We start from the raw sequence: 144,179 nt of genomic DNA, 5'->3' as shown, positions 1-144,179 counted from the left end.
TATATCTTCGTTATTGAAAAATTACAAATGCAGTTGAGTAAAAAGGAAAAATGTTCAGTCTTCCTTAACCAGTTAAAAAAAAAAGCATGCTGCATTTTTTAAAGTGTGTATGTAGCATTTTAAAAAATGATATAGAGCTATATATTCTGACCTGGAAAGATTGCTATCATGTATTAAGTATAAAAGCAAGAACAGTACATAAAACAGAATCCCATTTTTTAAAAAAGGAGACATGTGTAACATATGAAAATGTCTAGGAGGCCACACATCAAACAAGCATTGGTGTTAACAGTTTGTGATGATGTATTAATATTAGCCAATACCAGTTTTGTTAAAGGAAAGGAAATCCTTCAAGGAAAAGCACAGTGTTGATGCTGGATTAGCAGCTTCAGGGTGTCCTGGGTATATCCTGTGGCAGCGTATAGAGGTTGCTCTGTGCATCAGAAGACTGGTGCCTGGGAGGGGCCCTCTGGGCACCCCCACAGAGCCCTCCAGGGCCTGGGCCTTAGCTCTGCAGGCTGGACAGTGCTATTTGGTTTCTACACCCAGAAAATCGCTTGTCTCTGGGGAAATGATTAAATTCGCAAGGAGCAAACAGATAAACTGGAGTGCAAATGTTTGAATTAGAATGATAACACCTGCCTTGCAAAGCGTCTGAAAACTGAGGAAGGATGTACCCAGAGCTCTTAGCAGAGTGCATGGCATGTGGGAAGCCCTCAGTGAAAGGGAGCGATTGTTATTATGAGGTTTCCCAAGAAGATTTATCTGTAGGGAAGTTAAGCTGGTCAGTAACCATGAGTATCCGCGGACGTTTACTTCCCTGTGCCATGCATGCTGCTAAGAGCTTCGAGCCTATTCTCTCATTTCGTCTTCACACAGCCTCAGGTGGCCCTCCCATTTTACTGATGAGGGACTGTGGCATAATAGAGTTAAGAAACTGACTGACAGAGCCAAGATTTGAACCCCACTCTGCTCACTCTTAGCCACATCACCTTTGAGGATGGCTTGGTGAGCATGAGCTTGGGTGCCACCTGTGTTGTCTTAGTGGCATTATCATGCAGTTGCAAGGGACAGATATCTCCATGTCTGTTATCCACATGTGGCTTTGGGTGGGTCACTTAACCTCTCTGTGTCTCAGTTTCCTAATATTAGTGCTTACCTCCAATGGTTGCTGTAAGTATTAAATGCTTTTAAAATGGTGACTGGCACATAAGTATTCAGTTAATGTTAGCCATTGGTGTGATTGTGGTTGTGGTTGTTACCTGCCTCCAGAACTGATATCCCAGATTTGGTCTGGGCACCTTGGCCCCTACTTCCTACTGAAGATACAATGCCCACTGCCTCTCTGAGCATAGCCTTATATAGACTATGCTAGTTCTGGGCACATTCTTTCTTTAGCTAGAACTTATATTTCCTTTAGTCATAAAATACAAACAATTTAAGTTTCTTCAGTTACACCTACAATCAAGTTGGGTCTCCCTGAAGTTGCCCCTCACCCCAAGTTACTTTGATTGGATTTGGGGTGTTCACATATTCTCCTGGGGCTTTTTTTTCTGAAAGACTTTACTTTTTAAAGAGCACTTTTAGGTTCGTAGCAAAATTAAGAAGTACAGACATTTCCCATATAACCCCTGCCCCAAATGCGCATAGCCTCCCCCTTTATCAACATCCCCCATCAAAGTGGCACTTTTGTTACTCTTCATGCACCGTGTTACACTGACACGTCATAAACACCCATAGTCCACAGTTTACATTAGGGTTCACTCTTGGTGTTGCACATTCATTCTACAAGTTTGGAGAAATGTATAATGACATGTATCCACCATTATAGTATCATACAGAGTATTTTTACTTCCTGAAAATCCTCTTTGCTTCACCTAGTCATACCTCCACCCCCTCCACCCCCCCGTTGGGACATTTTAAAGATGGCCACTCCCATTCCTAAAAACTGGATCCAATCCATTTTTATCCTCAGAGTGTGCCTTTCAGCCCAGTAAACTGAACACACATCCTTTCCCCATCCCAGGGTTCCAAATCATCCATTCCCTAGGGAATTCTGAGTCCCACTGACAAGGAAAGGTGTGAATTGAGTGCATATTGGGTTGATCCCACAGAGGCAGATGTGCCCTTTTCAGCAGTAGCCACTCTGAGCTTAGTCCGCCCAGGCTCCAGGCAGCGGCTTGTGAAACTGAGGAAATCCTGTCCTTGAACAGCTGGGACCAAGCCTTTTGGCCTCTACTAAGACCTGTCCTCCGACACTGGGTTCAGAGGAGCACGGTTCTCTCAGTGTGGGGCTGAGCATGCTGTCACTTGGGCTTGTTGGGGCTTGAAAGGGCTGGTCCCTTCCCTCAGCGGAACCTCACTGCAGGCCCAGGAAAACTTGAGGCTGTGCTATTTTCATTCCTGGCCATTATTCCAAGACAATGAATTTCTTGTCAGCAACAGCAATTCTTTGTTATTGAAAGATGTGCTGCTGACAAAGTTTCCATGAAAACCTTCCCTTCACCTCTGACCTTTGCCCAAAGGACACTGTCCACCCCCTCCCACTGCTCCCTCTGGGTACACCCAGGTGGCAGTCACCATATTGGCCATAGCCAAGTCCTATTGTACTGTTATTTTCTTAACATTTTGCTTTAACATTTGTGCTCCTTTTTCTCTCAAATAAATTAATTTGCCACAGATATCAGGAATATCTGTGAAATTACAGATTTAATGAGCTGCATTTTTCTTAATATACATTAAAATAAATACATAAATAGTAAACATTTTTAAAGTTTTCCCATGAATCACCTAAAAGCACCCTCACTGTGTGACTGTGTGACCCCCACCAGTGGTATCCCACCCCTGCCACAGGAAACCCCAGCAAGGTCTGTAAACTCCTGCTCACCCATGTTGTCACTGTTGACTTCTCTCCCAAAGACCCGGCAGCATGTGCCCTGTGGGCGGCTGTGGCAGGAAGGGGCGGGTCTGTTCCTCTTGGATTTCCTTCCTGTCTGGTAGAGAGAGACCCATTCTTTTACTGATCAATGATGAAAACAGGGTGAGGATTCTAAGTGCCTCACCTCCCCGGGTAATGAATGATGTGGCCAGACAAAGCCCAGGGGCATCAAAGGCAGATGGAAGCTGGTGGCAGCTATGGAGAGACGATGGACAGACATATGACTCTTCACAAACGTAATTGATGGATAAATATTTGCCTCTTTTTCACAAAGAACTTGAGGCAGAGGATAGATGTGGGAATACAAAGGCTGTGTGGCTCCTAGCTCCATCAATTACTAACCTTGGGCAAATCCTTTCTCCTTCCTGAACCTCAGTTACTTCCAGGAAAATGGGACTGATGATATTTAGTTACACGTGTCTTACCTGCTGTCCAGGCTACAGGGAGGATTGAATGAGCAAAGGAAAGCATGACTGCTTTACAAACTCTAAGGCAGGCTCCTCAACTATGGATGCACTTTGGAATAACCTGGAGAATTTTTTTAAAAAACAAACCCAACAACGAAAACCAATGCTCTAAGACCCACACCCAGACATTCTGAATTAATTGCTCTGGAGTAGGTCCTGGGTATCTGTATTTTTTATGTGCTTCTGGTAAGTCTAATATGCAGCCAATATTGAGAACCACTTCCCTAGAGCTGTAACCAGTATAGGAGCCACTAGTTATATGTGACTATTTAAACTTAGATTAATCAGAATTAAATAAAATTAAAATTTGATTCCTCAGTCACACTGTCTGCATTTCAAGTACTCGGTAGCCACATGTGGGGAGAGGCTTCCACGTTGGTAGTGCAGACACAGAACATTTCCATCATCACAGAGAATCCTATTGCCTCCTAAGGTGCGCTCCGTGGCCCAGCAGTGTCTGCATCACTTAGAACTTGTTAGAAAGGCAGCATTAGGCCCATGCCCAACCTACCAAATCGGAATCTGGATTTTAATGAGATTGAACAAAATCTCCAGGGTTTTTGCTAAAGTTTGTGAAGCACTGCCCTAAAGCATACCTTCCACTCATTCATTCTTTCAGCCAATGTTTATGAAATGCCTGATGACAAATGATCAGGGGAAAACCATGCAGCAAGGTCTACCATCCTAGCTGCAGAAAACAGACGTTAAGCAAGAAAATCAACAAACTCATTTCAGAGTGAGAAAAGTAATACAGGGGAATATGCTAGAGAGGTACTATGGGGGCAGGGCGTCTACTTTAAATAGGTGTGGGGGAGGCTCAGAGAGCATCTTTCTAAGGAGGGGACATTTGAGTAGAGCCTGAGTGACAAGGAGGTGACCAAGGGAAGGTGGGGGGATGGTGTGTTCTGGACAGAGATAATAGCAAGTAAAAAATGTCTTGAAAATAGGTTGCCAGATTTAGCAAATAAAAATACAGAATGCTCACTTAAATTGAAACTTCAGCTGAACCATGAATACTTTTTAGTGTATCCCAAGCATTGCATGGGACATACTTACACTAAACAAAGTACTGTGGTTTATCTGGAAATGCGGATATAACTAGATAGCCTGTATTTCATGGAGATCCTACCTGAAAGAGGACCAAGAAGGGGAGCCATGCTTGAGGGACACAAAAAGGAGCAGTGTGGCTGGGGCAGTGAGGAAGCAGGGTGCCATGAGGAGGGGTTGGAGGGGCCCTAATCTGGGACTACACAAAGGCAAGTTTTAAAATGGTCACCAAAGGACTACTGACCGCGGCTGTTTCTTCCCCTTGAAATAGCATTGTTCAAATTATTGGCTTTACCTTCCTGCAACCCTATGGTTTCTGGGAAGGGCTTCTTGGAAGATGAACAATTGTCTGGGCTGTTCGGCCTGAGTGGTGCATGGGGAGACCTCAGGCCACGGGTTGACCTGCCTGAGCATAGCGTGCAGTATACATTGTTTGGTCTGAGTTTTTAAGTGCTCTTTCCCTGTTTGTTTGTTTAATTCCTGTGCTTTTGTATGTGATCCCCTATAAATCTCCCTCTCCTTAAGGACTATGTTTGACAACTTCATTTCCCCCCAACTGGAGACATTTCCCCTGCTAAGGGTCAAAAAGACTGATTACCCTAAACTGAGCATTGGAGACACCCTCAGAGGACTCACACATGACGCAGAAGTGCATGATCCGGCCATATTAATAGAAGAATGCAAGGAGAGCAGATCTGAGCCCAGAAGCAGTGACATCCCCTAAACCCAACTGTATTCCTGTCGGAAAGTAAACTCCTGACCCCTTCAACGACTAATGTGTGGAACCTCACAATAGAAGAGGTCATGAAAGTGATTCTCTCCAGACACTTTAGTTTACATGTGAGGAAAATGAGGCCCTTAGAAGACAGCGATTTGCTGAAGGACCCAAAATTGATGATGGGGCTGGGACCCGAGCTCAGAGCTCCCAACTCCTTGTCCAGTGCTCCATCCACCCAAGTTGGGCTTGATGGGGGTGGGGTGGGGTGGAGGAATTGTCTAGGGACTTGGGAAGGGCTGCAAAACAGCCGCTGACTCTCATAAAGTGCTTTAACACTTACAGAACACTTCCCTACATTATCTCATTCGAGGCAGGTACAATTTTCATTTTGCAAGTGGGGAAGCTGGAGCTCAGAGAGGTTAAGTGACTTGTCCAAGATCACACAGCTGTTAAGTGCCAGAACCAGGAATCAAACCCAGATTCAAGCTCCTTTGTCTGTTTTCAACATAACCTGGAAAAAAATGGACAAGGAGAGAGCAGCATGCTGGCCCCGGGTGTTATCACAGATCAAAGGCAGGCAGATGCAAGGGAAAAGTGGCCTGAGAAGTCAGAAAGAAGACTGCTTGCCTGGAGCCATGTTGGGCCCTTTACATGAACAATCTCCTTTAATCATCACATCAAATTTATGAACGGGGTATCAGCATCTCCACATTTCAGTTGAAGAATTGAGGCCCCCAGAGGTTAAGTAGCCACCCAGCTGGTTAGTAACAGAGCTAGGACTTGAATCCAGATCTGTCCAACTTGAAGCCTCAGCAGGTCCGCACTGGGTTTTTTCAATCAGTGAAAGTCTGCAGGATGAAACTGGGCATGAGGGAGGCATAGAGCACATGCAAGGAAAGAGGACCAGGAAGGCTCACGTGTACACTGAGTGGTCCTGGCGTGGCAAAGCCTGGTTTCGTTCTCCATGGCTGGCTCCTCTACTCTGTATGCAAATACTGTCTCCGAAGCATTAGCCAAACCCCCTCTCTTTTTACATCTAGATTTGCTCGGGCGGCTGAACTTTGCTTGCCTGCATTGTGGGTAGGCCCCACCTTACAACTGCAGTGTGCTGGTCCATGGCTACTCTGACCACACCTAACAAGCCCTCCTTCCCGCAGAGCTGCTCCCCTTCCAGAGACCACCAGCGTTAGGCAGGAAACAGAGCTGGGTTGCCTTGTTTTCATGTGAGAACTTGTCCCATCTTGTCTTGCCTCCTTCCACCCACCTCCCAGCCTCCTAATTTTGTTTCCAAAATAATTGTGTGTTTTTCCCCAACCGAGGGTTCCTGATCAGGCTACTACTGGGGGAAATTCCTACCAAGCCTCCTTTATCTTTTATGCTCAGCCATCCTGTTTTTCTGTTGCTAGAGGCAGCATCATTGACAATCTAACCATTTGCCCCACACATAGTAGGTTCACAGAAAGTCTTTCTGTCGTGAATTGACAGACAGCTCAAGAGAGTAAGAGGTGGAATTACTCTGAAGGGCTATCATTGCTAATGTTTCTCTTGTTTAGACATCTTTGGGGGGGGCGGGGGTGGTGGCTTAAAGAACAGAACTTTATTTCTCACAGTTCTGAAGGCTGGATGTTCATGATCAAGGTGTTGGCAGGGATGGTTCCTTCTGAGGCCTCTTCCGTTGGCTGGCAGGTGGCCGTCTTCTCCCTGTGTCTTCACGTGGTTGGCCCTCTGTGTGTTTAGACATCTTTTGTAGCTAATGAATTTCTCAAACCTGGCGTCTGGGACATTCCTCAGCAGCCTCCCCATTAGGCCACTCACTGGGTGACCCTCTTGTCCCCTGGGGGAATGCTGGGAATCGGCACATCTGTTCAGGGGTTCAGGGAGCCCATGTGGTCCGTGGAGCTTGCTGCCCACTGGCCAGCTGCCACGTTGCTTCTTATCCTCACCCTTAGCAAGGGTCTGCCATCCCCCCAGAAAATGAATGAAAACTTAAGTCTGAGGGACTATAACTGATGTAGTTAGAAAATGTAACTAATATTTACCCCCAACAGTAAAAAGCCAACATTTGGGGCATGTGGATGGAGGGTATATAGGGATACTTTGTATTGTTCCTGTGAAATTTCTGTAAATATCTCAAAATAAAATGGTAGATAGATAAACAAAATACGTTTTGCAAACAGGTTGAGCAAGTGAGCAAGAACATGGGGGACAGCATGGAGCAGATAGAAACAGGGAGCAGAGTGATTAGATGAGGGTTTGGGGGTCGGGGGGAGTTGGGCTGGCATCTGGCTTTCTCACTTTAGAGTTGTCATACATTGAACAGTTACTTAACCTCTTCAAATTCCATTTCCTTTATCTGGAAAATGGGAATGTTAATGTTGACCCACCTGGAACATAAGGAGATTGCATGAGATAATGCATGCAGGGCATTTAGGAACATGCCTGAGATCAGTAAACGGTAGGAAGACGGCAAAAAGAGACACAGAAAGGACAAAGTCCTCCCCTTTTCCAATCTCAGTGATTTCTCAGTTTCTGCCATTTAAGATCCTGGACCCCACACCAGAGACCCACCACACTGTCTGTCGTGACCAGCCCCTGGCTTCAACTTGCAGTTGCCTATGTGGTGAAATAGACCAGGGCTGCCTCCAACAGAATGTTTCCTGACATTCCTAATTGGCCATCTTAAAGGGACAGCAGGAAGGTGCTTATGAATCCTTCTTAGCTTGTGACCTCGGGGCCACAGTCTTTCATTCATTCATTCGTTCATTCATTCATTCATTGAACAAAACTTGACTGAGTAAGAGTGGAGGGAACCATGAACCAGGCACTGTACTTCGCATGGGGATGTACCATGGAATGAAACTGACTTGGTCCTTGCCCTCCAGCTGCTTACATTCTACGAACTAGCCTTTCCTTGTAATTTTCTCTGCCATCCTTCCTTGGCAACACCCAGCCTTTCACTCCTCCAGAATGCAAAACTTCCATTACTGCAGCTTGCAGACAAGTCAGGCTCACAGAGCCACAGTAAGAAGGGCATATGACAAGACATTGGCAGTTACTGGGCCTGATCATTCTTTAGCTGCAGCCCTTGGATATAATTTGGCCTTGAGAGTTTGGGAGGAGCTAAGGGTAGCCAGTGGTGCAAAGCTGAAATGGCCTTATCTGCAAATACTTAAACTCCAATTGGCCTCCCCACCACCCCAATCCATGCCCACTGTATTTTTTTAACCTAGTCTCTCTCTTCCTTCAATGTCTACAATCCCTATCAGTCTGAAACTCTTTTTCCAAACAGCTTTCCTTTTGTAATCATATATGCCCTCCCTTCCACTGCCCCCCCCATCCCCATCCTGCCTCACCTTCACCCTGCCTCTCCAACGAGGGTCAGATACTCATCCGACACCACCTAGAGTTCTTACTTCCTGGCGTCTAGATACCAATCAACCACAAAATTAGCACCAGCCTCTCTATGTGGCAATTCATTTTTTTTTTTTTTTTAAGGAAACTGGAGTAACAATCCAAAGCACAATCCAAATTGAAGGAGGAAGAATTTCATTTTTCTATGCTCTTTCAGATTTACAACTATTTTAGTAAGCTTTTCATTTGTGAAAACTTTACATTGAATGTTCTAAAAAAGGAAGTATTTTTTCCCTTTAGAACATCATTTCAATATTATTTACTGAGAACTGCCTGTGTTTTATAACCTATAAAGGTGTATATATTCTTCACAAGTAAGACCTACAATATACAAAAACATATGACTAAGCACACACTATAGGAGGGACTCCAGTGAGTTCTCTATGGTGAGATACAATTTCAGAGACTATACAATTGTGGTGAGTGTGTGTGTGTGTGTTCAAGCCAAAAATAAGATATTTACTAATTAGTTTCTGAGTTTTAATCATGAAAATTAAGTCTCCATGAAGCCTAGAAGGAAATAAAAAAGAGCCAAGGCTCTGGACTCAGACACGTTCCAGGTATTACTTTCCCTTCCACTATGTACTTGCTTGTAGAATTGGTATAAAAGTTAAAAGAGATAATGGATATAAATTGATTACCACAGTGCCTCAATAAATGGTAGCATAGACTGCTAGCTGTGTGCTCCCAAATCTATTCTGCTCTTTCTTTTAGTAACGTAATCCTGATTTTTATCTGGGCATATAGACTTCCTTGCAGCTAGGTGTAGCCATGAGACTAAGCCATGAGTTCTGAGCAGAAGCATTGCATGGGACTTCCGGGAAATCTCCCTAAATAGAGGAGAAACTCTTTGTTATCCTTCTGCCTGTTATTGGTCTGGACTGTGGATGTGATGGCTGGTGCCCCAAGTGCTATTTTGGAGCATGAGGAGGGCACACCCTGGCGATGTCATTGCAGAGAGCAAAGCTCTTGGTTCCTTGATGAGAAGGGATCTGCCAATCCAGCTCTGGACTTCCTGAAGATTTCTTTTCATAAAGTATAAATTATTTTTTCTCATATTTAAACCATTATTTTTCAGGTGTTAGTTTCTGAAAGTGAAGCTAATCCCAACTAATATACTATAATTATTATTGTCATCGTTATTTTATTAGCCCTAGCCCATAATCCTGCTCTCTCACAGATCCCCTCTTTAGGCCATTAGAAACAACCTAAATGTCATCAATAGTACAAAGAATTTTGCCTTGGTTCTAATCTCTGTTTCCAGCCCATTCATGCCTTTAATGTACGGGCACCCGTGTCCTCCTTGCCCCCTCGTGGAATGCATGGCATGCCCACTGCTTTCCCTCCTTTGTTTCCCCCACTTTCTGTATTCCTGATTCTAGGTCTTTCTTCACTTTCCAAGACTCTTCTTGAAGAATTCTCAACTGACTGGGTGGGACTGAACCACCCTGAAAGTGGAGGATTTGGACTAAGTAGCAAAAAGAGGAAGCATTCCAGGTGGAGAAAAGAGAAGCAAAAGGAGAAGTCACATGGAGCATAATGTGGGGAGTGGAAGGGAAGTGGCTGAAAGTTTCCTACCAGTGCTGAGGTGGTAGGAAATCAGATTGAATTGAGAAGGGGGTTGGGACCTAATTATGGAGGGTCTTCAAGGCCCAATAGAGGAGGCATTTGGATTTGATCCCAGAGGAAATAGTCATCTCAAGTTACAGAGCAGGGCAGTGACACAAGGCAAGTGATGTTTGCAAAAGAATTAATCTGGCTGAAGTATGCAAAACAGATTGAAGGCAGGAAGAGCCTGGAGACAGGGAGACCAGTATAAATCTTCCACCCAGTAATCAGATGGTCAAACATTGTCAACAGACTTTGAAAGGGGCCGTATGAAACATCAAAATTAAAGTGTCAGTGATTTCAGTTAAACAGAATATGAAGCCTTAAACAAAGTTTTTCCCCAGAACTTCTCACACAGAGGAAGTAGAGAGAGCTTCCAAACAGAGAAAATTGGTTCAATCCTTTTGGAAAACAACTTGGCACTATGGATCAGGACGCTTAAGAATGTTCACACCCTTTGACCCAGTAATTCAACTTCTGGGAATGCTAAGGAAATAATCCAAACTAGAGAAAGAAAAAAACATATGCATGAAGATCTTAATCACAGCCCACGTGATAATAGCAAATAATTAGAAACAATCTAAATGCTGAGCAATAGAAGGACGGTTATGCAAACCGTGGCTCTCACTTAAATATTACCCGGTGATTAACTCAGGAATAAGACCAGGCAGATGACATGGAAAATGCCTGGAACATAATTAGAGGAAAGCAGGATACAAAATATAGCGAGTGTCTATCACACAACAAACACCCTGAGTGTAGACAAAACTGGACTGAAAAGTAATATTCAAAATTACTCCCAGTTGTTACATTAAATTGGAGTGACTATAGATTTTGTTTCTTTTCTCTTAAAAATTATTTTTCTCCGCTGTGCTTTTGTTACATCTATTTTTATTTTTATTTTTATTTTTTAATTGGGGAACAGTGTGTTTTTCTAGGACCCATTAGCTCCATTTGTCAAGTTGGGTTTTTTTTGTTTGTTTTATTTCAATCTAGTTGTGGAGGGCGCAGCTCACTGGCCCATGTGGGAATCAAACCAGCGACCTTGGTGTTGTGAGCACCGCGCTCTAACCACTGAACCAACTGGCTGCCCATATCTATATTGTTTAAGTATAGGGAATGTCAAGGAGAAGTCTTACTTTTCAATCTATTCACTCTGAATTGTTTGACTTTTATAAGAATGTATTAAATATGTATGTCTTGTATGTTTTTTTAAATAAATGATTTTGCAAACATCATATATATATACATGAATGTAGGAAAACCATGAGTCTTGCACATGTCATCACAAGCACAGATACTTAGATTCATCTTCTCGCTATGATTTTTTTTTTAAGCTATCGGCTTTGGAGTGGGGTGGGGGGCTGAGTTTATTTTATTTTTTTACTTAAATTTTTTCCAATTCCAGTTGACATTCAGTATTACATTAGTGTCAGGTGTACAACAAAGTGGGTAGACATTCCTATAACTTATGAGGTGATCCCACCGATGAGCCTGGTACCCACCTGACACCACACATAGTTATTACGTTACTGACTATATTCCCTGTGCTCTACTTGACATCTCTCTGTGTGGGATGCCTGAGTTTAAACCCCACCTTAGGTAGAGGACCGTGGCTAGGTCACCTGTGAAGTAGGGAATAATGCCCTCCTGGTATAATTATTCGGGAAATCAAGTGAGAGAATATAAGAAAATGTCTTAGCACAATGCTCTGTATTTAGGAGACACACAGTAAATATTGATAGCTATGATTTTCTCCATTCTGTTTTCTGCCTCTTGCAGGTGGGGAGCTATGAGTTTATGGGGTGACTGTCTGAGGAGAGACACAGAAACCCTGAGGAGTTTCTTTAGCCTCAGCCACCTGGTGTCCCTGTGGTGCGGCCTCTCCCCACTCTGAACCCACTCTTCCCCACTCAGGCAATTTCTGCTCCTCCATCTGCCTTTGCAAAGCATTTCCCTCTGCCCAGACCACACATTTGCAGCAGTGTATGATGAACTAATTGGACAAGACAAAGTTTATTTTCAAAAGGCAGTTTTAATTTCCATATACTCAGCCGGCATGTATTTAAGAATGGTTTTATGTTTTTGACATTTAAGTTGAAAGATGAAGTGGCCTTTGTTTGCCTAAATCATTCTGTTATAGCCTCCCTTGAACTCAGTTTTTCTTCAAGTCCCAGTTTCCAGCCCTGCTCCAAGCTGCACAAGTCCCTTTGAAGGACGTTACATGATTTTAAAGGGTCGCTGAGATTAGGAGAGAGACGGAGGGGGAAGAAGGCAAAGATGGCTAGGAGATAACCTAGGGCAAAGCAAATTCATGCTACAAATGATTTGGGGGCGGGAGGAGCTGAACAGCACCACTAATATCCCCAACATCCTGCTTAATAAAACTTTCATGCTCATCCGTATGTTCCAAGTTTCTCAAGGACTACTTAAGTGGGAATCCATTCAAAACCTTATTAAAGTCCAGGCAAATGAGGTTTATTGGCTCTCTGTGGTTGGCTAAATCTGCGGTCTGTCAGGGGATGCCACATATTGGCTCTCAGTGTCCCCAGCACACCGGGAACTGACACTCCAGGAGGAAGGAAGAGTCTCCTTCTTTCCCCACACTGAATTCTGGTCTTGAACCAAGGATGTGATCAGTCTGGGAATAGAAACACTGTACATGACCCTTGGACCACAGATTCTGCTCCTCTAAGAAGCGGGAAGCCAAGGGGGATGGTCACGTGAGAAGACAAAGCTGGGCTGGGACCGTGTTCCCATTCCCTCGCTGCTGCTGCTGCTGCTGCTGCTGCTGCTGCTGCTGCTGCTGCTGCTGCTGCTGCTGCTGCTGCTGCTGCTGCTGGCGGCCCCTTTTGCCCCCGCACTTACTTGCTTGGTCATCACCCAGTTTCATTTTTTAGTCCGTGATCCTGTGACGTGAGCTGACTTAGAACAAAGAGAGGGACTCTATCTTAGGTGCTGTTGTATTCCCAGCACCAGCCACCCTCTAGATGTTTCGTCCGATGAATAAATGAGTGTATGCCTGTGGGAACAAATGAAGAACACTACTTCCCATTCACTCCCACGCCTCCCTGTTGCCCTCTTTCCATGCCTTACCTTCCACTGGCAGATGAAAGTTATGGCTACTCACTGCCATGTTTCAAACCATCTTTCCTTGTTACCGATTTTCGAAAGAATTATGACTTTAAAGGGAAAAAAAAAACTAGAACGTCATTTAAATGCAAACAGGAAATCTAAGTTCTGTAACCATGTGGAACAGAACTGCTCAGGGAATTGCTGAACAGTGTGTGGTGCGAGGAAAAAGTCTATGTTATCAAAATAGAGAAGACAAGGAGGGGAGGATAGAGGAAGGGAAGAAAGAAAGGAGAAAGAAGCAGAGAGATTGAGAAAGTCATGTGAGTTCTGGTCCTGTAGCCCTGACTTGGCTACTCACAGCTTTGTAACTTGAGCCTCAGTTTTCCCATCTGTAAAATGAGAGGTTGGACTGGATCACTGGATGACTTTATGAGTGTCTCAGAATCACACGCAGGGGTGCTATGAATCATGCAGATCCCTGAGCCCCACCCCCAAAGACTTTGGCTCTGGGCTGGGGCCCCAGGAACCTTCACGTTTAACAAGCCCAGTTGCAGTTGTCCTAAGAGCTCACTTTAAGAAAACAGGACCCCATGGCCTCAGAGATGATGTGGCTCTGAGTCCTCCAGGATGAGACTCTGGAACTGGGAGGTGAACCAGTATTCTTCATTTCTTGGGGTAACCACGCTGGGGTGTGCTTTAGCTCTGGTTTAGATGAGAATGACTCATTAGTAAGTGCTTGAGGCAAAGGGAATTGTACATCAGCATTTTAGAAACCAGCAGACTCTCTCAAGGTAGCTTTTGCCTTCCATTGTTAGGACTTCTTAAATGGGATGGGGTTAACAGAGGCAGACTGTCTCCTTGGCTGTACTCACGCATGTGGAGATGGGTATAAACAGTACCTACCATCAGGGGTTGCTTTGTGCATTTTCTAAGTACTTTCCCCTATGTGACCTCATCTGATCCTCATGGCGTAGACTATCATCCTCATTTCACAGACGGGGAAACTGAGACACAGAGGCTTCTTGCCAATTTGTATACTGGTCTTAATTCAGACACAGGGAAAGAACTTAGATCTCCTGATTCCAAGTGTAATGATTTTCCCAGTGTACCATCTTGCAGTTAACTGTGTATTTAGTAAACTAAAGGACTGAGGAATTATTAGCCATAAGTTTCTAAAACTTCCAGAACAATGATAAAGTTCCAGTGTGGGCTGAGATGACTACTCTAATGCAATTAATGATAAAAAATTCTAAAGAGCCCTGGGCGTAGTCTGTGCAATCCAGTCCCACAGTGACTGGATATAATATGTATTTGCATACATGTGCTTTAGATAAAAGATTCAAAGGAATATACAAAATGGTAACAGTGGCTATCTATGAGTAGTAGAATTATAGGTGATCTTAATTTTTTCTCTGTACTTTTTGTATATTGATTATATTCGCATTTTCCATAATGAGTCATTTTTCCTTTTTTAATCAGAAAACAAATCCATGTAGCACTTCTCTGTGTTTATAGATACTTTAGACTTTCTAAGATGTTTTTGCATATTTGTTATTGAATTTCATTATCACTTTGTAAGAAGTACTCTGAGCAGGTATTATTTTATTATTCCCGTTTACAAGAAGTAACATCCCTAGTGTCATACCACATAGCTTATAAAAAGTGGACTGTGAAATAAACCCTAGTCTCCCAGCTACTTTGAACATTTCTTCCCACTTTGACCTGTGTGTATGTTTGTTTGTTTGTTTGTTTGTTTGTTTGTGAGTGAGCTCCGGAGCGCTCTGCCCCGTCACATACACACTTGCCATCTTGCCCTCACTTTCACACCCTCTGGGTGGCTGCCTAGTACGAGGAAGCTGAAGGTCGGTCTTTCCCCCGGGGTTCCATCCTCACAGAGCTGGGAGCGGCCTGTGGCCCTCGGTGGGGCAGATGTCCTCCTGTGGGTGGGATGGATTTTTTCCCTTAACATGGGGTCTATTGAGACAGAAGCAGCGGTGCTGTGCTGCAGGGCTCCGAGGCCAGGAGGGAGAGAGGCAGGTGTCCCTTGCCGCTTGGGTGAGGGTGAGCTGCTCTTGCTGTTTCAAGGTTGACCCGGGCACGGCCCATGGCATGAGGCTGGACTCTAGGTGGCCACTGGATGGGAGATGTGGACATTGACACTGTGTTGTGCTTCTCCGAGGACGCCACTCTGCCCCGCCCAGGGGCTGACTGTCAAGTGCTAGGTGTTGGTTTCTTTCCTTTCTATAATCAGTGAGCAGTCCCTGGGCCACAGGACTGTGAGCTGAGTCAAGGGAGGAGAGGAGAGGCAAGACGGTGGGAATGAGAGGGCCTGGCATCTACCCAGGCGTGAGTGACTTGGACTCGTATAGCTTCTCTATACTGGTTCCCTGATTTTTAAAATGGTAATGAGGTTCACGATATTAACGATACCTTCCTTGCAGAAGTACATTGATTCACTTGCTCAATGGATTACGTATTATCTATTGTGTTCCAGATCCTGTTCTAAGTACCACTGGGGAAAGAGACAGAGAAAGGGCCAGTTTTTATTTCGGGAGACAGACAATAAGCAGATACGTAGATAATAAAGCTCAGACGATGAGTGTGATAAGAGAAATAAAATGGAGTGAAAGGCATGAAGGGGTGAGGAGGCGATTTTAAATAAGGAATTCGAGGAAGACTTTTCTAGGGAGCTGAGACCAGAACAGAGACAAAGAAGCTGTGAGAGAGTGAGCTGGGTAGCATCTGTGGGAAGTCATTCCATGCAGAGGGAACAGCAAGTGCAGCAGGATGGGGTTCAGAGAAACAACGAGACAACGGCCCATCAAATCTGAAGGTCAGATGTGAACAGAAGGACCTTCGAAGGTGGCCTCTCTTCACTGGCCTTTTGACCTTCTGAGGATTAGCAAATAAGAGAGCAGCCACAGAAAGACAAGTATTAAACTTGACATTTCTAAAGGTCCTGGGGTCCCCTTCTTAAGCACCACCAGGAACAGGCAGAAAGGGAAAAAAACACTTTCTTCAGGCCTCTGTGGAAGCCAGGAGCACCTTACATTTCATGATTTGTTTACATATCAGTATCTCCCTGGGATGTGACGTCTGTTGGCAGGACTGCCTCTCACTCCTCAGGGTTGGAATCCTGGTTCTGTTTTGTACTTGCTGTGTGAGTTCCGGCAAGTATCTTACCTTTCTGAGCCTCAGTTTTGTCATCTGTGAAATGGGGGTATTTTAATAGCTAACTCACAGGGCTGTTGTGAGAATGAACAGGGCCCAGCATAGAATAAGTACACAATTATAAAGTGCTCATTGTCAGTGTCCACATTCCAGATGTCTGGCATATAGTAAGTGCTCAATACATTTTGTGGAACGAAAGCTCTAGGAAAAGAAAATGCTGTGTGAAGAATTTTATATTCAGAGCTGCTGCTCTTGGGAGGGGATGTGAAGTGCCCCTGGAAGGGACACAGCCATCTTTCTTAGAACATCTATCAGACAGGCAAGCTAGCCAAATCTGAATCTAACTCCTTGCTCCAGAGCCTATTTTAATGTATTGTTCTCAGATGGAAAACCTGTCAAGTCATTAACTTGATAAGAACAGATACAGTGCCTGAAACTAAGAAGCCGCCCATTTGCTTCCCACCTTGGCCTTGTCTGTCTTCCATCTCCTGGACGTGGAGCCTTCCCCAGCCCTCTCTGGAGCCCTGTGTGGGGCTTGTACTCGTCCCACCCCACCCCTGGTGCTTCATGGTAGCCATCTCTGGGGTTTGTGGAAAGTGGTCTTAGAATCAGGTGAGCCAGGCAGAGGATAAAGCAGAGATCTCAGGATTTGCCAGATGCAAAACATACTTTGAGTTCACATGTTCTGAAGATGAGACCAGCAGGAACCATCTCGATTCATAATTACCCATGTAATCGTGCGTGTTAGAAAACTTGAAACAAGGAGCTCATGCTCTGGGAAAAGAGAGGATTTGAGGGGAAATGGGAAAAACACCTTAAACGGAAGAACTTGTTTGTGTGGCCACAATCGGCTGTTGGCTGGAGGCAGCTGGGGAGTGAGAGCAGATTCTGAGTGACTGACAGGAGTGTCTGTGGGACACGGCCTAGGAAACGGCCTCCCCACAGATCTCCTCCTTGTCTGCTCTGATCCCAAGCAACGGTCAGCATTTTGTCTGCTTTCCTGAGGTCCAACTCTGTCATGAAGAAATGATGGCGACCTCGAGACCCTGCCCTCACTCTGTCTCCTGAGCAGATTGAATGTATCTTCTGCCTTCTGGCAGCTGAGTCCCTGTCTAAGGAGTGGGGGCAATGGAGTCTTATAAGAGATGGGGACGTGATCAGGAGGGCGAGTCCTCTTGCCATTACCACTGCTTCCATTCCTTGGACACTTTGTCCAGGCAAACCAGACTCAACTGAGTGACCCTGAACAAGCTCAATTACTAACCTTTGGTAAATCAATGCCAGGAATTTGGTGTGTTTAGCTGAAGTGGGCAGCAGATCTAGGTCAAAGTGGTTTACACTTGGATGACTCTGTTAACGCTTTGTACATGAAATCAGAGTGAAAGAGAGGTGTAAGGCTCACTGACCTACAGGTCCAAAGCGCTGGCTGACAGTCTTTGACTGTGTGGCTGTTAAGAGCCTGAACCTTTCTCAGTGTCTGTTTTCTCATCTACAAAATGGGGATTATAATTCCTGCCACACCTAACACACAGGGTTCTGTGAGACTCCCATTTGAGCAGATTTACAACTCATGAAAGCAAGTGTAGCAAGTACACAGCCTCCCATATGTTTCCCTCATAGTGGTTGTAAGGCTTACCCAAGCAGTTAACTCAATGACCAGCCCGTAATGGACACTCCATAAATCATTATAAGTAATTCTCATTGTTACTTGTAAGAATCCTATATGTGCAAATGTGATCTTAGACCACAGAGCCATATACAATGTAAACTCTTATTTTCATCTTTTATGGACCTGCTAGCATGTAGGGTTAACACACGATTGCTCTCCTGTCTGTCCCAGCTTGGGTAAATATCTCCCATCCATGTGAATTTAGTAATCCCCCTGCCATCCTCTTTGCATTTGGCGGCTCCCCAGTTCTGCCCTATACAGTCTCTTCCCAAACGTCATTCTTATCGCTCAGTCTCCCCTGAAGCATGCTTTTTATAGGCATACGACCTCAGCACCCTCCAGTTTGGTCCAGCCATCCTGTCTTCATACCTCTCTTACTCATTCCTTGAGCCATCAGTGCAGCATGGAACACTCTTGCCTCTTCTCTCTGCTTTCTTCAGCGTCAACCCTCCTTCAAAATCTGGATCAACTCCTTCCTTTAGGAAACGTCCTCTGATTTACTCACTCTGCCCATCACTCAGCTTGTGTGGGCTCCGTTTGTGTTCTATGATTTTGCTTTAGTCCACCCATGACTTTCTAAACGTTATTTGAGCCACGTGGCAGGGACTTAGGTCTTCTGTTTCTTTTGGATTCCTGGCCAGCCCTTAGTGAGATGTGCTGTACAGAGGAGGCATTCCAGGAAGACTACCTGCGACCATGAGGTCCTCACCTCATTATCTATATTCCTCGGCCTCTCTTTTGCAGCAGAAGCTCCTGGAGAAACAGTGCTGCCCTTCAATGAAACATTCTGTGTCAGATGCCAGGGTGGGTCCCAACCTCCCGCCACACCCAGGGAATGCTTTCAGCTGGTGCCTGCAGGGGGCAAACCCTGCATGACTCACAGCTTCCCTATTCAGGTATAATTGCTCTTGTTCTCCAATTTGGCAGGGACCTTGCAGCCAAAAGAAACTCATGCAACGAGTACCTTAGAGCCTTGGGTCAGTGTCTCTGTAGCAAACTGAGATTTTTCTCCTTGTTTATTTTTCTGTGGATACCTGTAGGCAAATGCCAGGATGTGTCTCCCCCACCCACCTCTGGATTGGTTCTAGGCCTCCCCAAGAGGCCCACAATCTAAGTTATTTGACCTGATGCCATGTTTTCCCTGGTGGGGAGGCACTTAGGAAGAAAGAGCAATCCTGAGCTTGCTTCAGCGTGCAGACTTGCTCTCAAGTTTTCTTTCTCTCCTTTGGTTCCTGTTCATTTGGTGTTTGTGTGTGTGCTTGGCACTGGAAATATAAGATAAATAAGATATCTGCCCTACCCCACTGATGCGAAGCCTTTAAGAGGGCCCCTGGATTCCTGCTCTTTTCTCTCGCTCCTCTAAACTTTTTGAGAGGAGCGAGAATATTTTGAGAATATTTTGTAATTTATGGATTTTCTCCCCAGAAAAAAATGCACACATATCCAATAGTCTGCACAAAACTTCAGGGAGTTTTGTGGATGAAGCCCATCCACAAACCCCACAGGCCCTAGGTGAAGAATACTTTTGCTCTTTAAAAAATCAACAAGGAGGAAGGGAGGAGAGAAAAACCCCCCAGAATAGAATAAAAATTAAAAAAAATTGAACCTAACTTTATTTCAAACAAAAAACATTACCACACCAAAAGGAGAGTAAACAAACAAATAAAAACTAATGAACACCAAGTTCTAGTTAGAGTTTTTCTATAATGGTATGGGTTAGCAACTCTGAAATACTTTTAGCGTACTATAGAATTGAGCAAATGAGTAAATATACTGGGGAAAATGGGAGCCAGTTCTTGCTAGTGGAGAAAAGAGTTACAAATATGGAGAAAGGGAAGACTACAATGAAACTGATATTGAATTGGAACTGGAGGTAACTGTATGAGTTCATAGTTTGTGTGTGTGTGTGTGTGTGTGTGTGTGTGTGTGTGTGTGTGTGTGTAAATAAATTAAGATGTAAATATTTATTTATATTTCTTAGTTCTGTCTGTTAAAGGGCTTAGAAGTAGATGCCCAGTAGCACTGAGTACACATGGCACCCAGATCTTAGTTTCTAAACACTGTACCATTCTCCACTAAAAGGAACCAAGGCTCCTTGGAGAAATTGCCTGTTTTCAGGGCTGAGAGAGGGAAAGCATAAGATGAGCCAACAATATCATGTTTGTACCAGAAAGCAAAGAAGTGCTAAAAAGACAATGGTGATATGTCAAAAGTAAAGAGGAATCAGAAGGGGCTCCATTGGTCAAATCTGGGACAATCTACACATCAAAATAAATAACAATGGTACTATTCCCATAGAACAGTAGGAATAAAATAAGAATCTATGAGCTCATACTAATGTAAATAAATAAGAAGGGAGAGCTCTCTCATAGCAGAACGTCATCTAGTAAATGTAGAAGAAATGATGAAGTTAGAATATAATCATTGTGCAACCATTGCAGTAATAATTGACATAGACAAGAATTATCAATGGATGCTAAAACTGGGAAGTTTGATGAAGAACAGGATATTTACATAAACTGAAAGCACCGCCCTACAAATTACTTGTTATTTACAAAGGGAAAAATTAGTAATTCTACAGTGGGTTAATCTAGTGAACACAACCATAAACATTTAACTCAAGTAAACAATACCAATAAAGATATAAACTGACGTCATGTGCCTCTTGGTATGATGCTCTGAGGACTCAGTATCATTTCTATGGTACGCCTGTCAAAACTTCATATCCTGAGTCTAATTATGAGGAACCATCAAGCAAAACAAATGGAAGGGCATTCTACAAAATAACTGGCCTATAATCTAAAAAGAAAAGAAAAAAAAATCAAGCTCATGAAAGATAAAGGATGGCAGAGGACCTGATCTAGATTAAAGAAGACAAAAGAGACGTGACTAGTAAGTTCAATGTGAGACTTGAATTGGATGCTTGATGGGGGGGCGGGGGGGATAGCCATAAAATAGGACACTGGTGGAGCAATTGGTGAAATTTAAATATGGATTGTGGATCAGATAATGTTTTTGTATCAATTACATTTCCTGATTTTGATAAATGTGGTTATGTAAGCAGAAGTCTAAGGAAATATCCAGTATTTACAAATAAGGAAGGCATAAATAGTTCAGAAAAAATATGTACGTCTGTGGAGATAGATTAGATAGAGATAGATATAGATAAAATGATGAACACCTGGGACAAAATATTAGCAATTAGAGAACCTGGGTAAAGAACATAGGAGTGTTCCTTGTACTTTTTTGGGGGGTAACTTTTCGTTGTGAAATTATATACAAATTAAAAGTAGAAAAAAAACGTTTGCACTAAACTGGAACTCTCATACATTTCTGGTGGGAGCATAAATTGATAGAACCACTTTGGAACTGTTTGGTAATATCTACTAAGGCAAAACATATTTATCCCTATGACCCACCAACTCCACTCTGACGTTTTTACTCAACAGAAAAGAGTGCTATGTTCACCAAAGGACAGGTGTAAGAATGTTTATAGTAGTAAAAACTGGAAATAGCCAAAAACTAGAAGTAACCCAAATATTTATCAACAAGAGAATGGATAAATACATTGTGGTATATTCAAACTACACAGCAATGGACGAACAAACAACTACATGCAACAACATGGATGAGGCTTAAAGATATCTGTTAAGACAAAGAAACTAGACACAAAAAAGTGTATACCATATGAATCTGTTTTTATGAAGTTGAGGCACAGGCAGAACTAATTTATAGTAATAGAAGTCAGAACAGTGGTTACTTTGAGTGATGGTGTTAACTATGAGAGGGAGCAAGGAGCCTCCTGGAGTTTTGGAAACATTCTCTATCTGTTAGTTACACAAGTGCTACTATGTTTCCCCGAAAATAAGACCTAGCAGGACAATCAGCTCTAATGCGTCTTTTGGAGCAAAAATTAATATAAGACCCGGTCTTGTTTCACTATAATATAAGACCGGGTCTTATGTAATATAATATAATATAATATAATATAATATAATATAATATAATATAATATAATATAATATAATATAATATATAATATAATACCAGGTCTTATGTTAATTTTTGCTCCAAAAGACGCATTAGAGCTGATTGTCTGGCTAGATCTTACTTTCGGGGAAACACGGTACATATGCAAAAATTCATCGAGCTGTGCACTTTACGTTATTTAAGCATTTTATGTGTGCTATTTTAAAAGGGTTTTTAAAAAGAAAGGGTACTTATTCTAACTTACATCTTTTCTATCCACTCTATGGCTTTAGCTATAACTTCTATACAGTTAACTCCTAAATCTATATTGCAGATCCCAAAAATCTACTCAGGCCTTAAACACATGTCCATAACTATATGTATTATTGCTCCCCAGAAAACTTGCTTTCCTTTCCAGAAATGTACAAACCACCCAAGATGACTCCAGTCTGTAACCCTAAACACAACAGGTCACCAGGGACCACTGATTCAGCCTCCTGTCTAGCCCTGCAGTTTGCCTCTTCCTCTCCTTGCCATCAGTGCCTTTGTTCAGGCTCCCGTAATTTCTGCTTGGGCCCCATCAGCCTCCTCATTGGTTTCCCTGCCTCCATTCCTTACGCTCTCTGTCTTAGCTTCCCAAGGCTGCTGTAACAAAATGCCACAGATTGTGTGGCTTAAAACAATAGAAATTTATGCTCTCACAGGTCTGGAGGCTGGAAGTCTGAAATCAAGGTGTCGGCAAGGCCATGCTCCCTCTGAAAGCTCTAGGGAAGACTCCTTCCTTGCCTCTTGCAGCTTCTCCTGGCTACAGAAATCCTTGGCATTCCTTGGCTTGTAGCTGCACCATTCCACACTCTGCCTGTCTTCACATGTTTTCTTCTCTTTGTGTCTCTGTTTCCTTTTCATACAAGGACATGAGTCATTGGATTGAGGGCACTCCCTAATGCCGTATTATCTCATCTCAATCCTAACTAATTACATCTGCAAAGACCCTATTTCCAAATAAAGTCACAAATAAAGTTCTAAATGGACATGAATTTTAGGAAGGACACTATTCAACCCACTACATTGTCCCTCCACAAAGCCATCCCCTAGCTGCCAGAATAACCTGTTTATTAATAACAACCCAAATCTCACCACAACCCTCTCTGCATTAAATCCCTTGGTGATTCACCATCGGACCAATGGAAATTAATAAAGGAAACAACTAAAATTGGAGTAGGGAAGACTTGTAGAAGGAGCTCTCATGCCCTCCTACTCCTCATCAATTACCCCAAACAGGAAGAGACATACCTTGCATCTCCAGCAGAAGGTGTGTCTACCATCCCAGCAAGAGGAAGGAAGATTTTCTTCTTGCCCAGCAACTAGCCTAGCCAATGAAAAATGCTGTAGCTCAGCCAATGAGAAGCCATCGTCAACCTGAACTCTTACTTTCCTCCAATGGACTTTCATTTTTGTTGCTGTTGTTAAATGACTTCCTTGACCCATCTTCTTTCCTATAAAAGCCTTCCATTTTGTATAACTCATAGGAGTATCTCTGTGCTTTCTAGATGAGATGCTGCCTGACTCATGAATCATTTAATAAAGCCAATTAGATGTTCAAATTTGCTCAGTTAAATTTTTTATTTTTTTTAACAGACCAGATGACAAAATAAAACTCAGATTCCTTAGCATTAGGGAATGAGCTCAAAAAGAGTTTGGCTTCTGTCTTCAAGGAATTGATAATCTAATTGGGAAACAATTGATAATGCAATACAAGGGAGTGAATAGTGAGTGTAATGTCTTAGTTATGTGGCACACTAGTAACAGCAAATGCTTAAATAGTGCCTACCATGTGCCAGGCCTGGTTTTAAACACTTGCTATGTATTAGCCCAGTTAATCCTCACAAACAACCTTATAAGATAGCTTGGCACATGGTAGGCACTAGTTAAGCATTTGCTGTTACTAGTATGCCACACAACTACACATTACACTCACTATTCACTCCTTGTAGATCTAGCCAGACAAGATAGCTGTTGTTATTATTTCCACTTCACAGATGAGGAAACTGAGGTAAGAGGGGCTACAAACTTGTCCAAGATCATACTATAACGAGTAAAGAGTAATGTTGGGATTTGAAACCCATAAGGCCAGCGCCGGAGAATGTGCTCCTAGTCACAGTGCAACACAGTCCTGAGGACTTCACACCTGATTCAAAGTGAACATTCTGATTGCCACGAGCATTGAGACTTGAATCCGATCGGAATTTCCCACTGCACAATTGCCACACTGGCTACTTATTTATCTTTGCTATCCATTGGACTTTGAGTTCTCTGGTAGCAGGAGCTGGGTCCAGTTATTTCATTCATTCATTCATTCATTCATTCAACAGTTTTTGAGTGCTGGCCTACTATGTGCCCAGCATTTTTCTAGGCCCTGGTGAAATCATAATGAATAAGAAAGGTAAAGAAAACATTTGCTCTCATGGAATTCCGGTTGCAAGGAAGATTGGTGCTAACACAAGGAATAGTTAGAAGAACATCATAGTAACAAATAGTGGTAAAATTTATGAGAAAATAAAATAAAACAGGGGGACATGAGAGCAACTGAGGGCATCTTTAGATTGGGTGGCCAGGGAAGACTGTCTGAGAAGGTGACATATGAGCCCAGACTTGAACTATAAGAGGAGACCCACCATCCAAAGATTCAGGCCAAAATGTTGTAAATAGAGGAAACTGTGACAGAACACAGGACTGGGCAAATCACTTACTCTTCTAAGTCTCAGTTTTCTCATCTGAAAATTGGGAATAATAGCCTCTCCTCTCAGTATTGTTGGGGGGACTGTGTGAGAAGTAAGTGAGACGAAGGAAGTGAGGGGCTTGGCCAACAATGGTGCTCAATAAGTGATGCTTTCCTCTTGTTACATGTACGTGCACTTATATCCTACATCACTCAGGGTTCCACCAGAGAAACAGAACCAGTAGGAGCTGTATCTGAGTGTGTGTGTGTGTGTGTGTGTATACATATACATACACAGTACATATGTACTATATACATATTTATACACACACACACACTCTTGAGCAGTTGAAGCTGCAGTCCAAGGTGGAATTTCTTCTTCAGGAAACTTCAGTTCTGCTCTTAAGGCCTTTCGGCTGATTGAATCAGGCCCACCACGGTTATCTAGGATAATCTTCCTTACTTAGTAAACTCTTCTGACTAGCTTTCAGGGTGTCCATAACCTGACCCTCCTTGGGTGACGTGACAGCTGTCTTAATATTTCTGAGAGAAGAAAGATTAATCTGATTACATGCTGCTCTAGCAGGCAGAAGGAGATTATAGGTGGACATTATAGGGAGACCTAAGTGCCTCAATGGAAAGAATTGTTTTCTTTTTTAGTGTGTGACTGTGGGTGGCAGGAGGTAACAAAATACTGCACATCTAGTCTGAACCTCAATCGTGTCAAGTTTCTGATAGTTTAGATACAATTTTGTTTATCAATCCTACTAATGAATGAAGATGATAGGACTATTTTAGATTTTCAAGAAATATGTGTTTGTTTTGAATGCGTCATCTTTATGTGGTAAGTTTGGATTGGAGAGGTAGGCAGGGACCAAATTACATCAAGCACTGTTGGTCACCGTGAGGAATTTGGCAGCAGAAATGGGGGAGTGACGTGATCCTAGAGTGGGAGCAGGAGCCCATGACGACTGAACTTTCTAACAGAGGGAGCTTTGCAGCAATGACATGGACGGCCTCCCAGACCCGGGAGTGGGGTGGGCAACCCCTGTCCGGGATGCTGTAGAGTGAGGTCGGGCTCCAGGAGGAAGGTGAAGCAAGAGGACTTCTAAGAACCCCCTTAGCTCTGACATGCATGCTGATTAGCTGCATCACCTCTATCCCCTAACCTGCATCGTGGTCTCTGGTCAGGATCTCTTCAGCTCCTGCCGGCAGATGGCGCCAAACCGTCTCCTCACTCTGAACAAACACCTCTCCACACATACCCTACGCTCCTTTAACTCATTCAGATTCTACCTACCCACCAGCAACGCTCTTGATAATAAATTATCATAAAGGTGCAACAAGGACTGACTGAATAAACTTTTGTACATTTGTACAATGAAATGTTGTGTAGTTTACACTGTGGTGACGGAAGAAAATTTAATAATGTGGAAAGATGGACACCACATACTATTATGTGAAAGAAGCTGGTTACAATTGGGGTCTGATTTTGGAAAATTAACAAAAATATGTATAAAAATACTAGATGATGTGTACATCAAAATGTTTACATATTCTCTGGGTAATGGGATTAAAGGTTTTCTTTTTATTTATGTTTTCTAAATCTTATAAGATTAGCAATACTTGATTTTTATTGGCTTTTATGAAAGTATTTTTTTTATTCTATTCAGCAAAGCCACCTCTTTATTCTTAACTCTAACCTACACTTACCTCATCTTTTCTGTCTATAAACCTCATTGTTGGTTCTGTATAATCCAGTACATGGCTACATACTGTCTTATGTTATTACAAGATTTTTTCCTTCACACTGGTCTTGTACCTCCAATTCAGAAAAGCTTTCTGTGGCCAAATTGTGACTTGGTTTCTCACTTTCCCCATCGCCAAGTCCTGGGCAGGAATTGGGCACTTGGTAGTGGCTTGGTTCTGCATCCTCTAGGTGCCACATAACTTACCTGGCTTTCCAGAGAGGCCTGGAGCTGAGAATGTCCCAATGCCCCGGAGCAGTCATGGGGACGGTGAGGCTTGCTTCCTGACCCCAGTGTCCAGTCACTCATTGGCATTCCAGACTACTTGACCATATTATACTATTCTGCTTCTATCTTCTCTAGTAATTGGGCCCAGAGACCTGCAAAACTTTATGCCCTGTCCAAATTCCAAACTAACTGTCCTCCAGTAGCTAGAGCACAATTGGAGATTGGGGGGTCACCTTTGCATTCGTTTCTCATTACTTGTGAGCAGCATTAGACACGAAGGGGTCTTTCGTGACTAGCACTCTTTCAGAAATTATCCCACATCCTAGTCTTAAAAAATGGGCCTTCCTGCCACCGTGCCTGCTGTGGTCTGCGTACTCTGCCAGGCAGTGGCTCTGTAAAGGTGACTGCAGGGACATGGTCCTGAGAAGCATTCCTTTGTTCTTGTGCTTAGTCTGTGCTGGGAGGCAGCTATTCTCTTCCATTGTCACTAGCAGACCCTCTGAAATGACCCCTGCAATGGTTTCATCATGCTCTTTTTATTCCACAGGCGAATCCAACTCCAGTGACCACGGCTTAGCACTGTTTGCATCTCTTTTCCATTGCTGTATCAGAGGGGCGGCATAGCTTACTTAAATAAGGCTTAGAGCAGGAGACCCTGCTGTTTTCTTGACATTTTTTCAAGTGCATTCAGACAGAGATACTCCATAGCTACTTGAAGGGCTGTCAGGTGGGAAGAGGACAAGATTTGTTGTGTAGCCGAATCCTATTGCTTCTCCAGCCCTAATGTGGCTCCAGCCTAGCACTTGTCTCCATCTCCCCTGCCATAGACCACCCTGCAGCCTTGCCTGGATGGCTGCGACAGCCTCCTAACCCTTCTGCATGCCTGTCCAGTCTTGCTCCTCTAATCCTTTCTCAGGGAGCCTCAGTCATCTGTTTAAATTGTAAATCTGATCACACCACACCTCTGCTTAAATTTCTGTAATGCCTCTGCATTGCCTTCAGGATAAACTCTGAACTCCTTAGTATTGCTTTTAAGCCCCAACCCCTGCTTAGTTCTCTAGCTGCATGCCATGCCAGATTGTGTCAGCATATCGAACCCCAAACACTTATTCTCTTACCTACAGGGTCTTGCCTAGAACATCTCCCCTCTCCTCTTCACCTAGTTAGCTTATTTGCCCTCTAGGTATCACCCACATGTCACTTTCTCCAAAAGCCTACCCCCAATCACCCAAGGGCAGGCTGGATGTTCCTATGTCCTCCAAAGAAGTATTTTAGGTTTACCCTATTTCTTATCATCTTATCTTGTAATTAATTGCCTGTTTACATCTATCTTCCTCTCCAGACAATAAGCTCCTTGAGGGCTAGGATGGTTTTATCATATCCCTAATACCAGTGCCTGACAGACACTTAATAGTTACTGAATGGACAGATGACATAACAAGGATGACAAATGGAAGTTTCCCGGGTTTAGATTTCTACTCTATGTTCTGAAGAAGTTGATAATTGGTGATATCCAAAACAGGGAACAGACTGACCCACAAAGCACAGTGAAAGCCCCATTCCTGAAAGTTTCCAAACACAGCCTAAGTAGTTGTCAGGCAGGGAACTTCAAGAGATGGCAGGCTGGAGTACATGCCCTCCGCTCATTTGCTACCTGCAGGAGGGCACAATTAGCTTCACTTTGGGGGACAAAAGGTCTGGGCTCTGCATTAACTGTGAGGCCTTGAACAAGTCACAGCCTCTGTGAGCTTTCCTTACCTGTGAAATAGAGGTGACGCCTGCACTGCCTGCTTCACAGATTTTGTGAGAACAGGTGCAATCACATATGCTGAAGGACTTGTAAAAGCCTTAAAACCAAATGAAACGTATTCTTATGCACCACATAATCTTCAGGGCTTGCAGCTTCACTAAATAATTTCAGGTTTGCCACTGCATTAGAAAACGAAGTGCCACATGTAAAGTTTTACTGCTGCAGGCAGAGCTGAGAATTAGAGAGATCTTCTACCTCTTCTGTGTCACACCACTGCCCCAGGGAAAAGGCAATAGTGGGATCAAGAGCATCTGTTTAGGAGGATCTATCAAAGGCCCACTGTTCCTGCCATCAGGGAGATTCCTTGGAGCCTATTACTAAAACAAGGGGAGAAGGGCCCCACTGTCTTAAATCACCGTGAAAATCAGCAAAACCAGAAACGACACACACGCACTAGACCTTCCTTCCCCTTGGGCCCCTCGATTTATGCTTAAAGTCAAGACTAGTTGACAGCATTTCACTTCCCCTTTGACAAGACAAACCCAATGAAACCATGTAATTTAAAGGCTTTTTATTAGGAACCAGGGGAATGAGCTGCTTATCCCTCTATAACAGTCTAGAGCAGGACATCAGGCCCAGGGTGGAGAGGTTGTCAAAGGTGCTGTGGTGTTCTGCTGCACTTGCTTAGGGCCTGGAAGGAAAGGTCGTGGCAATGGAAGTTGGCAGGAACTGGTATTTGCCAAAACACCAATGGCCTGGGGAGAGCCCTCTACCTTCCTTCCAACTCCACTCAAGGCTGGAGAATGCCAGGAGACAGAGTGTGGCTGGAGTGGGCAGGGTGCAGCAGTGCTGTCTGAACCCCTGGTTTCATTCAGTGCTACTTCGCTTGCCTGCCCTCCACTCTTCTTGCCGTTTAGTGATTAGGCATTTGAAGAACTCATACACAGACCACGCTATGGCTGTGGAGGGGATCTGGTAAATTACTCTAGCCTGTACCCCTCGGAAGTAGGCAGTCACCCCACCTACTTGGTATACCGTCCTGAAGGCACTAGCCATGCCTGTAATATGTCCTGTGAAGTTTGAGTTCAAAGCCAGTGATTCCTGGGTGTTGAGCAGTGTTTTGCAAACGTCCAGTGGGGTTGTAACAGCGGCAGCTACAGCTCCTGCACAGGCTCCGGAGAGGACGTGGGAGCTGGGGTTGTATCGTCTCTGGGGGTTAAAGTGCTCCTGCAGGAATTCGTAGGTCATGAAGTGAATGGCTTGGAAGGGAACGTTCATGGTTAGCTGGGTGGTGTAGCTGCGGTAAAAGGCCCCGGCCCCTTCATTCTGCCACACTGCCCGGACACAGTCCGTCACGCGGTGGTACGGTGAGTTGTACATCTGCATTCTCTGCTTGACCACTGGTAGTGCCATCAATGAGAAGGAAGAAATGGCAACAGCAACCAACCGGTGAGCAATGTCCAGATTCACAGTCCCATGTCAGCGGATCAGCCAATGTAAGAGAGAGGAAAAGAGTGAGTGAGCTGTCAGTTATCCTGGTAAGTTAAGGTTTCCCTTATTTGAGAGGAGGGGATCGGACAGGGTTGGTAAAGAGACAAAAAACAATGGACCCATTTCTGGTAAGATTTCTTTAAAACCAGCCAAATAATACATGAGATATATTATGGTTCGGAGACTCCAGAAGGTTTCCTTGAAGTAAGTGCCTATCTATCGATATATCATTATCTTACCTTCTAACAACTTCTCAAACGAGAAATGACTCAGTGGCAGTGAACATAATAATGAACAGAAAGCCCTAACAATCCCAACGCTCAGATACTAAGAGCACCTAACTATTACGACATGAGGTTCCACCCTCCCTACAGGAGAGGAGGAAATGCTACCAAAAAGAAAACAAAATTCTTAGCCAAGAAGAGTGTGCCTTTAGTTTCCAAATATTCCCTACTTCCTCAAGTAGATGACACGGTGTGAGCTCCGCAGACCTTCACCTTAGCTTTAGCCCTTTCCATACCATGGCCTTGCCCAGACAGGCAAAAAACGAATGTAGAAACATGGCGACTGTGCTATCCCTTCATATTTCTTGCATACCTCATTCTCCAACTAAAATGCCAAGATCCACGCCACAACGCAGGGACTGAGTTCTACAATTTAACCTTTCATTCCTGTCTCAACTATCTTCATTCCCAAATGGCAGTATTTTCAAGTGTCAAAATCCATCTTCACATCTTTGTAGAAAAGTGAAATACTCTGCTAATATTTCAGATGAGATCAAAGGGGACTCCCAAGAAGCCCCAGGCCAGGTAGAGCCATATCTTTCTCAGGGAAGCCCCAAAGATGAATAAAATCTCAATGAACACGCTTCGTGTCCGAAGGGCTCCTAAGTACCTACAACATGGAGGGAGCGCCCTCTAGTGGTGAGACAAGGCAATACGGCAGGATTTCCCACCAAAACTGATGGGGTGCTTGCTCCTCAGCTTTCTTCTGCAAACCAGAAAGCAAAAGCCCAAAAATGCAGGTGCAGCTGCCCACAGAGGGAAAGGTTGAGGAATCATTACCTTCAGCTGGATTCATGGCTGCATCATGAAGTAATGTTGCCACACACCCGGCCGCACCTGCAAAGGAGAAAACAACTGCCACATGTAAGGCCTGGAGAGGGCTACTGATTCACTGAGGCCCCAGAGTGAAGAGAAGTGGCTGTGCTAACCCTCAGTGGGGAGACAGAATGGTAAGACCAGTTCAAAAGATGGGAAGCTGCTGCTCCTAAACTCCTGTGCCAAGAAATGAAGGTATTTGTCCCCACCAACTTAGTTAAGGTCAATATACATTCCACAGCTAAGATATTAAGGCCAGGAAGGGTAAAAAAAACCAGCCCAGATATCACCAATAAAAATGGTTCTGAGAATAAATGCAGTTCATGCCCCAACAGGAAGCAGATACTGCTGCCAAGGGATGCCAGGACATCAACTTTCTCCAATGCATGGAGAACATGAGGCAGGTGGTCAGATCTTCACAGAATTTCACCTTCTATCCTGCTGCCCGTCTCTAATCCTAACATCTGTCCCTCTAGACCTTTCCTTGGGTTCTGATCCACCATCTTCCTCCCCCTCTCCTCTCCACACGCAATTGGGTTTCCAGACAATCCTCAATCTCCAGGCTCTTATCCCTTCCCTTCCTTCCACACAACTTCCAACCCTCTGGTTTCTCCATACAGAAGTCCCTTGGTCCCACTTCCATGCACTTGTTGAGGTCATATCCTCAGTGACACCAACTGCCTGTGGTCAGTTGGGATCCTGAAAAGGTGAGGCGAAGAGCCGGGGCTCCATTAGTGTCTTCCTTGGGCGCTGGGTCACCTCTGATCCTGCCCTGAGGAGCAGGACACCACCCGATTATTGAGACATACAACGGGGGTAGGTCAGGGTGTCTCCACATTACCAGGGCATAGAAGTTGATGCCAGGGAGAAGATGAGAAGAAAGTCAAGCTGGTAGGTAAGGGAGGATATTGTAACCCTTTGTTGAGGTGTCCCAAAGGAGGGGTGGGGTTGAAGCGGCCTGTTGTCTGAGGTCATCAGCTTTGGAAGTCCCTCCCCTATAATCTGGCCTACCCCAGCCCAAAGCTTCAGCTCCAAACCATGCTGAGACTGGAAAGCACTGACAGCAGCAAAGCCCAAAGAGTTGGGAAAGTGGGGGAACCAGCACAGGAAGGCTCAATACCATTGGCAATATGGCTATTGCCCCCAGGGTGGATTACATCACTCAATGTCTTTTTTAACTTTTCGTAGCAGGCAAAATAGAGGGCGTGGGCAGGCCCTGCGCCTGTCGCTGTGATGTTCAGCCCCCGCATGGGCCTCCACAGGCCCTCTGTTCTTATAATCCTCCAGAGGGCCTCCAACACATTGCGATAGCGGGCTGCTGGGTCAGGCTGTAGGCTCTGCATCCGGGTCTGAAATTACAGAAAGGAGAAAAGCAATGTCAGTGATGCCAACTTCTCGCTCCGCCTCAACACTCAGGCTTTGGGCACTGGGCAGACCTTCTTCGTGGAATCAGGCCAGGGTACATCCAGTTTTACTTCCTTCCAAATCTGTATCCAATCTTTCTAAGCCTTGGACCTTTTTCTAGTCATTTATGACTCTAAGAATGGAATACCATTATTTTCCATGAGAATATCACCCTTTAGTAAGTGTCCTTGAACTCCAAAATGACTCACAGCCCCAGCAACAAATATCAAGTCTATGTTTCAGAAGTTGCTTTTGTGCTTTAAATCTCAGGCTAAGAATTCTTTACAAATGGATTCTAAAATATTTGCTGTCTACAACATACTGCATGCATTTCTGAAGGCTGATTTTGGGCCTGCTTTCTGTCCAAACACTACACTGACTAATGAGATGATGGCTCATCCTTTGACATAACTTTGATGATAATCTGACTTTTACACGCTTTCTGGAATTGGCAGATGGGTCTGTAAGATAGTCTTGGCAGAAGTAGCGTTCCGAATAGATGCTGCTCTCATTTTGTGGGAAAGAAAGTGTACCCTGAAACTATGGAGGTGGAACCAACCTAGTCTCTAAAACTGAAAGAGCTTCCAGATTTCTAATCTAAGTGGACCAAATCCCGAAATTGGCAACAGTGAATGAAATCAGTCTCTGTGCAATATAATCCTTGGAATCTCTAGAGGATTAAATGATTGGAACTAAAGTGTATGGTACTTTTTTTTTTAATGTCTGTTACATGTAATACCATAGATGAACCTCACAGGCATAATATTATTAATAAATTAAATAAGTCAGACACAAGAGTTTATACTGTATGATTCCACTAATAGGAGTCTGTCAATGTAAGAAATGTCCAAATCTGTAGAGAATTCTTATAATGAGTTTGTTTGCACCAACCTGACAACCTATGCTGGGGAGCAAGATCTCAAATGCCCCCAGTAGACACTTTGTATGATATTCCTGGACAAACTTTTACTGAAATTTGGGAAATTATTCTTAGTTGAAACCCTTCCCCAAATCACAGACCTTCTCTGAAGGGTGTCTCCCAGTGAAGATCTCTTGTCTATTGATCCATTTCAAGGTTAAGGTAACACAGGGACTAAAACCATTAATATAAAACCAATATCCAGTGTCTGGAACGCAGTAGGTACTCAAGATGTGTTTGTTTAATGAATACATGAAAGAATGAATGGATCTTAGCTGTACCTGCACCAGGGCAGAAAGTATAAATTGGCCATTAGTGAGCCAATAAGGGTAACTGAAGCCCAAATACAGTTTAAATTCTTCATTCCAATCACTGATTCAGTCTGCATCTAAAAGCTTGAACCTTCCTGTTGACCATCTGGAACCCGAAAGGAATGCCTTTTCTCAAGAGCATGGAGAAAAGAAACTAACCGCATTAACAGAAAACCAGATTAACAGGTCCAAGTTAGGTACAAGCAATCCACATTCCTCTGTATTATTTTCTCCTCCTTGCTACCAACAAAGAACTGGAAGCTTAAAAGCATAATTGCTGGAAGTTTAATAAGTAATACACAGTATCACTTATCACAATTTGACACATTCTCTTCCACTTCTCAAAAAACAAACTCATAAATGTCCAATACAGGGTGTACTTACATCATGCAGGGGAGTATAAAATACATCAGGTGACAGAGACTACAGGTCTTTACTGGCTATGGCTACTAATAGATAAACTGGGCCTGGTGGCTTAAAAATTATGTTTTCATAGGTTTCTTTGAAACTGATCTTGAATAGGGAGAATGTTCAGAAATTGCATTGCTTTGCATGTTTAGGCAACCAGTCTTGAAAGGTCTGGCCTCAGAGGCCTGCAACACTTCATCCATAAGAGAAACCTGGACTGTGGGTAAATTACTCTGACATTTTACACACGTCTAAATCTGACTCACAACTATAACTCAATGAAAATACACCCTTATGGAGAGGACCAGGCATCAGCTATGCCAAATATAAAAATGAATATGGCTCCCCTAATTTGTGGGCCAAATCTACCTTTGGGGCAAAGACGAAATCTCTAAGAATTTATCAATAGCCTTCAACATAAAAAAAATCCCACTGCCTGGCTTTGACGAAAAGCCAAATGGAGGAATAGGGGGATACGTGGTTCTAGTCAAAGACAAGCCACATTTGAGTTAGAAAGCCCGAATGTAAGCCCCAGCTTTGCTAGATGCGTGGTCTTGGGTATGTCACGTAACTTCTCTGAGCGTCAATAATTATCACTTACAGCATAAAACTAAATAAGAATGGCTGGCTTATAGGGCTGTCGTGTGAATTGAAAGAGTTAAGGCATGTAAAAGCCATTGATTTTTTATTGTATTCAAATATGATTCTCATGTCTTAGAGTTTACAGATCATGGCATTGTTGTCTTTTGTATAAGTCATTTCACAAATATGCGTGGGCATCTAACTAACTGGTCCTTAACCACTAATAAATTAGGTTTAATTTGTATTATTATTATTTTTTCATTTTCAAGTTTCTCTGTGGCTATAATGATTTATATGTCCAGCTATTAATCTGAAGGTCATGTTTAGGAACACACACTATTGTGAAATTCTGTGGCTTGCTTGGTTCTGAAAATCTGCTTTTGGGAGGCTGTCTGGAAGGTTTGGAAGTCAGAGTGCGTTCACATCATGACTCTACCACTTCAACTACGTGTCCTTGGGCAAGTTATTTAACTTGCCTCCTTTTCTTCATCTGTAGAATAATTAAAATGGTGTCTGCTTCATGAAGTGTCACAGATTAAATAAATAAATGAATATAAGGCACGTCAGAGAGTGCTTGGCAAACAAGAACCATTGTCATTTATTGAATGCTTATTGTTATCATTAAATGCAAGAAAAGCAAATAAGCCCATGTTTCCATTTCCTAATCTTTCATTGGTGAATGTGTGACCATTTACATCAGGAATTTGGAAAAGATTATTTCCCTTTGCTCTTTCTTTCTTTCTTATGTAAGTAAATTATTTGCTTCGCCACTAGAGCCCAAAAGCAGCACCTTGATGACACATGGGTACTTTGCCAGATGATTTTGAAAAGAGTTCTGACTGCTTTCAGTTGCAGAGCCTCTCCCTATAGATAAAGTCAGGTGCTTGCCTCCAAGGCACAAAAAAGGAAAAGTGGGATTTGGAGGGGAGGGGGGGAGCTGTTAAACCTCCCTATATGACCATGGAAATAGCTGAATAACTATGGCCTAGCAAGGCTATACTGACTTCCCATGGTCCATCCCAAGGATATTTCAAGTTGCCTTGACCCTGATAAGTGGCTAGGGGTACACAGGCTTGCCTGCCAAGAGGCAATGTCAGCTTTCATTTGCAAACACTGTAGTGGCCCTTGAGGCTCCAATACGGATACCTGCCTCTAGTCTTAGGGTACGATTGGGCTGCTTTTCCTTTCTCCAACCCATTTACGGTAAAGAGGAAGAAGAGCTGCCTAATAGGGAGATAAGTGTCTGGGGACAAGTGAACTGGGAAGGCTTTTCTGAAGAAAGAGATTTGTTTTACTTTCATGTCTGCACAAATGTTTAACATACTGACATTAAACCTACTGGTCTCACCTAGTTATTCTCTTTAGTCATTTAAGTCCCAGCATTAATGACAAATAAAAATGATTCTTCTAAAATAAGCTTTTGTGTTTTTGGAGACTCCTGAGCATTTTTTCCATCCAGATCAAAAAAGTATTACTTTAATGCAGTGCATTGAGGCATGACTATATTGTATGACTAATTTTTTTTTTTTTAATTCCAAAGCTTATGTAAATGCGTAAGAATTGTTCTTCAAAACTTGGAAGGCTAGAAGTGACTTCCAGCAATGCTGTGGTTATGCAAAACATTTCTGGAACTCTTCTTCAGAAGTGTTCCCTCTGTGGGTTTAACAGCCTTAGGAGTTAATCAAAGCAAAAAATCTCCTTGCTTTCTGGTCCCACTGTATCTTTGACCCAAACAAGTATTACCCATTTTGACTTCCCACCTTATTTGTCATATTTGATTCTAAATGGTCTCAGTTACTAAAAAGTCAATTCCATCTTGTCAAGAACAAACAATTGCTCCCATTAAGGATATGCACCCAAGTATATATGCATTTTTAAGAGGAATCTGTAAACAGCAACAATAGCATTATGTAAATGCATGGAGCCAGGCGATGGCCTCCCAAGGTAATGGGACAACACTTAAATTGGTAAGTTGTAGTAATATTTCTAAGTCAGTTACATCACATTGTATTTTTCAAGTCATTAAATAATTTTCATTGCGCTCCTTGATCTCGTTTTCATTTGATACCTATCCTGAAACATAGCACCCTAAACCCGCCTTTCTACTCACAGTCTAAGTATAGTGACGTTATTTTGCAGTTAGATCATATTAACTTTTGGATATATAGCATTAACAATTCACAGCCATTCAACATGACTCTTACATAAATGTCTCAATCTCTTCATTTGTAGTTACCCATTTTACATTTCAGTATTGTTAGAGCATTAACCATCTTACTTCTCTCTGACAGATTTTACAGTTTATTTCTATTCCTCCCAATTGACAAGGGCATTTAAATTCTAATGTCCACTTTAGCCAAATGCATTTGCCACCCTTTCAATGGGTATGGCCCTTGTTAGGCGTTACCTTGCAATGTGCTAGAATACTCCTACCAACTCGTCTTTCACAAAACTTAATAAGCACTTTCCCCATTTGCTCATCCACATTGCTAATGAAAATATTCAACACTGGAACAGGAGAGAAGCAGAAGAGACAGAGTTTGCATTTCCCAAGTTGATGCTCTCCTTCTTTTGAATATATAACATATTCCTAATTAGAGGAGAAAACATACATCAAGCAGTTGACAGGATATTGTTTGACTATACCCTTAACATGTAAAGGAGGCACCAGGCTTTGCCATTATATTTATTTCGAAAGACCCTCTTGAGTTTCTCACTCAATTTAGTCCTCACTTTCAATGGTTGGTACCTTAGCTCATGCACAATAAAAACTGTAAAGAATAATCTGTTCCCCTCTTCACCCAGCTTTCTTCAGAAGCACCTGACTTCTGTACCCACTGTAACTTCAGATGGCTAAAGAAATACACGATCAATTCCATCTCTCAATTGGGGTATGATGTGCTCCCTGTACATGCCCAATCCTAATCTCAGCTCAATTTTCATGTTCAGGAAATAGGTGGAGTGTCATGCTTGCTGCACAGAGAAATCGAAACCTTTTCCTGAACGCGGTCTTTCCCACATTACTTCCCGTCTGGCACTCTGAATTCTGACTGCAGAATGATTTCCCATCACTCATGGATTACATTAAGTAAATCTTTTATCTCGCTGAGATCCCAGATTCTGGTTCCTGCCCCGTCACTTTTAAGGGTAGACACAGCAAGGAGCTTGTACAAGCACTCGCCCCGAGAACATCTTAAGGCATTAAGGGTCTGATTCACGCCAGTTGGCTTCACCCCAATCAAGTTAGTAGCACTTACCTGTTCTCATCCCATCCCACCCTATTCCTGTTTAGTCCCAGCTGAGATCCAGGGCTTGGGCTGACAGATTTTCGTTCCAGAGTCCCGATTCATATCTCACTGACGGTTAGAAACGGGTCCTGGTTCCTGACTGGGATCAACTCCCAGCCCGGACCTTGCTTGCATGGAGTATCGGTCGAATTGTGTGGTAGTGGCAGAAGCCAGGAAGGAACTCATGTCGGCTCCGGCTCTCGGCCGGGATCCTGGCTCCGGATTGGACCCAGGGATCCGGTCAGCCCCAGGTCGGGTTCGGAGCCGGTCCAAGTCTCACCTTGACGCAGTCGATGGGGTACATCACGCAGTGCTCCAGAATCCCTGCCACGGCGCCCGCCACCATGTGCGTGGTGACAGTGGATCCAGCCGGCAGAGCCTCGTAGTCCGGGCCGGAGTCCGGATCCTGCCGTACCGGGGGCCTGCAGGCCCCGGCCTCCCCGCCGCCGGCCCCCCGGCCCACGCCCCGCTGCAGCCACCCGTCCAGCAGCGCCGACTCCCCGGGGCTCCGCCCCGGCCCAGCCGCCGGACCCCCCGCCACACCGCCAGCACCCCGCCCCTCTAACTCCATCCACCCGGGCCAGCTGCGACGCCCACCCTCGCCGCCGCTGTCGCTGCCGCCCTCCGGCCCCGTCGCGTCTGCCTCAGGCGCGGCCCGGAGAGCCCCCCGACCTCCGGCTCCCGCTTGGCCCCGCGGACACGCCCCCCAACCAGGCATTGGTGCTGCTGCCAAATTAGCCCTGCCCCTTTGGTTACGTAGGAAAAACAAGTCTGTGGTATTAGTGAAGCTGCCTGTCATTCCTCCGCCCCGCGGCGTTGCTACCGCTGAAATCCCACCCTTTCCCCTTTGATCTTGGAAGCTTCTTGTTTATTGGCCACTGATTGGTTGACATGTAAAAGTTAAGGCTGAACTTTGATAGACTCAACCACCCTTGATACTTTGACCGCAGCCATTGGCCCGCACCACGTCGGGATCGGATTGGCTACAGGAGGAGAGCGAAGCGCCCGGGGCGACAGAGGCTGGATTTGGGCCCGGGGCTGGCGCCTGTGGAGCTACGGGCGCTGCGGGTCGGATCGCCTGGTGGGGGGGGGGCGGTGCCAAGCCTCAAGGTCAAACCGCTGACTGCTGCCGTTAGGACCCGTGCTCAAGCGCCCGCCACAAATCCCAAAACGCGCTGGTCCCTAGCCCGAGAGTTGTGTTCCCGCGGGATCTCGGGCTGGCGTGAGGCGGAGCCGGCCTGAGCGGGGCATGCCCTGGAACGGCCTGCGGGTCTTGTTCGGGAACCTGTTGCGACACGCTGGCTGCGGGCCTTTAGACTCCTGTCTGGACTGTTGTCCCCCTGCCCCTCCCCTGGTCGCGCGCAAGCTGACTCCTAAGGGCCCAGTGTTCTTCAGGCCCCAGCATCCCGCACTGAGCTTGCACCCGAAGTCGCCCAGTAAACCGCGCAGTTGTTGAATGAATGAGTTCCTCGGGGTCCCGCTGTCAACGGGCCCTGCGCCAGGCCGCAAGCATGAAACAGGGAAGGAAGATGTCGAAATGGGCGGGATGATTCAGAGACGACAGGTGGAGAGGCCGGACTGGAGGCAGCTGCCCAAACACAGCAAGGAAAGTACGGCCACCATGGCGAAACTCGGACGTGCAGCTATTTCCTGAGCTGACGCCCGGATGTTCCCCACTGCCTGCTGATGATTGACTTTTGTGAAAAGACCGCTCTCTCCCAGTCGGGCCGGCCGGAGTCTGGGGCACTCACTGGTTAAAGAACAATGCCATAAATTCCCAGCCTTGAGCACCACCTTCTGGGCCATGACGTTGCACAGGACCTACGCAGGCTCGGTTGAGTAACACAGGCGCTTTCCTCACTCCAGTCAGCCCGGCATCTTCACTCTCTCTTCACTGGAGCGTGTTTGTACAAGCCTCTGCACTATTTCTAGCTGTCTTTAGTACCCATTTTACTGAGCTGATGATGCAATTGTGAAATTTTCCCTCTGTTTATAGCTTTTCCTTTAATAAGGAAGAGGTTTTCCTTTTTCGCTCTAAATCTTAACCCTTCTCAGGGCCTCTGTTTTCTTTTTAAAACTTTTTTTAAACTCACCTATTCTCTTCCTCTTCAGCAGTGGTTATTAACCTTTGGGTCTCAACCTTTTGGAAAATAATGAAACTACAAATCCTTGCCTTCAACCCCCACCTCCCACCTGCCATGCACAAAATTTTGCATGTAATTTCTGAGTTTACAGAGTCCCTGAAGGTGATTTGTGGACCCCTAGGGGTGCTGGTACACAACCTCCAGGTAGCCAAACAACCCTGGTGTTAATCAGGCCATTTGTAATCAAGGTACATACAACTGTAGACTTTGTCTTTCTCTGACTTACATATATTTCCCTTACAGGAGAACATGACTTTACAATATCCTACATCTCAACAGCACTTAAACCTTCCTAAAAACAACAACAAATTAGCAAGCAAAGAACCAACTTCTTTGGTAATAGTCTTTATAAACTCTCAATAGCTTCCTACACCTACCACTCCTCAATCAGGCACTGTAGACTCTTATGTTTTTATATTCCTAGGAGAACTGTTTTCCACATTCTCCCTTCTACTTCCTGTCGTTTTCTACATCTATCTGTGAGACTGCTGGTTGGCTCAATGTCAAGTCTCATGTATTTTCTTTAGTAATCAAAACCCCAAGTTTTAGCTTGGGTGCATGGTTAAAGTCCAAGTGTTTTCCAGCTTCCCTTGCAGCTAGCATTTGCTGTGTGACTAAGTTCTAGGTAGTGGGATGTAAGTGTAAGTGACATGAAATGTCTGGGTTTTGCCTTTGAAAGGAAAGATTATGTCATCTTTGAATTCCTTATTTTCTTCCTTCTTGTCATCTGGAATATAAACCCAGAAGATGTTGACCATTTTGGGCCGTGAGGACAACACCTATACCACAGCAGATGGCAAAGCAAAAAGTAGAAGAAACCTGCTGCTTTATGGATAACAGTAGTACATCTGGACTACTTATGTTCTGGTATGTAAGATAACTTGTTTAATCAATTGTTGTTAGTCTGAATCTTTGTTATAGCAGCTGATTTATATCCTAACCAACACATGTATTTCCCTAGAATGCATTTCTCCCTTAATCTCAGGTTAAGATCCCGTCCTTTACAGCATGTTCAATTTTCCCTATTCTTTAGCTCATTTCCCGTGAAAATGAATAGGTCTCAAAAAGAAACCCACTCAACCCTGCTAGAGTACTAATTCTCGTTACTGCCAAACTACAAATGATTTATACCTGCTATGTCCTTTTTCTTCTAAAGCCCGACATTTTTATTCCTTTATTCAATGGTCACAAATGACCTTTCCAAATCTGATGGTCTTTTCCTTATTCCCATTTTCATGACTAGGAGATAATACTTGCCCCCATTGACCCATCCCTCACTGAAATGTTTTTCTGGCTTTAGGAACTACTCTATTCTACCTTTTAGACATCTCAGTCTCCTATACTTCTCTACCCACTGAGGGGAACATTCCTAAAGGTTTAATGCTCCTTGTTCATCTTGAACACCTCAGAAAACTTTACCATTGCAAATCTGTTTTCCTCATGAGAGCCCTGTTTCCCATATTGTGTACTTTTAAACTACTCCATTGTTTTTGAGGGAGATTCCTCTTATGCAAAAAGAGCATAACTAGATATTAAAGATGGTAGTCCTTATTCAGGTGACACATTCATGGCAAGGTCTGTGTCATCTATTCATCTAGGGACTAGCATATTGAAAACTTTTAGAATGTTGGGAAATAATAATATGCTACAAAGTTCCGTGTTACCTCCCTGGTCAGAAATAAGAGCTGAGTGATACTCTTCATTAGCTCGTGTCTCAACTTGGATCTCAATGTTATGTTTTGCGTTATTTCTAGTAGTATAGGAAAAGTACGTTTACTTTTCACAGATTAACAAGGGAAATTACTAATTTTGATCTACCTAAGAAACAGACATCATGGCATCTCTGGATTATAGGCAAAAATCTAGAAAATTACTTTATCTTTACTGGTTATTGTCTAGAAGGAAATTTCAGTTCATTTTATACTCAAATTAAGTCGAAATAGATACAGTTAGAAAAAAATATTGCTTTGATATGGTAAGTCCATATTAATTCTTATTTGAGCACAAATCTCACTGTCACTCATTTTCCCCCTCATTTATTAATTTCTGTCATATTCTTATTACATTGACAGAAACATGTTGTAAATTCTGTAAATAATGCCCCCAAATAATTATTTTTATACCATTTTGTATGTCCTGCACCTATTAGTCATATAATACCTTCTCTTCTTTTTGCTGTTTGTTTCCACAAAGTAGATAAAACTGCACTTTTAAAAACATCCGTTTATGTACCTAGTAAGACAAAAATGTTCCCAAAATGTAATCTAGGATAAAAAATGCCCTGAACTTTAGAAAACTGTTTCATTTAATTATAATAAATTTCTCCGTCTCAGATGTTGACATGCTCTTTTAATTCTCTCAAATGTTTAATTTTAAACTTTTTTAAATCTTGAAATTACAAACCTGTATATAATATTTTTACAATACCAATTTCTGTTCACCTGTAATGTTTTCTTAAGGCACTTTAGCGTGACCTAAATAATCGAAATAGGTCTTTTTTCACAACCAATAAGCTGTCTTACCAGAGTAGAGTTAGTTAAAATGATAAAAAAGGAAGAAACAGAGAGCCTGCTTTTACCTTGGTCAAGACTCTGTCAAGAAATGTCAGTCAGAATGAAGAGGGTAACAGAAGGTAGCTAAAGCGCCATGACTTGACCTGAGTTTCAGTTATGTCATCTGTAAAAGGTAATAATAATGATAATAATAATAATAATATGTACTTCATTGGATTGTTAGAGGAGTCAATCAGAAAAAGAATTTTAAGTTCTTACTACACTATCAGGCATATAGTTAGAGCTCAACAAATTACTATTACTATTATAATTATTATTACCTATTTTTCCTTTGTGACTGTCTACCAATCACAGAAATTGATGGCATTATGTTACCTCATTGCCAGACAACCAAGACAACCCTGACTACAGCACTAAATTTGGGATATCTCACAAAATAAGCCTTCTCTTCTCCTAACAATAATATCCTTATTTCAGGCCCATGTCCTAGTGACCTCAATTATAATATGAACTTTGTATCATAAGGAGTAGATTTCAATATATATGTTATTTTTCCCCTTCTTCCGCCTCCCCCCCCCCCCCCCCCCCCGCACTCCCGTTCAAGCCGTTGTTTCTCAGTGTAGTTGTGTAGGACACAGCTCCCTGGCCCAAGCTGGTATTATGAGCCTTGTGCTCCCCCTGGCTTGATACACAGCAGCCCACACCCACCTCATGGCAGCCCAGCTCCAGGGAGAGCCGTTGTTCACAAGCTTAGCTGTAGAGGGCACAGCTCACTGGCCTATGTGGGAATTGAACTGGTGACCTCGGTGTTAGGAGCACAGAGCTCCAACCACCTGAGGCACTGGGCCGGCCCAGATTTAAATATTTTTAATTCTTAGGTAAAATGGCTAGAATTACAAAACTTTCCTTGAATGTTATCAAAGAATGTAATATTTGTTGTCCTTGACATACAAAGAAGATAAGCTATCAGCAGAGGATGAGGTTTGGGTTATTTATCTAAGTAGATGTGATTTATTTTTAATGTTTTGTGGTATCGCATCCTTTATAAATATGGGATGTATTCTCGAAGCAACTAGCCAGGCTTATGGAGGCAGCAAACATGAAAAATAGCAAGAAACTATCAGTTTCTATGGGTGAGGAATTTCATAGTGGCTTAGATGAGTGGTTATGACTTAGGGTATCATGAAATTGCAGTCAAGATGTTGGCCAGGGCTGCAGTTATCTGAAGGCTTGACTGGGGCTGGAGAATCCACTTCCACAGTGGCTCACTCACATGACTGTTAAGTTGGTGCTGGCTGTTGGCAGGAGGCCTTAGTTCCTCTTCATGTGGGCATCTCCAGAGCTGTTTAAGGGTCCTCATTGCATGGTAGCACATGGTACCACGTTCTTGGCAAATCATTGACTATTTGATTATAGCTATTCTAGTACATATGTCGTAGTATCACATTGTAGTTCTAATTTGCATTTTCTTAGTAACTAATGATGTTGAAAGTCTGGTGTGCTTATTTGCCACCTGTATATCTTTTTTGGTGAAGTGTCTAAATCTTTTGTCCAATTTATAATTGAGTTGTTTGTTTTCTTATTATTCAGTTTTGAGGATTCTTTGTATAGTCTAGATACAAGTTCTTTGTCAGATGTGATTTAAAAATATTTTCTCTCCCACTGTGTGGCTCATTTTTCATTCTCTTAGCGGTGTCTCATAAAGAGCAGGTCTTAGTTTTAACAAAGAACAAGTTATTAAGTCTTACTTTTGTGGACCTTGCTTTTGCTGTGGAACCTAAGAAATCTTTGCTAAACCCAAGGTGACTAAGATTTTCTCTTATTTTTTTCTTTTATAAATTTTATAGTTTTAGCCCTTACATTGAGAACTATGATCTATTTCAAGTTAATTTTTATAGGTGATATGAGGTTTTCCATTAGCTGTCAGTTTTTATTTAACATTTTTTTTGAGATCTTCTCATATCAGTATATAAAGAGCTTCCTTATTCATCTTTAGAGCCAAATTCCTGCTCTGATAGAGCTTATAGTCGAGTTGCAGGGAGATAGACAAACCAATAAGTAAAACATATTGTATGTAAAATGATAATATAACAAGGAAAATGGTGATACAGGAAATGTGAGTGGGAAGGAAAGTTATAATTTTAAATAGGATGGTTAGGGTGGGTAAAGAGGGGTTCCCAGACCCAACTCCAATGTGTGTGTGTGTGTGTGTGTGTAGACGTCCCCATACCAAGAAGTAATTCTCAGACACCAGCAGGGGTGCACGAATTCAACTGAATTCTGATACTATCTACGAAGAGATAGAATCAGATTCCATAGGTAAAGGGCTCAGTCCTACAAGACCACCCTCCTCTTCAGACACTTGTCACAATCCCAGGTTGTTACCTGTGCATCTGACGAACTGACTACAAAACGACTCCCTCCAACTCAAGATGACAATCTCAAGTCCAGGTTGTTACCTGTACTACTGACCAATTGGTATCAATCAGAGGTTCCCAAGACACCACTCCTTGGGTTTGCTTAGTTTGCTATAACAGCTCACAGAACTCAGGAGAACCCATTGATTCACTAGATCACTGATTTATTACAAAGGATATTAAGGGATATGAATGAACAACCAGATGAAGAGGTACATAGGGCGAGGTCCCGACTGTCCTCATGGAGCTTGGGGCCCTGCACAGTAGCACACAAAAGCATTCTCTTCCTCTATCTGGAAGTTCTCTGGAAAAAGACCAAAGAGCTGTCCTTTTGAGTTTTTATGGATGCTTCTTATGTAGTCATGATTGACTAAGTCATTGGCCATTGGTGATTGATTCAACCTTGAGCCCCTCTCCCCTCCCTGGAAACCAGGGGGTGGGACTAAAAGTTCCAATCCTCTAACCACATAGTTGGCTCCTACTGGCAACCAGTTCCCACCCTTGGGTGGGGTCCAAAAGTCACCTTACTAACTTATCTCTTAGAAAATTCAGTTCTTGGGGGCTGTGAGCCAAGAACTGTGGATAAAGACCAAATATATCTGGGAAATATATTTGAGTCATTTGAATGACTACCTATATATGTGTATGTGTGTGTGTGTGTGTGTGTGTGTATATATATATATATATATATATATATATATATATATATGTATTAAACACATATATCTTATATGTGTAAAGACAGAAGGAAATAAGGGGAAAATCTCTAGGTAGGGAGAACAGATATAGCTCTGGAGAAGCTCTGGAAAAGAGGACGCTAATTAATAAAACACTTAAAGCAAGAGAGGATCTATCATGTTCTAGAAACAGTAAAGAGGCCTGTGTGGTTGGAGTGAAGTGAGTGAAGGGAATTGCAGTGAGAAATGAGGTTAGAGAGGTAAGAGGTGAGTGTGTTGTAGGTGTTATGAGGATTAGGACTTTTACTCTGAGATGAGAAGCTGCTGGAGAGTTTGGAGGAGTGACATGGTCTGGTTTGCACTTGAAAGCATCACATTGATTGCAGTGTTCGGAATAGACTGTAGGGGGCAAGGGTAGCTGCAGAAAGACCAGGTAGGAGGCTTCTTCAGTAATTCAGTAAGAAGTAGTTTGGACCAGGGTTGTAGCAGTGAGGTTAGTGAGAAATGGGTGCATTCTGGACAATTTTTAAGGTAGTACCAACAGGCTTTGCTCATGGACTGGATGTGGGGTATGGGAATAAGAGAGGGATTAAGGATAACTCGCAAGATTTGGGGCCTGAGCATCTGGAAGAATGGAGTGTTTTTTATTGTTATTGTTGTTTTTGTTTCTTTTTTACCTCTTTACTAACATAGTGTATTATCAAACATTTTAACCTTTGACAATCTGGTAGTTGAAAAATGGTACCTAATGTAGGTTTTTCCCTACATTTTGATTGTGAAAATTGTCAAATGTACAAAAAAATTGAAAGAATAGTACTCATTTCATATTGACTTTAATAGTAAAAAATATTAGCTGAAATAATTGGATGTCTAGACATACAGTGGAATTCAGGTTTGATTTGACTCAGTGGTTTAGCCATGTCATTAAGAATCTAGGGAATAATCAACAGAGGGTCACCCATCAACCTAGACCAAATGGAGCACCGAACAAGGTGGATGGAGGGGCCAAGGGCTGTAGGCTTGAGGAACAGAGCCTGCTGACCTGGGCAGAGCCCATTCTTCTCTTTCTGTCTGATCTGCCCAGATTACTTTTCTGTTCTTTGTGGTTCCCCTCACGTTCCATCCTTGGTAGAGCAGTGGTGTCTCCAATGAACTTCTTTCCTGGTTTTGCATCTTGTGAATTTTTTTTTTTTGTATTTTTGTTAAAACATTTGTATAAATTATAAATATATTTAGTTTATCACTAATTAAAAAAAGAATCTAGAGGAGGGTGAATTGCTCCCTCATACAGTCTCTAAGGAAAGTAAATACACTTTTCATTTGCCCAAGTGAACACGTCTCTTTATCTGGAATTGAGCTATCTGCCCACTCCTAAAAAAGTAGCTGTGGCCAAGGGATGGAATTTTGCCTAATCCCTTGGGCCTGGCTTGCATGTCCCAGTCCTAGAGCAGGCGTAGAGTCAGAATCCTCAGATGCACATGGGCGGTGCTTGGGGAAGATGCCCACAACCAAATAAAATTAGAATGGATACCAAGAGGAGGGGATTGATATCTTTCTCCCCAGGCCAGTGTCCCAAGTACTATGAGCATTTTGGAGTTTGCTATACTGCACCCTCCTTCCCCGATAGTGTCTCCAAAGCATGGCCTTTCACTTCTCTGAATGACCCATGGCATTGATTTCCTGTGTTTGCCAAATTTTCAATCATCCTACTTGTTAATTCACTTCCGACAGTTGTTGTGATCTTTTTGCACTGCTATGCCTTCATTCCTCAAAGTACTCTAACACACGGCTATCAGACTTTTATTGAAGTTTCGGGGTCATGGAAAGGATTGTAACATAGCACAGAACTCAAAATAGATGTCATTACTATTACCTGAAATGTCCTTGATCACCTTGCCTTGGGGACTGGCGAATTAAAAATATGTCTACAAATTGATACTTCTCCCTTGAAAAGGTGGAAATTAACTGCCCTCTCCTTGAATGTGGGCTGGGAGTTAATGATGTTTTGAACAAATAGTATGTGGCAGAAGTGAAGATACATGACTACTGAGGCTAGGGCATAAAAAGGATAGAGCTTATACCTGGCATTTTCTCATTTTCTCTCTTTCCCTCTCTCTCTCAGATCACTCTGAGAGAAGCCAGCTGCCATGTCATGAAGACACTCTAGCATCCCTGGGAGAATCCCATGTGAAAAGGCACCGAGGCCTCCCACCAGCAGCCAGCATCACCTTGCCAGCAGCCATGCAGTCTGCCATCTTAGAAGCATACCTTTTAGTCCCAGTTAAGACGTCAGACCCTAGCTGACATCTTGACTGCAACCTCATGAAAGACTCTGAGCCAGCTGCTCCCAAATTCCTGACCCACGGAAACTATGAGAGATATGAATGCTTATCCTTGGTTTGAGCCACTAAGTTTTGGGGTAATTCGTAATGCAACTATGGACAGATGACACAGGGACTCTCTCATGGGCCTTTTCTTCAGTCCTGTCTGCCACCACCTTGCATGGCTCCTTTCTCTTACCTTTCATCTTTTTTTCCTTTTTCCTTACCAGAGCTCCCCAAACGCAGTCTCTAGAGGGAACACTCCAAATCCCTGTATTTTATTATGCAGAGGAATTGAAGTTATCCTGGTCTAAACCTCTCCCATTTAGGCTTAGCCCAGGGGATCCCACTTTCCCTGACCAAACCTACTCATTAAGGTCTAAAACCTAGATAGTCTTACTACTAGGCCAACTCGTATCAGGTCCACTCAAATAGCTACCAGCTTTTAAAATAACTATTCTTGCCCTAATAGAAGTAAACATGAGTAAAGTGCTACAAGAGCAGAGAAGAAACACCTAAGCTGACTGGGGGAGCTCACAGACGAGGTGACCTTTGAGCTGAGTTTTATAGGATAAATAGGAGTTCATTTGGAAGAGAAGTGAAAGAAAATCATTTATGTAGAAGTGACAAGTACAAAGGCTCAGAGAAAAGGCATAATTCAGAGAACTGTAAATATGTCAGGGTTGTGGGTGAGAATACCTATTAGGGAGCTTGGGAGGTGTTGGTTAGATCATATCATGCATTGTAAGCCACATATATCATCAGTTAGGAGACTACAGGTAAAAATCCCCTGATTTAAGTGACTTAAAAATAACAATAATGAATTTAGTATCTCAAATAGTAAGTCCATATGTAGGGCTGCTCCCATGTTGATTAATTTAGCAGCTTGATGTTACCAAGGAACCCAGGCTTTTTCTATATTTCTATTGTTATCTCCAGGCTTGTCCCCCAACCATGGTTGTAAGATGGCTACAGTAGATCCAGGCATCACAGCCTTAAGACTACTTCTGGAGGTAGAAAAGGGGCCTTCTCTTTCTCATTATATAAACTTCCTATTGATTTACACTCTTTTTTAGAATGGAGAAAACCTATCCCAGAAATGTCTTCCCTCCTCCTCCCATTCCTCCTCACGGCTGACTTCCCTTTAGTATCAGTGGCTGGAATTGCATCACATGCCAGGCTCAGCGTTTGGTGAGGGAATAGGCCACCTGCCTGACTTAGAGCAGTCACAGTTTATTCCCTGGGGCTGGCGCCTAGCACTCTGTAAGGACAGGGCCAAGCATGAGTGTGGTTACTCGAATAAAAATGGAGATTCTGTTAACAAGGTAGAAGAGAGATTGTTGGCTTTTGGGGTAGGCAGTCAGCATCTGCCACACTATGCCAAAGAATGTGGACTATATCCCTTTAGGATGGGGAACCACAGCAGGATTTTAAAACAGGAAGTCACATGATTGTATTTAACTATATCAGAATGGAGGGGTACCCAGGAGGGATATGGGTCTGGAGGTAGGGCCACAAGTTAGAAGGCTTTGTCAGAAGATATTGGAGAAGCTTTTAAGCACTTGAAATAAGAACACCTAGTGATTAATTGGGTGGAATGGGGAAAGGAAATAGAAGGAAGAGATTCTGGAATGACTTGCAGATTTCTGCTTGGGTGAATCACTGGGTATTTCGTCAAAGCTGGGAATATAAACAGGTTTGGGTAGATACGGAGAGAGAGAAGAGACAATGAATTTGGTCTTGGACAATGAGGTACCTGCAAGACGCGTGAAGAGAGATGAGTAAACTTGGGAGGGAGAGTTTAAACATCGCTTAAACTCCTTTAAAGGTTAGGGCATGATGGAGTGTGGCATGAAGGAGAATTGATAGGAGAAATGAAGTTATGTAGACAACTGATGCCTCGTGTGGGACTGATTTGGCTGATTTTGCTCAGAGCTGGATAGAGAGTCAAGAATTTCTTGAGAAAATTGCAAATGTAATTTAAAGACTAGCCTTTAAAAAGCAGTTAAAAACCTGTTTCGAAATACGGATTTCTGTAATTTGTTTCAACATGTTGAGTTATAGCAAATGAGATGGAGAAATGATCTCAACCCATTTTTTTGGCCCTCTGACTGGAAACCTCAGAACTCAGCCCTGTGAGCTGTTAATTAGATAAACAGTGCAAGCTTTTGTAAAGAATCATGCTTTGCAAATGCCTGAGGGCATATGGATTTATTGAAGGAAGTGTTGTCCAAACCAGACAGACAAAGAAAGTATAAGAAGAAAGTGTTGGGATTAAATGTAGGTTTTGTGGTGGCCGGTTAGTTCAGTTGGTTAGAGCATGGTGCTGGTAGCACCAAGGTTGCCAGTTCGATCCCCGCATGGGCCACTGTGAGTTGTGCCCTTCTTAAAAAAAGAAAAGTAGGTTTATTTTCTGTTTTATAACAGTAGTTATGAAATGTAAAGTAGAAGATTTTCCAATGCACCTTCAAGTTCTAATATAGTTCATAAATCGTATGAATTAAGTACTATTTGAAACATAAACAGAAATTCTATTTCCATTTAAGAACACCCATTTGGTGGAACACTGGAGTTTGAAATATACATACCATGTTTCCCCGAAAATAAGACCTAGCCGGATCATCGGCTCTAATGCGTCTTTTGGAGCAAACATTAATATAAGACCCGGTCTTATTTTAACATAAGACCGGGTCTTATATAATGTAATATAGTATAATACTGGGTCTTATATTAATGTTTGCTCCAAAAGATGCATTAGAGCTGATAGTCTGGCTAGGTCTTATTTTCAGGGAAACACGGTAGGTTAGACTAAGAACTGAACAGTTGGCAGGCAACTTCAAGAATTAAAAAACAAACAACCCAAACCATAAAACTCTTAGAAGAAAATATAGGAAGTAAATTCGCAGGCATTACCTTTAGTGATATTTTTACTGATAAATCCCCTTGAGCAACGGAAGCAAAAGAAAAAATAAATATGTGGGACTACATCAAACTAAAAAGCTTTTTCACAGCAAAGGCAACCATCAACAAAACAAAAAGACATCCTACTGAATGGGAGAAGATATTTGCCAATGATACATCTGATAAGGGCTTAATATCCAAAATTTATACTCCTACAACTCAACACCAAAAAAACAAACAACCCAATTAAAAAATGTGCAGAGGACATGAAGAGCATTTCTCTAAAGAGGACACACAGATGGCCAACAGACATATGAAAAGATGTTCAATGTCACTAATCATTAGAGAAATGCAAATAAAAACCACAATGAGATACCACCTCACTCCGCTCAGAATGACCATCATCAATAAATCAACAAACAATAACTGCTGGCAAGGATGTGGAGAAAAGGGAACCCTTGTGCACTGTTGGTGGGATTACAAATTGGTGCAGCCACTATGGAAAACAGTATGGAGATTCCTCGAAAAATTAAAAATAGAACTACCTATGACCCAGCAATTCCACTCCTGGATATTTATCCAAAGAAATCCAAAACACTAATTTGAAAAAATATATGCACCCCTATGTTTATTGCAGTGCTATTCACACAGTCAAGATATGGAAACAACTGAAATGCCCATCTATAGACGATTAGATGAAGAAATTGTGGTATATTTATACAATGAAGTATTACTTGGCAACAAAAAAGAATTAAACCTTACTATGTGCAACAACATGGATGGACCTAGAGCATATTATGCTAAGTGAAATAAGTCAGACTGAGAAAGACAAATACCATATGATCTCATATGTGGAATCTAAAGAACAATAAATGAGCAAACAAAACAGAAATAGAGATATAGAGAAAAAACTGATGGTTGCTAGATGGGAGGGTGTTGGGGAGGGGGAGAAGGTGAAGGGATTAGAAAGTTCAAATTGTTAGTCACAAAAAAGTCACAGGGATATGAAATACAGTATGCGGAATATAATCAATAATCAATAATGTTGTAAAGATTATGTAGGGTGCCAGATGGGCACTAGACTTAGGGGGTTCATTTCATAGACTGTGTAGATGCCTATACACCTAAAGCTGAAGTAGAATAATATTGAATGTCAACTATAATTATATGTGTATATATATATATATATACACACACACACACACACATGCATATATATATATATATATATATATATATATATATATATATATATAAAACAGTCACGGGATGTGAAGTACAGCATAGGGAATGTAGCCAATGGTACTGTAACAGCTATACACGATGTCAGAGGGATAGTAGATTGGGCATGTTATCACTTTATGAGGGGTGTAAATGTCTCATTACATTGTTTTGTACACATGAAACTAAAAAAAAAGAAAAATAATTATTCCAAAACAGTTGAGTTTTTCCATGTCTACTTTGTTCCAGGCACTGGGCTCTGGAATAATAAAAATACCTTACATTTGTATAATTTTGTGGTTAATCCTAACTTTATGCAACTGTTCTACTCAATGTAGCTTCTGTAGTGTTCAATATAACACTTGAAGCAGAGTAGGGATTGAGGGACAGAGAATAAAACTGAGAACTGAGAACTGAAGGAGAAAGGCAAGTTAGGAAGCCCAACTAGGTTGGAGGGGAATGGAGGGGAAAAAACAATAAAGGTGATGCTTGAATAGTGTGGGGATTATGGGCGCCCACCCTGTGCAGTAAAACATTTGCATGTAACTTTTGACTCCCCCCAAACTTAACTAATAGCCTACTGCTGACCACATGATTTACCAATAATATGGTCAATTAACTCATTTTTTGTATATATATTATATACTGTATTCTTGCACTAAAGTAGCTAGAGGAAAGAAAATGTTATTTAAAACACAAGGGAGAGAAAATACATTTACAGTACTATACATACTTATTGGGAAAAATCCACATGTAAGTGGATCAGTGCAGTTCAAATCTGTGGTCAACTGTAGTCACGTGACAGTGAATATACAAACTGGACAATGGCCAGACCATACATGACGATTAGCACTCCGACTCACAACCTCGGCAGCAATAAGCCAGAACTCTTGACTCAGCAATGACTGTTAGCTTCCCTATTTTTTGCCTCTTTCCAACTCAGGACCAACTACAGAAAGCCAAATACGCTTCCCCAACACAATTACTAAGATGCCCTGCTTCTAGTTAGTCTGCTTCCAGCTTCCCCATGCTAATACTCCCAAATCAGAGCATATTTGAAACCTTCCCCCAACCCCTTTTTTTCCCTTAAGCTTTCCCACTCCCTTGACAACCCTTGAGTCTGCCAGATGGAAGTGATAGTGGCTGACTGCCTTGTTATAGCAGGCATAGAATAAACAGCCTCTTTTGGTTCTCATTTGGGTGGTCTTCATTTCCACATTCATTCACTCATATGTCATGTATTAGTTGTAATTTATGTGCCAGGTAGTGCTCAGCATCGATGTGGAAGCAGACAGTCGTTGTCCTAAAGGATATTCTATTTGCACAGACACATAATTGCAATTCAGTGTAGTAAGCGGAATAGGCATATGTAAAGGGAGTGTAGGTCAAGTAAGGCTTTTAGGGGAGGTGACCCTTAACGCCCAGTGTTAAGGGATGAGTACCAGTTGGCCAGGCTAAGACTCAGGGAAAGCTATTCAAGGCAGGTGGTGACGTGGGGGAAGCAGAATGAGCAAAGCCTAAGAGGGCAGAAACCACAGAGGTGCGTTGCTGGAGCCTTATAGGCGAGGCGAGGAGCAGCAGCGAATGCTGCTCGGCGGGGTTGTGGACGGCCATGTCTGTGCCACGTTTGTAAGGACTTGGACTTTACCCTCTCCAAGCGGCTCCCTCCTAGAAATGAGAGAAACAGCTGGTGTAAACAAGGAAGAAAACCATTAGGAAACACTACCTTTGTATGCATTACTGTAAGGTCTGGGAAGGCAGGGTCGCAGCCGCTCACCATGTATGTCGTACAGTAGACATTCAATGAATGTTGAATGAATGGATATAAGCGCTTCTGTGCAGACGTCACTGTCCCCAATTTCCATGTTTTTCTCACGGGACAAGACAATGAGGCCGGGGCATCAGTGTGGTAGGCTATTCTAGGGAAGGAGCGAGGTGGGAGAACTACCATTCTGGAGGGTTGGATTGGTGGACACAAAATCTCTTATAGGTTATGGACAAGGATGCACTTATGTCGCAGACACCCCAAGACCCACCCACCGGAGCCGCTCTGTCCTAAAAGCGGCCGCGGAGAAAGCAGCAGGCGGAGAATTCGCGCCACGTGAGGGGGCAGCAGGAGCAGGGTACCCCGGAGGGGCTCCACACTGGTTACCTGTGTATGCACCCACCCCCGGCCCCTCCAGGCGGAGCCATGGTACGACGCTCCTCTGGATTGGACGCGCTCGAAATCCTGGGGCGGGCATTAGAGGCAGAATGCTCTTGGGGATTGGCCATCTTGGCGGACGGACGTGCGGCTGTCGGAGCTGGTTCGCTGGGGCTCCGGCTGGGTGGAGGGCGGGTCCCTCTCCGCGGGTCCTCTGTCAGTCATTGGCTCCCTGCGGTTTCCTTGGGGACGTGGCGCCGCTGGCAGCTCAGGCCTTTTTCCGGCTGGGCTGAAGGCGGTGGAGAGTCGCACCGGACCGAGTGGAGAGGTGCTGAGGTAGCCGGCGGGCCACTCGACCGGTAAGTGTTAAGTGCTGGAGGGCTGCGGGGCCGGGAGGGACAGGAAAGGTAGCGGAGACCGCCACCTGGGGACTGCTGGTTCCTCGAGGACATTGCTGGCCTTCGAGAACTCCGAAGGAAGCGTCCGCTGGGCCCCAGGAACAAGAGCGGACGGATCTGGAGTGGGAGCCCGGGGAGTGGGTGGGCGCTGTAGCCGTCTCGTGGAGGTCTGGTCTCGTGGGCACTGTTGGAAGTAAGCCTGAAACCCAACCAACCAACTCTTTCTAGGCTGCAGGCTTAGGAGATGCCTGGGACAAGGAGACCACCTTCTCAGGGCAAAAGGAAAAGGAGGTGACAGGCATTGAGACCACTGAAGGGAACCCATGGCTAGGTAAGGCTGCACACTTTCTTCTCTGCTGGAGGCTCGGTGGGGGGGTGGGAGGGGGTGGCAGACAGGTTGGGGGTGCGGGAGAGGTTTTTACAAGTGAGGCTTGCCCTAGGGCTGCATCAGGACTTTGCATCTGGACAGATGGACGCAGAGATCAAATTTGCATTATTTTGAAGGCAGATACAACAGTAATTTCCAGCCTATAAACCCTGTCACTTCAGTGCTAGCTAAACTCAGAAAAGTGCTAGATTGTAATGTTCTTTCAAATTTCCATTTGAGTGAGGCTAGGTGCCCCTTAAAGAGATTAAACTAATTTTTTTTTCCAGTGAACTTTGAAAGCAGACTGCGGTCCTTTTGAATCAATATAAAAAGTGATCTTCACAGTTGAATACACTTATCAATACGTTATAATACTCTGAAGCTGTCAGAAAAAAATAATGTGGATCTGTGGATTGGGACAGTTGTCAAATAGAGTTAAGTGGGGAAAGGTGCAGAACAGTAACTATCAAGTAAAACCAAAGGAATGGAGATACATACACGGATGTATTACCATACAGGACATATATGTATGCTTGTGTATACATAGAATATCCCTGGAAAAATACACAGAAATTGAGTAGCAATGGTTGCCTTTGAGAGGGACATCGTGGGGTTAGGGCAAAAGACTCACGTTCTACTTATGTAGCCTTTTAAGCTGATGTTTTTTTTTGTTGTTGTTGTTTTTTACCGGGTACATATATTAACTGTTAAAATATTTTTGAAACTCAGTTGAATAAATTTTATTACTGTCTACTTTTTTGACAGCATTTTTTGTGGGAATGTTGTAGTTACTGATTCTTCAATGTTATGAAGTTGCCCAGGGAGACTGGTGATCTTTTTATTAACATAAGATTAATTCTTTGGCTTGCACCTCAAAGTGTAGACTTTGGAAAAAGATCAGATAAAGCTTTTCTGATTTATATAGTAGCAGCACTATGAACCACATAGGCCCTTTTCTAAAATTTGAGACTAAAAGAACATTTAGATTTCTGGAGGCATGAATTTTTGCCTTTATTACAAAAGGTTTAACCCAGTTTAAAAACTATATTTTAATACTCAATTTTAGAGACTTTTCTTACTAATGTTCGTCTCATTTCAGGATCAGTTTTTCCTACCTCTGCCCAGCCTCGTGGTACTTTACTGTGCCCACAGTGAGCCCATTTCCCCGTCAGCGAGTGGCATTCCTAGGACTCTTCTTCATATCCTGTCTCCTTTTACTTATGTTGATCATGGACTTTCGACATTGGGGTGCCTCATCACCACAAGATAAGCAATTCGAAAGGTGAGTCAGCTTTAGATATCTTTGATCAGCTTTGCACCGAAGTCATACATATTTTGATAAGCTGTTTAATATATTACTTACTACCTTTGACCCTTTGGGGGAATACCGCACTTTTATTAGTAAAATTGCACGTCAGTTACTACATAAAGATCTTGTCAATATTCAGTTTTGATTTAGGAATGATGCTGCTGAGTTTTAAACATGAAAGGCATCTTTCTGTTTTCTTGTTTTGGTGGGCTGACTTATTGGGTGCATAAACGTTTAGGATTGTTACGTACTCTTGATGAAGTGACCCTCTTATTAAATGACTCTCTTTTTCTTTGATTATATTCTTTGCTCTGAAATCTACTGGCCTTGTATTAATATAGCTACTTAAGCTTTCTTTTGATTAGTGTTAGCATGATAGATGGTTTTTCATCCTTTTAGTTTTAGCCTATTTGTGTCTTTATATTTAAAGTGGGCTTCTGGTGGGCAGCATTTAGTTGAGTCTCGCTTTTTATTTAACCTGACAGTGTCTGCCTTTTATTTGGGGTATTTAAGCCATTTACACTTAATGTGGTTACCAATTATGTTTAGGTTTAAATCTGTTCTGCTATTTTCTGCTTGTCGCATCTGTTCTTTGTTCGTTTTCCCTCTTTTTTCTCCCTTCTTTTGAATCGAGTACATTTTTTATGATTCCATTTCGTCTCCTTTGTTGGCTTATAGATATAACTTTTGTTTTTATTTTTGTAATGGTTGCTTTAGGGTGTAGGGTTTGTAGTATACATCTTTCACTTACCATAGTCTACTTTCAAGTAATATCGTACTTCTTCATGCATAGTATAAGAACCTGTCGACAGCATACTTTCATTCCTCCCTTTTCCTTTGGCCTTTGTGCTATTGTCATACATTTTACTTCTGCATATATTGTAAGCACCACCATATATTGTTCTTATTTGTGCTTTAAACGTTCAATTATCTTAAAGAGGTTTTAAAAATAAGAAAACAATGCTTGCATATTTACTGTTTCTGAGCCTCTTCATTCCTTTGCATAGATTCATATTTCCATCTGGTATCGTTTTCCTTTTGCCTGAAGAACTTCCTTTAACATATCTAGTAGTTTGAGAGTGTAGTTGGTGAATTCTTTCAACTTTCGTATGACTGAAAAAGTCTTAATGTTGCTTTCCTTTTAAAAGAAATGTTCATTGGCTATATATCTCTAGGTTGATCTTTTGTTACTTTAAAGATGATGCTCCACTGTCTTCTGGCTTGTATTCTTTCTGAGAAATCTGCTCTCATTTTTATCTTTGTTCTATCTGTATATATAATGAGTTTTTTTCCTCTGGCTGATTTTAAGATTTTTCTCTTTATCACTGGTTTTAAGCAATTTGATGATGTTGTTTGTTGGAGTTTTTCTCATGATTCTTGTGCTTGTGATTTGTTGATTCGTGGATCAATGGATTTATATTTTTTAATCAAATCTGGACAAATTTTTTCTTCAAATACTTTTTCTGCCCTCTCCCACTTCATCTTTGACATCTCCAAACATACGTATTTTGAACCACGTGAAATTTTCCCACAGCTTACTGATGCTCTGTTCATTTTTTTTCAGTCTTTTTCCCCCTCTCTGTTTCTTTCTGGATATTTTATATTGCTATGCCTTCTAGTTCATTAGTATTTTCTTCTGTAGAGTTTAATCTGTTAATTCCATCCAGTGAGAGCTGAATAAACACTTTTTTCCCCACAGAAAATACATCTAATTATTTGATATAGTTTTAATGCCTTACCACTTGCATAGAAGATCCACATTCTTTTATAACAGTGATTCATTTTGCTATTAATTTCTGATTAGGCTATAAAATAACATGATGACATGTTATTTTCACCATCTTCAACATGATTTTCTCTTTATCACTTCTCGGGTATATATCAGTTAGGAGGCTTTGGGCTGCAAGTAACAGTCAAACTGACTGAAATAATAAGGAAGTTTATTGGCTCATAACTAGAAGTCCAGAGGCAGAGGGACCACAAGTTCAACACTGGCTGGCACGACGGGAGTCTCTGGCTCTGTTGTCTACAGTGTCAGCTTACTTAATGGTTGCAAAATAGCAGCCAGTAGCAACAAGGGCTACATGCATCCTGTTCTCTAGAGAAAAGCAGGCCTTCCGTGCTCTCTTACAAGAATGCAGAAGACTCTTCCCAGAAACGTCTAGTAACCCTTTCCTTGAACCTTTTTCGGTTAGAATTGGGACACATGCCTACTCCCCTTAATATTTCTGGGCTGTTCTATCCCCAGAAGTTTTCATTTCTCTATCACTTTGGTCATTCATCCATCCATTCATTCAACAAACATTTATTGAGCAGCCACTATGTGCTGGGTGATATAATGGCACAAGGACATGGAGACTTTGGTACCTTTTCTCAACAAGTTTATGTTTTCAACTTTTACTCCTCTAGCAGTGCTGAGGAGTACTGACTTCTTTTGACTCTTCCTTTCCAGAAGAGGCAACACTTGTTTAGATGGCTACACAGTTGTCAACAATAGGCCTTAAGAAGCTTGTTAGCTTTGGAGAACTAAATCCATAATTTGAGTTTCCTGGATGCTTACTGGGATTTCCTTTCCTTCCCACTGGAGACAGCATGGGCTAATTATGGAATTCTATGCAGGTTAATATGGCTAGAGTGAAGACTGTTACGGAGTTAGTGAGTCATATAGAGAGATAGATTAGGCTGGGCCTGCTAAGCCGTTTTAGGAAGTTTAGACATTATCCTAAGGGCAGAGGGAAGGCTTTGAAAGGCTTTGAAGGATGATATGGTTTGCTTTTTAAAGAAAGCATATTTTGGTGGCGTTTTAGAGAATGAATTGGAGGAGAGTAAAAATGAAAGCAGGGAGATGAACTGGAATACTGCAATAGAGAGATGATGGTGGCCTGAACTTGGGTGGCAGCAATGACGATGGCGAGAAGGAAATGCATTTGATGGATCCGTGGGAGGTAGAGTGATCCCATTGGTCTTGTCTGCCAATATACCCCAAGGGGCCAGATCCATTAAATGCTTGTTAAGTTGAATTAATTGAAACCGTTAGGTGCAGTGCTAAGGAACACACAGACTGTGCCATTGAGGGGACCGTACCAAAGTCTTGACCCCCTGTAGTGCTTTGGCTGAGCAGCAAGCAACCATGTAGCCTAAAAGCTTTTTGTTCTTTTGTTCTTTATTTTAATTAAAGTTTGTTGGGGTGACAGTTGTTAATAAAGTTACATAGATTTCCAGTGTACAATTCTGTATTACATCATCTATATCTCACATTGTGTGTTCACCACCCAGAGTCAGTTCTCCTTCCATCACCACATATTTGATCCCGTTTACCCCTCATCTACCACCCTTCTCCCCCTTTACCCTCTGGTAACCACTAAACTATTGTCTATGTCTATGAGTTTTTGTTTCTTTATTTGTTTGTCTTGTTCCTTTGTTGTTTTCAGTTTTATATCCCACATATCAGTGAAATCTTATGGTTCTCGACTTTTTCTGTCTGACTTATTTCTCTTAGCATAATAATCTCAAAATTCATCCATGTTGTCGCAAATGGCACTATTTCAAAAGTTATGTGCATATTGCCACAAATTACCATATATCATTAAACTATCATGGCAGCCTCTATGAGTCATTTAGGAAGCAAACATTTGTTGAGAGCTTGCTGTGTACACGACACTGCTAGACACTGGGGTACAAAGATGAATAAAATGTGGCTCCTGAACTCATGGAGTTCACAATCTAGTTAGGGAGGCAGACATGAAGGAATAGTTATTTCCCAATGAGGTAGTAGTTTATGTATAGCTGTATAGAATCAGAAATAGTCAGGAACTGTATGCTGCCAAGAATCCGGAACAAAGTTAAGAATCAGCAGTTAATCAAAGAGGCCCATGAGTAACCCAATTTGATATCACTAAGCTCATGTACAGGAGCTTCTGTGCTTTACTGATAAGATAAGCTCTCACAAAGAGCCTGCTTGCTTTTATTTTACTCATTTTTTTAATTAGCTGGGTTCTCTTGTCTCAGAAGACAGCAGACCAGAGCAAATTGGAATGGTGGTAGTGGGGAGTGTGCAGTGGTCATGAGATGTGGGCACATTGATGACAAAAATAATATCTAGCACTTTGACAGCGAGGCAAGAGAGAGGAAATTTATTAAATGTAGACTGACTCAAAATTTCTATCGACTGTTTCTACAGTGGCAAACAGTTCTGCACATTTTGTTAAAACTCTTATTACACAGTCTAATAATTTATGTTAAGAATGACCTGAAATCTGTGGTTGTCACCTTTCTGTATCTGAATCACTTGGGGACCTTTAAGAAATAGTTGGACCTTTTCTCAAGGTGACTCTAATATGCAGCCTGAATTGGGAACCACTGCACCAAGGTTTAGTGATATTTATTTGGGAAGGAGGTATTATGGTGTAGGGATAAGAGGATTGATGTTAGAGCTAATAAGCCCATCATTTGTAGTTGGGTGTCTTGGGCAGGTGTCGTATTCTGAAATATCATTTTCTTTATGTATAAAGTGGAGGCAGTCTTGTCATTTGGATTAAAAGAGAAAAGCATCTAGGACTGCCTGTTGCATCATGGGTGTTAGTTTTATTACTATTATTGTTATTTGAAATAATCTTGATTTTTCTGTTTTCTAATTTCTGGGGTTTTTTTGTCCTACAAATATACACTGAAGATTGTTATCTTATCTCCATTTAAAATGTTCCTTCCAGAATTTCTTTTTTTTGTGTCAGCAGCTACTGTGTAAGCACTGGTGGCCACTAGCTGATGATAAAAATCATTAAATGAATAACTAAGAATTTTTAAGCAAATAATTAGGAATTGATGAATTGTCCCTAATTTACAAAATGAAGTTAAATCAGTATGTTGTGATGTTTCACAAAAGGTATAAAGCAGGTCCTCGAATAACATGGTTTTGTTCAATGTTGATGAGAAAAAAAAAACAGTTGGTGCCCAGCCGGGGCTACTGTCGGCGTGCAGTGTGCGCGTCCTCACCATGTCTGTGTGGGTTTTCCCCCGGGACTCTGGTTTCCTCCCACAGCCCAAAGATGTGCATGTGAGGTGAACGGCGTGTCTAAATGGTCCTGGTCTGAGTGAATGTGGGTATGTGAGAGTGCTCCCTTGATGGAAGGGATTCCGGTCCAAGGGGGTTCCTTCCCACCTTGTGCCCTAAGCTGCCAGGATGGGCTCAGACCACTTAGGACCCTGAACTGGAATCACCAGGTTGGAAAATAATTATCTAACTTGTTTTTATTAATCTTTCTTAAGTGTATGTATAGCTCACATTTATTTCAGTGTTTAATATTAGAAGTGTTTGGGGTCTTTACTTAGAAGTTTGGTGATTTTTTTTTTTTTTTACCAGAAATATGCCATAGGAACTTAACTCTTATTTATGTCAATTAGCTTATGGTAAAACTGGTTTTGTTATATGTTGTTTTGCTTAAAGTCACATTCCAAGAACCTATCAATGATACGTGAGGACTAACTGTGTGCTATGTGGCCCGGAGCACACTGACTTACTAGGTGTCTACACGAGAGCAAGTTTGGAAACACTTGATCAGGGAAATATGCTCACAGGAGTACCAAAGTCATCCTATGGTCTTGATAAATGAGGCATTGCTTTAGTTACAAATTACAGTCTCTCTTGCACATTGCACCTTTGTATTTTAATATGTATGAAAGTAGCTAATGTTTAAAAGAATAATTCAATTATTTTCACATTGAAAAAAATTTGAATTTTTCAGCCATTTGTGGAACTTAGTATATCTGCTGAGGTGATAGAAGCCGGGGTGGGGGATCCCCCCTCAGTAGTTTCAAAACTGAAGAATTATTATTTTTTTCTTTATCATGAACATGTACCCACATTGCTTCTAGAAGGAGACGGCGGGAGGTTTGCATTAGAACTAGAATTTAGGAAAAGGTAAATTTAGAATAATGGAATGTCAGTGAGGAAAGAATGTAGAGTTGTTGTGTTTTTTTTAAATGTTATTTTTTAGAGCAGTTTTAGGTTCACAGTTAAATTGAGCAGAAAGTACCGAGATTTCCTTTATACCCTCTGCAAACCCCCCCACCCCCCACCACCACCACCATACACAGCAAAGCTCTTTTTAAGAATAATTTGGGTTAGGTATGTGTTTTCATCAACTTTTTATCTGGCGTGTGCCTTACATTATAAGATGTGCTCCAACAACTTCAGACTTAATACATATTTTACATTCATTTATTCATCTATTCACTTATTCAACAAATAATATTGAATGTCTACACTGTGGTTTCCAGTAGGGTAGCCACTACACATAAGTGGCTGTTTCAAATTAATTAAAATTAAATAAAACAAAAAATTCCTCACGTGCCCTAGTCACATTTCAAGTGCTCAGGAGCCATACGTAAGCTAGTATAGACCTTCCTTATGAGTTTCAGTTCTGTTTAAAGCAAGTCAAGAAGAGGCATTACTTTTAGTTAGGAAAAAAAATATTAACTTTAGGATATGCAGGTAAGTAAGGGCTCTTTTATACAGTAGAACAGTAGAACAATTCATATATTTTTGCTGGTGACATTGAAGGCATTTATTTGCGTTTATTCACATTCGTTTATTTAGTTTCCTGTGCTTAGTGGGTGGTATTTGTAAGCAGAACTTTAACTTATAAATGTTCCTGACTGCTCTGATTAATCTTGTTAGGAGATGAACAGTAACCTTGCAAGAGGCTTTTCTGGGCCTGTGTGACTATCATCAGTCATGTACAGCTACTCTGGCTGTGGTGTCATTATATTTGGTTCTGAGCCTTGAATGGAGTTGAAGAGCATGATGCTGTTCAGCAAAGAGCTGGTCGCCCCATGCTGATGGGGCCACTTTAATTGACTTTTGTGCATTACTGAGTTCTGTTTGAACTCTAGAAGTGGCATAATTAGTTTTCATTTTGTAAGTTAGGTAATGGTTTGGTCAGTTACCATGCTAACGCTGTTCATGTTTTCAGGATAATGGCAGTGAAAAGCCACTGTCTTCCAGTTCTACCTCGGGTGATGTATGTGTGGGCAACTTTCTTTTCATTGACTCAGCAGTGACCAGAGGGAAATCATGTTTTTCGAATAGAGAGAGAGGGCGTGTGTGTGTTTTGGGGGTTGGGGGTGGGGTTAAGTATGTGTGATGGTGAATCAGATCTCTCCTGGGAAGGTGGATATGAGGGATTACAAAGCTTTCAGAATTTTCTCTTGGGCTTTAGGTCCTCTTTAGGGATTGACTCAGTGCAGCATCAGCAAAGCAGGAGGGTCCAGCAATGCAAGTAATTGACCACAATGGCTAAGGCCAAGACTGCACATCACAAATGAGAACATCCAAGAAGGACCAGTGATCCATCCATGTTAGGAGCCTACCCAGAGGAGGACCTTCAGGGGGTCGAAAAGTGTAAGAAGCCTGATTAAGTCACAAGATGTCAGAATTCCAGAAAGAGGTGATACTGTTACTTCACGGAGGGGGAAATTGTTCTTCAGTTACTCATTTGTATGCAGGATGAGAAAAATGGAGACTTTCTGCTGCCTGCAGCATTAATTAAAGACTCAAATCGGATGTGTAACATAAGTTCTGTCTGATCCTGTCTTTCTCCCTTGTGTTCTAATGTCAGCTGACATTTTTTTCTGCCAGTGCATACATGGAGACTTCTAAAGGAAGAGAAGGAAAAGTTAAGTTGCATGCAAACTAGAGCTGTGAAGTTGTTTATCTTGACAGGAGCCAAAGAGGATGACAGGATGCTTTGGAAAGCCATCGAAACTTTCTAAGGAGGAGACCAGTTGATTTTGAGTATAGCTATACAAAGATATAGAGACGTTAGCAACAAACCAACAGCTGCATATTGTGAACTCTAGGAGCAGACATTTAGTGTCGATGGATACATATCAGAGAAATGTGAGAAACACTGTGACAATATCAAGGTACTGCAGATAAGGCCATGTTCTTGAGAAGCTAGTAGTCTAGATGGAGAGGTGGAACAAACAAATAAGAAAGAAGTCTGAGGGGCCGGCCCGGTGGCTCAGGTGGCTGGAGTGGTGTGCTCCTAACGCCAAGTCACCGGTTCAATTCCCACATGGGCCAGGGAGCTGTGTCCTACAGAACTAGACTGAGAAACAATGGCTTGAACCGGGGCGGGGCGGGGGGGGGAGGTGGAAGAAAGGGGAGGAAAAAAAGAAAGAAGTCTTAGGGGCTCATACTGAAATATGTGCAAACAAGTCAAAGGGAATAATGAAACTCCACATTTTATAGCAGAAGGAGACCGTGTCAGATAACTGTGGATATTACAAGGTCTGCATTGTGGCGTGGAGGCTTCTTAAGAAGTGGGAAGCCATGTCAAAGAAGGCAAAAGGGAAAGAATAGGTGGAGGTGGAGAAGCAAATGGATGTTAACAAAGATAAAGGTCACATCAGAGCCTTGGTCCTCAAAGTGTTTACTGACCCTTTAGAGTTTCTGACACCCTTTCACCCTTAGTGGGTCTATGAGTCCAAAACTATTTTGATAATAATACTAAAATATTTGCCCTTTTAAAATTGTGTTAGAAAACATATAACATAAAATTTACCATCTTAATCATTTTTAAATGTACAGTTCAGTAGTGTTAAGTATACTCACATTGTTATGCAGCCAATCTCCAGAACTTCATCTGGCGAATGTGAAACTTTATACCCATTAAACAACAATTTCCCCTTTTCCCTTCCCATCCAGCCCCCCTGGTAACCACTATTTTATTTTCTGTTTCTATGAATTTGACTCCTTTACATACCTCATATAAGTGGAATCATACAGAATTTGTCTTTGCTACTGGCTTATTTCACTTAACATAAAATCCCCAGGATTCATCCATGTTGTAGCATGTGACAGGATTTCATATGCTTAAGGCTGAATAATATTCCATTGTATGTATAGACCACATTTAGTTTATCCATTCACCTGCCGGTGGACATTGGAGTTGTTTCTCCCTCTTGGCTATTGTGATGATACTTGGCCTTTTCACTGAGTTGACATTTACACTGATGCTGCAAAAGCAGAAGAGAAGCAGAGAAAATCTGCTGGTGCCGTAGCACAAATCCAGGTAGAGGTACTAAGTAGTACCAGTAGTTATTGTAGTCTCCATTGCCACACAACTGCAGCGGGGAAAAGTGTTTTGTTCCACTTCAGAATATATTTTCAATATTTTGTGTGGCAAAATGGGAAATAAGCGTTAAGCATTTCTGTTGCATACTGAAATGGTCTTGAGGAAAAGCATTTAGGCAGCTGTTTGAGCTATGAGCTAAACCTAGCTGCTTTTGTCATGGAATACTATTTTTACTTGAAAGAATAATTGCCAGAAAAACTGTGGTTTTCAGACTTGGGTATTTCACAGACATTTTCTTGCAAATGAATGAAGTAAAACAGCTTGTCACTTTAAGGAAAACAACTGTCAGTATTTATTGCCAAGATAAGATTTGAACTTTCAAGTGAAAATCAGAAGTTTGGAAAATTTGTATCTGCCATTGTGAGTTTGATAGCTTCCCAATACTTAAAACTTTTTGATAAGATTAGTAGTAGTGATATTAGTGAATGTGGTTTTTTTTAATATTGTCTAATGAAATGTGTGAACATTAGTAAGATTTGCATAGTTCAGTGAACCAGTCTTTTCCAATATATGATGTTACAAAATCATGCATAGGTAAAAGCCCTTCAAAGTGCAAGAAAGACCAATGGATTTTAATGTTACAGAGTATGGAAAGTTCTTAGATAGGGTTTTAGGTTGCAACTAATCTTTAAGAAACTCTACTTGTTGAGTTTTAGTGCAGCGTCAAAGAAGAATATTCATAATGATCTAAAAAGGCTATTGAAATATCCTTCCCTTTTCCAACATGTCTGTGTGAAGCTGGGTTTTCTTCATATACTTCAACCAAAATAGCCTATCGGAACAGATTGAATATAGAAGCAAATACAAGAATCCAGCTGTCTTCTATTAATCCAGACGCTAGAGAGATTTGCAAAACTATAAAACAACAGCACTCCTTTTTGTTTTAGAAAATATTATTACTTTTTATAAAGTATGTTAATATGTAATGAGTTTATTGTTATATCTAAATTAGTACTTTAAATTTTTCTGTTTTATTTTCTAACATGGTAAATATAGATAGATGTAATCCACATACACTAGTGTTTTTTTTTAAATAACTTTTGAGAATATGAAGGGATCCTGAGCCCTAAAAGTTTAAGAACCAAGATACTAGAGAAAAGTTATTCATTAAGCATGAGGGGATGGGATCCAGAATGTCTGAGAGAAGAAGGAGTGGTTTTCAGAGAAGAGAAGCAGAGAAAATCTGTGAAGCATTGAAGTACAAAGATTACTATGATGGGAAATGAAAAGTCGTTTGAGCTGGAGATGGATTATCTTGCCTATGTCTTTTCTATCTACAGTATCTTGCGAGGTCACTATTTGCAAGAGTTCGGTAACAAACCCAGACGTCTGCCCAGCTTTCATGTGATAGAAATGAGCTGTTACGGGCTGATTGGTCGATTGTGAGCCCCGTTCAGCCTGGCAATTTGATTAGCATGGGAAAGAATGTAGTGAAATGGAATCTTTAGGACTGTGAACTTTCTAGTGTGTAACAGATTTTTACCACCTGTTGCATTTCCCATAACTCACGCTCATGAAATCCAGAATAAGTTCTACCTGACCTTATCCTGTGCACTAATTTACAATGTTATAGTGCAGCTCAAATATATGTCCTTCTCTTTTTTAAAAAAAAAGTGCATTTTGTATGGTAGAATAGGAAAGGTACTCAGCTCTCCCTTTTTATTTTAGAACAGTTTCTACATGTTCTTCTTTTTAACACGTTTGCTTTTTTCTGTCCAAAGTAAGGAACTTTGTGGTCTCTATAGCAGCGTGAAATCACCGGTAAACACAGGCTAGACTGTTCTGAGGGGCTTCACACTGGCTTCGTGTTCTGATCAGAGGTGGATTTACTACAAAGCTAAGGAATGATACCTACACTTCAAGACCCCTCACTTGCATGAGCCCCTTTTGTATTTGTCATGTTGAATCTTTTCTTAAAAAGACGCCCCCTCCACTTGTATTAGCTTCAGGCTCCACAAAACCTAGTTCTGAGGAGTTCTGTGGAAGGGTCTTGGGGATCTAAGAGTTAGCTCTAAAGACAATGTTGGATGAGTAAGACATATAAGGAAGGGAGTTTAGCTATAACACTTGAAAAATCTCCACAGCATTGCTTTCAGGGCATTTATTTCATTATTAGCTCAACCTAGGGTAACACTTATTCAAATTCAAAATAATTTAGAAGACAGAATTTTAATCTGTCTACCAAGCAGTGTGTATTCTTAGCACCAAGAAAGAGCTCTCCTTTTGTGTACACTCAGCTAAAAGCCATTCTCACGGGCTCCTCTTCAAGTGAAGCCTTTGAAGAGAGGAGTCAGTGATATTTGCACTTTTCAGACCCTCAGGCTCTGAGGGAACTTTAGTGTTAATTAAAGCCTCAGTGCTCAGAAGCATCGACCAACTCTTAGCCTTCTTTTCTTTCCGGACTTTCCAGCCCTTTTCTCCAGAGGGTTGGCAGCTATTTGCTCTCCCAATAATTACGTAACAGCAAGAGCAGTGGCGACAGCAGCACTGTGCTCTCTGCCCACAGGCATCGCATGGTCTCTCTGAGGGCAGAGGCCCCATGATCCTTATTTTACAGATGAGGAGATAGCCTGAGGGAAGTTCGGGAACTTGCTGAAGTCACACAGCATAGAAAGTGCTAGAGCTAAGACTCAACCCTGGGTGTTTGCCAGTAACGTCTTTCCTTGTTTCTTCTTCCTGTTGTCAGTCAGGTATCTTGGAATGAGAATCTGAGAAAAATCTCAACACAAAGTACTGTCTTAGGGCCTAGAAGCTTTTTTTCTAAATTTGTTTGTTTTAACAGTGTAATGTTTTATTTTTTTAAACTGGGTGTTAGGTACACAGGCATTGTCTTATTATTATTCTTTACTACACTATGCAAATTTTATGAACATCCTTTTTATAGCTATAAAATTTTTTAAAAGAGCATAGAAAAGAATAATTATTGTACCAGAGGGTAAGGGGGTGGGAGGTGGAAGATGAGGGTAAGGGGGATCAAATATATGGTGATGGAAGGAGAACTGACTCTGGATGATGAACACACAATGGATTTATAGATGATGTAATACAGAATTGTACACCTGAAATCTATGTAATTTTACTAACAATTGTCACCCCAATAAATTTAAAAAATAAATTAAAAAAAAAGAATAATTATTGTTTCATGAAATGCATTTTTTGTCATTACAATTCTAACATTACAAAGTGCAAAGCAAAAAGCCCCATAAAAACATCATCACCCAGAAACACACATTAAGTGATAATCATTCCGTAGTATTCTTTATGTTTATATACAGAAAGGATAAATAGATAGGTAGAAAATTATTAAGATTGTTTTAGTTATTTAGTGTGCATAACAAATCTCCCCAAAATTTAGTGGTTAGAACAACAAAATCCAGTTGTTTGCCCAGGCCTAGAACTCTTTCATGAAAAGCTTGGAAAAGATTTGTTACCCCAGCCAGTTTCAGAACTGGAAACCAAATATGGAGGAGTCCTTTAGCTGTCTAATTTCAATGGCCTCTAGGCAAACAGACCAGCAGTTGCCTCATATACATCAGTCCACATGGTCAATACTGTTTCATTCCTCTGTTAGGACATGGAGTCCCATGTGCCTGGCACATGTCGACGCTTAATGAAGACACATGAAGAAATGAATTAAATGGTGGTGCCTTTTGTGGACCTGGCCTCTTAACAGCAATTTCTCTTTTTGCCCGACTTAGGTATTTGGCTCGAGTGGGGGAGCTTGAAGCTACTGACACTGAAGACCCGAATCTAAATTATGGACTTGTTGTGGACTGTGGCAGCAGTGGCTCCCGGATTTTTGTTTATTTCTGGCCAAGACATAATGGGAATCCCCATGACTTGCTGGACATCAAACAGATGAGAGATCGCAACAGCCAACCAGTGGTTAAAAAAATCAAGCCAGGTACTAACCAGAATATATTTCGTTGTTGATGAAATATATCTGCTACAGGCATATGAGAGAGGAGAGAAAGGCAAGAAAGCAAGCTCCCCTTTTCTCTTGAGATTCCGCTTAAGGGGAGCGGTATCTCTTTCATTGCCTCCCCACCTCCTCTCAGATAAATGTTTAGGACCTTAGGCAGAGCCTTATGGAGTATCAGTCCTCTGAGTCTGTGTGATCTGCTTTTTAAAAACAGTATTTTGTCTTACTTAAGGAATCTCTGCAATGGCAGACACTCCAGAACATGCCAGCGATTATCTCCGTCCTCTGCTGAGCTTTGCTGCTGCTCACGTGCCTGTGAAGAAGCACAAGGAGACCCCCCTTTACATCCTGTGCACAGCGGGCATGAGGCTTCTTCCTGAGAGGTGAGATGCACAGTCTGAGAGACAGGAAAATGGGTGGCACCAGACTTGAAAGGCTGCTGTCCTCTGTGCTTCCCTGGTCTGAGCAGAGCCACCAGTCCCCGCAATAACTGCACACTCAGTTGTTCACACCTTCGTGTCATTGGCTTCTTTGGGATCCATGTCTACCTGCGAAGGCCGTAGTGGTTCTTAGTTTTGATTGAGGGTTAGGGGCAGTGGTGATGATGTTAAATTTGAATCATGAGGCACCTAGATGGGGAGCAATAACAGAAGGGTAGTAGGAGGGTCACCGAGGGACTGGGTACCTGGGGCTAGTGTGAGGGCTCTGAGAGGACTGCTGCTTTCTCTGTACCTTTGCTGGCTCCCTGGTGGTGCTCCTAGCAAAGCTCAGGCTCCAGAGCTTTGGACAAGTTTTTTCAACCCTAGCCAGTCTCAGGTCTTTTCCAGTTAACGTTGGTAGTTTCGCCTGGCATCTTGCCACTTGATCCCTCGTCCCTCTCTGGAAGAGGAAGAGCCCCCTCCTTGGTTGTAATATCTCCCCTTTGACCACCTCCCTGACCCCTCCACACTTATTATGGTCATGGGGTGGGAGTGAGCTCCCTTGACTTTAGAATCCATCCTTCTGAAATGTTCATAGTCTCATAGGCATCAGATATGTTTTTATTAGCTTAAATATTTTTCCATGGTAAATAGCAGTTCCCTTTTCCACAAAAGTTTTATTTTGTATACTTGGCAACAAAAACCTCAGCCATGCGTACAGGACTCCATGCTGCTTATGCCAGACATGCCAGACAATATAACATATGTCAGTACTTCTTTCAGTGGACTTCTTTCCTTCTGTTTAGATGCGCAGTTACTGATTTCCTATTTGGTTTACTGCTGAGAAGCAGATTACAGTGGTACCTCGGTTTTCAAACATCTCCGTTGACGAACATTTCGGTTTACAAACACCATAAATTTTATGGATCTATGGTATCATTAGATAGTAAAATTCATGCTAAATTTGCAGTTTTGGGGGTTGATTTTAAAGGTCTGGAATGGATTAATCCATTTTGCATTACTTTCTATGGGGAAACCACGCCTCGGTTTTCAAATGTTTCAGAACTCGAACGGTCTTCTGGAACAGATTACATTCAAAAACCGAGGTACCACTGTATTTTACATAGCCATGAGAGGCCTTCTATCTTTTTATTTTCCCATATATCTTGGTCTTTAAAAAATTTTTGTTGTGTTTTTACCTATTTTTAAAACCAAACTTTAAAATATTATACTTGCAACCTTACATCATTCAAGAAAATCTTAAAAGTCAAACAAACAAACAAACAAACAAAAAAACCCAAGCCAAAAGCACTCATAATCCTACTACCCTATCAAAACGTTCATTTTGTCACATTCTCTTCTCTCTGTGTATCTGTATTTAATTTCTACAAAGTTGTAATCATACTGTGCATGCAACTGAGGATTTTTTGTTTCTGACATAAGTAATATTCATATCGTCCAAAAGTTTAGAAACCCTAGGAAGAGTATAGATGACACAGGTGGTGCCACCTCACAAGTCTGTGAATAGCCTCAGGTCTCACAACCAAGGAGGCAGGGAGGAGGGCCAGAGAAAAGGCTGACTCGGAGGTCAAAAATCAGAGTCAACCAGCAGGGCGATGGTTTGGCCATGTTTTGTGTGTCTGAAGCAAAGGAGGGGATTGCCTCATCTCCTGACACTGCTCAGCATTGCCTCTGTTTGTCAAAGAAGTTTCTGTCCAAAGAAAGCCCACTGTAGCTCCACCTCATTTGTCTTAAATGTTTGCTGTCAGCGTGGAAACTCTGAATGTTAATACTTATTTTATCTTAAGAATTTTTACGGAACTTGCCTTTTCTTTTAACTTATTTTCTGATCACCTCTCTTAATAATGCCTAGCTCTATCCTGGGCTTATGAAATCATTGCTACCTCTATGGCAGCTATAATTGTTGACGTAAGTGTAACTATCACTGCAAGAACCTGTTTTGCATAGTTAATGCTTTGATAATTTATTAGCATTTGTGAGCAGTATTCAAAATGGCTTTGAATCACCTGGACTCTATTTTGAATTTATTGGCACTAGGTTTTATTTTTTTGCCAAAGGCCTGGAGTAACAGAATTTATTCTACCTCTTTTTTATTTTGTAATGGAAAAACCCTTTAAAAGTTATAGATTAATACAAGGTGATTTTTAAGGGAAAAAACTTTTAATTATGGGAAATTTCAAATGTATATAAAAGTAGAGAGAACAGTGTAATGAATCCCCATTCGCCCACCACCCAGCTTCAATTCATGCAATAAGAATTTTACATGGGGAACAAGAGGAGCTATTTTACCCTCCCTACTGGATATGCTTCTTAACTACCCAAAGAAGAGGGCTTGCTGGTTTTAGTGATGGTATGGAAAAGTGGGCACCGACATACTTTGCTGTCTGGAATATACATTATGGGTACACCTTTCTAAAGGGCAATCCAGGACTATGTACCAAATTTTTTATGTGCTTAATCTTTGATCTGGCAATTACACTTTTAGAAATTTATTACAAGGAAATCATCAGAGAAAAATACAAAGAGGAAGAATACTGCAGCATTATTTATAACAATGAAAAACTGGAAATAACGCAAATATGCATAAATAGGGACCCGCTAAATAATTTATGGTATAATTATACAATGTAATATTAGACAGATGTTAAAAGAAATGAGGTCAATTTTTATCTACATGTATTGACATGAAAAGTTGTCCAATATATTTTGAGTTCTACTACAAAACAATGTACAATATAATCCCAATTTATGTTAAAAATAAAACAAAATACTCTTCATGTACCATATAGGATTGAATACAACTTTCATTTTCTAAAATTCAATAATTATTTGAATTGTAACACATAAAGGAAAGTATTACTATCACCATATTGCCTTTTAAATAGGAGGCTATATTCTGGAGGCAGTTGAAACCTTTGGAATCAAAGGACGTACCAAAGAGAAACAGGACTTGAAAAGGAATGGGGTGAACAGTGAGGTCACGAGGCTGAGTAGAAGGTCAAGTTGAGGTTGTTTGTGAGAAGAGAGTTTAAGGATTAACGTTTGGATTTTTCGTTCTTTCTTGCAGGAAGCAGTTGGCCATCTTGGCTGATCTGGTGAGAGATTTACCGCTGGAGTTCGACTTCCTCTTTTCACAGTCTCAGGCAGAAGTGATTTCTGGGAAGCAGGAAGGTACTGGGCCTTGAGGGGAGCGCTAGGTCACCTCTTAGCCAACCGTGGCACAGTCTCGCTAACAGATGTTTAGGATTGCTTTGTATATCTGATTTTTATTTTTCTGACAGTAATTTTCTTGGTTCTGCTGTATAGTTTATTTGCATATTCTGCATTGGTGTCTGTTTTAGAATGCTGCTTCCAGAAGTCATCAGTTTATATCTGTTTTTAACTTTGTGCTAACTACTGTGGTTTTAAGAATGTATCAGTACATAATAGTGGTTCCAAATGGCTCTTTGGTTAGCGAATTACAGTTCTGAAAACATATCTGCATTTAGAAGTTGTACTGAGTTTGCCAAATTCAAATGTAAAGCAAATTACTAAAGTAAGGAGAAGTTTTGATTGCAGGGAATGATCAGAATGAATTACTTTTGTTTTGTTACGGGCTTTCCTTTCATTGCACTTACTACGCAGTATTGATACCTTCCTAAAAACTCACCCTATGGGGTTTGTAGTTTTGGGGTGGAGTTGAATGTGTGTTCTTGTGCGGTCTGTATGATGAATTATATTTTTGTTTCTTGGAAAAAATGATCTTTTATGTCTTTTAATTGCAGTCCACGTAAGGGAAAAAGATTTATCTTTTTCAATTTCAACATTGCATTTTTCAGTCCTAAAATTTCCATTTGGTTCTTTTTATATTCTATTTCTTTGCTGAGACTTTCTGTCTTTCCATTCATTGTAAGACTGATATTATTTCTTGGTTATGTAGCTGCTTTAATATCTTTGATCATTCCAACAGCTCTGTCATATCAGGGTTGGCATATTTTGACCATCTTTTCCCTTATGAGTTGAGATTTCCCTCATTCTTTCTATGCCAAGTAATTTTATATTGTATCCTAGACATTTTGAATATTATATTATGAGACTCTGGGTCTTGTTTCAATCATAAGGAGAATATTGATTTTTTTGTATGTTTGTTTGTTTGAGCAGATAGTTGACCTGGTTAGGTTCAGGCCTCAAGTTCTGACCTGCCTTCTGTGGGCTGTGATTCTGTTGGTTCATCTTTAAAAGACTTGGCACTGCTATTTGGATTTGTCCCGTGGGTGTGCCAGCCAGTGGCCAGTCTGGAACCTGCATATAGCCCGTACCAATGGGTTGTCTCGCCCCAGCTCCATTCTCAAAACCTTTGTTATATTGTTTAGAGTCAGATCCATGCATATGTAGCTTGAAGGTGAGCCCAGGAGTTCATACACCACTTTATTCCCTTTTTTCTATGATCATCCTGACACTTTCTGGCTCCTTGGAGCTCACTTTCACAGCCCTCTGGTCAGAAAGCCCAGGTTCGAATCTGCCCACTCTGCCATGCATTTATTTCCTTGATTGCATCTGCATGCAGGGCCAAGTGGTGGAGGACAGAGGGAAAAAAATAAGCAATAAGGATTTGCCCCAACTCTTGGGTCTGCAGCATGTTTGGTCAGAATTTTAGGTACTTGCCCAACCTTGTGCTGCTGCAGGATTGCCTGGTAGGAGAATAAAGGAAAAAAAGGAAGGGATTACCCCCCCCCCGCCCCCGCCCCACTCTCCCTACTCTTTGTAGCTTCCTTTTCTGCTCCTTGGAACAGACAGCAAGGTCTTTCTGTCCACCTGGTGTGTTCTTTTGTGTTTCAAGCTACTTAGTCCAGGCCAGGTAATATATGAGGGGGGAAAATGGGAAACTCAGTATTGGTTTGGTGGCTCTTTAACATCTGATCTCTGTCCCAGTGTGCCCACTATCATTAATTTTCAGGGTCCTCAGAAAGCTGCCCCGTACACTCTATACAGAGTTTATACTTGCATTCAGTGGGGAAGCAGGGTGGACTGTGCTTGCTTCATCTTGCCCAGAACCCAAACTAACATTTTAACGTTTGTTTCTGTAATAATTCCTAGTTATTGTAGGAAATTTAGAAAAATGCAAATCGTTTTAAAAGTGAAAAACATCACAAGATAAAATATTTTACTTTATTTAGTTATTTTTTAAGATAAAAGATTTTAAGTTCATGCACTGAGAGTGTGGAGTAAAATATTATTACCACTAGTTTTGTAAAAAAAGGAGAATTAGAGCAACTCTGGGGAGAGGTGTATTCATGGTGTAGCAGAAGAGAATTAAGTGAAGGCTTTTGTATTTCTCTCTTAGGGGTTTATGCATGGATTGGAATCAACTTTGTTTTGGGAAGATTCGACCATGAGGATGGTGAGTAATATTGTCTTATGACAGTTCCTTAACTAAAGGCTAAAGGATTAAGTTATAACCCATCAGTAGCAAGTAAGTGCTAATGTTGAGTTATTTTCTTTTTTTTAAAAAAAACTCAAGATGCTTCATTTTCCAGCCCTAATTAACTTTCTTTTGTTTCTTTTTAACTTTTAATATGGAAAGTTCCAAACATTCACAAAAGTAGAGTAAATAATAAAATGAACTTATATGAATCCGTTACCCAGACCCAACACTTACTAATGTGTTTTGCCATTGTTTTGGTCCCCACACTCCCTCCACACAACCTGAATTTTTCTCTGATTGAATTTTTAAAAGCAAATCCCAGACATAATCATTTTACCTTCATGTACTTCAGTATGTATCTCTAACAGATGAGGAGTTTCAAAACAAAACAAAAACAAATCCACAATGCCATTTTCATACTTAAGAAAATTAACCATTTCTACTATGTAGTCAATACCCATCTAATTCCCAGGTAGCGACTTCCCTGATTGTCTCAATATGTATTTGTAGTTGTCTTGTTCAGATCAGAATCTGAACAAGGATCACGAATTTCATTTGACATGTCTCTGTTAATCTATACCAGTTAACCTTCCCCCCCCACCTCTTTTTTCAAATCATTCATTTAAAAAAAAGAGAAACTAGTCGCTTAGTAGAATGAATTTGCCATGTTCTAAATTTGGTTGACCGCATCTTTGTGGGGTCTTCAACGTGTTTCTCATTTCCCCATAGGTCCTGTAAACTGCAGATTAGATATGGAAACTTGACTAGACTCAGATTCAGTTCTTTCCACAAGACTAAATCATAGATGGTGCTAAGTGTTTCCTGCTACATCACATGAGGAGGCTGGTTGTGATGTCTGCTTGTCCCACTTTTAGCCGTGTTAGTACTGATCAGGTATTCAGGGTTCAGGTATTGTCAGCCTGATCTGAGGTATTATAAAAAGTCCTCATTCACTTTTCACCTAATGGTTTAATAGCCAATTATCATTGCTTAGATCTGGTTTTTTCACTAGAAGTTGCAAAAGGATCATTTTTCTAATTCTATCATTCCTTCTGCCTTTAACAGCTGGGATTTTTCATATTTAAGATTATAAGGTTATTTAATTTAGTTGATTTTATATTTATATTCTTTTTCTCTTATGCTAAATATTGGTCCCTAAATATAATAACATATTTTTTTTATTTGCTTTGTTCCTCGATATGTGTTTAATGGTTTTAAAATAATATCAATAATATTACCAATAAGACTACCAGAATGTGGTTTAGATATTTATTTGTTCCTTTTGTCATTAAGATATATCTACAAGGGATATATAGTCAAAATACCATGTTTTAAGTCACTTGAAATAATTCTTCTCTGTGTTAATTTCTTTTAGTTTTTTTAAGGGATTGCTGTTTTCTGTTTTTTCCTTCTTTTTTACTTAATTTTAGTTTTCAATTCCTTTATTTATTTTCAATTCCTTTATTCCTTTATTTATTTCAGAATCAGATGCCGAAGCTCCCCAGGAATTGGCAACGGGACGCAGAAGGACAGTAGGGATACTGGATATGGGAGGAGCCTCTCTCCAAATTGCCTATGAAGTTCCTACCTCAACCTCTGTCCTTCCTCCAAAACAGGTATTTTACCTTTTAGGGAAATCCCATCGCAAGGGATATCCGTATTTGTGAAGGAAATTTGATTTAGATTAGATTAGATTCTTTGGATTTAGACCAACTTGCCTGGGTCCAAATATTTGTTCAGATACTTGCTAGTTTGCATTTTCTTGAGCAGGTTACCTCTCTGAGCCTTAGTTTCCTCATATGTAGAAAGGGAATAGTAATAATATCTATTTCATAAAGTTGTGACAATAAAATACCACCATTTGTGTAAAGCCCTTAGCAAACTGCCAAGCATATAATAAATGTTCAATACATTTCAGCAATTATAGGCATACTACCTATCTCATGCGGTTGCCTGAGGATTAAACACGATAATGCATATAAATCGCAGAGCACAGTATTTGACACATACTTGTTCATTAAATGTTATTCCCTTTCTCTTACTAATGATTCCATTCTAATATTCCTTACCTGAGAAGAATGTAAAGAATGTACTTTGAGGGAAAAGTTTTATCATAGAGAGGAAGAAGAAATACAGACACTTGTGAGCACCTATCATGTGCAAAGAATGAGACATGTTACACTGAGCCCAAAAGCTTGTAATCTGTCAGTGAGACAGCCTGCAATACCAGGCAAACCATGACAGTGTGCTGTCATTTGATGTAAACCAGAGTTTCTTGTCCTTGGCACATTGACATTTTGGGCTGGATAAGTCTTTGTTGTGGGGCTGTCCTGTGCTTTAAATGGTATTTAGCAGCATCCCTGGCCTCTACCAGAGGATAGGAACCCCCCCAACCCCCCACCTACCATCTCCCAGTTTTGACAATCAAAAGTGTCTCCAAATATTGCCAGATGTCCCTTGGGGTGCAAAATCACCGTGGTTGAGGTCCTCTGGTCTAAACAGAGCGGTGGCAGTGTGGGAACTGGCAAAATCAACTCCATTTGCAAAGGCTTGAATGGGAGCCATGCCAGCTTCGTGGAAGGGATGATACTTACTTTCCTTGGATGATGACAGGCTTTTGTGTAGTGGAAACTGAAGGAAGGCCCTCTGCATGGAGGGAATAGTATGCACAAGGGCACAGAAAGAGCAGCAAAGAGCCCAGAATGTCCAGGGAATGGTGAATAACCTATGGCAGTATAGGATTTTAAGTAAGGCTGGGACAATAAGATGAAGTTAAATTGTGAAGAGTCTTGGGTGCCATGCTAGGGAATTTGTCTTTTGTATCTATAGATAGTGGGGAACCAGCAAAGATTTAGGAGTGGGAAGTCATTTGGGCCTCAGTTTCATCATCTATGAAATAATTAAACTCTGAAGGTGTCCTTTCCAGCTCTGAATTTTATGACTATGTTAATTGTGTGGCTGTGATCCAATCAATCCATTTTTTTAGGAAAATAATTTCGGTGTTACCGTGTTTTGCCGAAAATAAGACCTAGCCGGACAATCAGCTCTAATGCATCTTTTGGAGCAAAAATTAATATAAGACACGGTCTTATTTTACTATAAGACTGGGTCTTTAATACAATATAATACAATATAATATAATACCGGGTCTTATATTAATTTTTGCTCCAAAAGATGCATTAGAGCTGATTATCTGGCTAGGTCTTATTTTTGGGGAAACACAGTAGTAGGAGAAACAAATGTGGGTCAGGGAACCTTGGGTGAGAAGTGTTAAGGGGCTAAACAAGACAATGTTAAGTGGAAATGGAAGGGAGGGGACAGATTTCAAGGGATGATTTGGAGTGAAAAAAGAACGTAATGTGGTGGTGTGAGTAGGGCAGGGAGGGATGGCCAGTGATTCCGAGGGCCCAGCTTAGAGAATTAACTGGAAGGGTGAGGATCCCAGTCACTGTGAGAGACCACAGGGGAAAGGGCAGGGTTGATGCTAAGCAAACCAGGTGGTTTGGGTAAGAGCATCTTTCTGGTGTCCAGCTCTGAAGTCCTACAACCAATGAGCTTAATTTCAGGTATGTTGAGTTTGAGATCTCTGAGGAACATATGTGTCCAAATACCCAGCAGGACTGTTGGAAATGTGGTTTTGGCATTCAGCCAAGAAATCTGTGCTAGGGTTGGAGATTTTGGGAACTAGGTTGTGAAACTTTCTAGGCTGTATTTGTTAGTATGTATTCAACTAGTAAAATGAAGTCATGGTTCTGATACTAAGGGGTAGGTGGAAGGTGGCAGTGGGCCTTAAACAAATGACTGTGTGTGCAGATTTAGAAAGCAACACTGGTTTAGGAATATATTGGCAAGCAGTTGTGCACATACCGGTAGCGATGTAATGGATCTTAGTGCTCCATAAAAAAAGGAAAGAAACAATGAGACATAGCAATAGCACTTCTAAAAACCTACATAATCCTTAATGCCTAATGCATTTTTTGTACAGTTCACAGTTGTGCCACTACTATCGGATTCCAAAATGTTTTCATCACCCCCAAAAGAAGCCTCATATTCAGTATCAGTCACTCGCCTGTCCCCTCTCCCCAGCCCTAACAGCCACTAATTTACTTTCTGTCTCCATAGATTCCTGTATTCTGGGTATTTCATATAAATAGAATTATACAGTATGTATCCTTTTGTGACTGGCTTCTTTCACATAACAAAATGTTTTCAGGGTTCATCCATGTTGTAGCATGTGTCAGTCCTTCAGTTCCTTTTTATGGCTGAATAACATTCCATTGTCTGACCATGCCACATTTTGTTTATCTGTTCATCAGCCGATGGACATTTAGGTTGTTTCCAGTTTTTAGCTGTTATAGATAATGCTGCCGTGAATATTCACATACACATTTTTGTGTATACCTAAGTGTTCTCTTGAGCATATATCTAAGAATGGAATTGCTGGACACAGTAGCATTTTCATAAATTAAAAATAAATACATTCAAAACAATAATTCAAAACAGTTTGGCAATAATACATATAAACAAATATTACACATTAAGCACATTAGGATGGTTGCCTCTAGGAGGAGCAGAAACAGGAGTGGGTGTGAAGATAAAAGGAAGTAAATGAAGAAAACAAAAGTGGGGCTTTACCGTGATAATGTGCTGTGAACTGGGGAATGTGATTAAGTCAACCTCTGTACCTGAAGTCAGGAAGGAAGGGAGGGTGGGAGGAAGGAAGAAAGTAGAGCACATTTTTATTGGAGGTACGATAAAACAGAACTTTCTCAATTCCAAATCTGTCACAGAGACCATTAGGACTTCTTGAATCATTTTAGAAAAGGCCATAGAATAGATCTCATGATGATCTCCCAAATTCCTTAAATTTATTTTTATCAAAGGATTTTTTTTTTTTCTGATTATAAAAATAGTACATTCCCATTTTGGAGAATTGGAAAATCAGAAAAGTACATGCAAAAAAACAACAACCTCTGCAACGATTTTACTTTCAGTATAACTACAGATAGTGTTTTGGTCTGTAATTTGGTATTCAGTCTCTGATTTGTTCTTTTTTGTACAGTCTTGTCATTTTATGTCTTTGTATAAAATAATGCTATGAGGATGAAAGAATGCTACAAGGTATGTTCACAGCCAGCAAAACCTGGTGTATTAGCATTGTCATAGTTTTCTAGAAATCAACCAAAACTAAAACTCCCCTTTCTCTGTTTACATTGCACTGCAGGAAGAAGCTGCAAAGATCCTGCTGGCTGAATTCAACCTGGGTTGTGATGTACAACACACCGAACATGTGTATCGGGTTTACGTCACGACCTTTCTGGGTTTTGGGGGCAACTTTGCCCGGCAGCGCTATGAAGACCTTGTGCTGAATGAAACTCTTAACAAAAACAGGTACATTTGGCATGAGATCTGTGCTTCTGGAATAGAATGTCATCAGGTTGCAGATATTAAAAAGAAATGTTCATGTCCTACTAAGATACATCCTTGCTTCCTCTTTCTTCTTAGCACCCCTGCCAATGGGGTAGCATCTCTTAGAGACTCTCCAGTAGTCGTCCACTGGATCTGGGTCAGAATGCTTTCTGATCTTTGTCATCAGGACTCATAAAAAAGTACAGCAGCTTATTGTGATGACTTCTTACTGTGTCTCACTTCGGACGTCACAGGATTAAGTGAGATTAATTACGTTAATTTCAAATGTGCAGTACACTGTAGCTCCTCGCAGTTTCTTCTACACGGAAGTGCTCAAGACATGTTTGTTGAATTCAAATGGAGTTGCATTTTATGCGGGAGTTAGTTTCATAGTGCACTTAACAGATAAAAAGCTTTTGTAGTCAAAATTAACCTTGAACTTGTTCTCTCTCGATAATTCCAGAATAGTCCGTTTTTCCTCCATCATGGACCAGGTCACTGATTCTTCATTTGAGTAACAGATACAGTAGTTAGACTATAATTGTGGGTATTTTTTTTTTTTAGCATTTAAAATTATTTTATCATTATGCCATTGAAGGAAAGCATAATAGATAGTAGAGTTCTTTTCCACCATAAAATTATTTACCCCCATTTGTTTAGCTAGAAACACTAGTTTGAAGAGGTATTGGTATATCCCATTTGTAATAACTTCTCTACAGCAATCAATTGTTTTATGTTGGAAGCATGTTAAAGAAAATAATTGTCTCATAAGTCTGTTTTGGTTCTGTTTCAACTACTAAGAGTTCAGGGTACTTTGGGAGAATCCTGTTATCCCCGGTGATTGATGAAGGCAGTAAAGTCAAGCTGTGTGTTTGTATTGTGAAAATACCCTTAAATGTTGCCGGTTGTGGAGCTCAGATCACTCCTGCCGGCATGATGACATCTGAGGAACAATCATTATGAAAGCTTCACACCAGTGTTGTTTTGCTCTGCTTCCTTTCCCATTTTCTTCCTCGTTCTGCTGCTCTTTTTTCTCTCTCTGCTATTTTCTGCTGCCTTGGAACTTGCCAGGCTTCATCATCTTCTTCCCATGTATTGACATTTTCTGGCCATGTTTCTTGAGTCACCTAATTTGGAAGAGTGATTATTTATCTTGTGTAGTTGCTGATCTATTAGAGAAACCTGTGCTTCCTGGGATGTCACAACCTAAGGGTTCTCTCTTCTTAATAACGATTTTCTAAGTTTTCTTCATAGCTGGTGTTACATCCTTAAAATAGGTTCCAGGTGTTCCAAAGCGTTTTGTTGTGTCGCCACATTCCCATCCCTTCCTTCAGTCTTTATACTTGTGGGTGCGTCTTTATCCTAGGAAGTCCACTCTTCAATGTCTGTTTAGGAAATGATGAATAATTAACTGCAGTTGACAGGGTTACTTGGTCTCAACTTAATTTCTGTCCTCTGCATGATCTACAAATTAATCTCTTCAGGAATGAGAATACTGTTGCTCAGCAACTACAAACTAAATAATCAGTTGGCTGTTGGGGGCGGAATCAAATTGCCCCTCCGCTCCCTTCCCCACTCCGAGTCAGGCATGGGCTCCATCACTTGCCAGCCATTGCCACTGAGCCACTGCCGTGGTTCCCTCTCAGGAAATTCCCCCAGCCCCTCCACTTCACCTCCTCCCAGTTGTTATTTTCAGCATTAGAACCACACTCAGCAGGGTGAGATCTTTGCATTTTTAAGTCAAGTGGGAAAGAAGACTGGATGGAGAATAGCAGATACACATCTCCAATTTCACTTTACACTGGGAAGTGTACATGTTGACTAAAACGTTGAACAACATCGGTCACTGCCGTATTTCTCTATTTATTTTCTTCCTTTTTTCTTTTTTTGCTAACTTGAATTTGCTTAGGTTAAATGTTCATGTGACTCGGCTACATGGTACTACTCCATCCTTGTTTCTGTGATGTCATGTAAAATTATAATACAGTGTCTGTGAGGCACAGTCTTAGAAATGGTTTCTTAAACGAGGCGGTTCTTCGAGTAGGTTGGGTACAGCAGTGATGTGTTCTGTGTGTTTTTGTCCCTGTGATAGGTTGCTGGGCCAGAAGACAGGTCTGAGTCCTGACAATCCGTTTCTGGATCCTTGCCTGCCCGTGGGCCTCACAGACGTGGTGGAGAGGAACAGCCAGGTCCTGCACGTCCGGGGCAAAGGAGACTGGGCGACCTGTGGGGCAATGCTGAGCCCCCTGCTGGCTCGCTCCAACACCAGCCAGGCCTCGCTGAATGGCATCTACCAGTCGCCAATTGACTTCAACAATAGCGAGTTCTACGGTTTCTCGGAGTTTTTTTACTGTACAGAGGACGTGTTGCGCATTGGTGGCCGCTACCACGGGCCGACATTTGCCAAGGCTGCTCAGGTAAATGATTGATGACAAAGATGGCTCATGCCAGCAGTGGCTGTTTATTGGGTGCCTGACTTTCCTCCAGGCGCTGTGTGAAGGGCTTTGCTTCCATGGTCTCACTTGACTCTTCACAGGAGCCCAATGAAGCATCATTTTACAGATGAGGAATTGTATTTAGAAAAGTTAAGGAAGCTGCTATACTATACAGCCTTGCAATTGATTAAGCTTAGGTTCCCAGGGCATCCTGTCACCCAAATGTTCACCTAGGTCTATAATTGTTGTGGTAGCCAATAGTTTTTCCTATAACTTACCACATTAAACATTGCTTAATGTTTGTGACGCCAAAGTATCATCTTTAGGTATTTTTCCCCTTACTGGGTGCTCCCAGTTGTAATGTGCTTTTGGAGCTGATGTCACACAGGTAGACAAGTCCACTTTCATTTTCTTGGTTTGAGCTGTTAAAAGGTCGGAGTGTATAGGGTCACTCAGAATATTAGAAAGATGTTGTGAAAATGTGCAATGATGGGGGAAGTGGTATTTAAATGTAAAATGCAGAAGATATAAAAATTCCCTTTGAGCACATATAGGACTTAAGTATCCTGTAGGCCTAAATCATCAGTTACCTGGACAGGTTAAAGTTCCACTAGCTTTCTGTAGTTCCCGCTTTAATTTAGATTCGTCACTTTGAATTATTGTATGTCTCTCTGATCTGTCTCTTTTATCAGAAAGCTTATGAGAAGAATCTGTTCTCTCTTATGTTTTTTATTCTTTCCGTTCTGCTTTATCTAATTCTCTAGCGTTCTCGTGGTGGATGACTTCTGGTAGAATAGTATGTGCAGTATGTATACTGTTCTGTTCCCTACAGCCAGTCCCTAAGAAATACTGAGAAAGCCTGGTTTGTATTTGCTTTTTCCTCTCCAGCTGTCAGGATCACCCTCATACTTCCTTTCCTTTTCCAGCATCCAGGGCTCCCTGTCTGTTCATGGCCTGAATCTTTCTCTCATTTTAAAACTTCTTCAAATTCTATTCCCTTGAACACCGAAGGGCTCAAGTTATTGCTGACCCGGGTTGCTAGTGGCTTACTATGCTCTCTTTCCCAGGTATAAAAGATGATTTTGTTTCCTTGCGTTCCTTACTTTGACTCTTACCTTCCCAGTGACACCTTCCCTGGCCACTCTATCCAAAATTGTAACCTTCCCCAATATTACCTATTTCCCTTTCCTGCTTTATTTTTCCTGTGAGCATTTATGTTGTTTAACACACTCTGTATATGTATATGTACATGTATGTGTATGTATTTATGTATGTATATTTGGTTATTGTCTGTCTCCCACCAGTAGAAAGTAAGTTTCATGAGAAAGGAAGAAATTTCAACAGATATTTTTGTCTGTTTTATTCACTGCTGGACCCTTTTGGCACCTGGAATAGTACCTGGCACATAGCAGACATTCAGGAAATGTTAGTTTACTGAACAGACAAAAGGAATGATTCCTTTGGTGAGAATTACCACATGGAGGTAGGCCGGTGACAGGTTTTTGACCACTCTGTTCCATCTGTTTTACCTGCTCGCGTCAATCTTACATGGAGTGGAAGAACGCGCTCTTTGGTTTTGGTGTTGCTGTTCCTGATCCTCACCTTACCCTTCTCCGAAGCCTAAGGGACTCAGGCGTCATGTCAGGCTGGCTTTGTACTAGACTTAGAGGCGACAGCAGTAAATAGGAGTGTCTCCAGGCCACTCACAGAACCCAGCAGCCTGAGATCTGGGACTTGCCTTGTATAGGACCTCGTGCCGTGAATGAATATGCCATTTCTGTTTTCCTGAGTCAACTAGTAGCCCCCGAGTAACTTTAGAAATGGAATAGCTGTGACTGTGGGGGAAGTTATAGAGTTTGCCTCCAACTTCACGGTGCACCGTTTCTCTGTGGTTGTTCCAGGATTACTGCGGCATGGCTTGGTCAGTACTAACTCAGAGATTCAAGAATGGCCTCTTTTCATCACATGCAGACGAGCATCGACTCAAGTAAGTAGCTTCCTTTTCCCCCTCAGATGTAGCCTTGAAATGTGGACAGCAGATTATAAGGAAGGAAAGCAAGCAATAGTTCAGAGTGGAGTTTATGTTGAAGGAGAATTTGATTATTTCAGATTTTGATTTTTCTGAGAGATAGGGGACAAATAATGAGCCTATTTTAGTGAAGCCAAGGAAAACCGGGTGTTTACCAGAGTTATCTCCAAGTGGTTCAAAATCAAAGTTGTGGTCTTTTTTTAAATTTTTTATTAAAGTCCTTTTTATTAAAATATCAAACATACAGAAAAGTAGTAATAACAGTAATATAAACCCTCATGTAACTATCATCCAGCTTTAACAAATACCAGTATTTTGCCAGATTGGTTTATTGGTCCTCCTATTTTATAACATTTTAGTTTAAAAGTTTTTAAACATAAACAAAAATAGTATAATGAACTTCTGTACCTACCCTATTTCCCCCAAAATAAGACCTAGCTGGACCATTAGCTCTAATGTGTTTTTTGGAGCAAAAATTAATGTAAGACCCAGTCTTATTTTACTATAATATGAGACTGGGTCTTATCTAACATAATATAAGACTGGGTTTTATATTAATTTTTGCTCCAAAAGATGCATTAGAGCTGATGGTCTGGCTAGGTCTTATTTTCGGGGAAACATGGTATCACCCTCCTACTCTACTAACAGTTAACAACTCCTGGCCAATCTTGTTTCATCTATTTTCCCATCCACAGCTCCCCTCTTATCTTAACTAGACCCAGACTTCCTATAATTATATACATACATATTTCAGCATGTTCTCTGAAGATAAGAACTCTTTAAAAAAATAAAAAATAAAAACAAAAATAAAAGAAAAACATAGCCATAATATTATTACATAAAGGTGTTCTTCACATTTCTGGTAAATGTTAATATAAAATAGGCTCGAATTTGGCTCCACCTAGAGGTGAGGGAGCTGAAGCTAAGAGAGAGATTTTTTTGACATCCGTGGGAGTGTGCAAAGGAAAACAGTAGAATTCTGTTTCTTCTTTTTAAATTTTTTAAATTATTTTTTTTGGTCACACAGATATCAGTGTTTTAAATCGGCTTGGATGTACCAAGTCCTTCATGAAGGATTCCACTTTCCCTATGACTACCCAAACCTACGGACAGCCCAGCTGGTATATGACCGAGAGGTTCAGTGGACGCTGGGAGCCATTCTGTATAAAACACGGTTCTTACCACTCAGGTAAGGTGGACTGACCAAGCTGGCTTCTTGTGCTCAGAAGATGTTAGTAAGGGCTTCACGATAGGTTTCTTAAGTGATCTTTCCCCGCCAAAACACCCCACCAAGCAAACTCCTCTTATTATTACCACATGAACTGCTATTGCTAAGCAGGCATGTTGAAACAGAAAGAAGGTTGAGATTATGGGTCTGTTCCACAGCTTTGCAATTTCAGAAATTCAGCTTTATTTGTTGATCCACAACAAATCAATTGAGGATTGAGCTCTCACTAACCACTTCCAAGATACTGACTCATAAAAACGAAAATGTCATTCTTAATTTACCCTGGAAAACATAACTGACTAGAGAACTGGGGTGGGCTGTCTCTACAGAGCCATCTTTTAATGAGGAAAGCCACTCTAGAGATTGTGTCCTTGGCTTGGAATGCTTTTGGTGGGCCCGAATTCAGAGGACATGAGATGCTTCTTAGGAGGGGTATTTTCATAAAGCTACAGTAGCCTGATGTCTTGCTCTTGTGTACCACGAGATATTTGGGATAGTCTTTTAGGCACTCATTTCCCTGGATTATTTCACATAGACTAAAATGAGTTCTTAATCTTTGGTGCCTGCTTTACTAAACTCAGTGCCGTCAGAAGCCAGGCAGGTGATAAAAGTCAGACAAGGGGGGAACCGGAGAGCGTGTGCCCTACACAAAGGGCTGGTCACTGTCGTGCCGGTTCTCATTTATCAAGAGAAGCCAGAAGTCCATATTTTATGTGCAGTCTTTCAGTTTGGAGACTCACATTTAAAAAACAAAAAAACTGCAGCTGAAACAAAACAAAAACGGTTGTGGTATCGGGACCATCAAAGAGCGGCTTGTGTTCTAGACGACAGACCACTGCATTTAGGTTTACATGTCTCTTAATTTTTGTCCAGATTGCAATACAGGTGATCAAGGGACAGCTTTCTTTAGCTGTCACCTAAATCCTCAGGAAGCACAGAAACTTCTTTTTTTTTTAAGATTTAGACAAAGTCCGATTTGTTGGTTGGACTTAGGGGCCACCTATTCTCATTAGTATCATATTTACAAACTGTGTAGGCCAGAGTGGTATGGGGCCACTGTTGAGACTAATGTTATAGACGACCAGTCTTGTCCTACTGTGTGTTTTTTTGGCTTCCGATTTTGTTCCCAGATTCTGGAGGGTGTAGCCTGTGAGGCCTCCTCTGTAGGCTGTGTAAAGGAAGGTCCCAGAGGGATCACACGGCAGCCCTGGGGCTGGACATGTGCTTCAGCTTTGCTTGCTCCATGGAGATGGCATCTTAGAGTGTTTGCGTGGATGGAATAAATGGGACAACATCCCTTGGCCTTTAAATCAGCATCGAGGTCTGTCTCTGAAGCTAACATTTCTTTCCACCTTCAAACTCTTCCCTAGGGATCTACGGCAGGAAGGTGTCCGACAGGCCCACAGTAGCTGGTTCCGTCTCTCCTTTGTCTACAACCACTATCTCTTCTTTGCCTGCATCCTGGTGGTGCTCCTGGCCATCATCCTGTACCTCCTGCGGCTGCGCCGAATTCACCGTCGACAAACTCGAGCCTCAGCCCCATTGAACATGCTATGGATTGAAGATGTGGTGCCCTTGATTGGGGTCCAGGTGGGGCCATGAGGTTGGGCAAGGACGAGGGAAGCTCGCGTCCTCCAGAGTTGCTGCTTATAGCGTTCCACCACTTTCTTATATTGGCCTCAGATGCTGCTTTGCCTGACCTTGTGGATACCTGGCCTTGGAATTTCTACTTTAATATCTACTTTAATTCCTTCTGTCTCCAGGTCTTCTTATCTGGGAGAAGCTGTAATTTGGTCTGTGAAGAACTAAATAATGAGAGATTGGTGCTAACAAAGGTGGCCAGCCTTAGTCCAATTGAATCATGCTTCTTCTGCTCCTTTATCTGAGAGGTCTGGTGTGTTCCTGGGATTTAGACTTTTCTCCCCTTGCTAAAGCATGAAGTTTGGCACTGGGCACACTGGACGCTGGGTTGACACCAAACTTGGAGCATCTGATGCAAAGCTGAAGACATTCTAGCAAGCACAGCAGCCCCTTTTTTCTCTGTAACAGAGATGTCATTTATGTGGAGATCCACAACTTTTACTAGGGAGCCAAGATTATTTGTAGTTCAGTGGAACAGATATGAATTTCCAGGCAACCAAAATAATACAATTTCCTTGCTTACTTGACAAAGAAGCTATGATGAGTGTGGTCCGAGGGCCCTGACAGCGTTGCTGATGTTCATATGTGATTTTAAAAGGTTAGAACCCCTTCTAAATGAATGGTCCATCAAAGGTTTTGACAGGATCTTATCTGATGCCTGGTGGGACCACAATAGAAAATTTCCCCATGTCTATGTGCCTCACAGGCTGTTCGGGCATTATTTTTTTTGTGTGAGCCTTAAATGTGCTTGTAGGATAGAGAAGCTATGATTCGGATTGGAGACCTGGGTTTGTCTGGTTTCAGGTCACTGTCCTCTAGGCCTGTTTTTAAAAGTCCTTATACAGGAAGATTCAGAAGAGTTCCTTTATTTCACTGCTAAGATCAGTATGCAGTTTGGGAAGGGATGTATTTGGGTTGTTTTTAAAGAAGGAAAGAACAATATTAGGATAATGGGCAAAGGCAATAAAACCCAAGCTCTTATTTATTATTGTTTTTCTGAGAAATATAAATTTTCTCAATTTGACTCTTGTCTGAAAAGAAGCAAACTCTAAACTTTGGAATACATAGATAAGTCTGTTCCTAAGCCACCTGGCAACTTTCAGAACCTTTGTTAAGAGATGGCTCCACCACAAACAGCATTTCCGTTACTGGAGAGGAAAAGCCATAGTAATTACATTTTCACCCACGAAGCTCCTCCACGTTTAACCTTTAAATTGCATGAGGATTTCTTATTCTTCTCCCACCCTCCCATGGAATCTTCTTTATATTTTGTCCCTTCCTATACGTCCTGCCCAAGAATATGCTCCCAGAGTTGAAGGAACCTTGTTTTCTATTTTGTCACCTTTGATTTCTAGAATTAGATGAATAGGGGAAATGGAAGGGGGGAAAAAGTGGAATTCTTAAAATATAAGTTCCATACTGGAAGGAGAATGGAATTAAATGCTTCATAAAACAGAGAAAAAGAAACCAAGATCCTCCTAGAAATAAACTAAAAAGATGAAAAGAAGTGTACTGACTCTTGGTTGGTAGGTGAAAAAAGATGAGTCTCGAATTGTTTTCAAATTCGATAAAAATGGATCTAGCAAAGAGTCTGAACGGTTCCTTTGGAAATATTTTTTACTTTTCATTAGGGCTTCTGTCACAGCAATTTCCTTTAATTTTTAAGACTTCTAAGTTGCCTTGATTTTTCTTTGACTTCTTAATCTTCGTGTTACTGTGAGTGAGCCCTTGCCTGATGAATGCTGCTTATTAATCATGTCAAAATACGTTTTTGCTAGCCACTGCCCACTCAGGTAGCTCTTTCTTTTCCCCTCACCTTTGTTTCAAGTACTGTTTTTGGTTTTCTTGTGGTCAGTGACGTAGTCAAGTTACCCAATTGGCCAACAGTGATCACTTCTGTTTGCTCAAAATGAAGTTGTAGCAGGGAAGAGGCGGTGATTAGTCCAATTTGAAAGCTGTTGTTAGTAAAGTTATTCTTCATCCTGGTTATAATAATAGCTACCATTTGTTAAGCATTCATTGTGTACCAGACACTCTGTTAAGCATTTTATGTATGTTATTTAATCATTATGACTGATTGATATTACTGTGTTCTTTTTATAGTTGAGAAACTCAGGATACTTATGTTTATCATTTTTTTCAATACAAATGTATTTCCTATTCTTAATTTATTTTAATTAGGCTTTGAGTTTTTGTGTGGTGTGCTATATCCTGTATGTTATTTTAATATTACAGGATCTAGGCTTGTCTTTATTACCATGAGTAAAACTTCTGAGTCCCATGGTATAAAAATAAGATTTTTACCATACCCCTCAGAAAAATTGAATATATGCTCTTGGTATTGGCTCCTGTGCTTCTCCCATTGCTCCCAACTGATGATTGTAAATGAAATCTCAGATAGAAACAGAAGCCATTTATTCCTTGCTGAGGGCCAGTTACTTACATAGTTTGCTTTCTCTTGATGAAATATTCTTCAAGAGACTGATAGACTGATAGCCAGACAGCCTATCTTGCCTTTAACCCTCTTCTAGCCCTCAGTTTTTAAAGATTTTAGTAGATTTCTATTTGCAGTTCTGCGTTTTGAGTGGTTCCCTTGTTATTACAGTTATGGTTCCATAAAATTCACATTCCACTGGTTACTTTGAATCCTACCAACCAGTCTTCTTGGTAACAGCAACAATGAGCCTGAACTGTTTTAGTACTTTTATTATTACTAAGACAGGTCACAAATGTCAAAATCGGAGTCAATGGCTTATAGGAGTGATGCTTTATTTGTCTTATGTCACAACCCATCACTTTTCTCTGAATTCTTGTCACTAGGACATAATGACAATACGTGTAATATCCAATTATATGGCATTCCATTCACTTAAGTTGTAGTTAACTCTAAGTGAAATTATACCGTCTTTCTCTCTGTACCTTAGCTCCTAGAATTGATTTTCCTTGGTCTAGGTATGTGGAATCACTTCCCAGCATGTTTATTCTTCTAATGTCGTCCAAAGTACTTTGACTGTTCCCTCCTCCGCCTAAGACCTTCCTTTAACTTCAAAGGCCTCAGGCAGTGATTATTAAAATGTGGTTGATTAAGTCTGCCTTACCCTTGCTAAGCTAGACTTTTTAGGCATTAACATGTATTATCACGTTCATATTTCATTTTCAAAATAAAATAACTTATACTTCTCACTGTTATCTAAATAGATTGCCCCCACACACACACCCCTATTCTCAGTTTTGTGTTTTTGCTTTTTGTCAGGAGTGAAAGACAGGTGGGTGGTATGATTTAGGGGAAAGAACTTGAGACTTCATGAACAGCAGATTTGGATTCTAGTCGTGGCTTTGTCATTAACTAGCTCTAGGACCCCAGGCAAGTCACTTGCCCTCTCTGGATCATTTCTCATCTATAAACCAGGTTGGCTAGGCAAGATGATTGGAGGCCAGTTCCAAAGGGAGAACCATTGGCCTAAGGAACTAAAGGCAGGAGAGAAGGTAGGAAAGTGGTATAGTTTCAGGAAGAGGATTTTGGTTTTTGGTTTAGAAGGCCAGGTTGCCCAAAAGAGCCAGTGTCATCTCCTACTTTATCCATAGCCCCTGCCATTCCCTGATGGGAATGGCATTTCCAACAGCAATCATTATACATAAATTTCAGATGAGATTTTTAAAGGGATTTTAGAGGTCTTCTGGTTAAAGCCCTTGATTTTATGGATGATGAAATTGAGGCTCAGAGCAGTAGTAACATGTGCCAAGTCACAGTGAGCAGCTTCAGGCATCGTTTTCTCTGTTCTCTGTAACACACACACCTGTGACAGCTGCAATGAAATGCTCATTGACCGAATCTTCCCGCAAGTTTATGTATTTCAACAGAATCTATTCTTTATAATACAGCTGACTGCAACTAACCATGCCCAATCTTTTAAACTGCTGCTGATATTCATTTTTGGTCACTTTGCTCACATTTAGGAATAAAATATGAAAGACTAGAAATAGTACCAAGTTTTCACGACATCTATTCTAGCTTCTGTGTTTAATACTTTTAAATTTTAGATGTCGCTTTTAAACAGTTTGCTTAATTTTGTACAATTTTCTGAACCACAGCATCCAAGCAATTCATGTGAATGGTTACAATCTGAATTATGTAAGGTGTAAATGCCTATTAGATCTACCTCATTAAGGAATTTGGTTGTAATTCTTGGGCGGTTCCCAGACTCCCTATGGAAACAGAGTGCTGTTTCTTTTTGCTGTCTTTGAACTTCTTTTCAAACTAATTCAGGACTGGTATCTAATTTCCCTTTTTGCTGTGGTATGTGATGTAACTTCAGTTGGGATTAAGAATTAAGGTAGAAGTAGCAGCAGGTGTCTCAAATTCTCCCAGATTAATCCCTTAGATGATGCTAGTTTCAGAATCCTGCCAGTAGGGCCATATGCTGTCAAACTTGTGAGGATTCTGTTGGTGTTACAAAAAAACGTGTTAAAAAATGAGGACTTTTTAAAATTTCCCTTGTATTATTACCCAAGTGTTTCCCTTTTGCCCTAATATTTCATTATTTCTCAGTTTGTCAATACCCTTATTAGAGGGACAGAGGGGGAATACATCTGTTGACCATTTTGTTTCTCTGGAAGTCTGAGCAATAGGAGATCCTTTTATTTGTTAAATTGAATCATTACTCCTACTATAGGGCTTTCTACTTTTAAAATGTATTCAATTATCGCCTGCCATTTTTTTTTAAAAAACAAAGTTGAAACAATTTTGAGTCCCAGGATGTTTATAGCCATGCATGTGTGATTCAAGTAAGCTGGAAGACAAGTCTGCTCCTGAGCCTCTCCTTAAGTCTCGCGGCCACTCATATACCTGCTGGTGGCCACCACTCCTCCTTCTCCACTCCACTCCAGTGTAAGGCAGCTGGGATACTTTTCCTAAGCAGCCCCTCCTCTAGAGCACCTGCCAGAGTCTGGCCTGTCAAGACTACTGCTGGTAAAGGCTCAGCCCCTTATTAGCTTCGTTAAGTCTTTCTCTATAAGCAATGATCCCACATATGTTGATTTCCGCTGTGTCTGTCATTGTGTTGTGTGAAATTCTCATTCTACAACTCCCTGTAGTCGGAAGCCATGAAGCATCCGCCTTGTCTCTTTCACTGTCCCTGCCTTGGGCGATAGACTCTGCAGAGTATTCAAAGGCATCTGTTTAGAATCTACAACTAGACGCCCCCTTCCTGCTTTAAAAAACCAAAGGCTGCCTGTATTGCATCACTTTGGGAGTTGCTAAGATTGTATGTTTTTCTAATGCTTCACATTCAATAATTTTGCTTGAATTTCTCACTGATAAATACTGTTAAATCAGTGTTGAGCAAACTGTAGTGCATATTAGAGGGAAGGCATTCCCCCTTAAGCAGGGACATGGGCATATGCACATATGCCAGTATCTAACCCACCATTCCAGGACCGGAAGGATGGCTGCGGAAAAACTGGTTATCTAGTATGGTGATCATTAGTGTTGGTCTTGGCCATCAGCATCCCTTTAGGCAGTAGCTAATCTGTACCCCTGCCACAATGGACAGCATTTGTCAGTGTAAAGACAAAAATATTCCGTGTGAAGAAAGCCAGCTGTTTTAATTTCCTTTGATGTTTTAAGACAGAATTGTTGAGAGACCTTTGAAAATATTAAGGGAAGTTCATTTAATCTTCTAGGTGTGGGACATCAGTCTAATCCATATTCCACTCATTCATTATTTGGCATGCGTCTGGTGCTGGGAATAATGCAAACATAAAAATAATTCAGATAATCTCCGTTCGCCAGAACTCATGGATAGGCATAATACAGTTAAATAGATAGATGCAACCAGATCTGTTTTTCCAAACTTACTCATCTTTAATAAAAGAAAAATGAAAACATCTTGAACTTGAACTTACTTTGTTCATTCCTTGCTCCTGGGTTGGAGGGGCTGTAGAATCATTAGCATGTGGTCCTTTGGGTTGGATCATACTGCACTCTGCTGACTGTTACTAAGGTCAACCTTTGGGGATCGGGAGATAACGGTATGGACACCTGCCCCAGTGACCGCAGTTCCCTTTTTGTAAGAATTCTATCTAGAAGAGGTGCTATCCCATTAACACACTAACAGGATCAACACAGCAGATTAAATGAAATAGGGTGGGGTGGAAATTCAGAGGGAATGGGAATAAGTGGTCAAAGCTTTCTAAGGTAACTAGGTTATTAGGGCCTAGGCCAGCGGTTCCCAAACTTGTCTGCACATTGGAATCACCTGGGGAACTTAAAAATATGCCTATCATCACTGCTTCCAGAGGCTGTAATTTAATTGCTCTTGGGTGAGGCTTGGGCTTAGGATTTTTAAAGATTCTAATGTGAAAGAAGCTGGGGAACCACTTCTAGCCAGAGCATAAGCTCCAGGGTCTGCGATTTTCTAAAAGTCGGAGATAAATGGTCTGCTTCTGTTCTGCCAAGAACCATTTCAGAATGGTACACTGTAAGCCCCACTGAAACTCAGTGAGATCACGTAGTCCAGAAGACTGTAAATGGGCAACCCTTAGGTCATGTATGGCTCCCATGTGTTCCACCTGCATGTTTCTAAAAATTTTGAAATTAGTTGCCAACAGTTAATTGAGAGCTTTCCCATAAAAAGCTAGGTGTTTGGCTTTAAGTCAGATCTGACAACCCTGGACATGCAGAGCAGCAGTAGTTCAGAGCTCAGCAGTGGTTTAGCCCATTAGCAGGGCACCTGCCCTCCCCATTGTGGGGGCATTTATGTGGTTCAACTTACTCTTGCCTTCTACAAAACTAAAAACTATAATAGCTTTTTGCAACTTTCACCCATTGCTCCAGCTTTGCAGCACAAAGGAAGGTCATTCCTTCTTCATGAGAGGGCTTCAACTTGTCAAGGACAGGAATTTTGCTCTCTCTCCAATGTTCTCCTCCAGCTAAATACCCCTTATTCCTACAGGTATTCCCTGATAGGGGTTCTGGACTCCTCACCATCCCGGTCCCTTCTTCTGAATACATACTTAGGGGTCAAGATCCTTCTTAAATTTGGTACCGAGTGAAATGCAGCAGTAGCATTCAGGTGTTCTGACTATGGCTATGAAACTTCTATCGACAAAATCTCAAACACCAATTTTTACTGGTGTCATCACATTATTGGTTTGTGTTGAGCCTGTGGTGAACTGAATTCCCTTTTTTATATGAAATGATATGAAGCCAGGTTTCTCTACGCCAAACTTATATAACCATTTAATTTAAATGAGGGTGTTATAATCTGTTTAATTTCATCTTGATTGTGTCACTCTGGACTGTTTTGAGCTGTGACTGTCATCTATTAGCAATGTTGGGTTGCTCCACCCTCACATCTGATCTGATGCCTTCATCCAAACACTGACTTTTAAAAAAACCTGAATAAGACAGAGTCCTATGAAATATCAACAAAGACCAAAATCACACCAATTCATTAATCAACAATTTGTTTCAATATCTGAATATGTGTCCGTGTCTACCATCAGGGCCACATTTTTCTCGTCACCGAGGCTGTTAGGAAACCCTGTCAGGAACGGATTTATACTATCTATTCCATTCATCTGACCTGGAGACGTAACAGCACTATAGGTTAGTGCTTGATGAATCCAAGTGGGTTACTAGTGACTACCTTCTTGTCTGAGTCCCTAGAAACCATTGTGCTGCACACAGACATCAAGCTTGTCACACTCTGCCCTGTCCCCATTTTGGGAATGCGGAATACTAGTTTCTTGTTGAAGCTTATCTGGCTTCTGTAGAGGATGCGAATCCTTCCTTTGAATTTTCACCTGATGGACATGAAGTTAAGGTTGTAACCGATTTCTACTTAGAATTCAGGGCTCCGGAGGTCAAGGAGACAGTGACGACATGTGTAGAACCAAGAGCTTCCCAACATTAGAAAACTGAGACAGAGCCTATTAAGAAGCAGCAAATGGCAGATCTGAAAATGTTTCCTTCTTTTTATTAAACCTGATTTTCAACATGAAAAGTAACAGATTTGAAAAGGAACCATTAGTGTAACCATACTTAATGATATTCGTGATCTAGGGACTGTCTCAAAAACAGGCAAAGAATTTGTAAAACCTTGACCACTTTGGAAACCACTTGACATGCCAAGATCATCCTCTTAGAAGAACCCACGTTCTGTGCTCTCTGATGAGCTCTCAAAAGCAGTTTCAGTCCTACGAAACTGAGCCTCTTAGAGTTATTTTGGGACCCTTCGGAGTTCGTTCATGAGCCAAAGGGCAACACTGAGCAGAGCCAAGGAGCCGGACTGGTGAGTGGCAGCCAAAGGAGTTGGCACGTACATCAGCAGCGTGCTGATGCCCAGACCCACCTGTTGCAGAGGAAAGACAGCAGTGAGCAAAGGAGCCACAGATTCAGAGCTGAAACGACTGGGCATGGACAACCACATACACAAACCTCCACATCCTCTGATCAGAACATTAGAAAATATTTTTAATTTCACAAGTAAATATACTTACAATGAAAGAAATTCAAACAAGACAGAAAAACCTAAAATTTCCCTTAATTATCCTTCATCCTGTCCCAGTTCCCCTCCTCAAAGGTTGTTACTGTTACCAGTTTCTACACACTTGTACTTCTGTATAAAAATTTGAGAGAAACATAGTTTTGTGCTTTTAAAAAATATGTTGTTTGTCACTTGCTTTTTTTCCCACTTAACAATATAGGTCTTCAAATCTTAATAAACTGCTGCACAGAATTCCACAGTATAAATTTACCATGGTTGTTTATTTAACTGTTTAGGTTATTTTCCAATTTTTCACCATCACGGTAATTCTAAAATGAATTTCCTTGTAGATACATAGCTTTGTGCATTAGAATATCTCTCGGGGAGGTACTAATAAGTCAATTTGCTGGGCCAAAGGATTATACACTTAACATCTCAAAAGATACTGCCCTGTGAAAAACACTACACCAACTCATGCTCTCACCAAGAATATATGAAGGCATCCATTTCCTATACCTGTGCCAATACCTGATTATCTTTTTTTGTTTCATTTTTTCCAATCTGACAAGCCCAAAATGGCATGCCTTGTTTTCATTTGCTCCTCCCCGATCATGAGTGAGACTAAGCAGCTTTTCATATTCAATGCCCAGTCATCATTCCCCTTGTGAGCACTGTGTATTGATATCCTTATTTTCTGGTTATTAATCTTTGAGTCTATTACAAGTACTGAAAATATTTTCTCCTAGCGTGTTACCTTTCCTTTTCAACTTTGTTTTGGGGACAACCTGAGACCAAAAAGAGGTGGTTTATACCTGTGTATACGCCAAAGCTAGCAGAGTCACTGCTGCCATCTTGGTCCTTCGAGGAAGGGGAATTCTCCGGGACAGGAGGTAGAGCACTGTAATGGCAGTAACTGAAGTGATTCCCTGCAAGGAAGAGAGTCCCATCAAGTGCCAGAAAGAAATGGCCCACCTCTTGATGTGTGCTCACCTCACCTGTATCTCCTCCAGGACCACTAAGCACTTTCTTGTCGCAGGCACAGAACCTCCTGCAGGTCCCCGATTACTGCTTCTCAGTCTTTCCTGCTCCTCTTCTGCTTGCCACTTAAATGTCAGTGTTCCCTAGGGTGCCCCAAGTTTCTGCACCTATCACTTTCTATACACACACTCTCTGTGATCTCATCCACCTTCCAATGTGGGTGTCACCCAGGTGTGGCCCTCACGTTTTAAATCGTTCTTTGCATCCTTAGCCCTAATTTTATCTCTAATCCTGTGTTTTTAAAGCAGGGCTGACCCCAGCACCTGAGGTTATTATTTCCCTGGGCTGTGAGTAGCAGAAGTGGTGGTGCTGCCAGCTAGTGCTAAAATAGATCTTAAGTCTCATTTTCATTCCCGCCCTTCAGAACGGGGGTCTGGGAGCGGGAATAGGATCCTCTTATCCCTTCCATGAGGTCAGAGAATGTTTTTCTATCATATTTCTGCATCTATTTCATTTATTTCCTTTTCAGAGCTGTCCATGATGACAATTTCAACTACACTTTTTTTTATTCCAAAATGTGTGGTGGTTGGGGACTGAGCCCCCACAAGCTAACATGTGCAAGCCCCCGCATTCCCCTTGGATATCTGTGTCCTCTCGGCCTCTCTCTTAAGATGTACCACTATGCTCTCATACTCAACATGCTTCCATCTGATGATATCCTCCCGTATCTGGCTCAACACTCATTCCAATAGTCCCATTTTTGTTGGTCGTGTTTTAAGCACGCCACAGAAGAAACTCGGGGATCTCCTTTGATCTTTCTTCACCTTCATCTCTACAGCCAATTTTCTATTCCTTACAACCTCAGATTCCTCATTCTTCGGGTTCCACTCCCACCATGAAGCCCTGAACCCCCCACTCCCACCTGCATTACAGCAAAAGAGCCACTGCTTCTCACTGGCCTCCTTGCTGCTGATCTTCCCCTGCTCCGATTTATCACGGCCAGGCTACCAGGCCCAGTTTTACACGACCCAGAGCAGGCCCTTCATAAGCATTAGTTTAGATAAAACAAAAAGTATTTATGATGCCCTTGGCTCCCTGGGCTTCTGCGTCAGCTACGTGTTCAGCAACCACAGTCTGTCTGCACTCGCCTCTCTACTAAGCTTCATTTCTGCTAAAATGACTCTCCTATGTGTGTGCAGGATGGAGGGCAGTTATCATTTGCCAGATGGTAAGAGGCATATTCAAACTTTAAGAAGCTGGCAGTATCCTCCTTGTAAGCCAGCATTTGGCCGGAGGGGCTGTGGGTAATTAGGACAAAAACATCACACAGAGGACTGCCCTCTAATTGCCACTCTGCCCTCTCACTGTTGCCACCCATGCGTTGGACACCCCAAGCCTGTAGGGCTCCCTGTGCTTCGTAGCCAGGAACCACCAGCCAGACTTACCAGAATCCGGTGATCAAACTGCACCATGGTGGGATTCTCAAAAACATTCCTCAGGATGGGGGAAAAGGTAAAGAGATCCTCTGGGATCCAAGATTCTCCCATCTTGGGGAAGGAATTGTAAACAAGCCCAGCATCCAGTCCTGCCACAAAAGCCCCTGTATGCCAAGGTAAATAGTAGTTATTAAAATGAGAACAAGTACTATTCTGACAGAAAAAGTTTATTATGCCAGATTTAGATAAAAGAAATAGAGAATAATAAATAGATTTACTGTAAGCGTTCTCAAACAGGGGATACATATCACAATCACCACAAGAACTTAAAAGAAAAACACGTACATCCTCACTTACTCCCACCCCAAGTTTCTGGATGCCTCCCCTGGAGGAGTGGATGAGAAGCTCTGGAGAGAGGCATGTTAGTCTGGAAAAATCCCCTTAGTGACTGATGCCCTCCTTACTTCCCACTGAGAACTACTCATCCATTCTGGAAGTGCTCTTCTCCCAGCTATCTGCATAATTTACTCCATCACTTCTTCAGGTCTCCATTCAAACGTCACTTTATCAAAGAGCGCCCCCCAGTGACCCAACATAAGACAGCACTCCTCCACCCCACTATCCCTTATCGTGCTTTATTTTTAGTCACAGCAATGAACATTAACTGACATGTTTTTATTGTTTACCTGTCTTCCCCAAATGCTCAAAAAATATTTATTGAATGAACAATAAAAAAATTATAAACTAAATCCTGGAAAAACACATAAAGAGGGTATTTTTGAATTAATGGATGACTAATCCATTACGTATGATCAAAGAAGATTAAGGGATGTTTAGATCATATTCCTTATTTTTGTAAACGCCATTTATAAAGTCAAAATTCATGCTCTTCCACCAAGAAAGAGGGGGTAAGTTTGGGTACATCACTTGTTTGATGGTTTTATTTTAAATCAGTGTTGTCCAACAGAACTTTCCGAGATGATGAAAATGTTCTGTATTTGCCGTCCTATTGAGCCCTTGAAATATGGCGAGTATGACTAAGGAACTAAATTTTAAATTTTACATATTTTTAAATAATTTAAGTTTAAACAGTCACATGAGACTAGTGATTATTGTATTAGATAGCACAGTTCCAGAATGAGAGAGGTAGAAGAAGTATGATTTAAAGAATGAGAAAGATCTGCGTTGGTCTCTTTGCTCCAATGAACTCTCCACCTTAGACCATCTTTGAGGGCAGGCCTTTTGTCTGACCCATCTTGGTGTAATGTAACAATAATAACAATAATGTTTACATAACAATAACAGTTAACACTTATATAGCTTATGCTCAGTGCCAGGTACTGTTTTAAGCACTTCACATATATTACTCATACTATTATCATCACCCCCATTTTACAGATGAGGTCACTGAGGCCCAGAGATGTTCCAAGGCTTGTCTAAGGTCATAGAGTTCATAGGTGGTAAAGCCAAGATTTGAGCCTAGGCAGTCTGGATCCAGGCAGATGCTTAATATTTTCGTTCAACTGTCTGGAAAGCAGGATTTTTAGAAGGGAGGAAGGAACAGAAAACAGGGTGAAGATGATGGGTATGAGAGGGGCAAGTGTGAAAGGGAAATGTGAAGATATAGGAAAAAAGGGGAAAGCATTAGGCAAGAGATCCCGCCTGAGAGTGGAATGAAAACAGGCCATCTTTGATGAGAACAGTCCTACCTGAGAGAGCAGTGAGGAACACCAAGCCTGCTGTTCCATGAGCAAATCGTCTCAACCGTAGGAGTTGACGGGTTTCAGGCAACTAAATAAGAAAAGAAAATCACTCCGATTAACTGTACTGCAGGAGCTACGAGAGGCAGCCCAGATCTCCAAGGCTAACCCCAAACGACCATGCCGTCAGACCGCTCTGAGCCCTAGACTAGGTTACGTACTCCCAGCAGATACTCTGTTCTGACACACATCATATTTTATTAAATTTATGCATTTACTATCTGTTTTCTCTGCTATCTTGTAAGTTTTGTGAAAGCAGGAACTGCTATCTGTCTTGCTTATTACAGTACTTCTAGCCTAGGGCTTGGCATGTAGGTACTCATACGTATCTCTTTAATAACTGAATGATTTGCACTGTTCAGGGAGAAAATGCTTCACGATGGTTAACATGATGTGGCTTAAAATAGAGGACGGGATTCTCATCTTGTGTGTGGTATTTAGTGTAGAAAATATAGTCAGAATCAAAATCGCAGAAAATGCCTAGAGTAGAGTCTTGCATTTAGTGTTTTTGGTAAAGTCAAAATTTGTTTTTATTTTTACTACAGCCAACTGCTGATATTAATCAGGAATCAATAAATATTTATTAAGAACTTTATAAACCGGTAACCAAAAAGGTACAAAGGAATTAAGTCAGAATGCTGCCCTCATATGACTTATACACTAGTACGTGAAGAACAAGGTATCACTTCTAAGATTTCGGAGGACAATATACAGTGCTGCCAAACAGAACTTTCTATTGGCTGTGCTGCCCAATATGTGGCTAATGAGGGTCGAAACAAGGCTAAAGCAACTGAAAATTAAACAAAAAGTTAGTTTGATTTAGTTTAATAGCAAGTTTGTTTAAGTAAAGTTAATTTTATTTAATTTTGATTAATTAAAATTTAAATAGCCACATGGAGCTAGTCAGCTACCGTGTTGGACAGCATAGTCCAACCATATGTTTGACTATCATCTCAAACCCTTTCTGTAATTAGTGGAATATAAATAAAAATTTTTTTGAGATCTAATTAAGAGATTCATGAACCAGGCAGCATCCCATCCAGTAGCTAGAAGGGCATTCCTAAATAAATTTTAAAAGGGAAATACAATTAATTGATAATAAGTCATTAGTAACCTCTAAGAGTACCACTTCATTACAGAGCATTTAGGGTGTGTGGGTGTATGTGTAAGTACCATGTTTCCCTGAAAATAAGATCTAACTGGAAAATAAGCCCTAGCATGATTTTTCAGGGTGACATCCCCTGAACATAAGCCTAAATGCGTCTTTTGGAGCAAAAATTGATATAAGACTCGGTCTTATTTTCGGGGAAACACGGTATGTAGGTGAATATGTGGGTGTGTATGTAAGGGGTGGGTGGGGAAGCCAGATGACAAGAATTGTAAAAAACAAATAGGTTGTCAGGATGTACAGCTATAGATAAGATACAGGCAACTCATTTTAGAAGCTCGGTTTTGAAAGTCAGGAGAACAAGAATTATTCAGATGTACACTCTACTATACACCAATGTTTCGACTCTGTATCTGGCTTCCCTGTGGGGATGAGTGCCGTCAACACCTTCTGTTCTTACTGGGATCCAGGCCACTGGCCTCGAGGTACCTGTATTGGATGATTCTACTTAAAAGTCCTATTATCATCTCAAACTTCACCCATGAACAAGTTATCCAGGTCAATCATGACTTCAATACCTAACACAATACTCATTTTTAAGACACGTAGAAACAACCTTAATTGGCATACAGAGAAATTACTTTCAGGTGAGATCACTAAGGTTTACTGTATTGTTCGGCTTGATGGATGCTAGGTTCCCCATCTGAAGAACAGACAACCCAACAGGCCACTCTCGTCTGGCCCTGCTCACTGTGCCATCCACCACCCCTCGGGACTCAGAAGCAGAGTGGGTGGGGCATCTCTTCCTGCCGGTACTCCTTCCCCCTTTCTCTAAAATTCATGTTTCACCTTTCCCAATAGACAATGCTGCAAAACATTCGGCTCCTATGCTAATTCTCCTTTGAGTGAGTTGCTCCAGCTTAAAAGAATAAGTGCACATTTTACTTTGCAGTCGCAAAGTTCAAGGTTCCTCTAAACTTTGGTTATATCTAGTTTCTGATAAATCGGTAGATGTTACTACTTTGTTTCTCCCAAAATAAGACCTAGCCGGACCATCAGCTCTAATGCATCTTTTGGAGCAAAAATTAATATAAGACCAGACATTATATTATGTTATAATATAATCTATTATATATCAATCATATCATATCATATATTATATTATACTGGGTCTTGTATTGAAATAAGACCGGGTCTTTTATTAATTTTTGCTTCAAAAGACGCATTAGAGTTGATGGTCCAGCTAGGTCTTATTTTCGGGGAAATATGGTAAAGGAATGTGTGCATTTTGACTGGTAACTTCCCATTAGAGCCCGAATTTCCATTTCTCTGACCCTGTCAGCATCTGTGCAGATGTGGTGACGATACATAATGACTTACCTTATGTGGGGAAAGCAGCAGTGAGAGCGAGGTCCACAGGCTGGCACAGTACAGAACGAGGGCTGATCCCAGGTGGGCAGCGAGGCGGTACTGACTGACCCGAGGGATGTCATGGGAATCTGGCTTTTCTTCTAATCCACTTTTCACCATGTACCATCCCAACAGACCCTAGAACCAAAAGGAGAAGAGGCAAGTAAACAAGGTTGAAACTGTCCACTCACCTTTACTCTCTGAGAAAGTGGGTTATCAATTATCAGTACTCCCTACCTGACCCCTCCTTTCCATGCCTGCACATATCCTCAGTATCCCAGGAATCAGGACCGATCTCCATTTCCACATACAGCACCATGAACATTTAACCACTGATTAGATTAACATTTTACTGAAGTATAAGCTAAATATAGAGAAGTACACAAAAGCTTGTCTGTAGGCAAAACCTTACATATGTGTACTTGATATGATTTACCATTGTGTAAACCAGTGAAATATGAGAATGAAAAGAGAGCTGTTTCTATAAAAACCAGATTGAATGCTCTGGAAAAGCTTGACAAAGATAACTGCTTGAAAACTAGTGTCAATTTAGGTGGGAATAGACAATTTTAAGTTTTGTGGAGAAAAGTCATAAAAATCTGTAAGGCTTTGCAGTCAGATTGCTTTGCAAGTATCTAAGTTCTCTTTAAGGAAAATGAAACAAAATGATACTTTATGAGGGTGCAAGACATCTGAGGTTGAACTCTAATCAGAGGACTCAAAGAACAGGTCTTACTTAGCTTTTCAATTAAAAAAATTGTAAAAAAAAGGTAATGAAAGTCCATGTTTAAGGTACGTATTATTATTCTATGATTCCCTGCTTTAACTGACGTTTTCAACTAACCCAAACAATTACCAGTTCCAATTATATTGGGTAAGATACAGCCCTTTCACCCCCTCCCTCATAAGCCAAGAGAACCATACCCCTTAGGAAATCTCTTTGGGCATTTCTTCCCCCTTTCTGACTACCCTGGATTTTCTAATTATCTTCATTTCAACTGCACAGGACATTGAAGATGGAGTACACAGTGCCAGCTCCCTTTCTTCCTTCCATTCCCTATTTGCCATCTTTAAATCTCTGCCTCCCTGAGAGTCTGTCTTTAATGGGTTTTTCTTCCCATTCTAAAGCAAACTTCATTTTGTTTCACCTCCCCTACCCTAGTTTCTATTTGACTTTTATTAAAGTCTAACTGTTTATTATTATCTGTTCATCTCTTCCATCTTCTCCCTTAATTCCTCCTAATTAGTTCACATTCTCACCACTTCTAAGTTAAATTAACCAATTTACTTCCTCCTGATCAAAGTTTGTATTTCTATGATGCTCTGATACTCTCCCTTCAGGCCTGTACACCGTGATCCAAATACTCATGTGTCTTCTTACTATTCCTTTTCTTGGCTCACAGTCTCACCTAATCCCTTAACCAGGAGAGTCGTTCAAAGCTCTTTTCCTTAACTTCAGTTCAACTTATGTGATTTTAACCACCATTTATAAAGTACTTGAATATCTCTCAGCTACACCTATATTTTAAGATCCCTTATTCCATAAAATGTTTGTCTTTTGGAATTTTCTCATTTGCTTCTGTAGCCATTCTAGCATAGGGATCCCACTTCTCCATAGAGCAGGCAAGTGAGAAAAAGGGAGGAGATGAGAACCCAGGAGGAGAGTCATGATGGGAAAGAAACTAATTCTTGTGACACAAAAATATATTTACTGAGTGCTTACTGATTCCAGGCACTAAACTAAGTACTTTATATGCATGTTCTCAATTAATATTCAAGCAACCTAAATGGTAGGCACTATTACTATCCCTCTTTACAGGTAAGGAAAGCATAGCCTACAGAGGCTACAACTTGTCCTACTAAGTGGCAGGGCTGGGTCTTAAAGCCAGGCACATGACACTAGAAATCCATGCTCCCTCCTACTCTGTTAGAAGATTACTTCCTTAAACACAATGCCATCTAGGAAGCTCTTCTGAGCGTCTCTGCTTTTCCAAACTTAAATAAATCTCACCTGGAAGCAGACTAAACCACAGAGGGCAAGAACACGTCCTTTCATGTTGCGGCTGAGCCAGCCCTTTCTCCAAAAGTAGGCAGCAGGCAGGATGTACGCGAGGCCTACAAGGCGGCCCCACATTCGGTGTGAGTATTCCATGTACCAGATGAACTTGAATTCTGCCAATGTCATATCACGATTCAAGCTGGGTGAAAAGGGAAGTCAAAAACAAGAGGACACACCTGTCTGATTTTTATTTCCCAACGGAATGCAGGAACATTCTGTCGTGAAGCTTGATAGGTCTGCCTCCTTCCTCATCAGTGACCTCAGGATCGCTTTGGAATTAGAGGTTTAGAGTGGAGCTCACTAAACGTAACTGAGCCACCTATCAAGAAATAATGGACTCTAACCATTCTGAAATGTTTAAATAAGCAAAAGATCGAGTGCGCCTCACGGGATGTTTACCTGATTTTCTATAATACTCACATTTTAAATTCTGGAAATTGCTGGTATTTTTGGAATTCTGCTTCCCATTCCTCTTGGCTTGTAGGTGGCTTCATCTCCTTTATTAAATGCCAATCTACCATTGAGAGGCCAGACTCTGTCAACCTTAGGATAGGAAAGAAATCTGAGTGAGTGAGGCGGTGGGAGAGAGATATGCTTGATTACTCATAAATGGTTTATAGCAACAAGTGGATCTGAGCTTAACCCCTCTAAAGGTAAACACATCATTTCATTGTTTCCTTTCTGACATCTTCTCTTCTTATGGCTTAGAATTTTGACAGAAACAGTGAAATCACCCTTAGACCAAAGAAATTTTGCCCTAAATGCATAACATTATGCATAATAAATGCAACATTATGCATAATAAATGCAACATTATTTATTATGCATTTATTATATAAATGCATAATAAATGCAACATTATTTACACGGGGGAAAGAGACTCGATATTAGGTATAAGACAGTTGAGGTTCTTGAGTGAATTTAAAGACAATAAAACTCAAATGTGTCAGTTTCCCGTACAGCCTATATAACACATAAGGTATTTTGAAATAAGGGTGCAGGGAATGTGGAAAGAAATTTGAGAACACACACTTTTTTAAAACCACAAAGTATCTTCACCATAAGGAGTTAGGATTCCTAAAGTAAAAGGCTGATTTCAGGCCTGAGGCAGGAAATGTACAAGAGCCTGGAACATTTTATCATCCAGAAAGCATGGAATCAAAGGTTACTAGCATCTTGTCAAAACAACTCTGGAGCCAATTTGAGAGGTTCCCAGCGACTAAAGATGGGACAATTTGAAAAAATCATCGGCACAGCAATGGACTAAAACATGGACTGAAACATATCAAGTATGTTTAAAACTTATGAGCTCACAATGGTACTTAAAAACTCAAACACTGTATTGGTCACCTGTGGAGGATGCTTGGGAACCAATTCATTATTTTGAAAACTGGTAAAAGGAAACAATCAAGTATTTATCCTGCCTTTCCAATATATACTGTATCTTAGGATAACCAAATTGTTGATGAGGGACAGTTTCTCTTTAGAGTTGAGCTATTATAGATCTAGGTAATGATCATCAATCATGGTTGACATCTCTAATAGACAACAGATATTTATGAAAGTTATAATCATCTATGAAGTATTTTGCCCCACGGCCCCAACCTGAATCTGATCAAGCAACAACCAGTTTATAAGAAATACAGGGGATAATGGAACATGTAAAATATGACCACAAATATGCAATCAGCAAAACCCAGACTGTGGGAAACTCCATAGGACAAATAATTTGGGGGTCTTCAACAAAACTGCAAAGGGGCAGGGGGGAGGGGAGAGAATAGAATCTAAATCGATAATCTCTTTATAGGTTTAAAGAGACCTAAGAGGCATATGAACCAATTGTGATGTATGGAACTTATTTCGGTTTAATTCAAGCAAACTATACAAAAAATTTTGAGACAAATTTGAGCTGATTGTAGGGGGATATGTATATAGTGCATAGCTAACAGTTAAGACCTAAACCAGTCTTTGTGAAGGGCTTCTATTACCCTAAACCGTTTTATGGCAGAGCAGGCCATTAGACATATCCCCTCTTTAGGTCTCAGTTTCTGCACATGTAAAACGAGGGAGCAAGACTACATGATTCTGAGGATCCCTTTCCCCTCGGTCATCCTGTACCTCTACTGATGACCCAAACAGCTGACACACTACGAGCAAATTACTCACCTAGTTACTCCACCAAGAATAACAGCTCCAGCCACTGTTCCACTGCAGACCAGCAGCCATCGGCCCACTACTCGCTCAGCAGCCTTTGAAGGAAGGGACTCTGTACCCCTTCCAGACTGTAAAGCTACTTCAGAGATGGTGCTGTATTGCCCTGGCCTTAAGGCGCGCCTGATCCCACAGCTGCAACCACACTAAGGATTAAGACAGATAAATTACAACTGGAGAAAGAGGGAAAGACCTCACTCCACAGCTACTCACCCTCAGTGCCACTCTGGAGTCGAGTACCCTGTATGGCCACATTGCTGCTACTGCCCTGGCCAATCATCATCTTTTAAATGGATTACTGCATCCTGCATCTTCCTCCCAGCGGGTTTTCCTGCCTCCACTCTTGGCCTCACTCCAATTCATCCCCATCCTACATGAGCCTTCTGCTCTCTGGCATTCTTCCCCCAGACTTACTCTACACCAAGATATGGATTATTTTATTTCTTCTGTGGATCTTTAAACATATTTCTCTCTGACTTGGACACTACTTGTCCCGATTGATAATACAGGCATACCTCGTTTTATTGCACTTCAATTATTGTACATTGCAGACACTGCATTTTTCACAAATTGAAGGTTTGTGTCAACCCTGCATTGAGCAAATTGTAAACCTTTTGGAAAGTACTCACCATTCTAGATCCCATTTAGGACATTCGTGATTAATGGAAAGAAGTGAAAATACCAACATTAATAGTTTAGAAGTTTGATTCCAACCTTCATGGATGACATTGAAGGATTCAAGACTTCAGTGGAAGAAGTAACTACAGATGTGGTAGAAATTGCAACCACGCTGCAATTCTGGACTGTGATTTTCTGTCAGATGGCATAGGAATCACCCTGGGTTTGAGATAACCATCACAACAAACAGGACCCCAGGAGATGTTCTCCTGGACGAGTCTCAGGATTAACTCCCCTTTTCCTTTGTTCTTCTTGTGTACCTATAAAACCTTCTGACCAGTCTAGGAAGGGGGAAGGTGGCCTTTGAGACAATAGTCCACCATATTCCGGGAATGCTAGCATTTTGAGTAAACCTTTTTTTCTTTCCACCAACCCTTGTCTCTTAATCGTTGCTCAAGCAGCAAGCAGCTGAACCTGAGTTCAGTAACAGTACCTACTGTAGATCTCAGCTTAGATGTCACCTCCTCCGGGAAGTTTTCCCAGACTACTCCAGATCTGCAACTGGCTACTCTAGGCACCTTCTACCTGCTTTATCCTTAACACACTTCAGGTTCCTCTCTATCTCCCACAAAACTCTGAGCTGTGGGACAGCAGTGGTCAGTCTGGTTCTTTCCCTCGGGCGTCGTTTCAAACACAGTTCCCGTACATAACAGGATCTTAATAAAGATTTAACAAATTAATTATATATGAATAAATTGTAGCTTCCTCCAGGGCAGTAGCTTTTAGGTATTTACCTTTCGCTTCCCTGGTTCCTAACACGATAATCACAGTAATTACCAGTTGAATGGATGCACACCCTCTTCTGACTCTGTCCCCGAGTCCGAAGACCCGTATTTGGTTTCCTGCTTCTAATTAACGAAGTAACTTCAGACAATTTATATTAAACCTCAATTTCCCTCTTTGTAGACAGGGGTTATAATCTCTAACCTGAGTACCTGGAGGCTTTTAGCAAAAATCAAATATCTGAGTAAAATTTGCTGAGCTTTTATGATGTGCTAAGTGCTTGATGTATATTAAATTTAATCCTCCCAGCAATCTTATAAACTATTGCTGTTATCCCCATTTTTATACGTGGGAAAATTAAGGCACAGAAAGGTTACCTAACTTGGCTAATATCACACAGCTAGTAAGTGGTTCAGGACTCAGGGGCTCTGGATACGACAAGGAAATGCGTTTTGAACTCCAAGGAGCTACGAAAAGAGCTGCAGGCTCTTTCTCCCTGTGCGCGCTTCCGCGACGCAGAGTCCGCTGCGGTGCGGTACCTGTGTCCTAGGCGCCGCCCGAGGAGCCAGGAGTCGGAGACACGGGCTTCCCATCAAGGCCTTCAAGGGCGGAAAAAGTAATCTTTGCATGCTGAGGACAGTGCACGCCCGCCACTGCAAACTCCAGCACTCTCCGACGTCCTCTCACTGCTACCAGAAGGAGAAGCACTTCCGGGTTACTCAGCGAGACCCTCCTCAGGAGGGGCAAGCAGGGACTGCGCCTGCGCTACGGACTCGGCTTTCGCGAGGGCTGCTGGGGCGTGGATGTCGGGGACGCGCAGGAGCGCGCTCAGCAGTGAGGATGAGCTTTTCTGGTCGCGCGCGACGGATCCGGGACTCTTGAGTGGAAACGGAAGACGCGCGAGGAAGGAACGTGTGGAGCATGATGAGGCAGGCGGGCTCCTCGAAGCGGAAACGGGCGCGGATACCGTCTGGGAAGGCCGGTGCGGAAGGGGGCGGGGAGGGGGCGGTCGGTAGACCTCACTCCCACGGATGGGCCGGCGGGGGTTCTGGCCGGTGGGTTAATTGCGATTTCCTGCTAAACCCCCTGCGCGGCACGTTCTGTCGTTCCTGCTTTAAACACGTGGAAACGGGGGCGCGGGCGAGCTGCACGTAACTAGAGTGTCGGGACTCGGGAGCCTGAAGTGTGGGTTTGAATCCTGGCGCCATCACGTATCGTCGTGCGACTGTGTTCAAGTTGGTTCAACTTTTCTCAGCCTCTCCTTTCCCCGTGGCCACACGAGGATCCCAGTACCCACCTCATGGCATCGCTGTGGTAGTGAAATGTCGAGTGCTGAGCACAATGCCTAACCTGTGGTGCCTGCTCAATAACCTGTAGCTGCTACAGCGGGGGTGGGAATTGTTCCAAAAGCCACACAGCCTGTGGTGCCACAAGTCCCCAGTTCTTCCCTGTCGCGCCAGGATAGGATGGTATGGCAGGAGTTAGAGAATTTGGCAGATCCCTCGTCGGTAAACTAGGCTCCTCCAAACGATCGGTCCTCAAGCGTTTTGGTCTCAGGACCCCTTTACCCTCTTAAAAATCATTAAGAATCTCAAAGACCTTTTATTTATATAGGTTAAATCTATTGATATGGACTGTATTAAAAATTAAAACAAATTTTTAAAGTATTTATTAATTAACTGGAAAGTAACGTAATAAGCCCATTATATGTTAACGCAAATAACATTTTTTACGAAAAATAACTTTTCCTCAACAAAATAGAATAGTGCCAATGTTTTCTATTTTTGCAGATCTCTTTAATAATTGGCTTAATGGAATTCTCATACTTGTATTCTCATACTTGTTTCTGTATTCACTGTGACATACCGTGTTTCCCCGAAAATAAGACCTAGCTGGACCATCAGCTCTAATGTGTCTTTTGGAGCAAAACTTAATGTAAGACCTGGTCTTATTTTAGTGTAATTAATATAAGACTGGATGTAATATAATACCGGGTCTTATGTAATATTATATAAGACCAGGTCTAATATAATACAATATAATATAAGACCGGGTCTAATATAATACCTGGTCTTATATTAATTTTTGCTCCAAAAGACTCATTAGAGCTGATGGCTCGGCTAGGTCTTATTTTCTGGGCAACACGGTATCAGGTAAACTGCACTTGTGAGAATGAGAGTGAAAAAGACAAATAAAGTCTTATTATAAAAATAATTTTCACTGCGCAGACTCTGAAAGGATCTAAGAGGCCCTCAGAGCTAACTAGCCTGCCACATTTTGAGAACTACTGCTCCCAACAAATGTCTTGATTCCTACAAATAACTTCTTTCTTAGGACAACTGCCTTACCCTTCCTTCTGTAGCCTTGTGTGTGCATCCCCACCCACTCCTAGCCAAGGCCCTTTCTTGCATGAGGCAAATGGTACCCCTGCAGCATTGTCCAGTTAGATTGACCTGACAGCTGGTATGGGTGGCTATTAGGAAACTCATGGAATTAATGCAGCATTGTTGGTTAAGAGCATGGAATGGCACTTAACTCTTTCACAGTTTGAGACTGATAGTCTTATTTTAAATAAATAAGACAGTTGCAGTTTGATGTTAGATGATTTTTGTTTTTCAAATTAAAAATTGTTTTTTAAAAAACTGATAAAAGCAATATTGGGTAGGAAAAAAAATCAAGCAATATAGAACAGTAAAAAGAAGAGATTAAAAGTCATTCCACACCCCAGCACCTAGTTGTAATCCGTATTAGTATGTGGTGAACATCGTTTCAGATATTGCATGAATTAATGCATTCAATATTCTTAATTTAAAAAAAAATAGGTGCTTAACTTACAGAAAAAACTCAAAACTCACACCAATTTTTTTACATGACTTTTTATGGATGTAATTATTCAGCCTTTAGTAAATCTTTGCCTGACTGTTATGTACCTTGGTCGACACTGGTTGCTGTCAGTATTTTTCACATAAAAAGCTTATTTAGGAGCTTTACGTCAAGTAAGAGTCATCAGACACCTATCTACATAAGTAATAATAAGAAATAGAAAATTAGTGTTTTGAAGAGATACAATTAGTGTTTTTAAAGAGGAACATATAACTTATAAAGAGTTACATGAGTTCAAAAAAGGGAAATACAATTTCCTACTTTGGGAGAACGGAAACATGGAAATGTGATTTGATATGAATCTGGCAGAGTTTAGCATTCAAAGATGGAGCTGAGGACGTTGTGGGTTGAGGAGATGGCATAAGCAAGAACAGAGATGGGGATTAGAACTGGAGGCATATAGAGAAAATAATGTGTAGTTAATCGATGAAACATACTTTTTACACACTTAGTGGGTAGTATCCACTTCGCATGAATTATCTCTAGCCTCATTACTCTGAGGTAGGTACTAAAACCTACACTGTTTTATAGAAGACATAGGTTAAGTGACTTGTCCAGAATCATGCAAGTAAGTGGCGGGGCCAGGATTTGAAGTCTGTCCCTGCTCTTGAACATACATTCCTTATAAGAAAGTTGAAGCATACTCTGCAGGCATTGAGAAGCATTGAAAGAATCTTGCCTGGAATGTGGTGATGAGGTCTGTTTTAGGAAGGTTAATTTGGCATTCAGTGTACTCGGGTATTTTTCTCAGTATAATTTCTTATACATATGTCTATTATTTCAGTCCAGAAACATCAGTTTAATAATTAATGTGGTATTTTATTGCATTCACTATTTATTAGCCCTAGTGTACTAGTCTACTTCCCTATTACTGGACATTTGGATTTTAACAGCAAAATGTAAAATGTTTGTGGTAGGTTGATCTGGATTGGTAGTACCGTCATGAAATTGCATTGTTTTTCGTGTATTTAGGAGCAGCAAATGGATTTCTCATGGAAGTGTGTGTGGATTCAGTGGAATCAGCTATAAACGCAGAAAGGGGAGGTAAGAGAAATTAGAGAATGAACGGCAATTGACAGTCCTTTTAAGAGTCTGATAATGAATCCTGTGAACTGACCTTGGGAGTCTTTGTGATCTGGAAGGATTCTAGTAATCCTTTTGAAAACAACCAACCAACTAGAAAACCTACTAGAAAATTATGATCTAGTCTTACTCCCTTAGGAGGTCACATTTTGAATCAAGTGTCCACAATAGTGCTTACTCACCAATTCCCATTTTTTTATAGAATTTAGCAAAGATTTAATTTTTTTCAAACCATTTATTTAAAGATGATTGTAGAGATTTGTTGGCATTTTCATCATTAGAACTTCTGTCATTATCTCTTTTTTTTAACATTATTTTTACCTCGAGGCTTCTTTTGCACTCTGAACCTGTGGGCCGTAGTCTGCTGAGAAGTTTCCTAATCTGTATTCTTACCTTCCTCCCCCATCGCTAGATTATTTTGAAGCAAATTCCAGACATCATATTATTTCATCCTCAAATATTTCAGTATGTATCTCTAAAAGGACTCTTAAAAAACAAACAAACAAACAAAATGACAATATCACTAACATATCTTAAAAAATAGTAATTTCTTAACATCAAAAATACCCAGTTAGTTTTCAGATTTCTGCTGTTAGCTTGTACTGTTTTATTTTGCAGTTCTTTGAATCAAAATCCAATGGAAGGAGAACTGACTCTGGGTGATGAACATACAATGGGATTTATAGATGATGTAATACAGAATTGTACACCTGAAATCTATGTAATTTTACTAACAATTGTCACCCCAATAAATTAAAAAAAAATAAAAATCCAAACATTTCATTTGTTTGATATGTGTTTTAAATTTTTAAAAATTTATTGTGCTGAACAATGCTTTTTTATCACAGGTGCCGGTCGGATTGAATTATGTTCTGGTTTATTGGAAGGAGGAACCACACCCAGCATGGGTAAGTGTCCATTTTTGGGATTGCCTAGAGACAATTGATAATCTGTTTCATTGGGATCCTTTACTAATGTTACTAACATGTTGACTATGCTATGGATATTGTATCAGTTAGGAATGCTTCTGGTTGTAAATAAATTTATCTGTCAAGGATGTGATCAAATAGATGTTTTTTTCCTCATCAAAAAATTGAGAGATAGGTAGTTGCTGTTAGTATTGGTTCAGTTGCTGTGCAGTAATATCAAGGACCAGGGTTTTCTTACAATTTTTCCATTTTGGCATCCTCAGTTTTAATGACTTTTGTCTTCATTTCTATCCTCCTGGTCTTTGCCGTTGTCATATGTTTTACTCCTACATGTGTTAAAAACTTCACACTCCCTTTTATTATTATTTACTATTATTATTTCCACTAAGGCATTTTATTTGCACATAGGTTTTACATCCCTAGAAAAGAAATCTCAGGATTTTCCCTCCCCTGTGTTTTTATCTTTCTTCTTTGTGGTTTATGATGTCCGCTGAGATTATCACTATGGTGAAACCAAACTGACAGGACAGAAGCAGGTTATTCTGCCATTTTTCTAGATTTTTGAGTCACACATCAAATCTGGGGATGATCACTTCACACTTGTTTAACCTGCCCATGAAGTTCACACCAATTCTTGCAGCTCTATGAATGATTTTTGTTTAAAGAGTCAGTTATCTTTTAAAGAGATTGTAATAATAAGAAAACAGTCACATATTTACCCATGTATAGTTACCATTTCTGGGACTCTTAATTAATTTGTGTAGATCTATATTTCCATCTGGTTTTATTTTCCTTCTTCTTGAAGTAATTCTTTTATAATAACATTTTTTGTAGTACAAGTGTGCTGGTGAAGAATTCTTTTCAGCTTTTGTATGTCTGAAAACATCTTCATTTTTGAAAGATATTTTTGCTGAGTATACTATTCTAGGTTGATAGTTTTTTTCTTTTTGTAGTTTTAGAATGTTTTTCCACTGTCATCTTGCTTGTATTGTATTTTATACCAAATCTGTTATCATCCATACCTATGTTCTTTTCTGTGTAATGTGTCTCTTTTCTCTGGTAGCTATTAAGATTTTGTTTATTCTTGATTTTGAGCAATTTTGTTATGATGTATTTGAGTGTAGTTTTCTACATTTTTCTTAGACCTATGCATTTATACTTTTTATCAGGTTTGGAGAATTTTCAGCATTTAATGTCCTCTATTCCCTCCTTCAGAGACTTCATTTATACTTACATCTGAATATTCTATTCTCGGTTCACTGTTTGAATATATTTGTTCTACAATTCACTGATGAATTGCCTTTTTTTAAAATCTCCTTTTTCTGTGTTTCATTTTGCATAAATTTTATTGCTTTGTTTTTAAGTTTAGTAATCTTTTCTCTGCAATGTCTAATTACTGTTAATCCTACCTAGTTCATTTTTTATCTCACACAGTGTCGTTTTCATCTCTTCAGTCTGTTGTTATATCTCCCATGTAGCTTCTTAACTTTCCTGAACATATGGAAAAAATTATAACTATTTTAATGACTTGACTCCTAATTCTAACATCTGTATCAGTGTAGGTTGGTTTCATTTGAGTGCTTTATCTCCTCATGATGTATCTTATTTTCCTGATAGTTTTTTTTATTGAATGCAAGACATGAATTTACTTTGTCACATACTAGATATTTCTGTATTCCTGTAAATATTATTGAGCAGTTGGGTTGCTTGGCAACAGTTTGTTCCTTTTGGGTCTAGCTTTTAAAATTTGTTAAGCAGGTCTGGAACAGTGGTCAGTCTATAGCTAATTATTCCCTACTATTGAGGCAAGACCCTTCTGTGTACTTTACCCAGTGCTCCATGAATCTTAAAGTTTTCCTATCTGGCTGGTGGAAATTGGTGTTATTCCTGACCTGGTATGAAGGATAGGCATTATGTCCTGTAATCCTTTTCAGTGGATCTTTCCTGTCTTTGCATAGTTCCCTTACATGCATGCACTGATCAGTATTCAGCTGAATATTAGAAGGGAGTTCTCTGCAGATCTCCAGAGTTTTCTTTCTGTCCTCCCTGGCACTCTCTTCTGTGAACTCTAACCTGGACTTTCAGCTTTGTCCCCTCAACTCAGAGAATTCTCTGGCCTCCACCTAGGTTCTTTCTCCCTATGCTGTGGCCTGGAAAACTTTCAAGGTAGTAATCTGGGTCAGTTATAGAGCTCACCTTGTTTGTTTCCCATCTTTCAGGCATCATTGTCCTTTGTTGCTTGACATCCGGTGTCTTATAAACCATTGTTTCACATATTTTGTCTGGGTTTATTTGTTGTTATTAGGTGGAAGGGTGAATTCAATCTCTGTTATTCTTGGTCAAAAGCAGAAGTCCTTATATGAAATTTTGACTCCTATATGTTATTCTGAGGTTGAGGATAGCATTATTTAGTATAAAAGGTTTATATATGCAGTAGCCCTTTGGAATCTTCTCCTTAAAGGAGGGTATTCCCTAACCACCCTAGGAAATCCTTAGAACATATATGTAAATTTGAGTGCAATCTGTTTTTAGCAGTCATGTTTCATTGCTTGGTATTGGGCATATTGGTAACCCACGCATAATTGGAGTTCTTTTAGCAAGGAAAAAGAAGTAAATTAATATTGGTTAACACTTATGGTATTTGCCATAGATCTTAAATTATTGAGGGTTTCTGAGCTAGCCACAAATTGTGCTATATTTAAGTACTTTTATTCATAGATTTCTGCATAAAATCACAAATAAGTAGAACTTTGCTCTCTTTTACATAGCTCTTTCAAAAAAGGGCTTTGCTAAATGTCTTTGTCTTTTAAAGGATCATAAACTTCAGCACTATGTAATTATCACTATAGTAGGTTTTAAATAGAGCTGTAACCAATTAGAAAGGAGAAACCAAATATTAGGGAATACACTGGCGGAACATTGAACCTGGTAGTTATTACATTTTCAAATGTCACATACCAGTAAAAGGATTTTTGTTGAGTCAACTGACAAATGCTTTTAATGTGCAGACAATCTGTACAGTTAGCCCAAATTTGTGTTTGCACTGTCAGTATGGCAAATGAGTGAAAAAAATGTTAATGCACTAGTGCATTTTTTATTTTTTATTCAGCTTGTACCAGGCTGAAAAACCTCAATTTATGTTCCTGACAGAGGGGATTTTTTTTTTTTTTTTTTTTTTTATGTCTACATTCTAATAAACTGTTGGAAGACTTAAAAAAAACCCCAAAACCAAATGCAGGACCTTCCTTCTATTTTCTAAATTGCTCTCCTTTTAGCTTTGATTTTCTTAAGATTTTCTTATTATTTAACTTCTACCCTATACACTTTTTTCTTGGTGTCCTCCTTCCTTTTAGGTCCACTTTTCTCTGGTTTCTTCAGTCAACTCTTCTATATTTTGTAGAAGTGATACATAAGAGCAAATGTAAAAGACCAGTTATTTTATTGACTTCCTTGAGCTTTTCGCTCACGTCTGCATTTTAATTAGTCTGCTTCCTGTTCCTGTAGGTATCCTTCAAGTAGTGAAGCAGTGTGTCCACATCCCAGTTTTTGTGATGATTCGGCCACGCGGAGGTGATTTTTTATATTCAGATCGTGAAGTTGAGGTGATGAAGGCCGACATTGGTCTTGCCAAACTTTATGGTGCTGATGGTTTGGTATTTGGGGCATTGACTGAAGATGGACACATTGACAAAGAGCTGTGCATGTCCCTTATGGGTAAGAATTTGTCTCTGAGACCAAAAAGCCTCTAATGATGATTGCGTTTAATATTCCTGATGTAGAAAAACGCTATCACAAAACTGACTTTTCAGTCACACCTGCAGGCACTTCCACTAACCTGTTTTAAACAGTAGTTGTTTAGATGACTGGGTAGGGGGTATGTGTGGCATAGCCTTCCTGACTCTCCTCAGTTGCCATAGATCAGATGCCACTACTGTTCCTGTAGGGTTTAAGGGAAGTTTATCTTGATTCCTTTAATTATTGCACCAAAAACCACAAAAGCTATTGCATTTCATGAGGGTGGGGAAATGTGGAGAGGATAGAAGCAAACAATCTATATTATTAACCCAAAGTATTTCTTGAAGATTCTCGGAGGAGTAAGTAATTGACGTAATGCTGCCCTTATAGTTGCCAGATTGTATAATTTTTATTTGGTGTCTCTAAGGAGTGGATGACCATTTTTTTAAATATGAAAATCAGAGATGGGAACACAGGACTTTTGAGACTGCCATTTTATTATTTTAGTTCACTGTCTTCACTCTGGAGAGGAAGGTATAACAACACAGTCCCGTATAACATGGAGAATGCTGTATAATCAGTGATGATCTCCTCATTTACGTTGTTATGTGACTTTCTTTTTATAGCTCTTTGCCGTCCTCTGCCAGTCACTTTCCACCGAGGTAAGTCATTTCCGTTTTAGAAGTTTTCTTGAATGGTGTCAGTGTTTTAATTTCACCAAATGCCACAACTGTTTTTTTTGTTTTGTTTTGTTTTGTTTTGTTTTGAACACAATTCTGTAGTGTCACAGCATTACCAATTGGTTTGTTGATACTGCTCTTGTCACTAACAGTTGTAAATTTAGAAATGCACAATTTCTAGAATATATGAAGCCTCAGTTGGGGAAAGTTGTTAAAAATAGGTGGTGATAGTGGTGGAATATAATAGAGCGAGAGAGTAAGCATTACCTGCAAGTGCATGTACTTGTCACAGCATTTCAAGCAAGAATCCTGAGATTCATTTTTATTAGATTGTTTTAGGTCATATGCAGTTCCAAAAAGAATAAATCACTGTGGCCTGTGAAATGAACTTTACTACTTGGCTTAAGCTAGACAGTCCATACCTAGAGCTACAAGTGAGGTCAACTTTCCCAGAAGAGTAAAAGATTCATGGGCAGAGAGGAGGTGGATATCTGAAGAAGAATTGGATACTATTAGGGAGGAGGAAAGAAGAAATAGATGCTGGATAGTCAGTGAACAGATAGACGTTCACTGTAGTGCACAAAATTGCTTTACATTATTGATAGCTTATCTATACCAGAATTTCTAAAAAGTACATGATAATTTCATTAAAAAACTACATCTTATCTATAAATTCAGGTAGTTCTAATTTCCATACACTTTTGCCAAGCGTTGGTAAAATGAAGAAATGTGTTGATTTTGACTTCAGTGGGCATTGCTATTTATTGCACATGAAAACAAGGAAGTCTTCAGTCTTTTTTTTTCCTTTGGCTTGATGGTATGCTTGAAAAATTGTTGAGTGTTTTTCTGACATTTTGAGTAAGCATTCAAAGATTAGGATAAGAGTGGACACCAGCGCTTGAATCCATTTATATAAATTAAAGATAAAGCATTTATTACCTTTTTTTTTTAATGGATAATAAATACTACCAGAAAATGTTTTGTTGACTTTATGGCAATGCCCATAAACTGGTAATATAAAAGATGTTAGATGTCTTGAAAATCAGAATCTTGAGGATAGCCAACAAAAAACATTTTTAAATATGAAAAGTAACTTAAATTAGTAAACACTTATGTGAAAAAAATATAGTTAAAATTTGACATGCTAAATAATTCAAAATAAACCCATCATATTGAATGTATATTTTGTTCTTAAACTAAGAAAATCATTTTAAATTTCTGTTCTTTTCCTTTGCAATCACAAAACTGACTTTTCAGTCACATCTGCAGGTACTTATGCTAACCTGTTTTGTATAAGTTTATTAAACTATTCAATAAATTTAACAAAAATATTTTCATGTTTTCAAGATTTTGTTTTGGCCTGGGTTACACATTTTTTTCACTTAGGTATTTAATGAGATAATGTGACATTGTAATCCCTGATGAGAAGGTGCTGCCACCAAAAAAGGAAAATCCTCTGTAGTAGACTTAGCTGCCTCCATACACTACAGGGTGAAAGGAAGGGTCTAACACTGAATCCACTATAGGTTAGAACTTCCGGATCACGTAGCAGGGCTGAGAACCAAAGCAGTAGCTTTTCTGTTTGAAATTCCTAGTGCCACTTTCCTCTATGAGGAAGAGAGAAGTCTCTTAGAAAGTAGCATGGAATTGAAACCTCATGTAGCCTGTTGTAAACAACAGTCCTTATACTATCAGCCTGTAAGTATGTGGGCAAAATAAATTAGTAGAAAATACTAGTTATTAACGAGATTGTGAACCAAGGCCTTTTGTAGAACTGGTGAGTGTAATGTTTGTCCAGTTTGTCTGAAGCCTTAGAGCAGACTTTCCTAAAATGAGTCACTTGCCTATCATATTTACAATTTTATCATATCTGAGTGCTACCTGTCCAAATTTATTTAATACTTTTCTTAAAATCTTATTTTAAATTCAAGAAACTTTTACAACTAATGAAAAATGGGAAGTTTTCACTTCTAATCTGCATTTAAGTAAATGCACCAATTCAAATGTGTACCATCTAAAATAATTATCTCTATCACCAGTGGTGTGCAGACTGGTGTGCTCATAAACTGGCTCTTGGGGGAAAAAAGAGCCCTATTTGTAGCATTTGTTGATTTCTGTGGTTTAGATCCTTCCACCTTGATTGATTTCAAACTGCCAATGGATGAACAATCATGCTTGCAAAATTCCTGCATATTTAACAATTGGTTCTTGCAAGCCAGTACAAGACAGGTCCAGCAGATCAATGTGTATACTACATTTTGGAAAGATTTTGTTAGAGATATCTGTTAGATATATCTGTTCAAAACTCAGTTTTATTTATTTCAGCCTTTGACATGGTTCGTGATCCAATGGCAGCTCTAGAGACTCTCTTAACTTTGGGATTTGAACGAGTATTGACCAGTGGATGTGACAGTTCTGCACTAGAAGGGCTGCCTCTCATAAAGCGACTCATAGATCAGGTACACGGTTTCTTTCTTTTCTTCCTAATACTCTATTGTGGTTACTCCTGATATTCTGTTGTCCAGCTAGGTTATGAAACTAAATATAACCGACTTTGTGGTTACTCTATAGGAAAAGGGAAGTATGCAATAGTATACTTATATAATTCTTATTTCTTTCACATGAGCGTTTTTAGTAACCAAGGCTCTTAAGATCAGATTAAATCACTTTGATAACTTCAGGTGAGTAGCTCTTTCTAAATAATCTAAATAATTTTTTATGGAAGGCCTCCCAAAAAGTGATAGAATTGATCTCCTTAAAGTGTCATTTATCTGTGTTTTATAAAGCTTTCACTTGAAAGAAACAGTTAAATGTTTCATTTTTTTTCCTCCTAAAATTATTTCAGCTTTCTAGATAATATTTTGTTTAATGGCTACATCCTTTAGTACATTTGAGAATACTGAACAGTCTTATTCCACTTGTTTCCTTAACAATTATTAAATTTTATGAGATAGCCCCCTCCCCCTTTTACTGTCTATTGTTTTGCTTTATTGTTTTTCCATTGTACTTACTGCTAACTGAAATTTTATTATATAAATATACCTGTCTGTCATCTGTCTTCCCTGAACATGTAAGCTCCATGAGAGTAGGGACTTTCTCTTGTTCACCATGTCAGGGAGGAAAAACTTTTTCTTTACCCTCTTAGGTTCAGTATTTTAGGGCCTACAAATTAAACTGACAAAAGACAGATTAGCAAGAAAAAAGCAGGTTTTAATCACGTACAAGTTCTAACAATTAAGTTCGCGAACTCATCCTAGGTGAGTTGCTACATACCTCATTGCTGAATATCACTACGGTCACCTTACAAGTACTCCCCTTGGGAAGCTGTGCACTGACACCAGTGCCTAGTCCACCCTTCAAAGCAATTTTGGAACTCTTTCTGGAATGGCCATTAGAGCTGTTGTCGTATTACCCTTGATGTCCTGAATGTCATCAAAATGTTCAGGAGTGGGTTCTCTGAATAATCTAGAAAATGGCAGTCTACAGATTTTCACAGAATATATACATATAATTTTTTTTTTTTTTTTTTTGTAACTTTGGGCTACTTTTCCAAAATGACATGTAACTCAGCTATCATGAAAATTGTTTGCCTTTTCAGTGACAAATGTGCCAGAAGTTAGGGTTTGAGGTCACTTGTGATCATTTTACTGAGTCTGTTACTTAAATATTTGCCTGGAAGTTCTAATTTTGCTCAATGTAGAGCACAATTTGTTGTTGACTCATACTCTACAAAAGAGTTTTTTTAACATCTTGATATTGAAATATGCAACTAAAGCAATTTTGTAGCTGTCACATCATTTTTTCTATGATCACTCTAAGTCTTTTATTGGTCTGTTTCCTTTTTTGCACCAGCGAATCATTCCTTGCCCTCACTTTCTTTTAACTACAAAAATTTGGAATCCTTTTCACAGATGGCTTCTATAATATATCTAGCTCTTTGGAGCTGCTTTAGAATTTGTTGCTTTGCTGCATAAAGACCCTCAACAGGAAATCATATTGAATGCTCACCTTAACTTTACAGTGATAATTACTTAGAGCTCAGGAAAGTATCTATAAATTATCTTTAAAGTAAGGAGAAAAGTGGTTTATCTCTCTACTCATGACCATCTCTATTCTCTTCCCTACTGTTATTACCTTCCCTTTTCACTGCTTTTATGCTGTCACTACTTTTGACACTTTCTGCTTCTTGTCCCTTTTTTGCAGTTGTTATTTCTGGTGTTAGCCAGTTTTTACTTTATCCCCTTCTTTTGGTTTCTGTTCTCCTCTGTCATCTTGTATCCTCTTTCTTCTTTACCATTCTGCCCCTCTTCTCACATTGGACACAAAACCTCTTATTCTCTTCTCCCCATTTCCTCCTCCCCACACTAAGCCAATCTTTCAGTTTTCTGATTTGTCCTAACTAGACATGATGTAGAAATATTTTTTCAACATTAATTATATTTGTTGAATACACTAGTTGAATGTTTCATTATTTTATGGGAAAAGAAACTAAATTGTGGGTGGTTCTTGATTGAATTTTTTTCCAGTGTTCAGTAGCACTCAATAGAAGGAAGACTGTCTGGCTAACCTGAGTTGAGTAGAATGTAGGCTGGGTGCACACACAGGCTGAACAGAGGCAAATGACTTGGAACTGTGTTGGGTTGGCAGGATTGGCTGGTCCGATATGAAAAACTTCTCTCGGAATCCACATGTGAAAAAATTCAATTTGTGTATAATGTACAGATTTTATTCTACAAATTAGTGAGCCTAATATAATACGTAATTTTTATTCTGTCATTGTTACCTACCTGTTACTACTAGTTCCAGTAAGTATGCATTTGTAATAGGGTGATTTCCTTTTGACTTTCAGTGGTATATCACCAAAATTTATTTAGGAAATGTGATCAATATTGGCATAAAAATAAGGAAATTTCAGTTATCTGTCTACTAGGAATATCATAAATTAAGTCAATTCACATAGTTTAGTTTTATTACTTAAAACTCAGTTAAATGGACCTATGGTTTTGTTTAATTGGCATAATAAGCTAGGGGATTTAGTTGAGGATACAAAATTTGAGTAGATTTTCCCTCCAGTAATTTACAGTTAATGCCATGTACTTTCTTTTCTGCTGAAATCTTGTTTAAATTCACTACTTACATCCCATCGCATACCAAGAACTCAGATTAGTGTTATTTTTCAGTGTGCTTATTCAGTATTTATATTGTAGTTTCCTATTCTTTGTGTTCATAACAGTACACGTCTTCAAAGTAATACAATAAAACAACCTTTCTGGATAGAAAAAGTAACTATGCTGAACAACTTACTCAGGATCCAAAAAAAATAGAAAATATCTATTGAAAATTAAACACTAGTAGTAATTTTTAAAATTTAATATACTTATGTTTCTGTTCTCACTGCTTTATTATACCATTTAAGAGACAGATATTAAAATTTACTTGTTTATTTTTTTCTTTTTTCAGGCAAAAGGCAGAATTGTGGTAATGCCAGGTATTTATTTATCTATCCACTCACTAATATAACACCAAACTGTAGTGGAGGAAAAGCAAAGGAGGCAGGGCAGTGTGGAAGAAAGTATCAGGACATGGTGTTTGGGGAAAGAATATATAGTTAGATTAAAATGTTTAAGATTGGGAGATCTCTGCCGGAATTTAAAACTTTAAATAAGGAGAACATTCCAGCAGGGATTAGCTCACAGAAGAGCAGATGAAGTAGATTGGAACTGGGCTTTCTCCATGTTTGCTCTCCCATAGTGCAGAATTTTATGAATGTGGATGTTCATTTCTGGTAAAGCATACCAAGGCTCATGCTGCTACACTGTGTGAGGGCCGAATGTCCAAGTTGTTAACAAGGAGTAAGCGAACGTTTAGGTAATACCTGTGAATAAATATAATGAAAATCTCCGATCACCAGATTCTTCCCTATCCCCAGAAAAATTGGATCATATACTCCTGATGATAACAATTAGATCAATTAAGTGCATAATAGCTCATTAGAAATGAACAATTTTTAAAGAACTAGATAAGGCGACCTAAAATCAGAGGGAGATACATATAAGGGCCATCTTAATATTTTCTTATTCTCACAAACATTTAAAAAGGTAGAAAATAGCATATACTCATTCTATACATTTAACATTTTGCCATATTTGTCTCATTTTTTTTTATCCTGAGGTATTTTAAAGTTAAAGGCTTGACATTTTATTTTTATGCATCTTTAAAAAAATAAGGGCATTTTACTATAACCACAATACCATTATCACATCTATCAAAATAGATACTAATTTTTTAATACCATCTACTCCATGACTAATCTCCTCTCTCTAGTTGTCTCAGAAGGTTTTTATAGCTGATATGTTTAAAGCAGTATCCCATCAGAAAATAAGTATTGCACTTGTTTGTGATTTTAACATTTTTTAATATAGAAGTTTTCCTTTCTCTTGCTTTTAAGAAAATGACATTTAAAAAGTTTGGACCACTTACCCTGTCAAATGTCTTACTTTGTGGATTTATCAAATTGTTTCCTTTTGATAATGTTTAGCTTGTATTTCCTAGCCTCTGTATTTCCTGTAAACTGGTAGGTAGATCATAAAGCTTGATTAGATTCTGGTTAATTCTTTTTGGTAAGAATACTTCTTGGGTGAGTCTGTATATATCATATTAGGTTGGTGCAAAAGTAAGTGCGGTTTAAAAGGTTAAAAATAATTGCAAAAACCACAGTTACTTTTGCACCAACCTAATATCATAAGGCATACAGTGTCTGTTGTATCACTAACCAGTGATGCCAACACTGACCAGGGGTCAAAATGGTGAGAGCCAGATAAAGGCCAACTCTTAAGAGGCCAGATAGAGGGATAGTCAGAAATTTAGGAAAGCTTTGGCCTGTTCCAAGTCCCTGATACATTAGCAGATAGAAAGCATATGTTATCTGTCTAATTGAGACCCTTTATAGATTAATCAGGGAATATTCAAGAGATTTAACTGAGTCTGTTGCATTTCCATTTAAAACTAAATGTATTTAGTCTTGACAACTAATAGCCAGACTTACACAATTGTTAATAAGATTTCCTTTGATTATTATGTAATTATTAAGTTATCTGCTATGTGCAAAGCATTACTTGCGATGCAGAGTTACACAAGAAACTACTCCTCAACAGGCTTAGGTGAGAAATTGTTATATATGAAAATTTTTGTGATTATTTAACAAACCTTACCAAGTAAATGATAATTATATGCCAGGTTCTGGGGTGGATGTGAAAACACAGAAATAACTATGAAGTAATCTTTTTAATTGAGGACCTCATAGAATAGATCTATAAACAAATTATTATAATTTCATGTAAATAAGTACCAATGAGTAAAAATTCCTGGGTAAGTCAACCTGAATGCCTAATGAGTTATTCATCATTGGGAACTTTAAAGATCATAGTATTTTCCCTCTAGGGACTTTCAAAATGAAGTTTACAATATATTTAGGTTCCAGTTTCTTCGTGTTTAAAGAGATGATGTTGAATTAGTTGTCCTCTCAGGTTCCAACTGTAAAGATGTGTTAGTCTGTGTTTTGGAAAATGTATTAACTGTGTCCTAAAGTTGCTGATAACTGAGCAACATGGTTTCAGTAGCCAGATATTTTGTTATTTTTTTAGAAGGAAATAACGTATTTGTCCTTTAATTTTTACAACAAGCTCGTGGGGTAGGCAGTTATCCCTCTTTTACTGGTGAAAAAAATTGAGTAATTTTATCTAAGATCCATAGCTGTGAAGAGCTACAGGGGTGAAGCCAGAATTTCAATCTAAATCTGACTTCTCGGTCTGTGTTCTTTCTACTTCTTAGGGCTCAATAATGTTACTATACCACTAAGAAAAGAAAAACAAAAATTAATGAGTCGGAAGGAATGTGTAAAGTCAGGTTACTTCAGCAACTTGAATAGCTTGAGATACAAAGTACATATTTTATCAGTCATTAAAAACTATTTATTGAATACTATATATTAGGAGAGGATATAAAGATGAGTAAACTAATTTTATATTTATAATCTAGTATCAGTTAGGAATATGATTCTTTATAAATATTTAAGAGATTGTTCATCATAAAGTACTTGATTGTGCAGTTTTAATAAAGTAGATATTCTTTCAATTCTGCAGAATAATTATATTTTATTCAATTATTCTACAGAATAATTGATATTCTGTGAAATGAAACAAAAAGTTGACATTATAATGAATAAACTGTATAACACTTTGCATTATTTCCATTTCCAATGTTGTCAGTGTGGTGTTTGAATGCTGTGCCAGAGAGACTGGGAGATTCTGTCTTTCATGCACATCTCTGAGGATGTGCTTTTGAAGCTTTGCCCTCAAGCCTATCCTGCTTTTGTTTTAATTTGATTTTTCTTTAATTGAAGGGAAGTCAGTGATAGAAGAGCACTCGATTTTCCTTGCCCTAGAGTAATCTTTTTAGATTTAAAGTCAGTAATGTATAACATTGTTATATAAATCAATGGACATAGAAAATTCCATCATAGGTTCTATGACCTTATCAGTTGTTTTCCAGAATCTGTAGTTACATCTTATCCTTCTTTTCTAATCTCATTCTAGCTTAGTAGGGAAAGAATAATTCTTGAATTAATGAGAAATTTCAGTATGGGGGTTCAAGGTAGAGCAAGCAGTCATTATTATTCATTAAATTTTATGCCAAATTCTGTTCTACTTGATGTATTCCTTTTTTTTCCAACAGGGGGTGGTATAACAGACAGAAATCTACAAAGGGTCCTTGAGGGTTCGGGTGCCACAGAATTCCACTGTTCTGCTCGGTCTGCTAGAGATTCAGGAATGAAGTTCCGGTAAAAAATGTATTTGACTTATACAAGAAGGGCTGACATTAATTTTAACTGCCCCAAATAGGAAAACTCAGTTAATGGCATGATAAATGAATGGAATGTCGTGATTAGTATGTAAGTAGTGCAGTTATTTTTGCACTTTTCAACTGCAAAGTCGTTCTTATCTTGCTTTAATTAAACAGGCTCTTCTGAATGTAGATGAACCATTGTATCAGTGAGTCGTTGCTGAACTTAGACCAGTTAATAATAAACTCTAATTCGGCAGCTACGCTTCAGAGGAGTCAGATTTGTATGTGTGCTCATTCACCTGTGTTTTCCTTTAGCAAAGTTAATAACTGTGGTGTGAGGATGGAAGAGTCATAGTCATTTTTATCCCTCCTACCTTTAATACTTTTTCCTCACCTTGCTCTCTGTTTTCGGTTATTTTGAAATTATATCACCATTAAGGAATTGAAACTATTATGGGTTTTTATTATACTTGAGAGAACTCCAATAATTTAATAGTTAGTAGTTGATTATAAGCTGGGGAAGATGAGCTATAAAAGAAGTAAGAGCCTGAGAACTTACATTTCTAGATATAAAATCAATTATACTATCTGGTAGATTTGGTTACTAGATGTTTCAAGTAATTAATTAATAAAAATTACTAAATATGGTAGGTAGCCCAGGGTCCTTGACTTACCCTTGTTCTTCGCCGGGAAATAGCCTGTAAAATGAAGTGCCAGTAGGAGGGCTCATTTAACAACTTAAATAATTATCTGTTCCTTTATTATTTCTATTGCAGAAATTTCTCTGTTGCCATGGGAGCCTCTCTTTCTAGCTCAGAATATTCTCTAAAGGTAACAGATGTGACCCAAGTAAGGACTTTGAATGCTATTGCAAAGAATATTCTGGTGTAGCCAGATCTCTCGGAGACAGATGCATGTCCCAGGATGAAGGCAGAGAGGAGTAATCTACAATTCTCTGTGACACAACTTTAACCTTCTTCTCTGGCCAGGACAGTAACAGTCTTTGTTTTAAATCTCACATGGCCATGGAGGATGTTTCCAAGAAGAAAACGAACTTGAAACAGAGCTAAATGCCTCCCTTTGCTTAATCTCGCCAGCCATCTCCATCATCATGGTTAAATCTCATCTATGCTTCTTCCTCAGACAGAGGCTTATTAGTCTGTCTTAATTGATGAACTGAGAAAATTCAACTGCAAGGCATGAATTCAAAGTGTGACTTCTGGGTCAGTTTCATAGAAGTATTTTGCTGTTTCGTTTGTAAAATAAAAATTTCCATTCTATTATGATAGAGTCTCTTATTTTTACCCTGAATACAGTCTAGCTGAATATGAAAGGGAAAATTTTTGTTTTGTTTTTTTCCTTCATTTTCTCTTTTTATTGTGTATTCATTGGGTATGTTGCCTTGGGCAAGATGCTAAGGAGACAGAGTAAAATGCTACAGCATAAAAATTCCCAGACTTGGGAAGCAGGATGTAAAAGTAAAAGTGCCCAGGCTTGGTAAAGGCGGAAGTTATCTCTGGTGTTTACCAAGTTTTCTCTACCTCTGTTCCCAGGTAGAGAAATGGCTTGACCATAAGGTTCATCTGACAATTTACAAAGACCAATGGTAAGAATTGTGGAGGTTAGGGAAGTTAATCAGAATAGCTGTTTCTTTCATCTGAGGCTATAGATAGGACAAATGGAGTCTAGTGATGAAAGACGCTTTTCCTATGAGCAGGTCTCAAATGGTGAAGTTCATCACTAGCTTTATCTGTCACTTTCATATTTATAATATCATTTTATACTAACAGCACACTGGTACCAGAACTGTTTTTTTTCTATTTTAGGAGAGTAACTGAAGCGTAATCTAAAGAGTTTACCCTTGGTCAGGAAGCTAGTAATGGAGCCTCTGAATAGCATGCACAGATTTGGGTACTAATTAATGTATATACTAAGAGCCTTGCCTTTATTTAAATGTGTCCCTTCCCTCACCTTTAAATCTTAGTTTCTTTCCTCACTTTTCCAGGTACAGTTTCAATGTAGAATGTTTGCTAAGTAGTTTATAAAAAATGAGAGGCAAACTTTTTTTATTTATTTTTTTATTGGAGAATATTGGGGAACAGTGTGTTTCTCCAGGGCCCATCAGCAGCAAGTCATCCTTCAATCTAGCTGTGGAGGGCGCAGCTCAGCTCCAACTCCAGTCGCTGTTCTCAATCTTTAGTTGCAGGGGGCGCAGCCCACCATCCCATGAGGGAATTGAACCAGCAACCTTGTTGAGCGCTTGCCCTCTAACCAACTGAGCCATCCGGCCACCCCGAGAGGCAAACTATTTAAAAACCAACAATAACCTCAGTGATTTCTTTTCTTGCTTATTCACACTATTACTAAAAGTAGTAAATATTTCAAAAAATACTTTTCATGATTGGCTTTGGACTACTGATGCAGATATGTAAGTATCACACACATGCACACATAATCGTATTTAGCATTTTGGTCTAATCGATTACCCTCCCATGCTTCGACTTCACTATATGATTTTGTAGAGACAAGAGTAGGCCATCTCTATTTTATTATCTGTATTTTATTTAAATAGCTTAGCCTAGGGATCTGGGAAGTGGTGTGAATTGCTCAAAATTTAACAAGTTAACGTTTATGAGACTCAAATGCTAGGCTACTACCCTCCAATCTTCTGCTTTAAGATGCTTCTGGTATGTGGCTGTGGTATAGAGAGCAATACCCCTGGGCAAATCAGATACAGCTGTCATATCCTGGCTCCCAGTATAAGCATGAGAAAGTTAACTTAATTTTTTGAACTTTAATTTCATCATTTGTAAATTAGGAATAATAACTAAACCATGGTTTCTGACTAAATGATACAGTATACTACCAAGTACATAGTAAGTACCCATTAAGTGTTAATTTTTTTCTTCTAGGTTAGCTTTCTAGTACCTGTCTTTGGTAGTTTAAAAGCCCTTCCGGGAAGCCCGTCACTGAGTATTGAAGCCAACACTTTTTGCCCTCCACTATATAAATATAAAAGAAATACAAGATAATTCCTACCTTGTTTTTATTTTTCTACACTTTAGTCCTGCTTTAAAATATTTACTGATTATTTCATGTATAAGTTTCTCAATAATACTATCAAGTATTTTGAGGCTAGGGGACGATGTCTTCATTTTTATATATTTCTCATTACACCCATCAAATTGTATACTGATTGTATCAATTACTGTGGTAGTGGAAAAAGATCACCCTCTTCAGTAATTATGCTAAATATTTTTGTTTACCCCTCCAGACCCACTCTTCACTTTGTCAACTGAATCCAACAACACAAAAAAGATTACACATTATGACCAAGTCGGACTTATACTAAGAATGCAAAGCTGGTTTAACAGCCAGTAATCAATGCAGCATGCCATTGAAAGTACAGAAATCACATGATCATCTCAACACAGAAAAGGCATTTGAGAAAATCCATCACCCTTTCATAATAAAAGCACTCAACAAACTTGGAACTTCCTTAGTCTGAGAAAGAGTGTCTAACAAAAAAACAAAAAAACCCACACAGCTGACATCATACTTAATACTTTCTCCCTAAGATTAGACACAAGACATGATGTCCACTCTTAACACTTCTATTCAAGATGGTACTGGAGTTCCTAGCCAGTGCTATTAGGAAAGATAAAGAAATAAAAAACATCCAGAGGAAGAAATAAAATGCTCTCTATTTGCAGGTGACATGATCTTGTATATAGAAAATTCTAAGAAATAGATACAAAAATGAGTTCAGCAAGGTTATAACATAAAATCAATATACGAAAATCAGTTGAATTGTTATATACTAGCAATTAACAATCCTAAAATGCAATTAAGAAAAATTGCATTTATATTAGCATCTAAAGGATAAAATACTTAGGAATAAATTTAACCAAAGAAATGCAAGACTATACACCGAAAACCACAAAGCATTCTTTAAAGAAATTTTAAAAGACCTAACAATAAATATCCCCTGTTTGTAGATTGGAAGACAATATTAAGATAGCAATACTCCCCAACTGATTCATTGCAATCCCTACCAAAATCCCAACTGCCCTTTTAAACAGAAATGGACAAGCTGATCCTAAAATTCATCTGGAAATATAAGGGACCCAGAATAGCCAAACAATCTTGAAAAAGAACCAAGTTGAAGGACTCACACTTCCTGGTTTCAAAACTTACTACAAAGCTAGTAAGACAATGTGGTACTAGCATAAAGATTAATGTATGTCTCAATGCAATAGAGTTGAGAGTCCAGAAAAAACTCTTTTATACTATTGTCAATTGATTCTTGACAAGGATGCCACGACAGTTCACTGGGGAAAGAATGGTATTATTAACAAATGGTGCTGCGACAACTGGATAAAAAGATGAAGTTGGACCTTACCTCACATCACATACAAAAATGAATTCAAATGGATCATAGACCTAAATAAAAGAAATAAAACTCTTAGAAGAAAACAGGAGTAAATCTGTGACCTTGGGTTAAGTAAAGCCTTAGATATGACACCAAAAGCACAGTGACAAAAAAAAAAGTAAATTGGACTTGATTAAAATTGAAAACTTACGCTCCAAAGAATACCATCAAGAAGGTGAAAAGACAACCCAGCACCAGCTCACAGGGTGACCAACCGTCCCAGATTGTTTAGAACTTTCCTGATTTCAGCACTGAAAGTTTCATATCCTGGGAAACTCCTCAGAGCCAGGTAAACTGGGAAAATTTGGTCATCTGACCAGCTCAGTGAAATTATTTTTTTCCTCTTCATCCTTACTTCTCTGCCCTTATCCTGGAATTAGGGGGAAGAAGTTGAATACCAAGGAAAATGATAAAAGGAATGACACTTTTCTCCCCTGCAGTAGCTGGTTCCTGAGCTTAAGAAAGGGGAGGGGCTTTAAATTGGATGTGAGTTTGTTTTTTGGTGATAAAAATATTCCAAAATTGCACAACTCTATGAATATGCTAAAAAACCATTGAACTGTACACTTTAGGTGGGTGAATTGTATGGAATTCATATCTCAATAAAGCTGTTTTTTTCCCAATGAATGTGACAGTGTTTTAAATTAGATTACATTAACCTGCATCTTTTAATACCTGCAAGAGACCAAAAAGCTATAGGATTTGCCTATGACGTGGTTAAGGACAGGGAAGGTTTGCTGGAATGTGGTTGAAGACAATGGTGGAAGCTCAATATTATTTTCTATCTGGTTGACATCTTTCAATAAACTGACTACACTAGTTTGAGTGGATTTCTGTTCCCCGCAACCAAGAGTTGTGACTAGGGCATCTAAAGAATACTCATTCCATCCATCCCTGTATAGAGGCTAGACTTTATGCTTGGGATAATCACAAATAGTTGTATGTTTGGATTGCATTGCTCTGGTCCCTCATAGAACTTTAAAAAAAATCAAACAACGTTGGCATTGTGTCATTGGTCGATATTGGAGATATAAGAGAAAACAGTCGTATAAAACATTTATATAAGTGTATTATTGAGGCCCTAGAGGAGACATTTTTTCTTAAGTATTTGAGGAGTAGCTGGTCTTCTAAATAATTGATTTGTTTATATTTCATGTGGGGAAAATAGAGTTAATCAGCCTTCCGCCAAGCCAGCTGGTGACCTTGACTGGTGGGGCCCGCCGGTCTGATAAGACGCAAGCGCTGTCCATCCTGAAGATGTTGTTTGTGTATACGTTTATGTAAGCACCTTGGCTGTGTGCCCCCTTTGTCTCTGTATGGCATAAAAGGGTCCTGCCATTTTAGGGTACGGGGGGAGCTGACATGGCAGGGACAGTGGGCTATATTGTACAGGGCGGTTGAGACATCGGGCTCTGGGGCCCGTGCCCACGGGTGGCCGCAGAGCTGGGCTGCTGTGGGCTGCTGTGCAGCAGACTGCTGTGAGTTATGAGGCTGCTGCTGGCTACAGGTTGTAATCTGAAAAAGCCCAGCTGCGTGCAGCAGTGGGAACTCCTGGCTGTATCCCAGGAAGCCTGTAAATAAAGCATGTCTGCTCTGCCTCCAGCTCCACGCATCTTCTTCCAGCTCCCCGAGTCAGACACCTTACCCCCGGGACCACCGTCCACTCAGACATCGACGTGACATTTTAGGTATGTGGAATTTTGTTATAAGACCTTTTGTCTGCCTAACTCTTTTCCTTTCTGAGCTGCTCCTGCAAGATGCTTTCTGATACAGTTACTGGTTAAGTTTTCCTCCTTTCATTGACAGCTAGGAAACTCAAAAGTCAGATTTGCATACCCCATGTAGCAGGTGGACAAGACCACATTGAATGAATTTTGTTTCATCATCTTTTTCTATCCTTTTTTCCTTCATTCGTGCTTTATCTTGTTATATTTTTGTATTTTGGTCAGCCACTTCCAAGCCTTTTTACAATAAGGCAGTAAATATAAACATTGTTTCCCATATTACCCTGAATCTGGACTGGAACAAAACTAAGACTTTATTCCTAATGGGCATCGTTGGTTTCCTGCCCAAACTTCATCTCTCTTCTTCTCCCAAGTCTAATCTTGTTGTAGAAATCACTTTTCCTTTATTGTGGCCTATGTGCTTTAGGGAAGGTTGATCTCACCCACAGTTTCAGGGATGGGCCTGATTAATCTAAGGGTAAGCTTATTCTCCTTGTCAGAAATTGATGGAGGAATTGGGGCCGTTAAAATGCCAGGAGAAATTTGCTGGTGGCTTCTATTTCTAAACCTTCTGAAAAAGATCCTTTCTCTCTTTGCTCTGTGTTATGATGTGTGAATATGAGTCTTGAAACTGCTGCAGCCATCTGACCACCTGTTTGTTTGAGAGTAAAACTGATTTCAATTGAGAGCAAAGCCAAAAGAATAAGAGGGAAATGGAGCATAGCCACTGGAATAAATCAGTCCTGAGAACTGAATCAATATATGTTTTCATTCAAACCTATCTAAGTTGGATATGCCTTTTACAAGGTTCTAATGTAATTGGGGAATGAGTTAGTTTTCCTTCCAGCAACTAAGAAGTTTGGTAGCAACCTTCCTTAGTAGGGTTAAGAAACTTCCAAATCTCTGTATGTACAGTATGATAGTTGGAAGGGAAATTCTATCTTTAGAAAAAGTCTCACTGGTAAGTCACATGGTTTGACTGAGTTCAAATGCCTCTAAACTTACAGCTTAATTAAGCTGGTCAGAGTTCAGCCAACTTCAGACATTTGTCTTACAGAATGAACTTTATACCATGAATTTGCTCAAAAGTCAATTAAAATGTGAAGGCAGGGCACCTATAAATATACAATTCTATTTGGAGATTTTTCAACCCATTTTACAAGGATCCAGTCACAAGATGCCAAAAAGACCCTTCCCTTCTTTATTGGTGAAAGGGAAACAGTTGTGTCTCACATCAAAAGTCATGATTATGAGAATAGCACATTTTATTCACTTAGCCCGCATCCATATGCCCAGCACTATTTGCTGCTCTATGCATGCAACCTCCACAGTAAAATAATTTAAATTTGAAGTTATATGATTGAAATTATAGATTTTTTTCTTTAAATAAAATATGGGCCTCTTCAAACTTTTTTTGCAAATACCACTTGGTAGTTCCTCTCAAATATGTTCGCTAAGTGCTAATACAATCACTCTCCCAAAATTTCTACATACATGTGTTGCCATATGTGGAGACACAGAGAAATGCATATTTTATAGTCTGGGTAATGTTCAGCAAAGTTCCTTAGGCCTACTAATTTGACCATTTTCATGTTTTCTATTCGCAAAATTGGGTATAATAATAATCATAAACTATAAGAATGTATTTGGTACTATGAATTTAAACAATTTCATAGTAAAAATGTCAACATATGTCAAGGTATTGATTTCTCTGACTGTAATAAGAATACACTCTGCTTTGTCTTATCAACAGGTTGTTTTGATCAACAAGTTGTTTGGTGGCTGCTTATGGGAAACCAGTATTCTATTGATTCAACATCTTACATACATAGTCATGCACCACTTACCAGGAATACATACAGAGAACTGCATTGTTAAGCGAGTTCGTCACTGTGCAAACACCGTAGAGTGCACTTGCACAAATTTAGATGGTATCACGCTTGGACTATATGGTGTATTTTATTGCTCCTGGGCTACAAACCGGTACAGCATATTACTGTACAAAACAACACAAAATTAAATCAGCACCGGAGAAAATGATGCCATCAAGAGACTCAGTAAACACAAGATGTGTGAGGCTGCTGCTGCTGGAACACGACATACTGTGTTACAGCAAACTTTCTTTTATAAGTAGGGTGCATTCTAAAATAACAGTAAAAAGTATAGTATAGTAAATACATAAACCATAATGATTTGTGATCATTACCAAGTATTAGGTGTTGTACATAATTGTATGTGCTATATACTTTTCTGTGACTGCCTGTGTGTTAAGTTTGCTTACACACCAGCATCACCACAAACATGTGAATAATGCATTGCACTACAATGCTAGTACAACTATGACGTCACTAGGTAATAGGAATGTTTCAGCTCCATTGTAATCTTATGGGACCACCATGGTAGACACTGTTCATCATTGACCAAGAGGTTGTTATTAGGCACATGACTATATTTTAGCTTGTTTTTTTTCAGTCCTCCTGAACGCAACCACTATGAACAATTTCTTGTGTATCCTAGAAATTTTAAAAATTTATTTGTATTTAATTGTTGGTAAGGCTATGTGTTTTTCCATGTGACAATTACTATTTATATTACCCCCATGTTATTTCTGTCAGATGTATTTCCTGTGTGTTTGCTTGAAAAATCAAAGGAAATTATTTAGGCATTTCCCTGTTTTCTGACATCACCCTTCTCACCCTGCATCCCAGGACTCAGAAGAGTAGTTTTCTCTCCAGCTCATTCTTTTTATGCTAATCCATTTTCTTCTGTTGTTTTATGATCTATCAAGAACATATTTTATGAGACAATGTGAAGTAAAGCCCTAAATCAATTACTTTTTTCTGTGCTGATACGCTGCTGTCCAAAAAACATTGAACAGCTCATCCCACTCTCTCTAGTTAAAAAAAAAAAAAAAAAGTTAAAAGCTTATCCTTTTATCCAGAGAAATCCAAAACTCTAATTCAAAAATCTTTATGCATTCCTATGTTTATTGCAGCATTATACACAATAGCCAAGACATGGAAACAAGCGAAATGCCCATCGGTAGATGACTGGATTAAGAAACGGTGGTACATTTATACAATGGAGTATTACGCAGCCATAAAGAAGAAAGAAATCTTACCATTTGCAACAACATGGATGGACCTAGAGAACATTATGTTAAGTGAAATAAGTCAGACAGAGAAAGACAAATACCATATGATCTCACTTATATGTGGAATCTAAAGAAAAGAATAAGTGAATGAACTAATCAGAAACAGTTTTGGAGACAGAGGAAAAATTGAGGGTTGCTAGATGGTAGGGGGGTTGGGGGTAAGGGGGAAGGTGAGGGGATTAGAAAACAGTTGGTAACCACAAGATGGCCACGGGGTTTTGAAAATCAATTTGGAGAATGTAATCAATAATGTTGTAAAGATTTTGTAGGGTATCCGATGGACACTTGTGCCATTTGGGAGACCACCTCAGGGATGATGTAGATGCCTGATCACTGCACTGTACACCTGAAGCTGAACAATAATGAATGCCAACTATAATTATATATATGTATATATGTATATATGTATATATGTATATATGTATATATGTATATATGTATATACTTACAAGAAGCAGAGTACAGCATTAGGAATAGAGACAGTAGACATGTAATGGCTGTGTGCGATGTCAGAGGGATAGTGGATGGGGGAGGGGGGTTCACACAGGGTGAGGGATATAAATGATAAACGTCTAAGTATTACTTTGTCTTGTGCACCTGAAACTAATAAAAAAGAAAAAGTTTATCCTTTGACTCAGTTACAAAAATTATTCTGTGCCATTGATAACTTATACTATTTTTTTAAAGTATACAGTATGCTCTTTTTAAAAAATTACATAAAACTTTTAGTAGTTGACTCTTTTTTGGTAGGCTTTAAACCTAATTCAATGAATTCATTCATTATTTAAATCTATTCTCTGCAATTTTTTGTTTATTCTTCCAGAAGAATTTTGTTGTATTTCAGGTTTTAATAATTAAAGGGAGAATAGGTTTACAACAAATAAAAAAATATTTTAAAATTAGTGTTAATTATTTTATGTTCTTTTTGGTCTCTGGAACAAAAACATTTTTGTTGTTTGTTTTAGAAGTACACACAAATATGTATGGATTATCTTTGGTGGGGGGATATGGGAGTAATCATTACTTCATATTTATAGTTTTTAGTTTTTTCTATAGGAGCATGAATTAATAGGCCCAATGTATAAAGGAAGATTTTTCACAAAGGGTTTGCCACCAGAATACAGGTGTCACGAAAACCACCTCTAAACCTAAGCCAAAATGGGAAAAGAAAAGACTCATATCAACACCATCATCATTGGACATGCAGATTCAGACAAGTCTCCCACTACTGGCCATCTGGTCTGCAAATGTCGTGGGATCAGCGAAAGAACCACTGAGCATTTTGACAAGGAGGATGCTGATAAGGGAAAGGCCTCCTTCGAGTCTGCCTCGGTCGTGGATAAACTGAAAGCTGAACGTGAGCGTTCTATCACCCTGTGGAAATTTGGGACCAGCAAGTATTATGTGACCATCACTGATGCCTTAGAACACAGAGACTTTATGAAAAACATGATTACAGGCTAAACGAAATAAGACAGAAAAAGTTGAGAGCCATATGATTTCACTCATATGTGAGATATAAAACTGGAAGCAAGAAACAAAAACACACAAAAACTCATAGACACAGACAACAGTTTAGTGTTACCAGAAGGTAAGGGGAGAGTGGGGGTGGTAGAAGAGGGTAAAGGGGGTCAAATATATGGTGATGGAAGGAGAACTGACAGAGTGGTGAACTCGCAATGAAATATATGGATGATGTATTATAGAAATATACACTTTAAACCTATATAATTTTGCTAACCAATGTCACCCCAATAAATTTAATTTAAAAAATTGTTTTTAAATACATGTTTACAGGAACATCTCACAAGACTGTGCTATTCGGATTGTTGCTGCTAGTGTTGGTGAATTTGAAGCAGGCATCTCCAAGAATGGGCAGACCTGTGATCGAGGCCTTCTGGCTTACACGCTGGGTGTGAAACAACTTATTGTTCGTGTTAACAAAATGGATTCCACTGAGACACCCCACAGCCAGAAGAGATATGAGGAAATCCTCAAGGAAGTCAGCACCTACATTAAGAAAATTAGCTACAGCCCTGACACAGTACCTTTTGTGCCAGTGTCTGATTGGAATGGTGACAATATGCTGGAGCCAAGTGCTAACATGCCTTGGTTCAAGGGATGGAAAGTCACCCGTAAAGATGGCAATGCCAGTGGAACCACGCTGCTTGAAGCTCTGGATTGCATCCTGCCACCAACTCGTCCCACTGACAGGCCCTTGTGTTTCCCCCTCCAGGACATCTACACAGTTGGTGGTATTGGTACTGTCCCTGTGGGCCGAGTGGACACTGGTGTTCTCAAACTCGGCATAGTTTTCACCTTTGCTCCAGTCAACGTTACAACTGAAGTAAAGTCTGTGGAATGCACCATGAAGCTTTGAGTGAAGCTATTCCTGAGGACAATGTGGGTTTCAATGTCAGGAACGTGTCTGTCAAAGATGTACGTAAAGGCATTGTGGTTGGTGACAGCAAAAATGACCCACCAATGGAAGCAGCTGGCTTCACGGCTCAGATGATTATCCGGAACCATCCAGGCCAAATCAGTGCTGGATATGCACCTGTGTTGGGTTGTCACACAGCCGACATTGCCTGCAAATTTGCTGAACTAAAAGAGAAGATTGATCATCGTTCTGGGAAAAAGCTGGAAGATGGCCGGAAGGTTTTGAAATCTGGTGATGCTGCCATCATTGATATGGTTCCTGACAAGCCCACGTGTGTTGAGAGCTTCTCCAGCTAGCCTCCTCTGGGCTGTCTTGCTGTTCACAGCATGAGACAGACAGTTGTTGGGGTCATCAAAGTTGTGGACGAGAAGGCAGCTGGAGCTGGCAGAGTCACCGAGTCTGTCCAGAAAGCTCAGAAGCCTAAATGAATATAATCCCCAACACCTGCCACCCCAGTCTTAATCAGTGGTGGGAGAAGGTCTCAGACCTCTCTGTGTCAACTGGGTATGTTAGTTTAATAGTAAAATGTTGATTAATGATAATAATGCATCGCAAAACCTTCAGAAGGAAAGGAGAATGTTTGTGGATCATTTCCGTTTTTTGAGTGTGGCAGTTTTTAAGTTAGTTTTTAAAATCAATACTTTTTCATAAAAACAACTTGACCAAAAATCTGCCACAGAATTTTGAGACTCATTAAAACAAAGTTTAATGAGGAAAAAAAATCTAAGGGTAAAACCACCTTTTTACTGTTACCACTTAAATCTGGATGAAGGTATTACACAAGAGAGAAAACCTTTTTTATGTTCATCTGTAACCATTAACTAAAAGTATACAACTCTTTTGTTATCTTGAACACTGAACCTTTGTAGACTTTTAAAGTTAGTGAAATGCAACCACTTATTCACATTTGCTTGCTAAGTAGAAATGATACAGCATATTTTCTCCTGAGTCATTGTGATCAAACATTTCCTTCCTACTGAATTATTTCTATGCAGTCAATTATTTACAGCACACAGACATTGAGCCATTAAGAAGAGATTTTTTTTTGGAGACCAGTAAGAAGAGATTTGGGGGAAATCGTTTCACATAAGACCGGCAGAGCTGAGGCCAGCGTCCAGGTTTCCTGACTCCTTACATCGTGCAGTCTTTCTGAGTGCAGTCTTTAAGTAACGATGATAACACTTAAAAGGGCAGAGTTCACAGAAAGCCTCATCAAATGGCATAGGAGCATCCCTGAAAACTTGCATATATTTGACATTCAGATCACATTTTCATGGCAGTAGGAGAGCTCACAGTTTAAGGAAATTCTGTGGTGTATCCTTAGGTAAAGAGAATCATCACACTACTTTGTCTTTTGTATAAATATATACATGAAATCATAAAGTTTTTGAGCTGTTTAATCAGAACTCCCTGGAGCATACATTCATTTTCCCTACCACATAAAGACATGGGAGGACATCTGTTGATGTTTCTGTCATACAGATATGGAGCATTATCTTTGTAAGTTGTTGGATGTAGGACAATTTTCTTAACTTTTCTGGACCTCAGTTTTCCTATTGGTAAAATTGGAATAAAAATAATTACCTCATCGGACTCTTGTGAGGATTAAATGAGACAAAATTTTAGAGTGCCTAACATAGAAATGCTTTCATTATTTAATGTGTGAGATTAACAGGTAATAAAGATCCATGAACTAAATGTGAGCTTCCGTAATGCCTGTAAGTCACTGACGAAATTGTTGGTGCTGAAGCCACTGCTGACCCTTTTGGATTGCCCATAGCGATCTTCCTCAGGTTACAGCATTCGTTTAATGCCTTTAGATATATAGTTGTTCAAACAAGTAAAGGCCTTGCTGAGTTCAGGATACACTATACCCACTGCCAATGTAATAATCACATCAAAAAGAACAAACAAGGCAACCTAATTTAATTTCCAAGTTTGGGCAATTATGCATAAAGCTGCTATAAACGTCCACGTGCAACTCCTTTGTGTAAACACCAAGAAGTGTGCTCAGTAGACGTATGGTAAGAATATGTTGAGTTTTGTAAGAAACTGCCAAACTTTTCTTCCAAAATGGCTGTACCATTTTTGCATTCCTGCCAGCAATGAAGGAGAGTTCCTGTTGTTCCCCATCTTTGTTAGTATTTGCTGTGTCAATGTTGTGGATTTTGGCCATTCTAATATGTGTGTGGTGAGATCTCATTGTTTTAATTTGCATAGCCCTAATGACAAAAATGGAACAGCTTTTATATGCTTACTTGCTTCTGTGTATCTTCTTTGGTGAGCTGTCTATTAAAGTCTTTGACTCACTTTTTAATTGGATCATTCATTTTCTCACTGTTGAGTTTTAAGAGTCTTTTGTATATTTATCAGATACGTCTTTTGCAAGTATTTTCTCTCGATATGTGGTTTCAGTTTTCATTCTCTTGACAGTGTCTTGTTTTAAATTTTAATGAAGTCCAGCTTATCAATTATTTTTTTTCTTTCATGGATTGTGCCTTTGGTGTTATATCTAAAAAGTAATTGCCAAACTCAAGGTTGTATAGATTTTTCTCTGTTATCTTCTAGTTTTATAGTTTTGTGTTTTACATTTAGGTCTATGATCCATTTTGAATTATTAATATTTGTGAGGGGTAAAAAGTCTGTGTCTAGATTCATTTTTTTTTACATGTGGATGTCCAGTTGTTCCAACACCATATATTAAAAAGACCATTTTTTTCTCCACTGTATTGCCTTTGATCTTTTGTTAAAGATCAGTTAACTATATTTATATAGGTCTATTTCTGGGCTCTCTGTTCTGGTCCACTGATCTATTTGTCTATCCTTTCATCAATGCCACATTATCTTTATTTTTTCTTTTCTTTTTTAAATTAAAGTTTATTGGGGTGACAGTTGTTAGTAAAGTTACATAGGTTTCAAGTGTACAATTCTGTAATACATCATCTATATATCATGTTGTGTGTTCACCACCCAGAGTTAGTTCTCCTTCCATCACCATATATTTGATTCCTTTTACTCTCATCTGCGACCCCCCTCCCTCCTTACCCTCTGGTAACTACTAAACTATTGTCTGTGTCTATGAGTTTTTGTTTCTTCATTTATTTATCTTGTTCTTTTGTTGTTTTCAGTTTTATATACCACATGTCACTGAAATCATATGGTTCTCTACTTTTTCTGACTGACTTATTTTGCTTAGCATAATAATCTCAAGATCCACCCATGTTGTCCCAAATGACACTAGTTTTTCTTATAGCAGAATAGTATTCCATTGTGTATATATACCACATCTTCTTTATCCAATCATCTATTGAAGGACACTTTGTTTCCATGGCTTGGCTACTGTGAATAATGCTGCAATGAACATCGGACCACATATATCTTTATGGATAAATGTTTTCAGGTTTTTGGGGTAGATACCCAGGAGAGGGATTGCTGGGTCATATGGTAAATCTATTCTTAATCTTTTGAGGAACCTCCACACTGCCTTCTATAGCAGCTTCACCAATATGCATTCCCACCAACAGTGTATGAGGGTTCCTTTTTCTCCACAGCCTCTCCAACGTTTGTTATTATTTGTCTTGATGATGATAGCCATTCTGACTGGGGTGAGGTGATAGCTCATTGTGGTTTTCATTTGCATTTCTCTGGTGATTAGTGATATTGAGCATTTTTTCATATGTCTATTGGCCATCTGTATGTCCTCTTTGGAGAAATGTCTATGTAGGTCCTCTACCCATTTTTTACTTGGATTGGTTGTTTTTTTGTTGTTGGGTTGTATGAATTCCTTCTACATCTTGGATATTAGCCTCTTATTGGAGGCATTGTTTGTAAAACTCTTCTCTCATTCGGTTGGTTGCCTCTTTATTTTGTCAATGGTTTCTTTTGCTGTGCAGAAGCTTTATAGTTTGATCTAGTTCCATTTATTTATTTTAGCTTTTATTTCCCTTGCCTTTGAAGTCAAATTAATAAAATCCTCTTTGAGCCCAAGGTCCATAAGTTTAATACTTATGTTTTTTTCTATGCAGTTTATTGTTTCAGGTCTTATGTTTAGGTCTTTGGTTCATTTTGAGTTAATTTTGGTACACGGTGACAGATAGCAGTCTAGTTTCATTCTTTTGCACGTGGCTTTCCAATTCTCCCAGCACCATTTATTGAAGAGGCTGTCTTTTCTTCTTTGTATGTTTTTGGCTTCTTTGTTGAAAATTATCTGTCCATATTTATGTGGGTTTATTTCTGGGTTTTCAGTTCTATTCCATTGGTCTGTGTGTCTGTTTTTCTGCCAATACCATGCTGTTTTGATTATTGTAGCCCTGTTGTACAAGCTGAAGTCAGGGAGTGTGATACCTCCAGCATTGTTCTTTTTTCTTAGGATTGCTTTGGCTATTCAGGGTCTTTTGTGGTTTCATACAAATCTGATGATTTTCTGTTTTATTTCTTTAAATAATGCCATTGGGATTTTGATGGGGATTGAATTAAATCTGTATATTGCTTTGGGTAATACGGCCATTTTAACTATGTTGATTCTTCCAATCCATGAGCATGGAATGTCTTTCCATTTCTTTGTGTCTTCTTCAATTTCTGTTAAAAATGTCTTATAGTTTTCAGTGTATAGGTCTTTCACATCCTTGGTTACGTTTATTCCTAGGTATTTTATTCTTTTTGTTGCAATTGCAGAAGGCTTTTTTTTTTTAATTTCTTTTTCTGAGATTTCATTGTTAGTATATAGGAATGCAATGGACTTTTGTACATTGATTTTGTAGCGGCAATTTTGCTGTATTTGTTTATTGTTTCTAATAACTTTTTGGTGGAGTCTTTACAGTTTTCTATATATAGCATCATGTCATCTGCAAAAAGTGACAATTTAACTTCTTCATTCCCAATTTGGATGCCTTTTATTTCTTTCTCTTGCCTGATTGCTCTGGCTAGGACTTCCAACAGTATGTTGAAAAGCAGTGGTGATAGGGGGCAGCTATGTCTTATTCCTGAACATAGAGCAAAGGGCTTCAGTCACCATTAATTATGATATTAGCTGAGGGTTTGTCATATATGGCCTTTATTATGTTAAGGTATTTTCCTTCTATACCCATTTTATTAAGTGTTTTAATCATAAATGGATTTTGTATCTTGTCAAACGCTTTTTCTGCATCTATTTGATATAGTCATGTGACTTTTGTCCTTTATTTTGTTTATGTGGTGTATCACATTGATAGATTTGCATATATTGATCCATCCTTGTGCCCCGGGGATGAACCTCATTTGGTCGTGATAGAAAATCTTTTTAATGCATTGTTGTATTCGATTTGCTAGAATTTTGTTTAGGATTTTTGCATCTGTATTCATCAGAGAT

General features: G+C 40.2%; 4 protein-coding genes, 2 long non-coding RNA genes and 2 pseudogenes across 14 annotated transcripts; 4 read left to right on the top strand and 4 right to left on the bottom strand.

The window, feature by feature from the left end:
* Positions 1–29,074: 29,074 nt before the first annotated feature.
* Positions 29,075–38,753, bottom strand: SLC25A28 (solute carrier family 25 member 28). Of its 5 annotated transcripts, none has more exons than XM_074339228.1 (4): positions 38,618–38,722; positions 32,230–32,458; positions 31,074–31,130; positions 29,075–29,918 (listed from the first exon to the last, which is right to left on the bottom strand). In XM_074339228.1, exons 2-4 carry the CDS (start codon positions 32,450–32,452, stop codon positions 29,386–29,388), a joined length of 813 nt encoding a protein of 270 aa, XP_074195329.1. In that variant the 5' UTR covers positions 32,453–32,458; positions 38,618–38,722; the 3' UTR covers positions 29,075–29,385. The 5 variants fall into 5 exon arrangements, with proteins under 5 accessions (XP_074195329.1, XP_019580426.2, XP_019580427.1 ...); XM_019724867.2 differs by lacking the exon at positions 38,618–38,722 and adding an exon at positions 38,301–38,609; XM_019724868.2 differs by lacking the exon at positions 38,618–38,722 and adding an exon at positions 37,991–38,294.
* Positions 38,754–38,971: 218 nt separating this feature from the next.
* LOC109443929 (uncharacterized) lies at positions 38,972–52,500 on the top strand. 3 transcript variants are annotated; one of them, XR_012498466.1, is made up of 3 exons: positions 38,972–39,923; positions 40,408–41,031; positions 47,894–52,500. It is a non-coding gene; the product is annotated as an uncharacterized LOC109443929 (long non-coding RNA). The 3 variants fall into 3 exon arrangements; XR_012498467.1 differs by having other exon boundaries at positions 38,972–40,500; positions 40,912–41,031; XR_002136759.2 differs by having other exon boundaries at positions 38,972–41,031.
* A 1,012-nt stretch (positions 52,501–53,512) lies between these two features.
* Positions 53,513–54,498, bottom strand: LOC109444049 (uncharacterized). The gene is made up of 2 exons (XR_012498468.1): positions 53,992–54,498; positions 53,513–53,882 (listed from the first exon to the last, which is right to left on the bottom strand). It is a non-coding gene; the product is annotated as an uncharacterized LOC109444049 (long non-coding RNA).
* Positions 54,499–54,579: 81 nt separating this feature from the next.
* ENTPD7 (ectonucleoside triphosphate diphosphohydrolase 7) lies at positions 54,580–93,962 on the top strand. Its single transcript, XM_019724871.2, has 13 exons — positions 54,580–54,716; positions 54,984–55,086; positions 56,222–56,404; positions 69,267–69,472; positions 69,723–69,873; positions 72,998–73,101; positions 75,254–75,310; positions 76,817–76,950; positions 80,559–80,725; positions 82,836–83,160; positions 85,080–85,165; positions 86,235–86,396; positions 87,806–93,962. Exons 2-13 carry the CDS (start codon positions 55,079–55,081, stop codon positions 88,035–88,037), a joined length of 1,815 nt encoding a protein of 604 aa, XP_019580430.2. The 5' UTR covers positions 54,580–54,716; positions 54,984–55,078; the 3' UTR covers positions 88,038–93,962.
* Positions 81,701–82,356, bottom strand: LOC109443853 (receptor-binding cancer antigen expressed on SiSo cells; annotated as a pseudogene).
* A 2,073-nt stretch (positions 93,963–96,035) lies between the features above and the next one.
* On the bottom strand, positions 96,036–109,671 carry COX15 (cytochrome c oxidase assembly homolog COX15). Its single transcript, XM_019724873.2, has 9 exons — positions 109,468–109,671; positions 107,483–107,673; positions 105,737–105,859; positions 105,269–105,455; positions 103,228–103,395; positions 100,689–100,770; positions 98,989–99,143; positions 97,378–97,491; positions 96,036–96,430 (listed from the first exon to the last, which is right to left on the bottom strand). Exons 1-9 carry the CDS (start codon positions 109,555–109,557, stop codon positions 96,299–96,301), a joined length of 1,242 nt encoding a protein of 413 aa, XP_019580432.2. The 5' UTR covers positions 109,558–109,671; the 3' UTR covers positions 96,036–96,298.
* A 35-nt stretch (positions 109,672–109,706) lies between these two features.
* Positions 109,707–128,365, top strand: CUTC (cutC copper transporter). Of its 3 annotated transcripts, none has more exons than XM_019724874.2 (9): positions 109,707–109,910; positions 112,784–112,855; positions 113,743–113,802; positions 117,328–117,537; positions 118,185–118,220; positions 120,564–120,697; positions 123,699–123,726; positions 126,972–127,077; positions 127,859–128,365. In XM_019724874.2, exons 1-9 carry the CDS (start codon positions 109,850–109,852, stop codon positions 127,971–127,973), a joined length of 822 nt encoding a protein of 273 aa, XP_019580433.1. In that variant the 5' UTR covers positions 109,707–109,849; the 3' UTR covers positions 127,974–128,365. The 3 variants fall into 3 exon arrangements, with proteins under 3 accessions (XP_019580433.1, XP_074195330.1, XP_019580434.1); XM_074339229.1 differs by having other exon boundaries at positions 109,719–109,857; XM_019724875.2 differs by lacking the exon at positions 109,707–109,910 and adding an exon at positions 110,012–110,163.
* Positions 128,366–137,176: 8,811 nt separating this feature from the next.
* Positions 137,177–140,535, top strand: LOC109444050 (elongation factor 1-alpha 1; annotated as a pseudogene).
* Positions 140,536–144,179: the final 3,644 nt, after the last annotated feature.

The sequence above is a fragment of the Rhinolophus sinicus genome, linkage group LG07 (assembly GCF_036562045.2).
Source record: "Rhinolophus sinicus isolate RSC01 linkage group LG07, ASM3656204v1, whole genome shotgun sequence".
In the NCBI taxonomy this organism is placed as follows: domain Eukaryota; kingdom Metazoa; phylum Chordata; class Mammalia; order Chiroptera; family Rhinolophidae; genus Rhinolophus; species Rhinolophus sinicus.
Note: the sequence above shows the minus strand (reverse complement) of the source record. Positions and strands in the feature narration are given on the sequence as shown.

What these genes read in the sequence shown, in the direction of transcription:
- SLC25A28 (XM_019724867.2), bottom strand. Translation starts at nt 38,591, where the DNA reads ATGGAGTTAGAGGGGCGGGGTGCTGGCGGTGTGGCGGGGGGTCCGGCG. An exon ending in ACCCCATCGACTGCGTCAAG is followed by an intron (nt 32,459 to 38,300) that starts GTGAGACTTGGA and finishes CTGTAATTTCAG; the next exon opens with ACCCGGATGCAGAGCCTACA. An exon ending in AGCCATGAATCCAGCTGAAG is followed by an intron (nt 29,919 to 31,073) that starts GTAATGATTCCT and finishes TGGCACTACCAG; the next exon opens with TGGTCAAGCAGAGAATGCAG.
- ENTPD7 (XM_019724871.2), top strand. An exon ending in GGTTAAAAAAATCAAGCCAG is followed by an intron (nt 69,473 to 69,722) that starts GTACTAACCAGA and finishes GTCTTACTTAAG; the next exon opens with GAATCTCTGCAATGGCAGAC. An exon ending in GCAGACGAGCATCGACTCAA is followed by an intron (nt 85,166 to 86,234) that starts GTAAGTAGCTTC and finishes TTGGTCACACAG; the next exon opens with ATATCAGTGTTTTAAATCGG.
- COX15 (XM_019724873.2), bottom strand. Translation starts at nt 109,557, where the DNA reads ATGCAAAGATTACTTTTTCCGCCCTTGAAGGCCTTGATGGGAAGCCCG. An exon ending in GGGCGGCGCCTAGGACACAG is followed by an intron (nt 107,674 to 109,467) that starts GTACCGCACCGC and finishes CTTAATCCTTAG; the next exon opens with TGTGGTTGCAGCTGTGGGAT. An exon ending in CAATTTCCAGAATTTAAAAT is followed by an intron (nt 105,456 to 105,736) that starts GTGAGTATTATA and finishes CTTTTCACCCAG; the next exon opens with CTTGAATCGTGATATGACAT.
- CUTC (XM_019724874.2), top strand. Translation starts at nt 109,850, where the DNA reads ATGATGAGGCAGGCGGGCTCCTCGAAGCGGAAACGGGCGCGGATACCG. An exon ending in AGGAACCACACCCAGCATGG is followed by an intron (nt 113,803 to 117,327) that starts GTAAGTGTCCAT and finishes CTGTTCCTGTAG; the next exon opens with GTATCCTTCAAGTAGTGAAG. An exon ending in GATTCAGGAATGAAGTTCCG is followed by an intron (nt 127,078 to 127,858) that starts GTAAAAAATGTA and finishes TTTCTATTGCAG; the next exon opens with AAATTTCTCTGTTGCCATGG.